This window comes from Drosophila grimshawi, unplaced genomic scaffold (genome assembly GCF_018153295.1).
Source record: "Drosophila grimshawi isolate 15287-2541.00 unplaced genomic scaffold, ASM1815329v1 contig_311, whole genome shotgun sequence".
Taxonomy (NCBI): Eukaryota; Metazoa; Arthropoda; class Insecta; order Diptera; family Drosophilidae; genus Drosophila; species Drosophila grimshawi.
In genome coordinates, this window is record NW_025063098.1 from 17270967 (window position 1) to 17415145 (window position 144179).

The following is a 144179-nucleotide window of genomic DNA, read 5'->3' on the forward strand; positions in this document are numbered from 1 at the left end:
TTCTACTCTCTCTGACACACTCACACACACAAACAGGCACACACAGGCACACACACACACACACACACACATGCTCAAGTACTATGCATGCAGCACTCATAACTTTTGTTTTCCTCTTGCAACTTCCACGGGCGCAAAACTGCAGTATGTACGAAAATTTCATGCTGTGCTCCGTTCAAGACGTGCCACTTCCTTTCATCCTTGCAACCCCGCATCCCAGCATATATTTGTACAGCAACCAATGCTGTGCATTGTGTGTGTGTGTGTTTTTTTTTTGCTCGCCATTGCCACTACTGCCTTTATTTTATTATAATAATTATAGTGCGATCTTAAATTATGATTTTTTAGTCACGCATAGAATGTGCAATTATGTTGTGTTTTTTAAAGCAAACAATTTTAACGTAAATTTCGTATAAATAATTAATTAACTGGCGTTGCATAAAGTTTGCATTATATGTTACTCTAGATACGGTTGAAGAGTTTTCGCTGGCTGTGCCAAAAATTTGAGCTGTGACCTACAAAACCATAGCGAAAAACTATGCAATTTTCTCTCTCTTCTTATGCAGTTCGCAAGCTTAAAACATGTTGAGCAAAAGAAATCGAATAAAGCAATTTGCAAAGAGCAATGCTGTCATTTTCATATTTAGATATTTTATTTTTACTTAAATAACAGCATTCTTAACAAAGCTGCCAACTTATTTTGTATATTTTGTAATTTTTTCTTTCGTTTCTTTGCCATCGTTTGCAGGTCTATGCAAATGGCTTGCGCTTTGTTTTGACCATCTTGGGCGGCACCATTGCTGTGATGGGCAGCCGAATTATTGGATATACTTCAGCGGGTGCCTTGGGTTGTGTCATGATGGCCTTCATTGCTGGCATCGGCTGGAAGAGGGAGGAGCTAAGAATGTCACCACAGCAATTGGAAGAACATCAAATAGTAAGTGTCATTGCTGCTGGCTAATTTGAATTTCTATCTTTAAGTTTAGATAACAAAACATGTATGAAAAATTAAGTAACTCAAATTTGAGACATATTCACTTAGATTAAAAAACGCTTGAATTTTAAAAATAGTCAATAACAATTTATGCAAATTTCTTGCATATGATTTTTTTCATTTAATGTTCCTCAAAATTATAAGTATTTTTAAAAAGTACAAAATATTTAAAGCCATTTTTATATATATATTTACATATATTTTTCTAAATATGTACTTTTAATATTTAACAATTAACTATTTATATTTGATTAAATGGTAAATTTATAAAATAGATGATAATGTATAACTTATGCCTTACTTATAGCTTATTTTCATTTCTTATATACGTTATAGGCAAGTGTACCCAAGCGTCTTGATCTGCTGTGGAAGTTTTTGAAGCCAGTCTCCTTTGCGCTCATTGGCAAGGAAATCAATTTCGCCGTGCTTGACGGACGAGTAGTCGCCTATGGGACATTGCTGGTGCTGCTCGGAAGTTTGGTAATTAAAATGACCGACATTTTATTGCGGCTTGGCTGTCCGAGCTGGAGTTTAAGCATCCAATTTGCAGCAGAAAGGCCCAAAAAATTAAAATGTTCCTTTGCCGCAATTCAAATGTTACCTGCAGACAAATGCAACAACTGCAAAAAACCAAAAACCAAAAAAAAAAAAAAAAATCCAAACTGTTTTCTCTAATTTTTTGCTTTTACTTTGTTTGCAGCTCCGCTTGGCTTTTGCATATTTATCCACATATGGTGGAAATCTGTCCAGAAAGGAACGTGCCTACATTACAATTTCCGGTTTTCCCAAGGCAACGGTCCAAGTAAGTTTTACCATTTCGCATTCTATCATGTCCATGTGGTGCACCGGTCCAAAGAATGGGGGCAACTTTTTATTTGCCGTTTGGTTTCGTTTCTGGACATTGGCCCAAACTGGATTTTGGCCAGCATTTGTTTGGGTTATGTTGTTTTCCTCAAACGCCAAAGTTATACTTGTATTTGCGGATCATGTTGTCGTGGCTAAACTCTTTTGTTGCTTCTCCTCCGCTTCTCGACAATTGTCTGCAGTTGAGCCGCAAGTGGACATTTTGTTCTACTCGCAACAGTGTGTGTGACAGTGTGTGTGCTTGTGTGTGTGTGTGTGTGTGTCTTTGTGTGTGTCTTGTGGCATACGCGCTTGTGTTGCGCTACACGTCTGCGGTTAGCCGGAAATTTAAATGTTACATTTGCTAACTTGGCCAACTGCTGCTTCTGTTGGCGGTTTTATACATGCTTCTTATTGTAAATTACTTTGCATTTTTCGGACAGTTGTCCTTGCTAAAAAAAAATTGTTCTCCTAATATGCGGTCTGCATTACGCTTTTTGTGCATTTCTAACTGTCCACCTTTTTTCTTCGTCCGCGTTTTTTTTGTGATTTAATTAAAAAATTTTAATAACATCGTTTACATCCAGCACATCAAGTATACGCAGCCTAACCAAAACTGTGCCATATTGTTTTTTTTTTTGGTTTACAGGCTGCCTTGGGTCCAGTTGCGTTGGATTTGGCACGTTCTGCGAGTATTGCGAGTGAATTAGCATTGGCGAACAACGTGCTCATAATTTCAGTTCTGGCCATTATTTTCACAGCGCCATTGGGTGCCATTTTGATGCTACGTCTTGCGCCATTCTGGCTCAAACATGGCGATACTGTGGACACAGCTGAAACGCCTGTGACGCCAGGACCACCGGGATCAGGTCCTGTGAATGATGTCGGTGAACTAACTTTAGTGAATGCTCAAAAAATGTGAAATGAAATTGTGGAAGAGCAGTGAATCGTTCTAGTGGAATACATACTATTCGACTTAATGCCAATGGTATTGCCAAATTTGATTAAGGCATTGGATTTTGGGATCAGCATTTGAATCATTTATAGTATAGCCTAATTCCAACTATGTTTTATATTTACTTACTAACACATGAACTGTACTTATTAACTACAAATGTACTTATTTGCATTTTCAATACACAAATTCAGTTTAATGAACAAAAATATGTCAAAATCATTTTCAATTTATTTCTTTTCGAAATTAGCTTTTTGTTGTGCACAGAATGTCTCAGCTAAGAAGTTATAAAAGTTGTTTAAATTGCTAAAGCCAGCACTAATCCCAAAATACTTAAAGCACTCCTAATAAACACAGTATTGACAACAAACAAAAAGAAACGAAAGAAAAACTTATGCAGAATTCACAATCGGACTGTAATTTAATGGCTTTGAATTTTCGGCACCTAATTATGAAGAGATTTGTGTTAATCTCGGACCTGGATTGTCGTAATTGGTTTTTCAATTAATTTAAAGGGATTTAGATCCTTTGCCCTGTCAACGAATTCAGTGGTGTGTATTATTGTTCAGGCAGGCTGCTTTGTGTCAACATTAATAGTGAATAAATATGTTTTTTGTTCATGTGGATTTGGGCAGCAAGCAAAGACCGTATTTGTGGACTCATTATTAAACTGATTTCGTGCACAAAAACAAGAGAGAACGTGCTGATTATCAGGTGACGGTGATTAAATACTCTGCTTAATTATAATGTTTTGATCAAAGACTCAATATTCGGTGATTATTATTAAGTAATTGCCAAAATGTTAAATGCAGCTCAAAATCTCCTTTCAAATTTAAGCGTTTTTCAATTTATATATATATATATATATAACTATATATAAATATATTTTTTTAGACTGAAAGAAAATAAATAATAGTAAGAAATGTTTTCTTAAGGAAAAAGTCGTTCCAAAACTGAACACTTTTACTATTGAATGCTTCACAACAGCTTTTTCAGGACTAAATTAATCAATGATGGTAATAAAAAAGATTTCAATTAAAATATTTTTCGCAAAAAGAGGCATTTTTAATTGAAATCAGTCTTTGCTGATGCGTCCTGCTCCTTGATTGCCAATATTGTGCTGAAAATTGAGGCTTCAGAGAAAAGGCACCTGTATTGTTTCTGTCATTGTTAATTCTACTTGCATGATGACCGACTATGGTGAACTCCAATTGAGGCTAGCGGGTAAAACACATTTGAATTTCTAGAGCCACAAAGCGGAGTTAGCAGAGTGAGTAAATGAAAAGTAAGTAAGAAATTCATCAGTGCATAATATTTTTTTGTTACTCACCTTTATTGCTTGCTCAGTTGCCTCTTCTTATACCCTTGCAGTTGGCATTGGCATTGCAAATCATATAAAGGATGCATATTGGATCTCTGTTAGCCACAATGAATGTTAGAATAATTTAGAACAATCGGTGGAAAAATGATTTATTAAATGAACAACTTAATTACTTACTAAAATATATAAATTAAAGAATGATCAACTTGTGTTTAGTATAGCTTATGGCTAATTATTAATAATATTCCGATCTTCTAATCCTAAACCTCTTCCCTCAACCCTAATGATGATTTGTATGTCTTCAGAGATAAACCAATGTTTCCCTAGCTTTTTTTATATATTGATTATTTATTTATTATGTGTTCAGATTGATTTAAGTGTTGCAAGGGTATGGAAACTTCGCTGTGATGAAGATAGCAATTTATGTCTACTTTTTTTTATATTCCTTTCTCGTTTTCTGTTGTGGCGCTCTTCTGCATCGTGTGGAGGAGCGAGTTGAAAACTGAAGGTAAATTAGTGTTATTAAAATTGCTGCCCAGAAATAATTGCGCAACTAAATGAGAATTTTAATGAAAATTCTTTGGTTTTGTTGCGCTATGCCTTTGCCACCTCTGTGTGTTATTATTATTTTTGCTTTTATTTGCATTAATTCCTTTGCTGTGTATTTATAAATGAAACTTGAGTCTGTACATTCTACTGGACATTCGTTGCTCTTTGACATTAGGTTGGCGCTCTTAGAAATTGTATTTAAAATACAATCTCGTTTCCACTAGTGACGTACGCGGAATTTATGTATTTATAATTTCTTTTGTGCCATGAATAAGAAACCGAACAAAACAAAGTAGCGAATATAAAAAGAACATTTAAAATTTGCAGTTTGCGCATAGGCAATTGAGTTATGTTGCCATTCAGTCACTCTGAAATGGTCCTTTGGCATGCCCGTTGGCATAATCCTTCAAAAAATCATTACGCTTATCGCAGCGCATTTAAATTGCTGTAGCTATAGATCAAGCTTATCAGCGCAGCAAAAATATTTTCCTGTATAAAATAAATTCCAGCAGTTTATTATTATAATTCGCATGCCGAATTCCAACAAACTGGAGGTCATATGCTTACCAACAGCGGCACCTGTACAAGCCACCGCCCATTGTAATGAGAAGACAGCCAACGCATAGCAAAAAAAAGAAAAAAAGCAGAAAAAAAAACAACAAACAAATATACATACAAACAAGAAAGGCAAAAGAGTGCCGAGAGAAAGCGTTAGCTGGCGAAAATCAAATCAAAAAGTTCACAAATATGCCAAAAGCAGCTATGGAAAGAACAACAAAAATGTATATATATATGTACAACTGTGCAACAAAAATTAAGTTATAAAATTTTAAGGGCCGTATGCGGTTTAATTTCCAAATGCCACGACAGGATCCCAGACACAGGTGGGCTGGCCAGCGTTAGGGGCGTGGCCGGTTTGAGAAATTTTTTGGTCTGAGCTGATTACCATAAATACAAGCGAACGTAAACTGAAGTCGTCGGGGTTGCCGCTGACGGAAACGGAAATCAAGAAAACAAAAAGAATGAGCTCAAATGAAGTCAAACTTGCTGGTCGCTCAGGCAATTAATAAAGTTAGTTGCGTTTGCTTTGACGGTTAAAATTGTGAGTTATAAGCCCGCAAAATTATGGCTTACAACAAAAGCAAACAATTAACATGACGAAGACACATAAAATGCCACTTTGCCCGGTTGTCCAACCATATTAAGTTGGCCATATTAACATTTTTGGTAAGCACCCCTCCCCCTCTGTGTGTGTGGGTGTTTTGTTGTCGAAATGTGAGTGAATCACGTGATGCGACGCAGTTTTCTAGTCTAGTTTTTGTCTACGCCTTGTGTCATTTGTTAATGTTTAATATAATTTGGTACTCTTTGTAGTCGTAGTCTTCTTGTCCACTCACACTTACTTACTCATTTAGCCAGGAACGCCATGGGCCTGGCTAACAGACCGACGGGGTTGTTAATCTGTGGTCAGTTTATAGTTAAGTTAACATGCTTAAACATCGCCCAGTTATTTTCGTGTAAATTACTTATTTTATGACTTGTTGTCCCTTGAGTTGTTCTCGTGTTAAAACTAGACAAAATAGCCGGCAGCACGACACGCCCATTCCATAAGTTTGCCAAGATGTTTGATGACTGTTGTATAAATGTTTTCTTTTAGCTTTATTATTAAGTCATAATTGAAGTGTGTCTGTGCTATGCAAAGTTGACTTTTATAGGGGTTTTTCCAGCTTTATAACCTGAATCACCATATCTCACGGCAGCGTCCACGACTGTCGGGCAAATAGCCGGGCTGACAGGGAAAATCAATCATGGCCACCTCCATAATTTTCTCGGTTGTTGCCCCATCCGACGTTGGTTGTTTCGTCCGGGTGGATTCGTAGTCGGCCAACACTTGGGTCTCATCGAGTTCCACACACTGATTTGGCTTGCCGCGAATCTTTTCGTTGTTGGGGCAATCGATGCGTTTCAGGCAGTATTTAACACAGGGCCGAGGTGCCGCAACGTTTGTCAGCTTCTTGCCGCATGAATAATGCGCAATGCAACCCGGATCCACATGTGGCAAGTTGTTGTTTATATAAAACGGTCGGCGTGCTTTCTCTGTGGTAGTTGTTGGTGTCGTCGATGTTGTCGCACCCCGATGGAGTATGTGGCTCAGTAAACCACCCTCTGCTGCACTGAGCCAAATGCCAGCACAGAGCGTCAATAGTATTAGCAAAAGTTTCATTTTTGTAATGCTTACGCTTAGAGCAGTCGAACTGGAATTGAGCTTGCCTCGGTCTCAGCTATTTTCAATTGATGATGTGTTATCAAATGAGCCGATAGCCTTTTAACCGCTCGACCAGACAAAAATAAAGTCAAACAAACATTCGATGAGCACTCTTTCTTTTTTTTGTCATACCCTGTTAGCTGAGTAGAAAATTCCGCTTCTTAAATGCAAATAATCTTTTTATCTTTATACAACGAAATAATCGGTTTAAAAGGTGGTTTATGAAAAATGATTAACAGCTGTCAAATTGAAAAGAACAGGGAAATCGATAATGTAGCCAGAGACTAAGTACCACAATATTCAAACAATGTACGGGGTATCTGCTCATGGAGTGACCAGATTAATATATTCTCTCATTGATTCTAATACTATTACGTCACATACTAGAATAATTTTCAAACGATTTGTATAACGCATTATATACAAATTACATATATAAATATATATTTCTTATCAGGTAATCAAGTTTAGTCGATTTACTACGAAAATTAGTTTGTCATCTTTATTTTATAATAATAATAATACATATTGTACTAACATTAATATATATCCGACAACTGCTAAGAGAATTTAAAACTTCGACATTGGAGTTCGTGTTTTGAACTATTTGATAGGGAAGTTGAAATTCCTATTGCTTTGCCAACCAATATATTTTATTTCATTTATATACCCAGTTAACAAAGCCAAAGTCCTTCAGATGGTGTGTTTATGTCGCTATCATAGAAGCGTTATAAGTGTGCGCTGAAGATGCTATTTCTGTTCGTGATGGTTGGAAGTTTGTTTATTGGCTTTATCAGATGCAGCAAAACTATTTGAATAATGGATATTAATCGTATAGGAGAGCTGTCAAAATTAATTTGCAATGCATTCGCAGAACAAGCACAAGAATATTGATGATGATTATGCGAACTAATGAATGTATCTGCCAGACGAAATGCGAGCAGATGAAAACAAAGGCGTCGAACTTGGCATTAATTCCACTCTGAGCAGACGAGTAATTGATGACAAGAGCGCTCATGCTGATGTTGATTCTGATGTTGATTTTGATGTTGTTGTTCTTATTATTATTGTTTTCAATGTGGTGCTCGGCAATAACTTACCGAGCGGTATTCCCCGAAGGCATCTGTCTAATATGTATTAACATTTATTGCTTTGCTTTGCAGATGCTGTGCGTTGAAAAACCAATGTGAAAGCACTAGCAGACCGGAAATTGCCAAACACTGATACTTCCGCCGGAAATAAGCTCAATTGTTGTTCCTCTTTATGGTGTGAGTCTAGGTAAACAACATTTTGTATATTCTGTATATCACGGTTCAAGTGTTTTACAAATATTTAAGAATAGTTCGGTGAAAATTCCATTAAAGAGTGTTATTTATTGCTTTGATCTCACATCATCTTTTATAACAATTTAAGAATAGTTAGTTAATAGGCCAAAAGGACTCTAGTCTAAATGCCATTAAAGAGTGTTATTTATTTACTTTGATCTCACATCGTGTTATCAGCAACGACACAATTCACATTCATATATTTGTACATGTGATAATAAATTATTTTCAATATACAATATACAGATCAGAATCTAAGTTAAAACTAGCTAACTTCGCAGCTAATAAAAGCGAATACAAAAAACTATAAAAATAATAAAAATAATTTAGTGACAAAACTATTCTTCTTTACAGATAAATACATTACAAAAGCGCTCTCCAATTATAGTGTAAACAAACAAGAAACCAACACCAGAAGATAATCAAATAAAAAATACAAATATAGAGAAATAAAATATTTTTGTTTTCGTAAATCGAAGTACGATTTTGCATATCTTGATGGAAAGGGGACTTCTACGCTCATCTATATTAGTAGAAATAAACTGATAAAGGGTATTTTCTAGTCGGGCACGCTCCACTCGCACGTTCCTCCTTGTTCAGTTTGTGACAAAGGATGTGTTAGAGTGCGAATAAGGATATGAATGAAGTGCCACATTTTCACGAGTTTGCTAACCCACAGTTTGATGCCGTTTTTTTTGTTGTTGAAGTCGTATTAGTTTTCTCTTTTCTCTTTTTCTCTATGTATCTCCTCCCTCCTGGCTGTGTCTGTAGTCTGTAGTTTCTCTAGACGTTTATCGTCTTTGCTTTTGTTGCGGCCTGGTTTGTTCTTGACGCTGTAAGTTCAATAAATAAAATTAGTGCTATAAACATTCGTTTGCCAATGGCTGTCGCGACGATGTGTGTTTCTTCTTTTATTTCTTGGCAGCTGCGAGAGCTTGTCCTTGAGTACACCGAAAAGAAACAATAAAAAATAAGTAAAAGCGGACCAAAGAAGAAGTGTTAGTTGAGAGCACGAGAGCGCTTATCTTTTATTTTACTCGTAAATCCGAATATATCGAATGCTTTGCAGTTGGTTTAAAAATCAGATAATAATTCGATTCGTAGTTGAAGAGTTATCTTTCTATCGTACTTGAAGTTAAGAAAAAACCCAACCCTTCAGTGCATAAAAGCGTAATATTCCATTCAATTTTTTTTTCGGTGTAAATACTATTTGCAAATCTTTGGCAATTGACAACTTTTTACAAGATTCTTATAGAATTTATTTTCATTGCCAACACAGAATTCTTATTCGAATTGCGTCGAATACTTTCTAAACCTGTTGGCAGGTGACTCGAGTTGGTTTGTGCATTCGCTCTATTTCACCGGATTTTCAGTTGCGATTATCTGAAAATGTTTTCAAATAAAATGCAGCTCTCAATTTTGGTTTTTATTATGGTACGTAATATGCAAAATTTATTTATAATTTCTCCATTAGAATTTAATACGCAATGTGTATCATGCAGAAACATGATTATAATTTGCAGTTCAGTGGCCACTAAATTGCAAAGCTAATTGCCAAAATAAATTACATAAAAATATCGATATACAAGTGTATTGGCGATAAACACATTAATAATTCGCATGCCATGCTTGAACACAAATGCAGCACGCCAGCATTTAAATCCATATTCGATTGTGGCCATATCCTTAAGTGGGTGGTCAGCTCTGTGTGTGGGCCCAAAACGTGTTCAACAGATTAGACCAGGAGAGAGTATCTGGTACCTGCAGTACACACTGCGTGTTGTATCTTGATTCACGTTTGCCACCAATTTAATTGCTGGCAAACACAGTCGCCCAAAACAATTTCGACGATTAGCGTCCGGAGTTGTTTCACATTGAATTCAAATGGAAAATGTTCATGTTCAGGCCGGGACGATAACAGCAATTATAAACTAGTAAACTATGACAGCTTAAATGGGCAATTATATTGCTATTTTTTTGTTGCTTGTGGTCCACAATACTGATTTGTTTACTGCATTTGCTATTTGCTGTATTTTATCAGCATCAGCATCAATTTTAATTTGAAATTTGTCACAAATGCACCGGCAATAAAATAATTTACTAAACAACTCTCAGGTTTGCAATTTTCAACGATAGTTTATTTAGTTTGTGCTTAAGCTAATTGCTAATTAATTTTCGTTTATCGAACGTAAGTTATTTGTTTAATTATTTGGCTAGTCATTAGGCTAAAAGGGGGGGTTGGTGTTTTGAGTGCCTCAGTTTCCGGATTCAGTGTGTGTAAAAATCAAAAGGAACTCGACTGCAAGCCACTCTGTAGTGGCGGGGAACGCCACTTGAGCTCAATTAAAACCGCACTTGTATTTGTATATGTATTTGTTTGTACAACAAACACACACACACACACTTGACCAGCCGAGCGAAAGGACGACCGCAGGATATCAACTCTTTCCTAGTCCTTTGGCTGCCTTTCATCAGCACCGCAATTGCCAGTGAAAAGGAAGTGGGTGTGCAGAGCTTTCAGTGCTGGTCATTGTTTAACAATTAACCGCAAATTGAATGCAATTAAATAAATAACGGTATTGAACCTTTATGTAAACGCTTGTAGGCGTCTCGTTGTAACTTTACCTTTGTTATGCCAATACCAATCGTAAAGTAAACATACGCACTCCTCCCATTCGCACCCAACTGTGTTGTACAAATGAAATGAAATATTACGTATACGTCACATTGGTCCATTTGCCAGCTCTCTCACACACACACACACACACACACTCACACACATACATGATCAACAATGGCTCCTCGGCACAGTTGAGCCGACTACCGACTGCCAACTGCTGTTGGTTGAGTATTTGTTTAAGGTATTGTTGTTATTGTCGCTCAACTAAAGGCAACTGGAAACTGGCAACCGGCAGTCGGCAACTGGCCACTGGCAGCTGCAGTAGAGAAACGCAATTTATTTAACTTTTTGGTACCAACAACTCAACTAGCAGTCGCACAACAATGGGGCCACGTGCCAATTATTAACAGCTCCAAATGGCTATAAAGTCCTTATCCCATTGTAATTGCTAAGCGTTTTATTGCGTTCTAAAGGATTGTGAAAATACTGCCACACTCTCCATTTGGATTGCATTATGCAACTAAAAAATAAATCTGGAAGACCATGTAATATATATATATAAATATATAAAATTCCTTTTTTTAGTTGACCGAAAATATGTTCTTACTTCTGAAATACATATATATAAAATATGGCTTTGTTTAACTTTTCAGTGAAACTTTAAGCTTTTAACTTGAAGCATTAAATATACAAAAATAAACAAAGATATTTTTAAATTATAAATGAGGTCATCAAACAATATACAGTATTTATTTAAGTTTTGGAAAGCTTACATTTAAAAACTGTTTGATTTATACTAAAAGGCACTCCATGTTGTTGTTGCATTGTTGGGACAAAGTCGCAACAATTACACTTACCCATTGTAATTTTTAAGTGTTTTCCATAATGAGAGATGGTTGGATTGCCACCCACTCCATTTCGATGAATAGCAAACTTTATTTGTTTGTCAACTGACGAGCTACTTGGATTTCTTTCTTCAATTAAAGTGTTTTTGTTTTTGTTTTGGCCAAATAATATCAAACATATATATAACAGAGTTGTAGTCTATACTTCTCACATGCAATGCAAAACTTATTTGACAAAGGCAATGCAGCTTATTGCTTGCATTTCAATTTCGCTGTTGTTATCCTAATATATACACACACATTCAGTGAGACCAGGTGGACAAGGATGCGCCCATGTATTCCAAGGAAAATAAAATATTTGACAAAAATGAATGAAAAGAGCCAACTAGCTGACACGAAACACGAAGCGAAAAAGTCAAATGTCAGTATGACATGCAAAATTGTTGTCGCACATTGAGGTTTGTTTGATGTTGCGACACACAGTCGTGACTATGTTGCTTGTTCTTCAATTATAGTACATCAGATACAGCTGTAAACATATAAGAGAAGGACATCGCTCGGTTTTGTTGTCAATTTATTGGCTGGTGTTTGCTGAAATTGAATAGAATCGTTGCTGGAAAAGTGATTTAAAACGGAATTGGAAATTTTTTGCACCCAAATGAGTTGCAAATTACTCATGAGAGTGCAACAAAAAAATAATAAAGGATAATAAGCACTCTTGTAGATATGACAGTTGTACTCAATATTTCTTTTGGCTAGCTATACTAAATAAGATTTTATTTCTATTTTCTGAATGGCAAAAAGAATTTTTTTTTCAATAGTGGTTTGCATTTCGGTTTTTTCGAAATATTTTCTATTATGGAGAATATTTAAGTATATTTCATAAAAATTGGAAAATCGCTTTTTTAATCTTGAGACAAATATTGCTAAAAACCAGATATTGTTTTCGAGTGTAGAAGTATGTTAAAAGAGCCACTCAGAAGAAATGGTTAACCGGTTCGTTTATTCCCGGAGTGTGATTTGCGTAGTCCTTATTTCTTTATTTGTTGTGTGTCTTATGTCTCTCCGTTGCTGGACCACTTGATGTTGGACTTTTGGTTCTGGCTCGTCTCTTGCTCATTAATTGTAATTGAAGTTTGTAATTAAAAAGTTTGTCTGAAGCGTGGAGTCAGTCATTAAAACGAAACGATTCCAACTTGGCAAACAGGGCAATACAAGCAAGCTGCCAAGAGCAGCAGCCTAAAGATGGTAAACAGAGGGTTTGAAAGGAGGGCTGGAGGGTTGGAGGGTTGGGCGGTGGTCGCAGGTGTCCTGATAAGCTTGGTCTGGGTATTAGATTTGATTTAAATGGTGTGTAAACGTTCAAGGACTTTTCGTCTATCCCTAAGCTTTATGTGACCACAATTGAGTTATTGGTCTTATTAGCATTTGGCTTCATTGCTCCGGCATTGAGATATTGTATAAGATAATTGGAGCTTGGCTAATAATGCCTTAAATTTATTTCATTCTGTTTGCAAGCTGCACGTGCACATACACTGCAGTACACTTGAAAAAATTCAAAGAAAGGTTTACTGAAATCTAAGTTAAGCTCCGTAGAACAGCGAGCGAGATTCTGACTTTGAGAATATTTCCTCGTGGTATATTAATTAATGCTTTAATACAGACATTTATTAAATCTATAAAATGTAAAAGCTAATTAAAGAACAATGTATTTTAAATACAAAAAGAATTCTAATGGTAAAAATAATCTAAACTTGTTTAAAAAAATCATGACAGAATTGTACTGAATAGTTTTTGCTTACTAAATATTTGTTGTTCACATTTTAGAATAAAAATGAATGTCAGACTTATTTTCTCAGAGTGTGTCTCTAGTTTCTCCCTAAAAGGAAAAACAATGGATTCACCGAAATCAGGGCATGGTTAAATGACCTCACACACATTTTTCAGCGTTGAGCAAGAAGACAGCAATCTAATCATGAATAATGTGTCACATATTCACACATCACGTCATCTCATATCGAGAATATCCTGACAATAAAATCACAAAAAAGGACAACACAAAATCATAACAAGCTTTCAGACGTGACCCCGTCCAAAGGCTAAAACCAAAAATGTAAAGACCCATGTGTTTGGGCCATATAAGTTGTCGGCATATTAAATATGCGTGTCATGTCCATTTGTTAGCCCCTGTTGTCACCTTCAGCGTTGGCGTTGGCATCGGTGTCGGCGACGTTTGCTTCAGTGCACCGCGTTTTATGTTTGATTTTGCCAACAAATATAGCAGGCTAAGTAAGAGGGTCAAATTCACATTGAACCCTTGCGACGAGACTAGGCTTCTGAGGGAGCACACTCCCATAAATATGTCAAGCCGTTGGCAGCTTTATCAGCATTTTGAAAAAAAGAAGAAAAATCAGAAAATAGAATGTTCAAGCACATTTTGACACTGACTTTGGTATTGACTTTCCCTGGCCAAAAGGCGTCGACTACGTTTGCATTGTTAACAACTGCAGCTGTCTGATCCTTGTATGCGGGCTGCTCTGACTCAAAACTTGGAGCAAACTTGAACTTAAAAAGAAAATTCGTATACCTATCCTTATCACACGCAAGAAATGCTGGAAATGTTGGAAATGTTGGAAATGTTGTTGTGTATGTGTTGTACTTATATGATTGATGAGAGTCTCTTAGCATTTAATTTTGGCACAAATATGAAATTACTTTCTCTCTAAGCAGCAATTTAATGCTTAGCTTTTATTATAGCGTCTAATTTATATCCTACTTAATTGTTTATGGCGAGTGATTCATTGGTGACCTCAAAATTATTTTTATTATTTTCAGCATAATATATGTTTGTTTAACTAGCTTTCTTTTCTTTCAGTATCACTTATTAAGTAGAATGTCCCATTCCTGTAAAGGAATATAAATACTTTATGCTCCGCATTTGTTGCACAATTAAATGCTATGTATAAAAATGATTTTTATTGCTCGTACCTTGTACCAGTCACATTCAAATGACAGGCAAACAGCTAAAAAAAAAAGCTAAAGTCTAACATTATAAATTATAGTCAGTCAGAAGCAGGAAGACGCTGTTGAACAGAAAATAAACTACTCTCTGGGAGCCACTTTTGACTTTCTGTTTGGGTGGCTAATTTTGTGCTTGTGCTGTTTTGAGATATTTCTTTGTTGCTCAGGCGGTGAACAGATATTGCGTATACGTTTTCTTTTATTAGGTAACTACTATTATGACATTGGGGAAGTTGTGGCACGCCTCATCGCAGTACTTGGAAAGCAGCTAACAAATTGAGGCTATAACCTTGGTAATAGCTTGCTGGGTTTTTTTTGCTGCATGAAATGCTAATTTGATTAATCTCCATTGCATTGGTATGTCTGCTTTTTTATTTATTTATTTTCAGCTGGGAAGCAAATTAATTTTCCAAATATTTGCGTGTGGCCTGAAAAATGCTAATTTTACGAGTATACAAAAAACACAAATGTATTTTAGCAAATGTGAACTAACTATTGCACATTTCCTAGCATTTTTCGGTAACCACTAGGTATGTGTATAAGTCAGGTGGTTATGCTTAGCTTGGCTAGTGCCCAATTAGGATAATCGTCGTCGGGAAATGTTAATTTAAATGTGAATGATGGTTTCCACAGCCTTGTAAGGGGGCGGTGGGGTCTGAGCCGCAGTTCGTGACGTGACAGTTGCGTGCGGTTCTGACTCGCGACAGACGTTCAAAGACTGTAATGCGATTGGTTTGTAGTCGTATTTAGATGGGATAAGCGCTTGGCTGAACTCAAACTGGAATTAGATTCTCTCGTGACAAGCGGCCATGATTGCGGCATTGATTGAGTAACAGTTCTTACAGCATACGGAACAATTACAAGACACTCGAGCGACTTCAACACACGTGGAATTTAACGCCCAACGCCCACTCCTCGGGCAGCATCTGTGGCAAAGGACCAGCTAAATCTCTTTTGCATGCATCAACGCGGCTGTCAACTTGATGTACGTGAGACTATCTATTTATTTGTATTTATATACTTATCTGGCAAGCACATTGATTGTTCTCTTTTGCTTAAACCGATTCTAGTCAAAGCCTAAGCAGCTTACGAAAATATTGAGAAATTGCCGCAACATGTAAAGATATGTGTGTTGTTCAAGCCACTCCACTACTAACATTCGAGAGTTTTACTTAAGCTTTTATTTATGTCTAGCGAATGATTACGTCTATACATTTTTGAGAGATTTTACAAATAAAATGATTTGAATACTGTCGGAAAAATGCTCGATGAACGAATGAATTTTGGTTTGGGTTGTATGTACTCTATTTGGTAATTTGATGGTATAATACTTTACCTATGTATCCTTCAAAGTATGTCTAGTTTTCATACATATCCGGAAAAGGTTTGGTGTCGGTGATTGATTAATAATTTCGTAAAGCAAAAACTAATGTCCTTCAAAATTTGTCTGCTTTTCAGGAATACCCTGAATTAGTACAGTATTTATTTGGTAATTGACTTCTCTCAAGGGAAAAAAAATCGCCAGTGACTCGTAAAGAATTAACTTTATTTCCGATTTCAGTTTTCGGAAATTTCTTACAAATATACAAAATGACTCAGCAATGCCTTGACAAGGCCACATTTACAAATGTTTATTGTGATTTTCATTTAAATTCTATCATGACAATCTTAAACTTACTTGTATATAAGAATCGATTCTGAGAACTAACAGGTAATTATAAATTATGTGAATAATCAGGCCAATATCCCTTATGGCAAGTTGGAAAAATCTTATCGCAACGACTAATGAACTAACGCCATTAGCTGCCGTTGCGGCAACGACAAATAACGGCACACTAAAAAATACAAAAAAAAAGGGCCAACAACCCGACATTAAGCAATAACAGTGGTGACATGGGTAATGGGGGGGCAGGGCGGAGTTAAAGCTTAATGAAATTCCGTAGAAACATGTTCTCGCCTGATAAGCTGCCATTGGTCAACTGGTCGCTGCAAGGTGAAGCCGACGGCATGCAATGTGGTGCCAAATGTGCACCACACAGGCGAAGTCGCGGAAGCGAGCGTGACGTCGCTAGACTTGGGGTGAGCGCGGTCTCAGAAGGGGTGGCGAGGTGTTGGTTTGGTTCTAGCGCCAACATAAAATATGAGAAACCACAAAGGCACACGGTTCAAGTCATTTTAGTGTTGTAAATAATTTTACATGGCAGTCCCGGGGAGGGAGGCAAACAGGAAAAATATTAAATAAAGGTTGTGGGGGAGGGGGTGGAACAAAAACCAACTGTGAGATAAATTTTAAACCTAAAGGATTAGCCGCTTACTCTGTGAGCAGCAAACTTGGACAAGAATTTAAGGATGTCGTCTTTGTTCTCAGCTATAGCCAGAGCCACAGTCCTCCAACCCAGCCTTAACCCGCCACAAGTTTAAGGCATTTATGTTAATGAAAAGAAAACGCTTAACGCGCAACATTCAACGCAACGCAACACTCACCACCTGGCATTGGTTTCAACAACAATACAAGCGTCATTGTTTTATACTGAGGCAAGCAGCAGGCAGCACGAGGCAAGCAGCAGGCAGCACGAGGCAAGCAGCAGGCAGCAGGCAGCAAGCTGGCAACAAGCAGGCACCGCAACGTTTCCGTCGCATCATCCTGCGCTGAATTTTATGCAACGATTGCCAGAGAAGGGGTAAGGGGTAGGTGAAGAGCAGGGGGGGAAGGGAGGGGGAGACACCCATTCCTTTACTGGCCTTTGTATACGTAAACAAAGTACGAGATAAACTTTTGTTCTGCCTGAACTTTGCCGTCGGCGACGAGAATTGGTGTCGCCGCTTTTTCCCCATTTTCGTGCTTTTCTTTCGCTTTTCCTTTTTATTTTTGATCCTTTTCTTTCTTTTTTTTTCGCTGCTGCTGTTGCTCTGGTATTATATATGTATTCTTTTTTCCTGTTTTTGTCCACGTTTTAACAAAATGAGTTAAGCATAATTCAAATTTGACTGGCACAGTCCGACTGCGGCCAACTTCGGGAAATTGTTTTCAAGTTTTTCCATTCTTTCCTACTTGAAAAAAAATGTGCGCGGGTCAAAAATAATGAAGACATCAACAATGGCGGAGCACAATACATATGCCATTACACAATATGGATGGATATTAAAATTGGCATCTTTGAAATGCATCGTCTCTCAGTTGTCTTGCCTTAATTAATTAGTGATATCTTCCGGCTAAGAGCTGGAATCGAGAAATCACTTATAATAAATGGAAATAGTTTATCCTGACTGACTTTCTATTATTAGTAACATAATTATTATTAGTAACATAACAGATGGAATTTTGCGAATTAGTAGGTTGGCTTATACAATACTTATAGACACTCCTCGCCACTTATGATTATTTGCTCTTAATGTTTGAGTTCCTTGAAACCCATATTTTTGCACCACTTAAATAAAACATGGATCTTTTCTGCTTTTTGTTAACTTCCATTATTTATTAGAAAAATACTTCAAAGTGATTGAGAAAAGTTTTAATCTTGAATGAAATAGGCCAGATCAAAACTTATACTCAACTTTGGCAAATTATTGCCCAAAAATGTAAACAATTAATTAAACTCTAATTAAATTACAATTTCTGACTTGGTTTGGGAACAGTGGACGATATAAACAGATTAGGGGGTGTTCTACTCAATTGACAAGGGGTGTGTATGTGGGAGGCATCCGCAGGCATAACATCGTGTAAGTATATAAAATAATAAGATTGAATAAAAAAATTTAATGAAATAAATTAGAGAAATTTGTAACATCAAAATATAGATTTACGCAATGCTCAACTGCACAATTTTGCCAAACTTTTATGAAAAAAAATCCACATAGCAAATAAGTTTCGTTGGCCATATTATTATTATTTATTATTATTGCTGTAGAGACTGTGCACTGTAAACTTATATGTTATATGCCCAATGCTGTATCTTAGAGTCCTTATTTCACTGTTATATGTTATATATGTTATATGCCCAATGCTGTATCTTAGAGTCGTTATTTCACTAGTATTTAGGGTGCAAGCCCTTGGCCTTGCACAGTCTACACATATACCATCTTTATACCATCTTTGAGACAACCTTGTAGCTGCAAAACAATGCCAAAATACTCCTATTTTAAGTTACTCACATATCAAGATAGGTTCTTTTGATACTAACAAAGCCTTGAGAGAGAGGGAAAGAGATTCATACGAGTATATTTATTCAATTTACCCGCATTTGCTGCAACGTCTGTGGAAAATGTGTTACTGTGTGCAATCAGGCAAAAAGCAAGAAAAATAAAAAAAAGCCCACCATCACTTTGCCAGACCAAACCAGCCCAGCCCAGCCCAGTTCAGCCCAACCACTTAGTCTGAGCCACTGTGTAGCCACAACCACAGCCAATGCCTATGAATTATGTAAACCTCAAGCGGCTAACGTCATGGACACGGTCCCGAATCTGCCTGTCTGGAAAAAATCAAACAAAATCGATTGATGTACAAATTTTTCTTAACATCCGCAAACAATTTGATGCTGCTCGCAGGAGGCTGCCGCCTTTTGATTTGTGCGCCCCCCAAATGAGTGGGGCACACGAGGCCGTTAAGAATGCTGCTTTTGGTTTTTGCTTCATTGGCAGCCTGCTTCTAAATTATGTAGATTTGATTTAGCATAACGCTTGCGGGAGTCTGTTTGGTGTGTGTCTGTGTATGTTGGCTGTTCTTCTTTTTGTTTTTGTTTTTGGTTTTCTTTTTTTTTTTTGTGTTTTTGTTAGCATAGAGAGGATCTTTGGCCGTCTAACGTACAACATTTTAAACCGTCATTAAGCTGGGCCCATAAATATCAGGGCGCCTCCTCTTCTTCAACGGCTTTTGCTTTTGACTGTAAAATTATGTAAATTTATTTGGCCATAGCATTGCCCTTTTGCTGTTCCTTTAGTTTCGACTTGTTGTTGGCCACTGACTAACTGGGTCGATGCTTGTAAATTGTACTGAATTACAGCCCTGGCTAACACACTGGGTTGCACTAGCTAGTTAAATTTGTTGCTGCTGTGTATTCCTGCTTCGATTTTAGTCCAATTCCCCGCCCATTTGCTTTCTCTCACACACTTTTTCCTTCTCACCCAAACCAAAACCAAGTTTTCTCGCGCTACATTTGAGAGAGAAACATTTTCTGCAGTTGGGAAAAATCAAATCAGTTGAAAATTAATTTAATTCGCACTTGGCTTGTAAAGTTTTTCTTTCATGTAGCTTTATGATTTGCTTGCATTTACTTTTTCTTCAGTTGGACGACAAAAAAAAATAAGGAAAAAAACGAAACAAGCAAGATGCAAATTTTTAATTATAAAAGTTTGAATCGCAGTCGCCTTGTCGCCCCTCTAGCCGTCAGTCAGTCCGTCAGTCAGTCAGTCCGTCAGTCCGTCAGTCGGTGAAAGAGCAGAAAACAATGCGTTCCATTTGAAATTGTTGCTAGCGAGTGCAAAAGCAGACATTGGTTGCCCTTGCCAATTGCGCGATTTTACCAATATTAATTATGATTTCGTTTCCACAATTTCATTTTGCAAATTTTGCAATCCAAGTGTAAATGTGAAAATGTGAATGTGTCCTGAGAGTTGGCTTGAGGAGCGCAACTTAATTAATTTTACATTGTTTTGAGTTGCGAGTCGCGAGTTGGCTGTCAGAAAAGTGTTCAAATGATAAACGAGCTAATTAATATGCGCCAAAAGTTTGCCCGAAAATGTCTGAAACTATAGCTTGTGGCTCTATAGTTCTGCATTATGCGCTTCGCAAAAGGACAAAAAAAAAATTCCAATTTGCGGCAATTGCAGCACAGTTCTATCAGAAATTTACCAGTTACTAAGTTCGGTCAACGACTTGCCAGCAAGTAAGGGGAAAGAATGTTGGAAAAAAAGAACTGCACCAGCTGCATACGCAAATTTCATTAAAATTCATGTGAAATATATTGAGACTTGCATGCATAATGGTCACTAAGTTTGAACTGTTCACAAACTTGTGTCAAGTGTGCTGCGCCCATTTTCTACTTCCTGCCCCACAAACATACACAGACACACACCCACACACACTTTGACACCCACAATCCTTGCCCTCAAATATGCAAATACCGGCATGAAAAGCGAACACTACGCCATGTTGCAACTTCAAATAACAGAAAATTTCCGAGAGCGGAAAAACACAGAAAGAAAAAAAAAAAGACCTCATCGGTCTCACTATAGCCTTTTAATGCATTTCTCTAAAAATGGAGCTCAAGTAGTTGTGCGCTCTATAAAATTTCATGCATAAACTTTGCGCCAAATGTAAAAGTTTTTATAATTTAAGCCAGGCACGTATACGGTGTCCAGTGTACCCGCACAATATCAGCTTAGAACTGTTCCTACTAATGTCCCCAGTTTGCTGCCACTTATATGCCATGCTTACGAATGCTAATCAGTCGCTGGCTGGTTCCGATTTAAGCACTATTGATGATGTTAAAAAAAAAATAATTTAGATTTTAAGCATGTTCTACACAGCTGGCACACAGATGCTGCTTCAAAATATATCTATAGGTAAAAATTTAATAATTTTAATATAGTCTACGAATTGAAATAAATAAATACAAAATAAATTATGGAATTTGGCACTCAAATCAAGCTTAAACTTTGTTAAGCGCGAAATAAATTTGCGCCTTCAAAAGGCAGTCTTAGGCACTACAATGTTAAGATTTAAAGTGGAGCCCGGGTAAACCATAAATAAAAACCAATTTGGATTTTTGTTTTTTATTTTACATCTAATGCTTTATTTTGTATTTGAATAATTTGGAGATGTTTGTTATCATTAATGTTTCTTATGCGCAATAATCATACAATGACCACCATCATATCATAGAGCTAGTTAGTAATTAGTGGATTTTGTAAATACTTTTTTTTTTTTGGTTGCTTCTGAGAGCTACCTAGCAATGTGATCTTAGATTGAGACAACTCGGTTTGATGAAGTTTTTGCATTTGCATTCGCTATATTATGTTTAATATGTATGCCGTTATTACAGTCTAATGTAAATATTATTAAGTGTCTGGGTAACTCGATGCAGGCTGCAAAATGTCCATTTGTTAATGCTTCAATTACAGCAATTTTATTCATACACATTTAATTTCCATCTATTTTTTGTCTATGTGTTTTTCGAAGTACAAGTACAACTACAGAAAAGTCATACTATATGTACTAACAAATATATATGTTCAAAATAAGGGCCGATTTCAGATAGAGCTTGCTTTCGTTTAGCTTGGCCTTTTGTTTGTCTTCAATTTCATTTTTTTTCTTTTTTTTTTTGTTTTTTTGTGGCTTTATGAATATTCAAAATATACAAATTCACAATACATACGATCGTAGTACAACTGTTTAGGTGCAAAAGCTGATCAAATGTCAATGTTCTTGTATTTACAAGTACAACTCAACTAGCTGACCAATTAAGGGTTTTTGTTTTGTTTTTATGTTTTTCGTTTTTTTTTTCGTTTATGTTTATATTCTGGTATTGAATTACGTACTCTGCAAAAATGCACATTTAATTTATGTATTTATTTGTATTTGATATTATGGTTTAGTTTAGTTTCCTTTGCTATTGGTGGTACAACATGTTTGCTTAAATGCTAATTTACATTGAAAACGTTATTCTCTAAATTGATGTTCTTGGTGCGCTTAGAACTATGTTGAGCGAAATAAAGAATACAAATAAAAACCAAACAAAACACACATATATAAAATAAACCGAAATAAATTTGTAAATATTTATATATTTTTATGTGTATATATATTAAAAATACCTTATGGCTAAACAAATTTTACAGTGGTGTTCCGCTTTAGCTATTCATTGGTATATATGAATTGTTGGTTTCATTTTCGTTTTGGGTTTTTAACTAAATAATATCACTATATATAATATTTGCTTAATTTACATACACATATATTATTTATGCTTTGTAGTTTTTATGAAGTACGTAAAATGTAATTCACATTCAAATATCTAATGCATATTTACATGACCTAGTTCGACTGGATTATCCTAGTACTATGGATTTACTGTGTGTATATGTATGTGTGTTCATTTATTTCATTGCGCATTTTGCATTTCATATTTTTCTCGCTTTGTTTATAATCGCATTTAATTTTTCCACTCTGCTTTCAAACGCTAATTAAATCGCTGACAAAATGCTTGGAAAATTATTTACATTGTAGATTTTGAAGTGTTTTTGCATAATTTTTACATAAAATTGCACAAAAATCATTTGGTATCCTCTCTTTGGTTTCAGTTTTCTGTAGTTAACGTGTGATAAACAATGTATGGTATCTAAATTGAAGTGTCGAAAGTGTCAAATTGAAAGGTATACAAAATATAACCAGTGAAAATATAGACGGAAATGTGAAATGGATTTTGGGCTTAATCAAATAATATCATATCATAGTTTACATATCGCATTCATACTATTTGCTGGCATATTATGTAGCTTTAAATATACATATAACTAATCTCAGAATGCAAGTTGCAATGCCACATTCGATGGATACATTGCGTCATTTTGGGGCACATTGGTCGCTTACCCCAAGCCCAAACGGAGACTGTCAAATTGAGTGTTGCGCAAACCAAAGACAATCAATAATGCACCACATAGAAGCAAACAGTGGGTTAAAGCATTCTGCAGGCTGCTCAGAGCACCACTGTTGCTGCGAGACTTGGAGCTGGCAACCACCTCGGCATCCTCGGGCGCAATGTCCATGCTGTTGCTGGCGACAATAAATTGGAATATATCGCTGACCTGCAGGATGCAGAGTGAGTGCAAAAAAGAGAAGTAGAAAAAGGATGACATATTTTATTTAATAAAGATTATGATGCCCATGGCCCCGTCCAAATGTATGCAATGTGAACATATTTGTAACACAATTTACCTCGTTCCAACCGTAGCGATTCTTGGCCTGCACAATCGCCTCGTAGTAGGCACCTGGATGCAGATGCTTAATGGTGTAGGACATGATATGTGTTAGAGGTTCCGAGGCGGGACGATGTTCGGGGGTGAGTATAAAATCATGCCATCTGCCTGGCTGTTGGAATGTGTCGTTCATCTGAAAACAGCGTGAAATTATATTTATGCTGGCAATGATTTCTTCTGATTCTTGACAGCTGGTCCTTAATCAAGCTTAAGACTGTCATCGCTGAACGTAATCAGCCAGATTTCAAGCTGCAAACTACTTAGCCGTTTATTGGATGAAGTTGGAGGAGTAATTAAGTCAATGATAACTCATAAAGCTAATTAGATTTCTAATATGACTTGGCTTGGCATTCGCGATTCGCAATCTTTGCTTTAATTAACTGAAAGTGGTATAGGAGATTGGCAAGTTTCTAGCTAATGCATTTTTATTTGGCTACTCGATTTGTTGGTTTGGCTTCACGTTTTCGAATTGAATGCTTGAAATTAAATGTATGTTGTTACTTTGATCCAATGAAAGAGGAATAGAAAATTGATATGCTTCTAACAAATCTATTCTGATTAAGCTATTCGATTTGCTGACCATGTTTTCCTGCTTTCAACCTGTAGCAATATGGCTAATAAAAACTTACAAAACTTTTCTTTTATTTTGTTTCTCGCTTATTCGCTTAAAAATTCCCGTTTTGTGTGTTTTTAGTATTAACTGACTTGCGAACCTCAATGCATGCTGATGAGTAGATTAGCTCTCACATTCTTGTAAAGTTGACAATTGGTGAAATTCGCCAATAACAAAATTCCATTTCAAAAGTTGCAAATTTAAAAGTAATAAAAAAAATTATATAAAAATTGCTAGCAGCAAGTTAAAAAATAGCTCCTAGTTTATTTAAGAGATTTCATATTTGTCCATAATCACAACTAATTCTTTCAAAAGTTACTTATTAACAACTTTATTTCATATATGTGAAAACTTAATCCGTCGAGTTCTTAGTTGTGAGGATGTTACTTACCAGTACTCGTCGGTAGAGGAGACGCACTTCTTCCAGTGGTGGATAACTGTCGATTTTCCATGTCAAATTGTAGCTATCCGAGGAGCGACCCCATTTCGGTGAGTAAAACTCAGCCGGACCTGGCCGACCAGATAGTTCCATGTACTTGCGGGAGCGTCCCAGAGAATTATCTGCTACGCAGCTATAAATGGAATGGAAAATATAATACAATTAAATCAGGCTAAAGTCATCAATTTAATGCTGGATTCAAGGACAATTTTCGGCAATGCCTGGTCGAATTTCCCGCCCCCCTCAAACATTACGACATTAAATTGCGCACATAACCCGCTAATCAGAAGTTTTGGCATTGGATAGAGAGAACAACTCTCGTGGGATTTGTGGCAGTAAGTCATGCTGCGTGTCTCCTTGTGTCTGGCAGGAGGCATTGTCAACTCAAATAACCCAAAACACGTCTATGCCAGAAGCCACTCGTTGTCAGAGACAGGTGGCAATGGATGGATGGGTATCGAGTTTGTTCAACATTGGAGTTATTCTTGCCAGAAAACCTTTCTTCATGAAATGTTGTGTCAATGTGGCGAAACTTCCGTTTCTTTAATATGTTTCAGACATATTGACATTGATGTAGAAAACTTGTTTGCCCATTTATTTTGGCCAAGACACAAATAAGCATTAAAGTATATACATCTAACAAATAACACCAATACACTCAGAGAGAGAGAGAGAGAGGGTGCATAATATAAGCCCAGGTAGGATCTGGTCGTCTGTCGCCTTTTTATGTTCTTTTGTTGAAATAAAATTGTTGCAAAAGTTGCCAAATTGACTAAATCGATGTTGTGCAGCAAAGTTCTTGTATTTTTTTTGTTTTTTTTTTTGTTTTTGTTTTGTGTGTCGTACAAGTTGTCTGTTTCTGGTGCTCTCACTTACCTGTAGTTGCCAAAGTCTTCCTGCTGAATGTGACGTATGGTAAGTGTGTGTCGATTGGCTCTCGTGTTCATAATTCGCCTGTCTGTGGTTTGTATCGGAAAGGAGTTTTGATACCAGGAGACCTGCATGATGGCAACGAAATATAAGTTAGTGAAGCTGAGAGAGACTAATCAAATCAACACAATAAAAGTTAATAAACTACCAACCTAAAAAAAGAAGTGGAATAAATAAAGTATAAACCGAAAACACATTAACAAACGTCTAAAAATAATTACAACAAAGAGTGACCTAAAAACAAGCTCGTTGCTTAAAGTACAACAGAGCAAAGCAAAACAGATGGTTATTGTAATCTTAAAAGTCGCAACAAGAACAAAAAAAAAATATATATATATATAAGCTGACTATACTATACTGTAGCACAACAATGAAACGATAACGAAACATTAAAAAACCCAACAAACCGTTGCGACTGGATCAGCGTAAACAATGCAAACGAGTTTCGCCTCAAATCCCTCACCAGAGTGTATCCACGATTTCTCCACTTGAATATCCGGTGGATCTGTGTACGTAAACACACACACATATATATAAAACACGCAAAGAGAAAATCAATAAGTTAAAAATGGTGGCACTGTCAGACTTGAGACATCCTTTGTATATCAGAAATAATACAAATATGTTTGGCTTAACTTTTTACAAATTTAACCGAGGTATTTGAATTGTTGCCGCCTTGCAAACAATATTTCAAAATTCACGAATTCAATTTGTTCAATAAATAGTCGTTTGTATTTAATCCACAATATGAGCATTTGTTTCTTAAAACTACTTTAATTTATGAGAAAAGTAATTCTTGTTATAGAAACGATAAGAGCGCAGATTATATTTATTGAGTCTGCTTTATCTTTTCAAAAGTTTGACTTACTTAACTTGCAAGATCTCATATCTAATTTTCTCTAATATATACCTTTGTCTCACACTTACCTAAGTTGGCAGATTCCATATAATTTTTTCTTATATACTTGTTAGATCTCATATCTAATTTAATAATTCACACTTGCTTAACTTGGTATATCGCACACCTAATTTTCTTCTAGTCTTTAGTTTGACTAGTAATGCCTCTCACTAAATTGAATAATTTAATGGTAAACTTGCTGGTAGATTGCTACATTCTGACGTTTCTTAAATTTTATATATATTTCGTTCTACTCACAGAGCACATCCAGACGCATATCAACTGTAACTGGGTCGCCGACTCCATTGTCGGCGGTGCATTGGTAGACTCCTGCTTGCTGGCGCTCCAACTTGTCCAGAGTCAGGATGGGTCCATCGCCAATTCTTGCCGGTGATTTTCCAGTGCCGCTCTGTTGGTAAATCATGTAAAAAGTTGTAAAATTGATTCGCCTTGCAGGTTATAAAAGTGAAGTCATCGAGGTGGATTAAAAAATGTCAAAAGTCAAATGCACTTGGCAACCAAAAGCTAAAAAGGTTGGGTGAAAAAAAGGATATATTTTGACTCTTGAATATGCGGTGCAAAAGTCAACCTGCAGTTGTCCTCACGACAAAACTGGATGTAAATACAAATATCGAGAACACGACGATATTGGAGAGGAAGCAAAAGATTCTCGTACTTAAGTCACAAAGGGCCAAGTGGGAGTCATTTCTCGTCGTTTTCCTCATATGTAGCCAGTCACTCAGTCAGTCAGCTTTCGCTTGAAGAGCGTCTTGTCTTTGACAGACCGACAGACAGACAGACGGACAGACAGGCAGACAGGTTGGGCCATGTCAACGCCAGCGGGGAACACGTGTTGATTTCTGCTTCTACAAAAACAAATTCGTGGCAAGGATTCTGTTGGGGTGGGTGGAAATGAGTGTAAATTGAAGCGAAATCGAATGACATACAACTGTTTGGGAGCGTTTGAAAGTCAACAGTCAACATACCGGGCCAGAGCTGAGCTGTGGCCCATGTCGAGAGCAAAGCATGCAAGCACACAAATCGAACGGAAATGTCAAATGCGCCAAAGTGCAGCAAGGCACAACGAAGAATGTTTGAATAGCAAAAAGGGTCGGCGAGTTGGCAACTTCCCAGACACAGATATGTATATTTCCAGCACTTGTCTCATGGAAATATTGCCAACACTCTGCTGAAGTCGAATTCATAGTAGTAGGTCGTTTCTGTTTGACATTTGACCAGCTAGCTCAGTTTTCTCGCATACTTTTTGGATTTATGCAAACAACGAATTCATTACTATTTGGCCACAACTACTGTCTTTGATACACTAGATGAATATACATGCATACACTCAAACAAAAACTCCTTGAATTTTAGAAAATCTCTCTGAATACTAAATCACTTTTCTTGTATCTAGAAATAGTTTTTAAATATTTTAAATAGTTTTTCAATAATATTTTTCTTAATATTATAGAATATTTGTAAAAAGTAGATATGCAAATTGTTATTATTAGCAAAAATCCTTGTTGATATTCACAAAATATTAATGAAATTAAGAAAACAAAAATTTGGGAATATACTTTTTGAATAACAAAGTCAGTTGCCTTGGACGATTTTCTTAAATTGGTAACGATTCTCTTTCTGTGTGTATATACAACATATGCACAGGAGAAACGATGTTCGAGTAACTAGATAATCTCTATTTCAGTGGCCAACAGAGATATATGCAATTTCTGCTCGTTATTGTCTCTATGGCAATGCTACTTCAAAGGTAAATTTGCTCTATCTCACACCTGTTATTGCAATCTTTGGTTTATTAGGTGTTTTTTTTTTTTTGGGTTGCTTTGCGTACACACCTTTTTGGTCCAGTAAATCGATGGCACCGGGTTACCAGAACCCTTACACTCCAATGTAATTGGTCCACCTTTACGAGCCTGCAACTGGCCGGATGTGGGAATAGCACGAACGCTGGGAGGCACTGTATGTGGCGGTAAACAATGTTTTAGTTTGGATATATAAAACAATAAATAATAAAGAATTTGTTATATTTTAAAATCGAAATAAGACTTAAGATATGGTATAATTGTTTAACATCTATCAGAGGACTCACCCAATATTTCGACAGTGTGGACTTGATCACGATTTATTTTGTCACTGATTTGGCAAACATAATCCCCAGCATCTTGTGGCTCCAAATCGGATATCTCTAAATTATAACCATCTATCAGACTTACGCGGTCATCCCTTGTTACCATAATGTGGAGGCGGTAAGAACATTTGAGCCACGACGCCACAACAGGATGAAATTGCCTGCAAAAAACAAATGAAACACAAATAAAAACCGAAAAAAGCTGTGAACTGTGTTTCAAAAACAGACTTAATATTTGAGGCGGATACGAGATACGGCTGCATATGTTGTTCTCGCTGTTAGCTGGGAAAATTTATTGTAAAACGCCACAATACAAATATAAAGCCACTAACATATATACACTCATACAATACATGCACACTTTGAAGAAGCTAAATAAATGGCATTGAGGCAGTCAGAAGGCTCAAATTGTAGTTGCAGACAAACACTCACAAACACACACAAACACACACACACATATTATACACACTCATACACATACTATACACCCACATAAGGCTATCTATCTAAAATGCTATCCCGCCTGGAATGGCCCCATGTCACTTTGTTTGTCTGCTGAGCTGTGAACATTCTACAGATTCCCTCTTGTTTGGCTATCCAATTGCCGGCAAGCTTCATTCCACTCGTATGTGTGTGCATGTGTGTGTGTGCGTGTGAGTGTGTGTATGGGTGTGGGTGTTTTCATCTATTTTTTAGTGTGTTTACTCATATAAATGACATAATTTCGCAGATGTTGCTAGCAGATTCTTTTCTTGTTTTTATTTATATTTTTTTTGCTTATCTTTTTCTTTTCTTTTTGCATATTTTATACAACTTACGGTTTTTATTGCCATTACCACAAGAGGCAAACGTAAATTTGTTAAACGGGATTACATGCCGCATAATACATATATTTATTAATTTTATGTGCTCAAGACTGAGAGTGTGTATTAAAGATATATTGCCAAGGACAGACATTGTGACGCATACAACACACAGTTTTGAGTTTTGTATTTTCATTGAAAATAAATATTTATTGTGATAGTAAAATAACCAATAGAAAATCTAAGTTTAAGCCAATAAGCCAAGTTAGGGGGGTTCAGCCAGAAGGGGGTTCTGTCAGATGAATTAACAAATTTCGGTCCTACATTTTCTAGGCTGCTTCATCTCTTACTGCTGGTCAGGACGAAAATAAGTGCTCGGTAGATTATTCATCTTCCTTCTATGTGCAGCTACTGCAGTATCCCTTAAAATACTTTATACAAGAATCTAGAATCGCAGACATATAAAGTGGCGAGAAAAAATACCACCACTATGACATATTTTCTCTCCTCTTAGAATACTTAAAAATATATATCTAAGTTTTTTTTTTCTTCATATTTTAACGGAAGAGTGGCAAAATGTAGCGACAAAATTGCATTATTTACATATTCTTTTTGGAACGCCCACTCCGATTCCATGATTTAAGTCTTATCTTTCCACCAATTTGGCAGCTATATATATCAGATATAAAAACATAAACCTTAACAAAAATTCTTAAAAGAATGGTGTTATAATTTTTTAGCGGCTTTATAAATGTCTGAGCAGCATTAACTCTGTGCAAGTGGAAATAAGTGCGAGCGACCGATTTTTACATGTACACACAAACATAATACATAATGAAAAAATAATCACTGCATTAAATTTTTATTATTATTAATACCGGTTTAAGGACACATACACATATACACTTAATGCCCTTTGCAGTTGGTCATTTGTTTGCTTCCTTCCGGTTATTAACTGAATATTTTAAACTCGAATGACATCTCAATAACAATGTTTTTTTACTCTGCCTAATGTGGATTCGCATCAATTGATTAATATATTCAGTAGTGCAATGGACAGTCTGAACTGCCCTCGAGAAACCGTTAACTGTAATTCAAGTGTAATATTGTCCCGTATTTAGGCGCGTGTAAAATGCTGACATACATTTAAATTGGTCGCAAAATTTTGTGTAAAAGTACTTTGGGCGCATCAAAATAACCCAGTTGAATATGTATTATGGGATCACGTACATGCATGTACGTATGTACATATACATATATATATGCATATGTATATACATTTATGTAGATATTCATTGGGCACCGGAAACAGGGATAAGAGTTGGCACATTGAAAATATCCCCAAAGCATTCATTGCATCCATTCCCCCGCTTCATTGGTCGCCCATAAAGCCAACTTAAACGCACACAATCATCTTTTTATTGTTTTCGATTATTATTGAATCGGATTGAGTTTTTCTCTCAGCGCAAGTGTTGTCCATTTGTTTGGCGGGAATCCAGCTGATGGCAGGCAGGGCGGTAGGATATGGGCGGTTTTATTTGCCTCTCATTTTGTCCCGTGTCCCAAATTTTATGCGAGTCTAATGGTTGTGCGTACGTTGTTATTGATATTATTAAGCTCAGACAACAATTTTATGCATTGGTCCATAAAAATTGTATTTTATAACTCTTCAATTTCGACATATGAATGTGAAAAGCAGTTGAAAAAAGGGCACGGCTTAGCAAATTGGACACTTTACTTATTTTTTTTTTCTTGACTCACCTAGAAGTAGTCAATAATTTATTTTGGGAAAATAAAACGGATTGGAGCTGCTAAGGCAGTTGTACACCTGCTTACAGTTGTGTGTGCAAAACTTGTTAAAGGAAAACTAAATTATATTTTACAGTTCGGGGTATCGGGGTATCTTGTAGTCGCAATCACTAAACTACTACATTCTCACTTGGCTATTTTTATGGCTGCTGGAAAGTGTGCTTTTTATATGACCACATATCTGGTATAGTCCTTGCGTGCGTCGTATAGTCTGATATCAAATGTTGTGCTATTGAAAGAATTATATTCCCCGGTCATCGTTGCTGAGTTACTGAGTTGCATGATGAAGGGCTTCATAGAGCATTTGCTACTTAATTTCTTTAATTGGATTTCAAATGTTTTGCCTCGGAGCTCTTTGTGTTTTAGTTCTACAATGGTGCGAATTAATCGATGTTTCGCTTGTACCTCATTGGCACTTTTATTTGCGATAGGTAATTTAACACTGCAATCAAACACTCGTCACTTCCCTCCACCCTCACAGTCTGTCACGACTAATGCGGATTAAACGCAGAAGAGCAATAAAATGGACAATGGGACAACAATTGCAATAAAAACATTACATATATGTTTAACGCCGACCAGTCCCCTACTATTTGGTTCTTGTTTGCTATGCCATTAGTTCGATTATTTTGTGGCAAATATAAAAGTTTGGTTTGTTGGCACAAACACTTTTCGACTACTACCAGCGATGTGCAAATAAAAGAAAACAAGAAACAATAGTTAACTTGGGCATGCCAAAGATTACATATTCAATATTCATTTATTTAACTCCACAAACGAATAGTTATTAATGTTACAGTTCAAGGTAAGTCTAGAAAATTATAGATGTTTATACGACTTTTCGTACTTGGCTCTCCGCATAAGTTCATGTGCATTGATAGCCTGCCTCGCGCAAAAAGTTTGCTGTCAGGTTGTTGCACGGATTCCGTTGGCATTGTCGTCAACTTTCAATTTATTTTAAATTGCGCCGGTTAGTTGCAATTTATTTATAAGCTTGTCAACAGCAGCGCAGCAATTAAAATTCTTGACAAGTTCCAACTTAAATATAGGTCCTGCTAAACTGTGTTGAGCCATATGATTAACGATCATTGTTTGAGTGTAAATTGCATTTAAAATCTCTGTTTATTTTTTCGATAAGATTACAATGAAGCAGGCAAATTTCAAAATGTTTTTGGCATCGTTGCATTATTTTGTTTATTTAACATTTATTTTCGTCATTCCCCACAATTGAATTTATGTTGTATAAATTCCAAAAGAAAAAGTATTCACAGAAAAAAGAAAAGAGTTATTTATATATGTGTGTGTATATTTAAATGCCAGTGCATGCATTTCGTGAAGTTTAAAAATATTCTTCAGCTTAAATAATTTTAAAGCACACTCAATAAAGTTTACTACTGGCGTTAATTATCCATCCAAGTTGATTTACCCGTAGTGTATGCAAATAAATAAATGCTCATGGCCATAAATTTATAAATGTCATTCGATAAATATTTTGTTTGGCTGTGCGGAGGTGTAAAAAGGGCTGAATGGGGCCAGGGCGGGGTGGGTGGGCGTTGCAAGGCAACAATGAAAGCACATCGAACGACAAGCTGTTGACAGCTGTTGGATTCGCATTGTGAACATTGAAGCTGCCATCATTGTTGCTGGCGTTAATAAAATTTATTTGGAGAGACATTTTGCATAAACACATTTTCATTTAATTTTGCATAATATTTGCTACCTGAGTGGTCTTCGGTAACAACAACAAAACTCACAATATATGCAGTACATCTATTTCGCTAGGCTTCATTTTAGTTATCGAATTACGCATGCAAATATTAATTTCGTCATATTAATTATCATGCGCCAGCTATTCACACCCTAACAACCATGCATAATTTACTATTTTCAGCAATGGCTTACTCACCCAGATTCTCCACCTGACAGGGCAGGACGAGCGTATCCCCAACCACGGCTCGATAGGTGTGTCCCCGGGACAAGAAGCGAGGCACCGCCACAGCCTGCGAGCTCGAAGCAACCGCAGCGGGCTGCTGCGCATTGGTCATTGAATGGGTGCTGCTACCTGTAATTAGAACAATATTTTTAATTAATTTTTAATACAATGTATGCTATGCCAAATGTATGCTTATTAATAAAAAGATTTTAGTAGGCATAATAGGGTAACGAAGCAGCTGACGAGCTGGCAAGATTGACTGCAGATCATCATCATTTTGTGGCATTGGAAAACAAAGAATACGGCAACAATTGAGAAACGAAGAAATGAAGAAAGACATCTACGGCAATCGAGTTGGACAGAGGCAGCAGGTCTAAGGCAAGCCAAATGTATTTTTGCCATTTATAATCAGAAACGACTTAAACAAGGAGCATGAGCAGAAAAGAAGTTGGAATACTCTTGACAGGATACTTCAAACTAAGGAAGTCTTCCAGCTAAACTAGATTCCCCTTATTCCACAAATAGAAATAATTATGAATATGGATTTATTTAAATTTAAAGTTTTCTGTAAAATAAATTTAAATAAGATATTTTCATTTTTTCTATACTCTTTTCAATCAGTCCATAATATGCATACATTAAAATAAATGTATTTAAAAAAACTCAATAATATTTGTGATTCGAAATAAAGTTACAAATTCGAAATTGATTTCGGTAAAAAAGAAAAATTCTATTTATTTAATTTTTTTATTATTTATTTTTGTTCATATCAAGGTGCGCATCAACGATTATTGAGAGGCAAAAATTTGTTTCCAATCGAATGGCTTTCAATTAGCATAAAAATATAGGATGGTGCTATTGACTTTTATGCTCAGCACACATGACTCCCAGGACACTCATAAATATTTGCAGTCGATACTGACGTGAGTGTGTGTGTGTGTGTGTGTGTGTGGGGGGGGGGGGGGTTATACTCAGCGAAAGAATGTGGACGCACTTTCGTGTCCTTGGGGCACAATTTGGTGTGCGTCAGCATGTAGAGTAACCAGGAAGCGCCATCTTAAAGCCAGTTTCAATGACATTTTAAGATGGCCTGAAGTAGCAAGCGAGCTCGCTTTAGCCATCTCACGTCCGCCGTTGGCATTGGCGACAAATGTGCGCAGCGAGCCAACAAACGTCTACTCTGCTCCTAAACACAGAGCGTTGATACTTGCAGTTCTTGCTCCCTAGTCCTTAGCTGTCTCTGGCACGGCAACGCAGCGTAACAAATTTGATTACAATAGCAACAGCAACAGCAAAAGGCAACACCAACACCAACAACATGATTCGTGTAAAATAAACTTTGGCCCTAAAAGACGCCCCTGGGTGCTGGCCGGTACTCAAAAGTAAAAATAGCAACATCAGCAACGCCGACTAACAGCTTACAAAAAGAAAACACAAAAAAAAAAAGAAGAAAAACAAGAAAGACAAGCAAGCTTTGACTGCACTTTTGAATTTTTATGATGCCCAGACTGGCACCATTCTTGGCACCACGCCCAGGCACCGCCCACGCCCACCGTCTTAGATGATGTCTGGGTGCTTTTTTTGGCCTTGTGCGTTCAACCTGTATTCGGCTAGCCAGCTGCGGTTGCATTCCTGTGAGATACTTACGGGTCATCGTTTTATGGCCGTAACACAAAAGGAAACGACAACTCTTTGGTCACTTTGGTCATTCTGTTGGCTTGGCTTTTGTCACCAGCACGTAAAATTTGTCGACAATCTTCCAGTTGACACAGCAGGAGGAGCTCTGTCTGTCTATCTCCGGTGGAGCAAAGGATATCCTTACATAAAATTTAATAATTGTTGCAACCAACTGGAATTTGTGTGTAAAATCACTCGCAACATAAAGCATTTTTTAGAACAGTACAACAGTACAGTCAGCAAAATTAATAAAATTCAAATATATATTCAAATCACCTACTCTATTGAAAATATTTTCTATGATCTTTGTTGAATAATTTCTATATTTGGGAGTTAACGGATTAATTATCACAAAAATATTCATTGTTACGGATGCATCGTGATTTTTGTTCGGCCTCTTAAATTTGACAATATAACTGAAAGATGTGTTTTAATTGATTTAATATTTTAAACAGTTGGCTTAGGTGCATCTATTAGTCGATCTCGTTCGACTGGAACATTCTTAGTTGGTTATTTTGTCATTTATAGAAAGTTTTTCTTTAATTAATTTTTCAAAGTGTTTGCATTGTGTAGAAATTTGGACAAAAATTCTTGCCTGGCTGCGTCAAAAGTCACAGCAGGTGCCATTGAATCTGTGCAGTGCTTTCATCCCTTCCTAAATACCAACTTTCTGCACTACTTATATATATATCTCATGTAAAAATATTCCTTGTTTGCACTTTACTTGTCTGTCGCTTAAGGTTTTCGCACAGTTTTGCATATATGAACATTTTATGCAAAATTAAGTAGTAATCCCATCCTCACCACGCCTCCTTGCATCAACAAAATGGACATTTGAGGCAAGCGGCACACGTTGCAAGCTGGTGTTGCACATTGTACTGCTTCATGGTAAAATGGTATGCAGACAGCATTAAATTGCATGCATGAAATGCATAAGGAGCCCAAGCAATTTAAGTTGGCAGACTGAGAGAAGTTTTCAGTGTGCGCAAGGAAAAACTGGCATTTGTTGTCTGGCACAAAGTTAAATCTTTCACATATTCAATTTCAGGCGACCATCCTTGCAGAAAACAATGAACAACACTTAAAGCATTACAATGCACTTTGAATAATTCCTTAGACCTTAGACTGCACTCATCTTAAAAAAAAAAGATCTGAAATTTTGCTTAATTTTTAAGAAATATTTTTCTTATGAAAAAAGAAGATTTTGTAAAATGTTAGCTTAAGTAATCTTTTGTACAATGGAAATTATGATCTTAGTGTTTTTGAGAAAGATTTGTCTTAAATATTGACTGCAATTCTGAGAAGTGGTGAGAAGAAATTTGTTTTTTCTTGATTTATTTGTTTTTTTATTTGGGTTAATTGTTGGCCATCTATTTTTCCGAGTGTTGGATGCGTGTTCTCTGTCTTTAATAACTTTCGTCGCGAAACAGGTTGTACCTTTTGCGGAGCGCGGTGCAAGCAGTTTTGAAGAATGAGCTGTAGAGCATTTTTGCTGGTGTGCGTTTGAAACTGGAACTGTGTCACACATACGCAATGGAGAACGGCTGGCAAACTTCAGCATGCTTTTAAAAACAATACATATATATGTACATATATGTGAGCTCGTCTCTTAACCACAAATGCTGTCTACAGCGCTGCCACACAATAAACTCGATTTGGAAAAAAGCGCATTTGTTGCTTGAATAATTTATCTCAAACGCACACTTGTCCGCTCAAGTGTCATCAGGCAGCCAGGTGGTTGGAGGAATCCATGGTTGCATGCGGCACTCTTACACAAAGCTCTGTTTGTTTCCCATTGGTGGTGGGTGGCAGTGGTAAGTGCAAATGTGTGGCTGTGGCATTAGCGCTTGCATTAGTAAATAAAACGCGTGGCATCCTTTTTACTGTAGGCCTTTGTTTCCTGCCCGTAGGCAACAAAACGAACCTTTCTACAGCTGCAGCAGCATGACATTTGCATCGATTTGATTTCAATGCGAATGGCACACGTGTCAAATGCACACATTGCTGCAACGCTGATGCACTGAAAAAATTATTGAGAATTTTATACACAATTTAAAATTATAAAAGTACACTTAAAACATCTTTAAAGGCAGTGTTTGATTACTTGGAGTACGAAATAAAGTTTTAATTTTTAGTACTCAATACTGGTATTGAATTAAAATACCACTAAATGAGTTTGGAATTTGTTTAAAGCTACTCAAATTTTCACCTTAAAGTTGGTTGATCTCATTTAAAGTGAAAAAATAAAGGTTTATATTTTTAAAAATATTTTCTATATTAAGAAATAAGTTTCTTACGAATTACTAATTTTAAAAAGTTTGTTTTTCATATACTTAGAAATTATTTCTAATTACCAGAACATTATTGTAGTTTTTAAGGTGTTATTTTTCTTAGTGTATGTATTTAAAGTTCTTAAATGTTTCGTAAGCAGCTGTTGCAGCTCGCAAACAGCGAAATTGCATTCGTTACTCAGTTGCGGCTGCATTGACGGTTTTAGCTGTGAAATTCGATTCGATATATGTACATACAATTATTTTTGGCTGCTGTTCCCATTTTGTATGCGACACTCTCGCCTAACCGATATATGACATATGAGTGGAATAAATCTAGCATTTATTCGTTTTTCATTTTACTTGTGGACAGCACACAGTCAGTAGTGCGAAACAGGCAGCTAAAGCGCTGAGGTCGCTTCATTATTTTAGTCGTATGCATTACACACACCCAAACACACACACACAAACACACACACAAACACACACACACAAACACACACACACACACACACTTGCATACATGTGCACATTGCAACATTGCGTTGTGTTTGTATCTTTTCTCATTTCCGTTGGGTTTCGCTTGCAGTTGGCACACTCGACCAAACTTTGCACGGCTTCTGCGGTTGAGTTTACATGCCACAACACCTTTTTCCAACTGAACATTGGCGATGATGCTATGGGCAACATGAGGTGTACGACTTGTGCGCCAACAACAACACCTTGTATACAACTGTAAGTCTATCTATTAGTAAGAGCCACATTTTGTTTCATTAAAACTTCGGACACATGTGAGAACACGTCTGCTTGTCTGTCTATCTTTCTGTCCGCCAGTCTGTCTGTGTGTGTGTGGTTGCAACGTGGTGTGGTTGTGATCAGCATCTTTGCATGTTTTCCTATTTGTTTAGTGTTTACTTTGCCTTGTCATTCCATCTGACTTTCAGCAAATGCCTTCTCTCTATTTGCCTTCCATGTCTTTTAAATTATGCACAGAGCAGAAGTGTGGAACAGAGAACAGCAGCAAAAATAAAATATAAAAACATGTAAAAAAAAAGCGAGAGAAGAAGAGTAAACACTCCAGAGATTAGATACCCTTTCTGCATGAAATATTATTTTATAAAAATGTAAAAACTTCTTTAGTTTACTTTAACTGCTGACATTAAATATAATCAAGTAGTCAAATTTTGATAATTTGCGAAAATGTGCGAAAACAACTAATTTTTCGACTCATTTTTCATATGCGATAAAGTCAAGATTGAATTTAGAAAGAGAACGCACTCTAGACAAATATGGCAATCTCAACACGGTTATTGATTCCAATTTCCTGATTATCAGAAAATCGCCATACTTTCGATGCCAGAAACTATTTCTCTAAAATGGAAGATTGAATTTTCATTTTCTTTATTTGCAAAGTGAATTTTTTTATAATATATTCTTTTGCATATGTGTAAAATTAAAATATTTAAAAAATATGTGCTTAAAACTTTACTTATTGGAAATCAAATTCTGATAAGTAAAAAAGAGTTTTCCGAAAAGTAGGAATTTATTTCGTACATCTAAAATTCATGTAAAAAACCAGCAAATTTGTTTAGTTTTCAATGTAATTCTCATTTTATGGGGTCGAAAATAAGTCCTTTAACGACATAGTTGTAAGGCTCTTCGCAAGAGTATTCAAGTGCGAGGGCAGCAAAAAAAAAAAAGGATGTTCATTTCCTCGCAGGCAAACTGTTTGCTTGTTAGCTCAGATTTCCATGCATATGGAGCCAAGTGCCGCTGGCTAAATTACCACAACGCCGACAGTCCCCGCCCAACAGCCCCGCCAACATATTGCATTTTATTCTTTCGTTTCGCTTTGCTGCTGTTGCTGTTGTTGTTTTGCAAATGCATATTTAATGCATGGAAATTATTAACGAGCACGCTGAAGAAGAAGGCAGAGGAGAGCAGTGCCTGGAGCGCAACTCTATTGTTTCTTTTTCTCACACCTTTTTATTGGCAGTAATTTGGGAGAGTGGCTCAGGCACGCCCATTGACATAACAAAAGCAGCCGCCCACTGTCTGCCTGCCAACCGCTCCGTCCGCCTGCTGTCAGTTGCAGTTCGCAGCATTTGTCAAATGCGTCCCGTCGGGAAAAATCTAGAAAACTGGTGTAAAAAAAAAGCTGTTGTCGGCTTTTAAGCGTTGCCAGCAGAACAATTTCGTTGCAATTTCGAAAACCTCAGCGCAATGTCATTCAAACGATGAATGCCTTTCACCTATCATCCACACACACAGACAGCCAGCATGTGTGTGTGTGTAAATATGCAAATGTTGCCAGCTTGGAGTTGCTCTTCTTCTTGTGTTGCCTAGGCTCTCCTGCTGGGTGTGAACCAGTCAAGCTTTTTAGCTTGTCGATAGTCAATCTATTCATCTCTCTAACTGGTCTCGCATCTGAAAGCTGTCAGTCATTTGTGTGTGTGTGCAGTGTATTTGTATTTGTGTTTGGCAACGCCTGGCAGAGATGCTTGCGCTAAGTCTGTTGACTTTTATGCACATATCATTTGCATAACATTATTTATCCATCCGCCCAGCGCATTAAATTTTTCAAATTCCAAATAAATCCCGCAAGTGAATTTCGTTTTTTACGGTTTTTTTTTTTCTGAACGCCATCATTTTTCTTGGCAGCATCCGTGCAGTACTTACTGTACTGCACTTTGCCAGCTTCCCGTGCATCCTGCTTGTCTGCCGTTCAAAAATGTTGCCCCTGACCCTGCCCCTGACTCTGCTGCCAATGCTGCCACTGCTGCTTCAGTTGATGCCTGCTCAAGGTGGCTCCTGACGCTGACAGTTTCTTCATTTGCATTTCGGGTTGATCCCTGTTTGATTTACGCCCTTTCTTGTGTGCCCCTGACAACTGGGCCAATTGGATGTATGCGCAAAACGGAAATTGAATGTTGCACTTCACATTTTTTCCCTTTGTCTTTTTTCTGTTTTCCATTATTGTGTGTTCTTACTTTCTGTTCATTGGTGGGATTATTGCAAACGATTGGCTTAACCTTTGCTGTAATTATGTAGTTTTCGCACTTTAATTAAGTTGTTTCACAGATATGCTTATCAACTTTCTACCTATTGATTTTTTTGCGTTGTATTCGATGGAAGGATTATGTCAAATATGTGGTTGAATGTGTACTGCTATTAAATTATAATGAGCTGCTCTCCGAGCTGTTTTCTATTTTCTTTTTGACGGTATGATTATTTGAAATACCTTACTTAAATTATATTAAATTATACTGAATAATAATAATAATAATAAAAATCAGAAAGCCGTCTAAATTTCTCTTTGTTTCTGCTTATAAATGCTGTTTTATGAGAAAAAAAAATTAGAAAGCAGTTTAAGTTTTTTTTTATTGCTGCTGACCTTGAAAAAAATCGTAAGTCGTTTGCAATTCTGGCCTATTTAGCTGCCAATTCTCGTCTGGCCATGAAGATTTTCCCATTAATCAAGAAATATGCGTTGAGATGATATTTTTAAAATTGGATACGCGATTAGTGCTCCATATATATTGGGTTCATGCCATCCAAGAGATTATTAATTTTCTACTTCAAAGCCGTGTTCTGTGGTTTGAAAATTAAAGCAAAATTCCAAATGAAATTGGTTGGAAAATTCCCATAATGACTATGCCGCATTTGTTGTAGGTCCCCACTGCTCCCACCCACTCTGTGACCAATAAGTTTTCACGCCTAAGCATTGTTTACGGAACATTTAACAATTGCAGCGTCAGCGAAAACAAAAACACAACTCATTTTAAATGTAGAGAAGATGCGGACTTAAAGTGGCTTTAAACAGCCGCTGGACACATACTTAGTGAGAGGCACTGTCGACCAGTGTAGAGCGGTTGCGGAGGCAGACGTAAGATATCGCATTAAGAATTTAAATTAATTAAATTAAAATGCATGGTGTATGTGGTTGCTTCGGTTGCTTGCTTTTTTGTTCTACAGATTCGAACGGCGGTAGGACGAAAGGACGAGCCAAGCAATTGGCTACATTGTAAGGATGCGCTGGTGGTGGTGGTAAGTATGCTGATATTGCATGCCCCGGACACATGCCCCGGGTTGTTAAAGCTGCCACAGCATTTGCATAAAGTATAATGGCCATCATCCTGACTGGGCTCGCTGCCTAGCTGCCTGGCTGGCTGGCTGGCCCATTCAATTTTCCGCTTTTTCCATGCCTGCTTTGCTCAAGCGACAGATGGACATTTGGAGAGACAGATGAAGAGGCGGACAGTCGGACAGACCGGCGTCGTCTTTGAACTTTTCACAATGCTCTCGTCTTGGGCTGTCCTGAAACATTTGTACCACACTTTATGCAGGACATTTCCGCGCCGCATGTCCAGTTCCTGGTTGGATTCCAAATGGTGGCTGACTGGCTGAATGGCTGGCTGGCTGGCTGGCTTGCTGGATAGTTACTTTGCTCGATTTCGTCTTGGCTCTGTTTATTTCCGCTTTTCCATCTGGCTTTGTTTCCTGATGACCGTCTATGGCGCGTAAAAAATCAATTTACTTTTATCTGTTTCAGTTGCTGTCTCTTGTCTTGATAAATGCCATGCAAATCACAACTTTGTATCTAATTGCTGCAATTTGATTTCGCGTTAACCTTAACAGGCCTTTGTGTCTGTTGTATGTGTTTAGTTTTGCATATATCGTGCCAATGATGTTTATTTTCAATGAATACGATATTCCAAAAATTACTCCTATATCGAATAATTAGCCACGTTGAATCACCAAGAATATGTGCTCAGCAAAGCAAATGCTGCAAATGAATAAGTTTTAGTTGGCCATACAGTGCCTCATGTTTGCATTCCGCACTGCAGGTCACTGGGTTTAATTTATTTGCTTATTTAGCTTTCGTTGACTTTCGTCTGCCCGGCTCGTACACTCAGCGAAACATCTCTCTGATTTTTAGAAATCTGCCACACCTTGGTGAAGTATTATTCCGAAAGTATATTTGTAAATTCTAATTATGTTTATATGTGTTTACACAGAAAACAGTCGAGGGAATAATCTTTTTTACTAGTTACTGAATTTTTAATTCCACTATTTTGAAATATTTTCAGTTATATTTAATTACATTAATTTATGTTAATTGAATATAATATAATATAAAAATTAAAATATTTTTATAGCTTTAGCTGCCATTTTCATGTTGGCTCCACAATATTTTCCAGAGTTTACATATTTTTGGACTGGTTTTATATTTGGTTTTTAAAGAAATTCGACTGAATAATTTGCGGTCTGTTTGTACGGTTTGTGCGCAATTTACCCATGTGATTTAATGAGCATGGTCAACAAATTAGTTGAAGAGCTCGTTGTACGTATGCATATGGACATACACGTCTATATGTATATGTTTGTACTTTGGCAGATACTATTTGTTTGTTTGCGCATCGTTTTGATAATGTGCACAATTAGCGATAATTCGATTGGTGTTGTTTCAGCAGCCTCATTTGATAGCAATACCGGACAATCAATAAAGGTAAATATGTTTAATATGCTGAAACTTGATTTTGCGGCCAAGTTGGTTTACATTCCAGTCACACACACAAGCACACAATCACACAAACACACATACACAAAAAAAAAAACAGAAAGAAAATGCATGTCATGCCGGAAAAGAAACTAGTCGACAGTTTTTTATGTCCTTTCACAGGGTCTTTGAATTTTGTGTTCAAATTTGCAACGTTTTGAACAAGTGATCTCAAAAAATATATATTTTATTTAACAACATCTGACTAGCTGACTGAACATAGCCATATAGCCGGATGTTCCTAGTAAACTTTCTCATATTAAAAGCAATTCTGATGGAAACTAAATATTTAGATGCATTTCTCTTTAATGTAACCCGTTCCGTAACAATATAACTATAAATATGTAAAACATACAGTTTAAAACCAAATCTTTAACGTTAATTAATAAATGTTTTTAAAATATTTGTGTATATACAAAATCATTTTTTTTAAATATTTGTTACAAACAAAAATAAAGAATATTGAGTTCACAGCAAGCCTATAAGTAAAATATCAGCAGTGTAACTCTGCTCTACAAGAGTATTTTATCGTTGGATTGCACAAATGAAGGTCTCTCTCTTGTTTTTAGTTGCAATGTAATTTGCAAGGACTGCACGTTCCGGCTCACAACATTCTTATTTACTGCAACGCATACATTAGATGGAAACTGTTTTCCACAATTTTGCAACGCATACATTAGATGGAAACTGTTTCCAACAATTCCGGATATATCAGGCAGCCGCCTCTGTGCCCAACGTTCCATAACTAGGTTCAATTTCTCTAAAAATAATCACTTGAGAAGGCAGCATGTGAGTTTTCTCAAGGACACTCTATGTGGTTAAGGCTAGATTTGTCTCTGACAGCATTGAGCACAATTTAATGGCAAGAGACCAAACAAAGTCGAGATTTAAAGAGCAATGTTTATTGTTTGTAACATTTTGTGTTTCTCATATTATTTCCCTTAATTATTTCGACTTAAAGTTGAGCATTATTTGTTCGCTTAAGTTGTGGAGCAATCAAATTGATAAAGCAACACAAGTCTGTTGAAAAGTGGGTCGCACACACACACACACACACACACACACACGAACATGTCAATGCGCATACAACGGAAGTGTGTACAGTTGAATGGCGACTGCCAAGTCCAGGCCGGCCAAATGTTGTCTGTACAGGAAGCGGAAACGAGCTGTGCACATAAGTAGAAAGGAAGGATGCAAGCGCGCCATTCTCGAAGAGCGGCCAAAAATTGTTGCCACCAATCCAAACCCAATCCAGCCCAGCCAGAGTTTGAATTTGCTGCAACAACCATCGTGCTGCTAAGTCAACGCTAGTCTCTTACCTGATTGTACACGTGAGGCACGTTGCAACTGAATATCTTCGTGTTTGCACTCAAAAGGAAATAAGCTTGCAAAAATTTATTTAAAAAAAATAATGAGAATGACTACGAAATACCCTAAGCCCGGTTGTCAAATCTATTTTTATAGTTTTATTGTTTCGTTATTAAAAAGATTTGTCCACTCAAATGAAAGCATATTTGGAAGAGCTCTAATTTCTTATGATAACTTGGTTGTTTCTCATTCGATCTGTATGATATTTGAAAATGTTTGAAATGGTTTTTTTTTTATCAATTGGAATGCACTGTTAGACTTACAAGTAGACACGCGAACAGTGCTATATTAACTTGACTGTTGATCCTGCTCAACAATATACACACTTTATGTGTTCGGAGATGCCTGTTACATACGCTTGCAAAAAATTATTATACCCTTCTTACCCATTTTTTTATGGGTTCAGGGAATAAAAAAGCTGACTTCATTTGCGAAGTGAATTTGTTTATACTATAAACTTTGCACTTAAGGGGAAATAAGAGAAAGATATATTACTAAATAGTATATGTGGAAGGGTTTTTCAAATGTTCAGTGCATTTTTTCTCTAAAATGCAGTCTTCTTTGTAAACTCTAACGTTTATTTTTTTCCAAGTGTATTTTTGTGTTTATCCTGCGTAACACTTTTCAGCTTTTAGTTTGCTTTTAATTCAACATCGAAAATGAAATTCGAAACTGTGCCAAATGTTTGCACTAGTAAAGATTCATGCAGAAGCGCGTTTACCTCCAGATATACGAGTATATCCAAACAAGAACCAACTCAAAACACACTCAAACACAGGAAGCGAAACTAAAGTCAGCTTCAGCGGAAGTGAAATAGTTGGAAGTGATTTTTTTGATTTTCATTGAAAACTATCTAGTGCCTGTACTTAATATTAAGTTCAGGGTTTTTGTGGCTGGAAACAACAAGTACTCAATTAAATCGATACTTAAGATGAAGTGTATTGTTACAAGAATTTGGAATCAGATCTACACTCGGTAACAAAAATCATCCTAAGAGAAATCTCTCTTAGATATTCGTCCTGCAAAAAATTGTCCCAATTAAGGACAGGCTCTGTAATATCCCGAAATATATTCCTTAATAATGGTTGTTTTTTAAATAATATCATTATTGAAATTCAGAAAATAGTAATAAAAGTTGCTCTATCGACTGCTATTTTGCAGATTAAAATCGTAGGTTTCTTAAATCGAATTATATTTTATTTAGCACGATTCTTTTCGGAGTGCATATTTTGTGATTTTAGCCATGATCGGAAGGCTGTCACCAACAGAACTGTGAAAAATAAATTGCAATCTGTGCAAATTAATTACACTTTTAATTAGCGAGGCTGGCTCTCATATGTTTGCAGGCGTGTCAGCTGGGAGCTGTATTTTAATTTATAGCATGGCACTTTGATTACAATTACACAAAAACAAAAAAGTAAAACCTTTTGAAAATTGCCTATAAATGAATAATAAATAAGGTAAGCATGCGTTTGCTTATGTTTGTTTTTGCCATTCATTTAATTAAGTGCTTTGAAAAACCAAACACGAAAATAAATATAAGAAAAGCTCATTTCCAGTGGATTAGCAATATTAAGTTGTATTAACAAATACAATAAATTAATTAACATATATAGCTGAGGGCAATGCGCTCAACGCAAAATATTAAAAACAAACACACCAAAGGCAAATCAAAGGAGTATTCCTGCTAAATGAATTTATTAATTATTGAAATAGTGCGAAGGCTTCAGGCTTTTCAATAACGAAAACTTTCGTTTGAGTTTTATAAAAAGGTCATTGCTTCCTTTTTATGCACTGAGGCCATTAAAAATGTGTAAAAGGAGTTGTGCAAAAGAATGTAACAGGCAGAAAGAAAAATATCCGATCTCAGAGACAATAGGAGCTGGCGACTTCAAGCTTGGAACATGAGCTCTCGCATACCAAGTGCAAATCTAATTTATTTCATTTCATAGATAACTGCCTCTGGTAATAAAAATATAATATATTTAAGACTTGGTTTGAGGGAATATTTAAGTCGTACTTGCCTCAGTGAGTACTTGTGACAAACTTGTGCAATGCTTTTTGACTGGTATTCTTTGTAATTGTATATGACATTGGCCAATGGCTTTGTTGTCGGGTCTATTCGTTGCCTAGTTCTATAAAATATTTGCTCTAAACATGCACGCTTAATTTGCAAGAGAAGAACAAAAAACGAAAGAAAAAAAACTGAAAATGAAAATATAACGTATTGTTTTATTTTACCGTGCTCTTTAACGTACGCCGTAGGCTGATTTTTTGGCACGATTGCCAACGACAAATTTTGTTTGTGTTTATTTTTTTCTGGACTGCTTCCAACTAGAACCCACTTAATGTGTGTGTTTGCCATTTATCAAAGCTCAAATGGTGCCTGTGTTGTGCAGGCCATCAAAGGGTTAAATCTTTGGTCCCTCTCCTAAACTCGACATATGCATGTGTGTGTATGTGTGTGTGTGTGTGGTTGTGCGCGTGTATTGCATATGAAAAAATCCTGCGGCTAATAAGTGACACGCGTCGATTAATAAAACTGTATAATGTAAGGGGGGTGTGGAGGCAACTTACAACTTACAACATACACATACACTTTTGGGTGCGGCGGTGTGTCTTGTGGGGTAGGAGGGGTGTTGTGAGGGGGGGTGCAGGGTGGTTTCTTGGCAGCCGCCTGCGTGTGACGTACACTTAAGGCCCATGTCACATACAACTATTATTATTATTATTATGTAAAGCAGCGTTACAAATGTTGTATTATTACCTTGAGGGGGAACTCGGCTAACTCAGCTCGCATTACTTGCCTAATGTGATTGCCCATGTAGGGTAATTGGGTTTAAAATATTTACAGCACATATTTGCTGGAGCTATGCTACCTGGATTATGCAAATGGCTTGTAACCAGATATGAAAATTAATTTAGTATTAACACGACTCGAAGATAAGTTTACTGCTGGCGGTGATTTGCTTTGCCATGTCCAGCTTGCATTTTAAATATACATTTTTACCTGCTTTGCAAATTGTATGATTGTAGGCTTAATCGATTGCAGCTTTAAAGACAAATATTGAAACTTTCAGGTATACTCTCTAAATTCGTCATATTTTTGGTGCCAATGGTAAGTAACCTTATTATTTACAAGAAACGGTGGGATTTTAAACAATAACATTCAGTCGGAAGAGCAAATTTAATGTTTATTTTCTGAGTTGCATAAATAATATGAATGGAATAACAATATGTGCTTACTTTCTACTTATTTAAGCATTTTAAACAAGAGATATATATCTGAAAAATAGAAAGCCGCTAATGATTTATGTGTATATATAGCATCGTATATAGTAACATAATTTATAGTTATAAAAGATGTACACATGTTTAGTTAAAAGTTTTTCTGAGTGCAAAAGACCCTTTGGTTCTGTAGAACGAGACTCCAGCCCTCATTCCTTTATACAGAGGCTTTTAAGATATTTCATTCATGTGGTAAGTTTGCATCGTTCTAGGCAATAAATTGCATTAACATTGTCCGCTTGCTAAGCGATTCCCTCATTATGCTCTGCAACCATTCCCATATCCCATAGCCCAGAGCTGCACTTTGAAGTTGAGCCCTGGAGCATGTTTTTGTTAGGTGCTGCAGCTGCTACAGTGCCTCCAAATTGTTTGCATCTAGAACCCCAAGCAAACCCACACAGCCGAATGGTTGCAAAAAACAGAAGCCATTTTGAGTTTGTCAATCTCTGCCTGAGTGAGCCTCAATACTCCACAGTGCCTGTGTACTTTGTGCCTAACAAGAAAGTTTAATATTTTTTTTCTTCTCCTTCTGTGCCCAACAACAAACAGCAAAAGAGAAAAACAGAGTCGACAATTGGCCCGAAAGAATGCCAGGCAAATATTAACCCAGGGCTATTCATTAAGTGGTCCTTTGCTCACATGCTGTAGTCTAACATTTCTTTGTTTTTATTTGGTTCTTTTTTTTTGTGCCGTACTCCTTTCTCCCCTTTTCTGTATTGCTGTCCTTCAGACATATAGCCATTTAGCTGCAGCGTCACTCTCCCCTCTGGTGCATTGAAGCCCTCACTGTTCGTGCTCGATGAAGCTATTGAGAATTGTTTAGGGCGCTTTGCACACACTGGCAACGCTCCCGAATAATTTACTTAATTAAAGCCCAGCAACGTATTGTGTATTCAACTTTTATTGGCAACGCTGTAGTCAGTAAAAAAAAAAACGGATAATATGTGTGGCTTGGGTCCTGACAAGCTCTGGTCACACAAAGTTCGCTATACTATTATTTGCGCTGGAAATGAGTTGGCATTTTATATCGACATAAAAGTATATTGATCTGCCTGTCCGTGTGAATTTGAACATACACTAATGGGCAAGTTACCTGAACTCATTTGTGCCAGCGTCGGAAAAGTGTTAACCTTTGGGTGACTAGAATATAATTGCAAATCGATAAAAAGCTTGAATAAATGTATAATTTCAAAGAGTCACCAAATTTGGTTAACATATTGTTGGCGATGGCCACCGTTCAAACTATAAATGTATTTTGCTGGTCTATGATTCCATCACAAATGTAAAAGTCTCTCACAATTCTAATTTTGGAATCCTCCAATGATTGGGGAGAGTATCTAATGCCTAGTGAGTTTTAATTTGGAATATAGCTTCTCGTTTATCACTCACAGATTAAGGTAATGTTATTTTAAATATATTTACATAAAAAAAAAACAATATCAGGCAGTCTCGATTGCAATTTACATTATATCTAATAAGCTGATATTATTGTTTCCATTTTCAATGACAACAAGTTCAAGTTGCTGCCTAAACATTTGTTCTTATCATAGCTACTGAAGTTATAAAATCAATTCTCATTCAGTCAGCCTGAATCTTAAATGAGTATTTTGTACTTGATTCCTAAAGTTATGTTTTTATTATTATTATTATTTTTCTTATTTTTTGAATTGATTCAATAAGGAATTGAGAGCAAATTGTATACTTGTATTTGAAGTGGGCAGAGTTTATGTTGTTCTGAGTCTGGGCGCTGATAAATATTTGTTGTATTGTTGACAGACCCACAAAAGTAATTTTGTATTTGAATTCTGGCACTTCTCGTTTTGAATAATGCCAACAATAAGTCGCAGTCATTTCGCTGCCACCAACAAATTTCACATTGCCTCAAATTGTCTTTTGCCGCCTACAGCTGTCGTCTGTAGGCATTAAAGGCGCTTAGTTGTCATTGTTCAGTATTCTGTTGTCTGTTTTGTCCCTGCCTCCCATTCTGTCCTCGACTGCAGGATGTTTACCCATCTGGAATGTCTGGCGTACATAAAACGCACCTGATGTGCAAAAATTGCTTAATTGAAACATAAGCCGCTATAATTTTGTGACGGCGCCAAAAGCAACGCAACAACGGCAACAAAATATTCAAATTTCTGCTCTGCATATTAAGAGGCACGTTCGCCTGACCCCTACACTCACACACCCTCTCCACCCCCTCCACCCACTTTCACCCAAGCCATGCAGATTTTTTGTGTGCGTTTCGTAGTTGAAATTCATTTGACGGCTGTCCCACAATTAAAAGCGCTTAAATCAAAAAGCACATCAAGACTTTAAATCAGTATTGTAGTTCCCAAAAATGTCGTTTAACCAACCTTGAATCGGAACCCAAACCAATTCTTTTTGCTACCCTGCATAATAAGCTACACTTTATGGTACATAATTTTCATAAACACTGCAGAATCTCTTCCGGCGGACTGATTTGACAGCGCAGAGCCATATTGTAGAGCTATTTGAGTTTTCCCGGGTGACTTTCTGTAAGTTGTCACTGTCAGGTTTGGTTTTCTTCTTTCGCATCAATGTCAGGCTGAGGGAAACTTTTTGGTTCATCTCGTGCCTGGAGAATAACATGCTTATCAGGCAGCACGACAAATTCGCGACTTATCTCCATCTGTAGCCCACAGCAATGATACACCTTGCCACCCCGTTCTCCGTTCCCTGCGGCGGTTGTTTTATTATTTCTGTTAGGCATTAAATCAGAACTCGCTGCAGGACGAAATGTAATGGAAACTTTATCAACTGTTGCACTCAGAAAAAAATGTACTACATATTGAAACCTTATATTTTCATAGAAATAGTTTCAAAATATACGAAAAAATGTGCTAGAGCGGTTTGTTTTTAGATTTCTCAAATATGTATTTCCCAATAATAGAAACTATTTACAAAAATAGAAATGCAATCCCTTATTTTCAGAAAAAGATCATCTCTGAAATTCAGATATTACAAATGAAATATAAGAAGTAATTTTTCAAAATTTTCGAAAAATCTATTCTGGAAAGATGTGTTTTTTTTAGACACAAAGATTCTTGTTTTCAATATACCTTCTGAATAATAATTTGAGTTACCCTTGACGCACATTGATCTAAATATTGAATATTATATATTATTGAAAATAAAATAATCAGTAAAAATAGTTTTGCATGTTATTTTATTTATAAAAATTGAGTGTGATTTTTGAGTGTACTCATTTATTGCTGTTCTGGGTCGATTGTTGCTGCTCGTAATTCATCTACGGCTTTTGTCTGCGAATACGAGGGCGTTGTTCTGTCGCTCGATTGTGGACCGCGTTGCATGGCAAGAAACGACTACTCCATGTCCCGCCCTCTCCTCCTCCTTCCGCTCGGCGGCACAACCTAAAGGTAAACTCTCCGTGCGGTGCTTAGCATCTTAATTTGGTTTGGCGGGGGTGGGTCTCGTCTCGTGCTGATAAAGAAAGCACTCAGTTTACAGCTACCCCAAACCACGAGAGTGTCCCAGGGGTGCGTCAGGCTCTGACTTGGGGCATGGGCGTTGTTGTCACACTTAAGCTTTGATTTTTTGGCAAAGTAAACATTAATATCACTTCTCCTGATTTCCACACACACACACACACACACACACGCATCGAGAACATATCAGCAGAAAGTTTGCAGTCGAGCAGAAGGAATTTTTATCAGCAACCGCAACTGAAAATGTGTGTCAATAAGTAAATTAATTTAATCCGAGTTCTCTATATAAGCAACAAGCAAAATCTACTAAAATAAAACCCAATTTTGATGTCAATTTCAGTTACTTGAAGTTACAAAGTGCTGTCAACGTAATCAAGGAATTTTTTAGCAACTATAAAAATATTTATATATATACTTATTCCTCCGTCGACATATTGAAAATGTAACATTTTGAAAGTTAACTTTAAGAGTAAGAATACAATTTATTCCTTATGTCAAATTCCTTGTTGAATAATGAAATGAATTAAAATTTTATGAATCAACTGGCAACCGGATATATCGAAAAACATTATTGTTTTTGATAATTCATTTAAGCAACTAGACTAAATACAGAAATATTATATATATGTTAAAATCAACTTCAAATATATTTTTAATCATTGTCTCACATATTTTTTTATTACATTATTTTCAATAATTTGAAAGTTAAAAGTTTCTTGAATTAAAAATCTTGTTTAATCCTGCATGAAATTCAAGTGATTCTAGTTCATTATATTCTAAATCTCTCTCTCTCTCTCTCGCTCTCGCTCTTTACTTCAGTCTCTTTCTCTCTCCTTCAACTGTCTGTTTAGAGAGAAAAAAAAAAAGACAATAACAAAAACAAACTGAAAAGGACTCCTTAGGGGACAACCACGTGGAACAGAAAAAGACGAAAAAAAACAGTATGTGTATTTAATATTCAAATATTGTGCGTCCTTTGGGATGATTGGGACGCCGTACATTAAAAATTACATCCTACGAGGGACAAATATCATTTGTAAGTGAATAACAAAAGAAGCCAGCTTTTTCCTCAGTGGCAACACAATAAATGCTTTATGAATTTCTTCCTATGATCTCGGCTCATTAAAAATGTGTGTAAAATTCGTATTGCGAAGCGGTAGTTGTGAAAGAAAATCAGTCAAAGGACAAATTATTTTAAAATCTATGCACAGAATTAACTATAACGATTTTGAATGTTAAGTCATCCATCATCGTTGGTGAATAAATATTATTAAACATTTACTCAGCATGTTTTTCTGCTTATTGAGAAGTTGCTAATTGAAATAAAATGATGAAAAATTGAGTACTGCAAATAGCCCGTTATATAAATCCAAATTATAAAACAAAGCCACGCGAAGCAAAAATAGCAAAATGTTATCTATTCAGTCGTTGTTGCTGCGAATGCAAATTTTGAAGTTTTAAGTTTTTGCTGTTGCAGATATATGCATGCATAATTATGCATTTTTATACATAAACATACATATGCAAATCAAATATACAATTGTTGCATTGAACATAAAATATTGGGAGAGGCTGAGGCGACCGAGAATTAACTGAGGCAACTACAAAGGTAACCGAATTATTTGCAATTGATTCATTCTTCAATTAAAACACACCGAAAATGTGGTGTAAAAGGTATAATTTGTGCAAATCTTTTTTGGACGGTGGAATAACCAAATTCCATTTTTAACTTTGTGACCAACAAATTACCAGAAATGTATGTCAGGCTGTGTACAGAGTATCTCGTAGTTGAGCACTCTTGCTTCATGTAAAAGTGTTTTTGTCTTCCAATTGGGCACCGTTAAATTGCATGAATAAAGAAAACTACAGTTAAAAATGAATATAAACAGAAAATGTGGCCACAGCGAGAAACTTTTCCAATTTGCGGACACACTCCCACACACAACAAAAACACACACACACACACACACATATATATATATATATATATATCTATATATATATATATATATATATATGTGTGTGTATAGATAGTCACACCACGAATAAGTCAAGTAAACAGTAGGATATGTAGAGATATAGGCAAACTGGAAATGCACCTGTGTCCACTCTAAAACTAATACACACACATACACACACACATACACACGCACACTCATGCACACATACTAGCTAAACTCTCCAGCTTCCAATCAGGCAAAATGGTGACCTGACCACCAGCAGGCACCAAAATCGAGGAAGAAACTAATCGAACTGAAATGCTCCAAACGATTGCCTCATTTCTCGAGAGTGCGCAAAGCTTAAAATTGCAGAATTTCTTTTTGTTTTCGTTTTCGTTTTCCTTTTCATTTTATTTTTCTGTTGCCGTTGCAAACTTGTGCAGACTTTTCCAAACAAGTTAAAGCGTTGCCCTCACTTGTAGATAGATTAGCTCTACGGGATTTCAGATTGCTGTCGCTAAAGCAAAACTAATAATTAAGTTAAGCATTGAATTTATTTCAAGCTACCTTAATGTAAGTTGTCTTATTGACTGCCCTTTTATGCAGCACTTTTTTGAGACAGCTCATGTTCTATGGAGAAAAAATTAAGTATCTCGTTTCCAAAACTAAGAAAGAAATTGCTTTTGCTCGGATTTTATTAAAAAATTCAAATAAGTGGCATTTAAGTATTTGCTTCTGCGCTCATAATTATTTATTATTACTTTTACAGATTATTTTTTTTATTATCATACATTTTAATAAAAAAAACTGTTAAAAATTAATTTATTTAAAATTAAAGTTACAAATTATACAGTTTAAAATTAAGGGGAAAATAAATATAAATTTAAAAAGAAAGAGAAAAGAACATATAAGTTTTTATCTGTGATCGTTTATTATTTAATGTTATCTCTATTATATAATGTTTGTTTAGGATTTAAACTTGATCACAAACTTTAAACGATTGAAAAATGTTAAAGTTTAGTAGTTTCGTAAGATAAAACGATAAAATTGTGCAAAGAGAGACAAGGAGACTCTCTATTGGAGGGGAGGGAGTAAATTGATTTAACATCAGATTTCTTTTTTACTCGGACTGGTAGGCGGACATTTTTCGCTCTGTATACAAACAATTTGCCCACGCAAAAGGCTAATTAAATTCTAAAAAGCAATTCTCACACAATTTGCATTTTTTCGTTCCACTTTCTCTTAGAGCCTTTCATTTTGTTGGTCGCAGCTGATCCTGGACAGTGGTTTTTATAATCGCCATCTAAATGATGGGAGAAAATTGTACAGGCAACCTTTTCCCTCTGTTTTTCACTTGCCTTTTTAATGCAAGCCATCATTTTGGCAGAATTCCCAGCAAATGTTTTACTGAGCAAGCCAGCAGAGCTGATAATGCTTAAACTAAAACACACTGAATATTCGGCAAGATGAACAAGTTGGCAATGTTTCTGTTAAGTTTCACTGGTGTTTTTAGGGTTTTACATATATATATATTATAAGGCGCTTTGCTCGCGTTTAATACTCTACCTTTTTGTTTATTTGTTGTTGTTGTTGTTGTTGTTGTTGAACGACTCCGCACGTTCCGGTTTGCCTGTTGTCCGTCTGTCCGGGTGTCTGTCATTACGGCGTCGTGGCAAAGTCGTAAAGTACATTTTTTAATTAGAGTCACGAGTAAAACAAAGCAATTAGTAAGCCTGTCAGAGCAATCCTTTTCTTTCCTCTTTTTGTCCCCACCAATTTCTTGGCTTCATTCTGTACTTTTTTTTTAATTTTGTTTTGGTCAAAATTTAAGCGCGGCTGTGTGAATTATTAAAAAACAAGTAAATTACGTTAAAAGCGCAAATTAAAGGAGCGTAACCTTCTCTTGAGCACGGGTCACAATTCTTTGCATTTTAAATGGGCCTTCGAAATAACATTTGCACACCATTAGCGGTAGCTCAAGTTGCCACGATAAATACAGTCAAACATATTTAACGTGAACTTGCCCAACTTGAATTGTACAAAATGTTTGAAAATAGCATTTAATAATCAATTGACTATTGACGAGCTACTTCAAAGCAAAAGTAATTAATGTAAGGGTATCACAGCTCTCTAATTACCTTCAGGCAAGAACTCGACTTAAATATGAATGGCATCGATTGAAACTGATTAAAATTACATGTGAATATCTAATTATGTAAGTACAGATAATATATATATATATATATATATATATATATATATAGTAATTTAATCAATATGAAAATACACTTTGGCTTATAACTTGAGTGTTTCCTTACACGATATTAATGCAATTTTCATAATTAATGATTGATATTATTATTTTGCTCAGGCAGACAAACAGACATCGACTCAGCTAATGATGCTGATCAGGAATATATATATGCTATATGGGTTCGAAGAAGCTCTTACACAACTTGATTAAATGCTACTTATGCATATTCAATGGATGCAGTTTAGGGCGAAGCGTGCAGGACGACGAGTGGCCTTTGGTTTATGGAGTTCGGTTGAAAGTTTTGAACTTGCCACCACTTGCGTGACTTGCAACAACAAAAGCAACAAGAACAACAAAAAAAAAATACCTAAGTTATTAGCAGCAACGGCTCGCTGTGGGTTGGTCGGTTGTGTTGTGGTGTTTAGTTTTTGTGGGGGTGGCAGTTGGCTTTTAGTTTATGGTTGCGACATTTGTTGTTTGTGTGTGCGTGTGTGTGTGTGTGTGTGGCAACAACAATTTTTGCGTTCAGATTTGAACTGGTGTTGTGACATTTTTCGGGGCAAGCTGCTGGGAGAGTTGGTTTAAGCAACAATGGGTGTTTGGATGTATTGTGTTTTGCCTGCTTTATTTTATTTATTTTTATTTTTTTTGTTCTCCCTTTTTTTTGAGTTAGTTTCTGGTCGCAGCTGCCGCATCCGCCGTGTACAAAATTTATTACTTGCAAAATATATATTTCTGCTTTTTTGTGTACACTGTTTACATTTTATATATTTTGTATGCTTTCATTTTTTATGCGTTTCACGAGTTTTGCCGTGGCAACTCCAATAAATAGCACTTATTTGTGGCCAAACTTTAAGTGGTCGAAACTGTACGTTCAAAACACACTCACACATTCAGAGCAAGTTTGATTGTTTGTCCTGTCTGCCATTTAATTCAGTTGGTAGGCAGAAGAGAAAACCTTGTAATCATTTATGTGTCTGCTGGCTAATAAAAATGAAGATCAAATTAAACCAAATAAAATTCATGGCAAGTAACTAAGTATATATATATATATATATATATATGTACGTGGACACAATAAAGCATATTATTTAAGCATTTGTTTTATGTGCTCGTTGCTAGGCAGTTGCAAAGTGCTTTTGTGGCCCAGTCACAACTGCTAACAGCATTTTCAATGACTATTATGGCTAGGACAGCAATTGGCAATCTGGTGAGAGCTACGTGACAAAAGGTATATTGTATTCCCAGCTAGTTTTAGAAATCTATTTAATTGCAAGTTGTATATATTTATATAATATTACATGAAATAAGACAATTGTAGTTGCAAGAATTTGTTCAATAACTCTTAAAAAGCTTAAAATGAAAATTTTAATTTGAAATTCAATCAAAAATTGTCATTTAAATGAATGCATAGTTAAATGACAGCTTGGCACCTGAAATGCGTTTGTTAGCTCAAATTTCCAATCACAATTTCTCAGAAATCAATTGACGAAGTCCTTTTTGAAGGCTATTTGAGTTAGTTACTCTCTGTAGCAGCCACTCTAGTCGAGTGCGGTTTTTCACAGAAGCGACGCACCAAAAATTGAACTGTATTGATTTATGATGGAGGTGTGCTCCCCACTACAAAAAAAAAAAGAGAAAAAAAAAATAGAAAACAAACAAAACTTTGTCCTGGATAGAAGGCTGCGCTTGTTCAAAGTTCAATGAAGTATGGACTGGTCGAGAGTGGACCAATTGGTATTGGTTTGGTTTGGTTTGGTTTGGTTTGGTCACAACTTGGACCTTACTGAAGTATGCCACAAATAATAAGTGGTGTGTGCACAACAACAACTCGGGCTTAAAACTTTGTCAAAGTCAAACACAAAGTCCACGAGCTGGGCAGGGTATCTGTGAGGGCGTGAACTCGTTGAGCATTAGGAGTGCATTAGCTGATGATGCATTATTAATGTTCAGCCGTTTGATGTGTGTATTTGTGTGTATGTGCGGGTGCCCGTGTGTGGCTATGTCTGCCTGTCTGTGCCTGTCTGTGCCTGTATGTCTGTGTGTGTATTCGTTCTCAGCTCAACCTCAATATTAATTGGGTTGCTTGGGTTGATTGGAGCAACACAAAAGCGGTTTTGGATTTGTCCATTTCATGCCTGTACCAATTATGGGACAAAAGATAAGTTTCAACATGTGCGTGTCACTCCCCCATAAATAAATGACCCCGTGACCTGTTGCATGACGCCCCGCAAGTTAATTACTTTGATTTATTTGTAAATTATTTAGCTGCTTCTGCTGCTGCTGCTGCTGCTGCTGCTTCGTCGTCGCCAACTGCTGCTGTTGTTCGTATGTGTGTGGTTTGTCACTGACTTCAAATTGTACTTAATTACGATTCCATGTACTTACAAATTAACAATGTTGACCTGATGACCAACAAAAAAAAAATTTATATAATTATATAAATGTTCCACCACTTTTGATTAAAAATCATGATTTTTAACTTGTTGGAGGAAAGAGCAATAATAAGTTGACGTGTTATTTGAGAGATTAATCTAAATGAAGTAATGTGAGATGGCATTTCATTAAATTTACGACACAGTCACATCAAAAGTGCGTTGACATGTGTTGAAAAATTAATCAAAATCTAAATAAATCAAAAGTCTGTTTAAAGTGGGGAAAAAAAGTTCATCAAGATATGCGAGAAAGCTAATATATTGCCGAGGTTGAGAAACTCTCGACTTTTAGACTTCTCCAAAAAGTAATTAGTATTATAATAATAAGAATAATTAGAAGTAAATCAGAAACTGATAATTAAATTGACTTTTTCGATTAATTAAATTAGATTTTAGCGATTGCCTGTTGGCTTTTTTCATTTCTTGTTTTTCCAAAGCTTCGTTTTGCTGTTGTAAGACCCACAAAAAGCGCATTTTATTATCTTCGTATGGCAAATAACCAATAACATGAGTGATCCATGACAGCTTTTAGTGAATGTACCTTTCTCAATACAAACAAAGCTCAGATAACCAAGAAAGTAGTCATTGCTTAAGCTCCAGTGAAAAATGCGAACTTCGATTACTTGATTACATTTGTTTTTTTGTTTTTCGTGGATTTTAAAATGCAAAGAAGCTAATTTTGTTGTGAAGCTGTACTAAATATATACGTATATATGTATATACATACATAGTTGCTACTGTTTTGCCGGTTATACATAGATGTTGGCTGACATTGTCGTTGACTGCGGCTCAAAACACAAAAATATCTTTTGAGTTTCCGTTCTCAATATTTACGCTTCGTTTCGGCTGTAGAACTTTGTTATTAGAAAAGTTTTAATGTATTTGGAAAAGGCTCGAGAATGAAGCGAAAACGCAGCACAACAAGCCAAAACATGACCATTGTGTGTGTGTGTATGTGTGTGTGTGTGTGTGTGTGTGTGAGTATGCATACATATTTATATGCTAAATCAGAATGCTGCTCTCGGCCTTTGTCCTGGCTTGTGGCCGAATTAACTATCGACAAGTTAAGTAAAACTTTATAAATCCAGGTTAGGCAGCTCGGGCTATAAGTATTTAAATAACTTAGCATTTGGCAGTACTGGCAAATTAAATTCTGACATCAATTTCAACTTTGATGAACAAATTTACCCATGTGAGATGACCATAAATGCTTTACTCAGCCCGATGAGCGAATTTAAATTTGATTAACTTGACACACAAGATCTCCAATTGCAATAGGAATCACTTTTAATTTAATTTATATCACTGTTATTTTGATTTAAAATGAAATGAAATGAAATCAATCCTTGATTAACGACAGTCAAGTTGCTAAAACTTTTTCAGCTCTTTTTATGCAATACAAATAAAATATCTACAGAAATGCAGAAATCTTCGAATTGCAGTAAGAAATTCTGTGAAAGAATACGTTAGCGACTTTCAGGCTAATTTTCTCAAAATAACAACTTAGATAAACTGTAAGAATATAATATTCATAAAAATTTGAACATTGATTTAATATATTCGAAAATTCCGTTTGCTTATAACACTTTAAAAATTCTTAGTCGGTTGACTTATTTGTGGAAATGTCCATACACAGTAAAATTCATATTTAATATGTGCAGCAGCAATTTCAGCAAACAGCTGACAACAAACAAATCTTAATCCAGAAATCTCAAAAACGTTCAGTGTTAACAATGTGATTTTTAAGAGATTATAATTTATAAAGAGATTTATGCGTCAGCCCCAAGCCACTGATGTGACATACATACATATTTACAACATATAACATATGTATGTATGTAGGTTTAAATGTAATGCCACAAGACGAGCTCATTGTCAACTTTATCAGAAATGTTGATTTACGCTCGAGGCATAAGCACTTGGATAATACTTGAAACATTGATGAGCTCCCAAAAAAAAAGGAAAAATAGAATCAGTAAGAATGCTACGAGAATGCTACCCTCAAGCCAAGTGCTTAACAAATATAAATCGTAATATTCTTAGATAGAAATATATATATATATATATATAGTGCATTGGATCTGCCTGTTAAATACTTACTATTCATTCCCATTTACAATTTGGTGCACGAAAGGGCATGAAAAGTTGTATAAATCTAGTTGCATTGCCAAGTTCAAATTCAAGGGCCGTCGAAAATGTTTATTCAAATTAGTTGAACAAAACTGAAAATGTGAACTCAATCAAATATCACATTCAATTTACATGTTACATACTCAAATAGAAATACAACTTAAACCTTTATTCTTAGTTTCTTAAGTAAGTTTTTGCGCTGCTTCGTCCGCTGCATCGACTTGTTGCACTTGTTGCCGAGGCTTTCGCATATACGTCTTGTAATAGAAATCAAAGAACATGGCGAACATAAAGATGTTCTGTGTGAATCCAACGAAGGCCATAAATATTGGAAACTGGCAAGGATTGCGTACGATCACAAGCAGAAAATGGAGCGAAAGATAGCTAAATTGGAGCAACTGCACCTGGGTAATGTGTCGTTTCCACCACAGCACCTGTTTCACAGCACCCAGCGAGGTGGCAAAATAATACGCATACATCACAGAATGCACAAGCAGATTGATCAGGCCCAACATCGTGCAATGGGAAGCGCACAGGAAATTCATATAGACGCAAACGCCAAAGACCATGCCAGCATGATGATACACATGCAGGAAGCTCACCTGTGAGTTCTTCTTGCGCAACACGATAAAGACCTGGAAGGAGGGAAACCGGATTGGATTAGCTTGGGTGGATCATCCAAGGATCATCTATGTGCAAAACTGACCGTATCGAGCAGATCGAGATATTTAAGTAGATAGTAACCACAGCTGGCATAGATGATGTGCATCATATGCGGCGATGTATTCTGATAATCCACGGGCTGGCACAACATACTGAAATCCGGGCTGAGGACCGTAAAGAGCACGGCATATAGGAAAATTATCGTGTTTGCCACCACTTGTATAGCGTTGTACAATTGCATCACATATTTTAGCTCGAAGGGTCGCCGTTTCTCCATCCATTTGGGGCCAAAATATAGCACAAATAACAAATAGATGACAATCACAGAAACCATATACTTCAAATTCCCAATAAACGGAATGTTGATTATGCGTGGATCTCTGTAATGAGCGATCAGATCCCGAACCATATAAAATATGTAGGCGATAATGTTGGGCGCCATTGCCACACAGGAGTCGCGTGTCTCTGTCTCTCTCCTTCTTGGGGGAAAACTGCAAAAATTTAATGTTTTCCGATTTGCACAGCTCAACAGTCGTCACTAATCTGAATGCCACAAATTCCGCGGCCTCTTGGTCAGTTGATCGATTGACCAGCGATTTGTGCGCTATGTTAATGACCGCTAAATGAGAAGCAAGACGAGCGCCACATTGACTTATGGAAAACGTAGCTTGCATTGCACACATAACATTAAAAATACATATATATATATATATATTATATATTTCTAAATATACATATATGTTGACAGCACTGTGATGACAAACTCTGAACTGTACATTGGTCACTTATAGATTTATAAACAAGCCAACTTAACTGGGGTTTTTGTCGAACTGGCTCCCAACCAATATATCGAACTAAGGCTTATTAAATTTTCAGTGAATATATTAGCTGAACGTAGATAGTTCCAATGCAATTAAAGTTTTTTTTTCTGGAGGGCTGGTTGCTTTATTTTTTATAATTATAATGACAAACTATTTTATGCCCGAATCGCATGCTGATGTTGCTGGGAAAGAGTTGTGTGTGTGTAGCATAATTAATTCTTAAAATTGGTTTGAGTTGTGCTCCTTCGGCAGTGGCATTAATTAATTACCAGCAAGGTTTATGAGAGGCAATTTAGCAGGGGGCCCTTGAGGGCACAGAAGGGAGAGGTTCACGCGAACGCTGATGGGATTGAAGATCCAATTTAAATAAAAGGTGGTATGTATATGAGTGAGGTGGTAACGAATAGAAGCAATAACGACTGAAGAAAATCAAATAAATATGAATTACACTTTACTTTATAATAGTTTTCCAAAAAGCTGAGAAATATATTGTTTATTTATTTGATAATAATATATTAAAGGTGGTTTCGATTAAATTGATGGCCGCTTGTGGAAAATCGGAAGAACATCAACTTTTTACGAGTCTTACAAAAATCGAAGGAATCTTTTTAATTATTTTAACGAATTAAATGTGTTTTAGATGAAAATTCAATGGCGCCTGAAATCGAAAAAAATTACATTTATACTTGACTTTAGATGTATCTTCCAATATACAAAGAAATTTAATTTGTAATTCTATTGAAGAGAATTGAAAAGAATTACGATTCGACTCCTTGACTAGAAGTTGGTTCTTTTGCGAAGTTAGACTTGGCTTTTGGTTTTTGGTTCTTAGCAAACATTACAAAGTTGCAACTGTTTGCAACTGCAGTCAATCAATCGAAGCTGAGTTAAATTGACTCGACCTTGTCCGCACTGATGGAGTGATGGGTGGGTTGGAAGGGTTGGGTGATGCTTGTCCCACTTGACCTTGTGGGTTAGATGTGTGCTCGGGCAGACATTGAGTCAGCAGCACCTTCTTGATGGCCGAAGACCATCATTTGCATTTTCCTTGCTGCTGCGGAATATGACAATAAACGGGGCTGCAGCTCATTTGCACAAATAAGCCATAACCGTCTCGACTTGACTCAACTCAACTAGACGCGACTCGGCTTGGCTTGGTTTTGGCCATCTTGCATGCACGTTGAAGTGCCATTGGTAGTGTAATAACCATAATGCCGACGTTTACGGCCACAGCAAACAACAAAAATAATAATGGTAATCATTTTGCCGTTCGCCGGAAGTATGCAAATATACGAGATGGCCACGACGATGGCAATGGCGTTGCCGCTGTCGATGAGGAACCGCTGTAGCCGTGAACTGAACTTCAAGGATATGGTCAGGTGTTGGCTGGGCTTGAGTTGGGTGACCCGCAAGCACCAAGGACCAAGGACCATGTCTAGGCCCCAGACTTGAGCTACAGCAAAGAGGAAGTTTTTTTTCTTTTTTTTTTTGCTGCTCTGCAAATGATGCGTTAATGAACGTGCCACATACACACACACACACACATACACACACACATACACAGAGTAAACAGTGGGCGGAAAGCAAATATATGTATGAATATATTTTTCTCTTTCTTTCTCTCTCTCTGTGTTTCTCGATGTGTGTAAGTCTCTGTCTGTTAAAGTGCCCCAGTAAATGAAAATAATAATATCTTTGGGCAGGAAATGAAGGGAAATTCAACAGGAAGCTTTTGTGACGTGCCCGCAAACACTTTGTGCAAAGAAACCGATTCTCTTTGTTGAGCACTTTTATGTGTGTGTTTCTGAGTGTTGGTTTGTGTGTGTTCTTGTGCTTGTATAATATATAAAAACTAGTTCAACTTTTGTTTTTAAGTTTTTGTAAATTTCTAGGCCTTTTTCTCACTGAGCGTTCAACTTTAATTTCTGCCATTTTTTTGTTTGCTTTTTTTTCTCATCGATTTTGCGCAATATAAAAATTTAAATAGTGCTGTCATAAAAATAAATCGCTTCGAATTGTTATGTTGATGATAGTGCTTGTTAGCACTCACTGTTGTTTCACGTTTCCCATTTCGGGGGCCATGTGGCAACCAACTACCTTTTTTAATAGCTGCTGCAACAGTTCGACTATCAGCCAAGTGTAATAAAATCTTATGCAACGCTGTCCTTGCAACCATTTGCATTGTGAAATGCCAAATGCGAATGCGATGAGCAGCTTCAGTGTGTAATTATCGTCCTGGCAAGTGAGCTTATTAACGGCTTCATTTTAAGAACTTAAGTGTCCTTTAATTGCTAAGATTATTACGGTAATTTTCAGCAATCGCATCGAATACTCGAATACGGCTCATCATATAATGTATTTAAAATTATCAGAAGCAGCGATCTCAATTTCATCATCCATAACTCCAAGGGTATTTATTATAAGCTGGCTATACGTAAGTCAAAGCATAATCCGACCATAAATGAAACCTGAAAAGCTAAAGACTGTTAACGGCATGTTAATAATGCGATTAGTGAATGCTTTAATTCCCACCCAGCCAGACATCCAAATGGCGAACAATAGGGTCTGGCAACGACTCAAGAAAAATGCGAAAATTGCATGTAATTGGCCTCATTGCCTCTGTAATAACTAAATTATATTAAATAAGCAGAGCATGAAAACAATGGCATGCATTTCGTTTATTTGGCTTACAGTAGTGCTGTTTCTAGAAAAGTAGAGCAAATATCTTTATGTCTTTATATATACTTTCGCAGATCCTTTTATTCTTGAATAAAACATAAATAATTAAATAAATAGGAGAAACCCCTCACACAGATTCCCATCAGGATAGTTTCTTACGCTAGTTCCGATATACGATATATAAGGAAGGGAGATCACAGAAATGGAAATCTTCTCCCCTCAAGGGCTGGGCAGTAACGGAATAAGTGCTCGACCGATTCCTCTTATGCTTCGTCCAGGTAACTTCTACAGTAGTCACGATGAGGGATGGGACCGCCCAGCTGCATGATTTCCTATCAGCAAGTGACCTGTAAGAATTTGGACCGCCGCTTTAAGTTCTCTCGCACCAGGAGTGTGAACGGGGCCATGGACATTTCAACACCCTACCTCTTTCGAAGAAGAGATGAAGTAGTGCCTTGCCTGGGCAATTTATCCGCAACACAATCTCTCTCCACGAACCCAAATGAGGTGGATGTCAACCTGTATTGCCATCTCGATAAGATATCTGCGACAGTTGCTTACCGTTTTGGAGTTATTTAACTCAGACGTTCACAAAATGTTTAAGTACCAAACTTGACTCAGTCTGTGAGAAAACCAATAAAAATTATATTTTCCATGCTTTTTTCCAGGTTTCAATTTAAATAGTATATAAAACTTAATAACCAAGCCTAACATCTGACTGATTCACCTTTTTTTTTGTATTATGCTTAAGTAAGCATAAATATTATTTATATGAAAAATTGAAATAAATGTAATAGTTTTGAATTTGAATGAAAGGTATTTGTTTTGTTTAATCTTTTGTATGTTATTACAAAATTACAAAGCGACTTTGATAATAGATGATAGTTAAATAGATACATAAATAAATATTAAATACGTTTTATACGCTTAAATATCTATGCACTCAAACTGTTGCTTAAATTAATCATTTATAAATTATTATTGATAAATTATTTATTAATTATCAATACTCTGTACTAATATTTGTCTGTGTAAATCGACGTATGCGTATATTGGCTGAGTACAGTTAAGGCTATGTAAATAGAAACTTTAGTCGCCGTCAAAGTAAGCCCCCTAGTAAGGAGATATTTTTCATTTAAACTTCCATTATTATATTTTTGTGATTTGTCTATTTTTTAATGGAAGCTGTGTTTGAGTGAAGCAATATAAGAATTTGTATTCGGCTTTTTATTTTTGATTTCGCTTGTAACACAAAACGGAAAGTGGAAAAACAAATACCTACACAGAATGATATCATAGTTTTTTGGGTATATGTCCTGACAGATCAATGTCCTAAATCAATACGCATTTTCCGTTATCGGTAGAAAGTCGAAAAATTCACTTTCTGTATGGAATGACACAGGCATATGGTCGAATTTAAAAAAAAGAGCAAAAATATGACAAACAATCAAAACGTATTTGGAAAAAACCGCAAACACGGCCAACAAAACACGCCAGCTGAGCCCGAGATTTGTTACGCAGCAGCAGCCATCCTGGATGTGTTCAGGACAGTCTGGGCGGTGTGTGTGTGTGTGTGTGCCTGTGTGTGTGTGGATCTGGGCTGGTGGTTTCTACTTAATGGGGATGAGGCGAAGCCGTGGCGTGAAGTGGGAAAAATAGCTTTGCCGTTCGTTGCACAGAGGCGGAGGACTGATGAAAATTTATTGCTGCCAACATACCCAAAGGGATTCGCAAATATAATACTACTACAACCACAGCGGGGCGGAGCCAAACAACAGTTGGAGCAAGACAGACGTCGACGTCGACGTAGACAGAGGCAGAGACTGAGGCAGAGACTGAGGCAGAGACTGAGTCAGTGGCAGTGGCAGCGGCATCGACTGCATACAAACACGTACAACATGTCATGCAGTTTGCCTGCCACACGCTGTTCCCGGTCTCTGGATATGCAGCTGGCTCATTGCCATGCATGTGTGGAATGTGTGTGTGAGTGTGTGTAAAATATATATATATATATGCTGGATGGGCGTGCGTATGCGGCAATACTAAACCTATGAAAAATTTCGCACAAGAGCAAAAGCAAAACATATAAAATGCGGTTTTTCGCCGCTCTGAAGAAGAAATCTGTACACAACAAAAAAAAAAAAGAATCTGTTTGAAAAATATGTGTGTAAGTATGACATCTAGAACATGCTATAGAACATCGCCCTGCCAGGCAGCTACAAGCTCTGTACAGATATATATATATACATATATATGTGTGTGTGTACATCGTGCCCAGCTTAACCGAGCTACAAGCTCGTACTCTTCTTGTTTTGTTATGAAAATTTAAGTGAAATCACTAAAAATGCCAAACAAAACTGCTTCATATGCAAATAACACAACAACATGCCAAAGATCTGGGCAGGCTGAGAGACCTTAACGTATTTGTTGTACACACACACACACACACATACACATAGATACACCCACAAAAAGGCTATTCACATGGAAAACATTTGTTTGGGCTACGTGTGCACTTTCCGCTTGTGTTTTTTTTATTATTTGTTTTCCCACAACTACAACTACAACTACAAACACAAACATAAACACAACTAAAACTACTACAACCAACTCCCGTACGTATATTTATGAAGAATTGTTGTCAGTTTATAAAATGTTGACTGACTGCGAGTTAATGTGCATCCTTCAAGTACTTACAACCGAATGGTTGGCTCGAAAGCGGCATTACGTGCAACAGATTCAGATTGCAGTAGTTGGCAACACTACACTGTGCCAAATGTATGTCACATCTTTTGGCAAAAGTGGAAAAATTCCATTTAATGAATACTATTTATTTGCAATTTTCAGTGATATTTTATTTAAATTTTTCGTATTTTTTAATAGAAACAATCAATCGGTTTTTTAATTTATATTCAAATTTAGCACTTCTTTCTTGTTTTTATTTCTGTTTTCCAGTGTAATCTAATGTTCTGTGTCTGTGTGTCTTTGAAAAAAACATGGCTCGCATAATGGTTGAAATAAAGTGCTATATGTTGATTTCAGCTGCAGCGGTGCTTGGGTAGGTATCACAACGTGCCACAAAAGAGTTTTCAGCTAATGGCTCTGGCTACTCAATAAACATTTGTCAAGGGGACAAGGGCACAAGAAATGAGGGCCGTCCTATCCCCAAGGCGATGCAATAATGTGTGTCTTTTGTCGTCCTGATTGTGATTGTGAGCCATGCGTTCGCCTTCAGCTTGGGATTTTATTGACTTGTCTGCCATACAACGCAACAGCAGCAGCTAAAAACAAAAAGCGCCCAAAACAGCAAAAGCAACAGCAACAACAACAGCAACAGCAACAGCAACCGACAACAATCGGCAAAGCTAGTGCACAAAAATTTATGATCAGTGACAAAAGCACATTTCCACCTGTGATATACATTCACTTCATCCCCCAAACCTGTCGTGTGTTAGTGTTTGTTTTGGTTTCCCTCTTTTTTCCTTTCTTTTTTGTTTATTGCAGAGTACACGCCTTTTCAATGCCATTATTACACACACACACACACACAAAGAGAAGGGGTGGGGAGTAGGTGGAGAGTCCCCGCCCCCGGGTCGACAAAAAAACATTGGCAATTCCACGCTGCGACACGCATCGATGGTCCTTTTTTATGCGCTTCGCAGTTTTCACATTTTTTTCCTGTTTTTTGTTTTTTTTTTTTGCTTGCCCTGCCTTGGATTTCTGCGATAATGGAGACAAATGTGGGGCTCTTAAATTTATCGATTGGTTAGCTTGGGTTTTGTTAAAAGTTGCGCAAGGCTGCAAAATATGGCCGTGGCATGTGAATTGTGTTTTCATGCAGGTAGAGTTTTTCGGGCCATTCAAGCTAGTTCTGACCAGATTTAAGTGCTTTAAGCCGCTCGTTGAGAATAGGCGAGCCACCTGAACTTTCAATTTATTTCTTGTTTTTACTTGCCTAATAGAAGAAAAGCAAAGACTTCGTCTTCATCGTTTTCAACGTAGTCGTTGCCCAACGGGCAAACACTGAATGAATTGCGCTTCTTACCAGGCTAAACTGCTGCAAAAGATAAGCCAACTATTTGTGCAATGCTGCCCCCCCCTCAGCCAAGTTTGAGGGGGCCTTGGAATTCGCCCTGCAGAAACTTTCAAATTGAAAGTTCATCGCATTTTGGCAGCTGTGCCAGCATCCACAGAACAACTGCAAAGACGCAGCTGGCGGACAAATTTGTTAGGCATTTGTCAGCGTCCATCGCTTCCTCGCTTGAATTTTGTCCAGTTTCCTGCAGCGTTGGTGTCTTTAAGGTGTGCCAGATAACGGATTAACTGACACTTTAATTCGTACTCTATCGCATGTATATTTTAAAGTGGAATTTCTAATTTATCACGCTGCTGCCCAAGTGACAGAGTTTCCCTGCCGATTAGGGCTTAACATTAAATATGGCAAAACGTGCTCGAGAATCCTCGCGGCTGGATTTGTGCAGCGTTGCATTGGCATTTAAATCGGGATTCAGTTGCAACTGCTCTCTCTCTATTTCTCTCTAGCTCTCTCTCTCTCTCTCTCTCTGTGTGATTGCGAGTACTTGCGCATTTGCTTTTTGTGAAAATATAAATGCGACTAATGTAGAGTGCCTTGCTAACTGAAACGAACACTAGCCGAGTAGCTTACACTCACAAATACCCTGTAATTTTTTTTTTCGTTTGCTATTGATACAGCTAAGAACTTTAGTAGGGCATTATCAGAGCTAATAGAACAAAAGTGAAGCGATTATCAAAGAAATCTTCCTGAATTTATGTCTACAGAGAGCTGTTACGAGGTGCTTAGTCAGCTAAATTCAAATATAGCATTCGATATAGAATATTTCAATAATATTTTCAAAATTTCAGAAAGTATTTTGTCAAGAAAATAATATATTATTAAGAAATGTATTTATTTAATATGTATAAACAACGTTTTTTTTATATTAATTTTGAAATTATATCTGAAAACCAGAAAACTGTTCTAAAACAAAGTTAGTCTGGCTTTTTTCTGAGTGTACTATCAATAATCAATGCTATATCTAATAATTAATTCGCTTGTAATCATTTTGAATCTCTAGTCTTATACTTTAATACACAATAAAAAACGAAGCAAAAATAATGATTTTTATTTATGAGGAAATATATTTCCTCAACTTGATTAAGCTAACTTTTTGCTGTGTGAAAGGACTCTACACCTTTCACATACTCGTACGAGATGTTGTGGATATAAATATAAGAGAAATACGCTTACACATTAAATGCATAAGCTCGGGAACAGCTGCCCCTCACCCGCCAACCCCTGCAGGACAGCGCATAATCGCCGCAGAATGGCTGCAGGCTTATGCTTTTACTATTTGCTTGGGATGGCAATTTTGTAGTTGGCCAAGTCGTGACTACAACTGCAACTTGCTCTGTTAGATTGCGGGCAACTAGCGAATCACTTACCTCGATTTGAAATGGCGGCATTGGCAGCGTAGCCGTTGCCGTGCAGCAGCCACCCCAGGCTAATTACAATCAAAATGGGGCAATTCATTTTCAGGGCCCCACGGTTGTGGCCGTGTGCAACAGCAGCTGCAGCAGTGGCAGCTTTTCCGTGACGTATGCTACGTGTAATGATTCTCATTGTTGCGCGCAGTCGAACGCCAGTTTACAGTATACGGTGCGTATACGCAATGTGGATTATTCAATTGATATGCTCTGCGTGTGAACGATGCTTTGCTCTCTAACTTTCCTTGTCTGCTTCAAGTGCTTGTCGCGGCCATTAAGTTTACACTGTGTTTTAACTTTTGCACTCGCCTCCTTAGTTCAATTTCAAATAGTATGTTTAGTTGGAAATCTTCTCGTGGATTGCTTCAACTAATTGGCAAAAGGCGCCGTGCCGCAAGCGTTCTGCGTGTTGCACACGCTTGGTTTGACTTTGACAAATTGCTGCTGTACGCGTTGCATTCCAGGACCACATTTAAATGTGACACTTCTTTTCTCTAGCCTTAATTGCCTAAAATAATAGAAATGAAGAAAGTGAAAGTTTAATTAGTTTCTGAGTATTCATTGCTGTTAAATAAAGCATGAGGTGAGCACTACGCAAAAAGTAATCAACGTTTTTTTTTTTATATCTAAAATGCATAGTTGTCTATCTTAAGTTTAATACATTTTCCTTAAAGTACATTTTTCGAAATAATTCTCTTTGCTTAAACATTATTTTGATTTTGTTTCACCTACCTTTCGCACATCTTTTATACATGCAAAAAAAAAAGATATTCAAATGATATTGTCCTGTTGAATTTTAATCACTTTTTCTAAAGTTTCAGTTATTTGATATTCTTATTTATTTATAAAATGCCTAGGTGCCTTGTTGGAGCTTAATCAGTTTTCCTTTGTTCAATTATTTGGCATTCTTAGCTTATTCGCATATTTGAATCGGAATGAATATTTAAAGTCATTAGTTGAAAATGATGATGCCAAAGAGTAAAAGTTTTTGACAATAAGGTGAATTTAAATCAAGTGAAACTTTTTAACTTATGTGCGTGTTTTCTGTGAATTATTTTGGGTTGCCCGCTTCAACAGAAACAACATTCTGTTTGAAATGACTTTCTATTAATTTTGTAGTCAACCGGAATGCTTTTGCCACTAAAAGCGGTTTAAGGCATTTAATTCTGGCAGTCACTGTTCGGTGGCCAGATAATTCCCTAAAATGCGTTCGCCTAACTTCATTGACACCGAAAATTACACCGCAAAGTGCATTTATTACACAAGCAACGAGATTTTTTTCACTCTTTGTTTTATTTGGGTAGTTTTCTATATGCAAAATATGCTCGCCGGCTCGGTAAATGAGGGCCAAAGTAAATACAACTCAAACTTTAAAGTTCATAGCCCAATAACGACTAGCTCTTAAGGACATAGTCACACACTCACACAGTCACACACACAGACACACACACATACATATATATATATATACATATTCAGTTGGGACATGTTGTAGCACGCCTCTATGCTGCTCATGGCTGCTGTCATATTTAAAGTCAAAGTTTTACATAATTTAATGAGTTTGCCTTGCATAATGGGCGAACAGACATCGAGACAGACAAAATGAGAGAGGGAGAGAGAGGGAGAGAAGAGGGAAGAGAGCGCAGCAGGAGCTGAAAGGACGAGGCTGGTCAGCCTGCACGCTTGGGCCCCTTGGCTGTGGGTAAGCCATAGATAAATAAGCAAAAGAGAAAAGTTCAAATTATTTCATTATCACATCCATGCAGGGAAAAACTCAAAGTCACAAAATGGCCCACAAAAAAGTGCTTAAAGGCTATAAAAACGGTTTTCGTATGGCTCTCTTGACTGACTGCCCCCCTTCTTCCCCGCCCATTCCCTATCTGCTTGTCTGCCTCGAGGCGAGTCGCGACTGCTCATGAAAAATAAAGTTATAAATTTAGATTAAAGCATGTAACCGATACTACTTCCGTGCAGCCAGCCAGCCTACGAAAGCAGCCGTCGAAAGAGGGCGGTGCACTTCTATACTTGCCACCATGCCACCAGTGCCATTCCCCGCTTAGAAAAGCCATTAAAGTCACTGCGCTTGCGACTTGGTTGCTTGTACGCGTGCTTTTGAGAGTCTATAATTATCTATCGTATTCATTATTGCCTCAGACATTCAACCTAGCCAGCCAGCCCAGCCAGGCAGCCAGCAAGACATCAAGTATACGCCACGTTGTGCGCTTACTTTGTGGCATGTCCTCGAGGAGCAATAAAATATTTGTATCTATTTTGTACGCTGCACAGACAACTTCGGGAGTCCGCTGTGTCCTGTGGCGTCTCTAGGTGCCGCTCCTGGTCATGTAATTACTCAAAATGATGCTGTCAAGTCCCTACACTCGAAAAAATACAAATAAATAAAACATAATAATAAAAAATGGGATAGAATTTGAAAAATCGTGTAGAACCAACACATTTAAAAAATGTTTAATTTTTTTTTAAAGATTTTTATAGACACTCACATAGATGAAGTATGCCTTAGATTTCTTTCTGTGTAGCTGCGGGCCAAGCCGGATGATAAAAGTAGCTTTTATATGCACTGCACCGCTGTGAGCAAAAGGCTTTTATCGTGTAGGTGGTAAACAGTCGTAAATAAACAGGCCAACATACATTTATAAAAGGGGGAAGGGGGTGGCGAACAGGAATTGGGAGCCATTGGCCATTGTCATCTTTGCTGGCACCTTGGCATTAGACAGTTGTTGTTTTTGTTGGCCAAGGTTATCAGTTTTATGGCTGTTTGGCCTAGAGATTTTTATATGTATATATATGTGTGTGTGTGTGTGTGTTTGTCTTGTTCATGCCACATGCTGTGGCGCACAATTTTCCTTCTCCTTTTATTTATGACACACAGAGCGGCGGGCAGCTCGAAAAATGTGTCGTTTTGTCGTTTCGTGTTTTATGCCAAAGAGAGCAAGGAGCAAGATCTGACAGTAAATACTGTATAAATGCTTTTGTACATTTTGTTGCCGTGATCACCTGACCGCATTTTGCTATAAAAAGGAATTTAGTGCGCCCACGAAGCATCTTTAATTATTTATAATGTGACCGCATTCGTTTTTAATTTGTATGTCAGCCACGAGGGGGGTGCACCAAAACTTATTGTGACTTTCAGACAGTGCTTCCTATGCCCACTGTCCTGCAGCCATCTAAATTTTACTTTGCGGTATAATTTCAAAGCTACAAGTTGGCTGAGCAATTAGTTTTTGCTCGGTTTTTGCTGTTAAACTGATTTGGCGTCGGCGTGCAGAGCAAAAGCAGCGTAACAAAACCCGCCGGAAAGGCGAAAGCCAAGCGAGGAAGAGTAGAGACGGACAAAACCGCGTCTTTTGTCAGTTGGTTACTGTGGTCGACAAGCGCAACTTTAAAATGGGTTAATTGCATTGTAAACTATACGAACAAATGCCAAACAAGAGCTGAAACTGAGCAGCTAAACAGCAAAGTCAAGTAAATTGGAGCAGCTTCGCCCCTTTTTTGCCTCGATTCGATTCAAGCAAATTGTTTTTGTTCTGTTTTCTTCCCTGCTTTTGTTTTTAGTCAGCCTCTGGCAAGTGCATCACTAGAATTAGCCAAACAAAGTTTGCAAGTCTGTGCTGCAGATGAGAATCAGCTGGCAGTGCTCATTTCATGCTTCGCTGCAAACGCATTGAGCTGGTTCTCCTCCTGTTTTTGTTGTTGTTGCTGTTGTTGTTGTTATTGTTGTTGTTGTTGTTGTTGTAATCAAGTCATCAGCTTGGGCGTATTTTTAATACAAAAATCCAACTTGAGCATGCGAGCAATTGTCCTGACAAACCCGTCCAATCGCAGCTACACTCGAAAAAAATCGACCAGATTTTTAGCGTGGACTGTACAAATCTAGATAGATCTCTATTTCAATATATTTAGATACAGATAAATATCTATGGTCTTTTATTTAAGAAACGGGCCATACTTTTGGATCCAAGGGCAGCAAATTTCTAAGCTTGTATCTTTCTAAAAGTAAAAGTTTAAAAAAAAACAACGCTTAGCTTATCAACTGTTTTGAAATATTTAATATTAAATATTTCTGTAGTAAATTTATACTTTGTTGGGGTTAGAATTGGTCACACGGTGTAGAAAATAAGTCAACACTGTTACCCATAAAAGGCTAATATTTTAGGCCATAAAATCTGTTTGAACTTACAATTCGACTCGTTCGCTTAGTGCACTAAACAATTATGAATGAAAATTAAAAAGATAAACATTCTAATCTTAAAGCAGATACTTTTCTTTAACAACTTTATCTTAAAGTGCAATTTTGATATTAGGGCGATTTTGTTTCTGAGTGCATAATGCATGCACAGACAACTGTGAACCGAAGAACAAAGCCAAGTTTAACAGGAATGAAATGTTGATATCGAAATGATGAAAGCGTCGCTGGTCTCTGCCGCTGTTGCAGCTTCTGCTTAAGGGGGGGAGCTAAAACTTGTAAAGTGCGACAACGACGCACACACAGACAAACACACACACACAAAAGCTTAGTTCAAAGTTCAGGCCACAAGTTCGCCCAGTCAAAATGAGATCTGACACAGCAACAATGTGTTGAGTTCGCACATGTTGCCACACACCCACACACCCATACACACACACACACTGCCACACACACATACAAGCTGCACCCACTCAATACTTAGGTTGCTAAAGAACTTCTTTTTTTTTATATATATATATAAAAGATCTTAGATGCGCTCGATAAAAGATTATTAAAATGTTCCAAACGAATGGCACAAGCTCGCATCAGACATAAAGACAGATTCTCAAGTATTTTTGGGTAGGGGCGGCTTAAAGGTTAACTGGAGTCGCCGCCTCATCCACTTCAGTCTGTACGAGTACTTGTGCGTCTGTAAAGTTGCTGTCAGTCACCAGATTTGAAAAGCGAAGTAGTACAGTACACATGTCAAGTTGGGTCGCTGATTTTGCTGAGCTGCATGATGCGACATGTGGCACATAAACATGCATATATGTATATATACACCATGCTTACATTAAAAGTATTGCATGTTATGAATGGACGCTGCTACATATATATATCCACACACAAATATCTCAAGCTACTCCCCCTGGGCGGTGCAACACTATAAATCTTTGGCCCACTGGCCAATGGATCGATGCTGCCTATGATATGAATTATGAAAATATTTCCAGTACAGTAAGCTGAGCTCTTTGATGTTTGTACTCTGCCTCCGACTTGCCCCGACTTGCCCCGACTTGCGCTCTTGCCACATTATCGTCTTGTTTCAGCCAGCTAGCTAATGCAATGCACTTTTGCTGCAGCAAACATATCTCATCTATTATGTGCAGTGCGCAGGTCCTTGCCTCTGGTTGTGCACTGAGCAAAAAACAATTTTGAATAAGGTACAAAACTACTTAACAAATCCGAACTAATACTAATTATGGATTTTAGAGCTAATTTAAACTCGATTTGATAATTTTAGTAAATGTTACTTTACAATTTCCTATATACATTATTTCATTTTACATTTTAATTTAATTAATCACGTTTAATTTATATTTATTTTTATTATATGCTCTTCCACATTAAGCCAGAAATAATAGTTACTTTAATAATATTAAATGACATATAATTCACTTATTAATCAGTTCACAGTTCTGTATATTATTTTTCCCCAGTGTAGTTAAAGTATGTATTGGTTTCACTAGACCTGGGGCTGTGGATTCACTTAGCAATTACGGCTTTATTTATTATGCCGAAATGAATTATCCCTCATTTGCCACAGGATTGCAGTTTTAGCTTTTGCTGCTTTTTACATTTTTTTTTTTTATATCCTTCATGCAAAGCACTTGGGCTGTGTCACCCCCCTTTGTTACCAGAGGAGACCTCCTACCTTATTTGATGTGAACGTCATCAGCATTCAGTGGAGCCTTCAAGTGGAAATAAACAAGAATCCGCGTAGCGGCATAAATACTGTCTATGTGGGAGTTGGAATAATTGTGTGCATAAGCAAGTCATGTGGACACATTTGAAAATACTTTATACGCATGTATATTGGCCAACTCAGCGCTGACTATTAGCCTTGCACATATTGAAAAAGAGGAAGCGCAGAAGAGCTGTTGTTAAATTGTAATTTCTTTCGATACAATTTAAATTAAATACAATTATTTCTGCTAATTTCATTACATTCAAATAAATTCAAATACATAAGAGAATATTAAACAGTTGACAAAATTTCTGTAATACAAATTCAATATTGTTGAACAGTTTGACAACAACCTGCTGACCTCTAAAGCCATCGTATGACACAACAAAAGCCATAAATCAAATCAAATGGCAACATGAAAAATTGCCAACATAAAAACCGCAACCAAAACCATTATTCCAAATTTCTACTCTGGCGTGGCAAAACATCCTATTTATTTTTTTTATGTATTTTCATTTATTTATATATATATATTTTTTTTTTAAGTTCAGAGGTTAAAGGCCTAACCGCATTGAATGACAATCAGCATATATAAAGCTATACATGCCCAATCATAGAAGAGTAGGAAAAGGGCGCAACATAAGCCGATGGCAATCTGTTGCCACCTAAAGTAAGTAAATATTGAAGTAAATATTGTAAACAAACGCGCCAGGCAAACACACATAAATGAGTAAGCTCTGTGGGCGAAAAAAAAGCAACAAAAAAAGAAACCAAAACAAACAACAACAAGGAAAAAGCCGCTGATGACTAGAAAAATCGAACTACAAAAATGGGGATTGGGTTGGGTTTGGATTGGGTTGGGTTGATTACAGATAAGAGACAATCATTCTGAATATAAATCCACACAGTATGTGACATAAAAGTAGCTAGCAAGAAACCGCGTATTTCTGAATGCAGGGCAAAACAACAAGCACGACCAGTAAATACCCTATTCAAAGATTAGCTCTCTCTCTCTCTCTCTCTCTCTTCTGCCAAGCAATTCCACAATTTACCCATTATTAGTTGTAATAGATATGAGCAACAAGAAAAGGATTTCGCCACGTATTAGTTATATGTGTTTTGGCCGTGACAGTTGCCAGTGGCTTTCCAAAGGGAAAAGTTAGCTTGAGTGTGTGGGTTAACCCAATGTCAAATATGACAACATACATGTCCAAATTGGCAACAATAAGAGTAGCAGCCAGCTGTTGGTGTGAAATCAACAGTGGCAATCATAATATGTTATGAGCAGCATTAGCCGGCTCCAATTTGCGAGGAAGCCTCGACGAAGTGAAGCCAGCAGATGCACAGGTCACTCCCAAAGGACAGGACTCGGATCAGGTGATTTGAATTAGGTAGGTTAAAAAGGATATGCAGTTATCACATTTGTCGACTTGATGACAACATGTCTTGCTTGAATTCATAATTTAGGCCTGTTAGTCTCTTGTATGGTTTTATTAATAAGCAGAATATTGTGCTGACAACTACACTCGGAAAAATTAGGATGCGATGTGCTTCATCTGTCTTGCCTCATTTTCCTTAATACTAAGCTAGTAACAATTAATTTCCCCAAACCTGATAATAAATATTGACATTTTTTCTATATCCTCTACAATTTTTTTAATTTCAAATGTATAATTTAATTTATTCCTTTTAAATTTATTTAAATTGATTGTTAACTTAATATGTACTTAAATTAAATCTTAAAATTAAATAAAAGTAGATTTTTTATCGGAACGCTTTCCAAGCTTACCAGATATTTTACTATTACTATCGTTAATCCCAAAACCAATAATTAATAATTGTAATACGATTTAGGAAATTGACTTAGAAATTAGGAAATAAATTCTTGGACTCTTTAAACAATTTAATTTGAAAACTAGAAATTAGTTGATTAGTTAATTTTTTGAAATGACTCTACCTTTCTTTCTCAGGAAGCTTAATGTCCTAATGCGTGAAATGCTTCTGTCTAAATCAATTTTGCTTTCGTCCCAAACAAAAAAAAAGCGCATTTAAGAACAGACTTAATTTTATTTATTGGCTATCATAAGCTGCGCTGACTTCAAGCAAGTGAGAAAGAGACAAAAAGAAACTGTGTAGCTTGTCTCAAGTTGATGGCCCACCTGATGGACAGCTAAGACGAGTCAAGTCATTCTATCCAAATGCTCAAGTTCATCCTGCTCTCCTTTCTGCTGCTGCTGACGTTGACAGCATGCTCATTAATTTCAGTGACAGGCGTGGCTTTGTGTGTGTGTGTGTGTGTGTGTTTATTTCGTTTGTTGGTTCCTTACAAAAGACTCTGGCAAATTTAAGTAAGAGTCCGAAGTGTACAGTTACTCACATGGCCAGGCGACCAGGTCTGCACAATAACCGCGAGCCCGTCACACTTGACAGCCCAAATTGACCGACCGATAGGGAAAGGGCTCGATTGTAAGAAAGAACGAGCAAGGGGAGGGGTTGGGTGAAAACGTGTCGCAAGTAGACAGGGTGAAATGTTCACCTTTTGTTTGCAGCGACAGCTCGATAGCCCAAGTACACGATGTTCTCTGACAGTTGACAAATTGGTTATGCAAAGCAACTGTGTTTAGCTTGACGAACAACGTGTAGATATGGCTGAGATTGACATGTCATACACTCGAAGAAAAACCGAATTCTTAAGCACGAATCGACCCGTATCGAACTTCTGTTTTATTCTTGGTAATTGCAAATTTAATATTGATTATGATACGGATATAGGAGGAAACTTGCCTGACGAAGAAGATGTTTTTAATGCGGCTATTTATTGACTGTTTGATTAAAGCTAACTTAATTTGATTAAGCAATTTGAAGACTTTGAATTAAACTAAGCACGACTAACTAAGCACAGAATGCAATATTTCTTGCTTTTGCTACTGCGATTGCTATTGCAAAAGACAGTTTTCTGTTGCGCCAAACACTGCTTACTGTACAGCTTGTGCACAATTATTTCGCACTGTGTATAGTTGGCGCTATGTAGTCACCAAATTAAGCAGCTTGTTTACACAAACATCAATTCGAGTTGAACGCTGCTCTGAAATTCAGCTCGATAAATGAAAAACAAGAAAGCAGCTAATTAGTTGTTCGCTGTTCATGTTTTCGTTTAGCTGCTCGGGTTAATTAATAATCGTGTCTTGAAATTTCAATTGCAGTCAGCCGGAATTAGGCAAGTAGAAGTCGGCGGAATGAAAGCCAAATGCTCTCCGTCTGGGGCACTTACTTATTTAGGAGCAGCCTACGGCTGTCTGTATGTTTGTGTGTGCGCGGAAAAAAGTTTGAGGCAGTGACTTTGTCGTGGCTGTCAGCAGCACTTGCTAAACACTTTTCCACGCCATGCCATGCCCCTGCCCCCCGTCTGTTAGTTTCCCTAAACTTTAGTCGTGTGTGTGGCGGGACAAAAGCTGTTGCTTGCTTTTCTGCTTAGGCGTTGGCTTAATGCCTCAGCCTCAGACTGAGCCTCAGCCGCAGGGGCAAGGTTCGGTGGCAGGGGCACTGACTCTGACTTGTGTTGAGTTGAGTTGAGCTGAGTTGAGTTGAGCCCGCTGCTGGCCATAGAAAAAGTTTTTCTTTTGAATTTTGGTTCTTTGGCCTATGTTTCTTTCGAACCGTTGACTTTGACTTGCTTCGCTGCTATTAACTATAATTACCACATTAAACGGCAAAGTGTCTTAATATTCAATTATAAGTTTCTTCTCTTTTTTTTTTTTTTGGTTGTTGTTTTTTTTTTTTTTGGCTAGTCGAGCATAGTATACATTTATGCCTGTTTTGTGGCATCGTTCTATTGCTAAAGTTTGTACTTATACACACCACATTTGTAGGGGAGTGCGGGGAGGGGTCTGTCTTTGTTTATTATTGCTTGTCGGTTTAACGACGCTTGAGTGCGTACAAATTATATCACTAAATCTTAATGTGTTTGTATTGCTTTTGATTTTGTGCCAAAGGCTTTTCTTTTTCGCATTTTCTCTCGACATTTTTTTGTGTATTGATCCGAGCGGGCAATGCTGCTGCCAATGGCCATTTGTTTTATTTTATGGTAGCATCGATAAAATAAATTGTACAAGGACTATGCCTTCTAATGGCCTAGTTGAAAGTTTCCACATCAGCGACTGACTTTCGATATTTCGATATGTATGTGCGACTGTGTGCTACGAATGCTAATGAAATTACAAGCATGTGAGTCGAGAGAGCGAAGGGGAGAGACTCGACTTGACTCGACTGCTGTTGTAATAAGCATCTTTCACAGTCAAATATAATTTAAGCCGCCCCCACAAGCACTTCAATAAACTAATGAACACTATTAAAAGTCAAATAGGGGGGAAAGAAAAGGAAGGGCGCTTTTCATTCATTTTCGTTTTCATTTGCTGGCAACGACAGAATTTTAATTAACGAATCGTAAAGCGCTAATTTTGCATATTAATAAACACGACACACGGCACACGGCACACGGCACACTGCACACGGCACAGCACCTACAGTAGAGCCTTGAAATAGGGGTTGGGAATGGGCATGGAGACTCCCTAGTAAGTAGCAGTGACACGCACAGCCAGTCAATTAATAATGTAGTGTGGACGAAGTCAACTTGCTGGTAAATTTAAGTTGTTCAAATTAATTTCAATTCAACTCAAACGCACATGAAAATGTCGGCCGAAAGTCAAACATGTTCTCAAATAAACATATTTATAAATATTTTGTTAAGCATATATTTATATGCATACTCTGTTTTCCTATATACATATATGTTTATTTATAAATATATTTTCCGTCATTTATTATCCCTTCTCTGTATTATTTTTACTATCGTAATGTAAACAGTAGAAACCTACATTGTGCTGCAAATATATCTTTATTAAGACAAAATCATTAGTTGGGACGGCAAAATTCATACCACAACAGCATTAACGCGGCCTAAACCAGACACCACCCACTCGTGCCACCCAGCTGAGACGTCACCACTGACATGGCCAATAAATGGGGACACATTGTGAGCTGTCAGCGTGCAACGAACAGAAACAGCGTCGATTAATTGGCTGCAGTAATTGTTACTCTCAACAGTGTCTGGACTTAAGAGTCTGTCGACTCTATTTTTGGAATTGTGCCCTCGCTTCAAATGATTTTCCATTTGTTTTTCTTTTTTTTTTTGATAAAGGAATTACAAGGAAATTCATATAAAACATGCCGAGAAAAAATTGCATTGAGTTTTAGAAAAATCACAAAATGAAAATCGTCCTGAAAACTAGAAACATTTGTTTGTAGAAATTACTTCTTATCATATAAAAAACAATATTAATTTGAAAGACTATTTGCTATTTTATAAATGTACAAATACAAATCGTTTTTGAAGTTCTTTCTTAAAATTTTTAAATTGCTGCTTTCTGCATTACAGTTGTGGTTATACATAAAGAAATAACCTTTAAATTAGATAGATTCTTTACAAATTTGCACAAATTGATGGTCAAAGTCAAGTAATAATGCCTAAGGCGATTGTTCTTGAATGGCATTTTCAATTTAATTATTGGTATTGAGGCATGCATTCTGTGAGGAAATTGAGGCATGCAAATTGAAACGTCGTTCGAATGCAAATAAAAGCATTGGCAAACAAATTAATTATAATAATTGCACACAGGCAGACACCAAGCAGAAGCATTTTTAGTTATCTGAAATGCACATTGTTGTTGCAATATGTATGCGAAATTAAATGAATCGAATTGAATTGAAGTGATTGCCTGCCTTTTGCACTTAAAATCGATAACGTTTGTGGCTTGAATCACCCGAAAAACCGCCCGAAACGCAATTTAACACACCAGCAACATTTCCACTTAAAGTCAATTTGCCCAGTTTTGACATGGGCAAAGAGCATTTTGAAGTTATAATCATTAAATTGGTCTGAGGTGTGGTAGGGGATGCTAATCCGCTCAAATTATTATGATGCCGAACATTGTTTGCCTACAGCCAAGGCTACTGTTTTAATTAGGCTACAAAATATTGGAAAAGCGTTGCCTTGCAACAGTTTTCACACCTTGCCTCAAATGAATTTTGTTTGAAACTTTAGCTAGTTGAGTTAAATGGAAAAATTATAAACTTTTAACTGAAGTGTTTCACGGGAAGTTTCAATTTAACTTAACCAAAATTATTATACGGCAATAATTTCTGAAAAGACTGAAAAGACTGGCCATCGTTTAAAGTTTCAAAGCGAAAATTATTTTATTATTTTATCATTAAGAATTCATTTTGTTTTTTTTTTTTTGTATAAGTTTAAGCCAGCACAAAGCTAGATATTTACGGTGTTAATCTCAAGATCTCAATATCTGATTTGTTTTTTTTTTATTATTATTTAAGTTAACCTTTCTCAAAATATATGAGCAATGAAAAGGTTGGCGCACAATTGTGAATCCATTTTCTTGTTATTATAGGCACAGAATAAAAACCTTTCATTTTCACAATAGCATCAACTTCTATTTTGGCCACAAATAAAAAAAAGAAAATGAAAAGGTTGAATGGCAGCTGCTATGGAAATTGTTGTGGGCACACCGAAAAAAAGAATCTAAATGCAAAACTCAACTATATCCTGATTTGATGATTTCCCGTAACAATGCATTTCAACGACAAAAGCAGCGAAAATAAAATTTCCCAAATTAAAGCTCGAGTGAAAGAAAAATAAGCAAACTTTTGCATGGCTTCCACTCAAACAGCAGCAATGTAGGCTACAAAATAAAAGGCTTTGCCTGAAACATGGCACAAGAATTAGTCTTTGCTGTTTCACACATATACATATATATCTATGTATATATATATTTTATGCTAGGCATAACAAATAAAGGATGTTGCCGGGATAACGCCTGCCAATCCGTCAGCAAGTCAGCGCGCAGAGAAAATCCTTGCAAAGATTTGTTATATGTATTATGAAGAAAGTTTTTGCCTGAATTCGCGTAGAAAGTTGCTTTTGTTGTTGTTGTTGATATTGTTTCTGTTGAGGGAAACCTGTCAGCTGAGGAAAGGCGCGTAATTAGTAGAAACTTGAGCAGAGCTTTGAAAAATTACTTCAAATTGAGCGTGAAATTCGTGCAAAATGGCGTTCGCAGCGATTCCTCGATGAATACACTTTCTTCTTTTTTCTTTTGCTGAAGGACCTTCACCTCCAGCAGACTGCCACATATTCGTTCGTTGGCCATTAGTCATGGCTGAAAATTAGATTTATAATGTGTCCATAGGCCGAACTCTTCTTCTTCTTCTTCGTCTTCAACTTATTTGCCTGGGCTTTAACATTTTTTAAAGTGGCCTGTGAAGACGAACAGCTGCAGCAGCAGCAGCAGCAGCCGCCGCATGTAAACCAATACCAATTTAAGACTAGAGCACATGCCAAAACTTGAAGCTGAAGCATTTTAACTTTGTGCGCAAATATTTTGGGTACACAAGCAAAGAGCGACTAAATATTTGGTGCCATGCCCCGTTGAGCATTTACAAATATTGTAATAATGATAGCCAAGTCGGGCCAAAAGAAAGGTTGCCAGCCAGGCAACAGAAACGCCAACAGCAACAGCAACAACAACAACTGTCTTCTGTTGGGCAAAACTGAGTCTGAGACGGAGAAACAGGAGCAGTCAGAGATGAGAGAGAACTCAACGGTGGCATACATTACTGGCTACGAGAAAATGGCAAAGGAAATGCTGACACACAAACATTCAGAACAGCGACAGAGTCATTCAGAAAGCCAGAATGAAATTTAATTAAAAACTTTATAACAACTACCGCTGAACGGGCTCATACGCCTTCCCCCAAAAAAAAATTATATTAAATATACAATGTGACAAGACACGAAAGTAGAACAGAGCAATAATATATATAAATATATATATTGTTTCTTACAAATAAATTTTGCATCCGTGGCAGTACTTTTCTTGTTGCAAGCATCGCATTAGTAGATGACAAACTTTATTAATAAACTTGAAACTTGCAATGAAATAAATGACTGCCAAGTGACAAAAAGAACAAGAAAGAATTTAATGTGGCAAAATGTAGCCTTAGCGAGCACAATGAGAAGTTCCAATATTAACTTAATGAACATTTATTATTATTATTTATAAGAAAATTAAATTTTCAAATGCATATTTGTGCGCCTATTCAAAATCGATGAAATATTTTTGTTGTTTGCAAATTTCTGCTCAATTTACTCCACATTGTTGAGCGAGTGTTCGAGTGAAAATCATATGAAATATTTAACTAAATTTAACGAAATTTCAAATTGCCAATGCACTATTCATTCAGTTGGACACTTTTATCAGATTGGTCCCATGTCTGTATGCTTGTTTCGGGTTGAATATATAACATGAGTTTCGATCTAATATCACATTTTCAGATCTAATTTTAGCACAAAACATGGGTCTAAATGAATGTGGACATTAAGAGAACACTGTTACTATAAAGGCTTACAAAATGTTGCAGGAACATTTTACAAAGGAACTTAATTTTCACTTGCGATGATTGAATGCAAAAGTTGTACACAAAAAAAAAGATGTTGCAATAAATGCAGCAAACTGAAAAATCATATTATGACTTGATGAACACAGGAAAATTAAATTTATTTTATGAATTAAACATATATTTTTGTTGTGGCCTTGATTTAAATGTCTATAAAATTATAGACAGTTAAAGTAATTAATTGAGTGATATCACAATGTTTTAAGTATTTAATTTCGAGATGAAATGAAACAAAGAGGAAATTTCACTTTTAAGTGTAACATGGCTGAGTGCTAGTTGGCCTGGTTAGTTAACTGACTAATCGTATTAAATTAAGACAAAGAAAACTCATTGTCAGACAGACAGCAAAGCCTAACAATTACAATACAGATGCCAGTTGAAGGCAGGCGATAAAAAAAATAGAGACTTGCCAAAGTGAACGGAAAATAACCAATCCAATAGAATTGTTATTGCTTTTGTTTTGTTTTGTTTTGTTTCGCTTCGTTTTTGCCGAGTCAAAGGCGTTTATAAATTACTTAAAGCGCTTAATGCCCCCCCAACAACAAGAGGACCGGCGGCAAAACAAAGGCAGCAGAGCAACAGGAAAATCAAGCTGAGAGTCGAGAACAACTTGTGGCATGACCACCACATATGCACCACTTCGGCCAGCTGCCACCCACACCCACCCACCATGCCCCGCGAGCAGATTAAAGCGTATCATGTACCAGAAAATCCAAAAGTAGACAAAGTAGAAAAAAAAGCCCAAAACCGCAGCTAGACAAAAGAGCCACGAAAATTGTGGGAAAAGGAAAAGAAATGCGAACGCAAGTCGTAGGCGTAAGAAAATCCTCTCAATTGATTATCAATCAATTTTTCGGTGCCAGTGTGTATGTGTGTGTGGGTGTGTGTGGAAAAATTGGGGCTAAGAAAAACCAATGAAGCTGAAATAAAATGAAGTGAAACAAAGGCATCGCCATGGAGTGGTGCTATTGCTTTGGCTATGACTGTGCTAATGGAATTAAGACTGGCAGTTGCCTCCACAGTGCTTGACAGGTTCTGCCTTGTTAAGAGGTTAGTGCCTAGTACATGTGTGTGTGTGTGTGTGAGTGTGTGTGTGTGTGTGTGTGTGTGTGTGTGTGTGACGTGTGTGTGTAGGTCTCCTACAGTAAAATAATAAACGACCCCAACCGAATTAGTCGACACAAATCAATTGCATTAGGCGACAGATAGTCAGTCGACTGTGCGTGTCTCTGCCTACACTCAAAAAAAAAAGTGAGCTGAAAAGATATGGATTTGATAAAGTATAACGATCTGATATAAATTATTATTTAGAATTTAGAAAATAGAATTTCCAAAGAGAAGAAATAAATAAACGCCAAATGAAATATTTTACTTTATATTTAGTTTTATAATTGCAAAGATAAACTTACAAATTTAAATATTTTATTCAGTTTCATAAAGAAATTTGCAAGAGAATTGTATATAAATAGTTTTTTTAATCACTCTAAAAAGCAAAACAAAAAATTGAATGTTTTATTGAATTTTTTTTTGAGTTGTTTCATATTATAATAAAGAAATATGTTACTTAAACATAGAAAATATTTAGTAAAAGTAGGCAGAATTAAAGATTATTAATTTGTATCATTAGAATTAATTTTGCAAGTATTTCGAATTTATTTCGTAAAAAATAATATTTGTATCAGTTCGTAAAACATTTTTCCGAATTAAAAGCCTGATTTTTGCGGAAGTGTATGCGGATGTATGTGTGAGAGTGTGTGTGTGAGTGTGTTGTGGCAATCCTGTATGTGGTTAGGCAAGTTAGCCACATCTAAGACAACCGCAACGAATGCCGCGACTAACAAAATTGAGATGCGCACCAAAAACAATTCGTAGGCTGTTGGCCTAATCGGGCACTCAAATAAATGGCAAACCAACAGCTGCAAACGACTTATTTATGCACCACATTGAGGCAAGTAGCGGCCCAAGTAGAGCTGACTGAGCAAGCGAAACAGACAGACAGAGAGAGGGAGTGAGAGAGAAAGAGTGAGAGGGAGGGAGAGAGAAGGCGTGCTGAAATTAAGTCGCTACTAATAATTAAGGATTATTTGGTGCTTGGCTCGTCTCAACTGTAAATTCCCGCATGTATTTATTGCCATTAGCATTAACATAACTAAATAGAAAAATACCAAAACACAAAAAGTAGACAAAATAGGCAAAAATCCAAATGTGCAGGAAAGAATATCAAATAAGAGTGTCAGCTCGTATGTGTGTGTGTGTGTGGGTGTGGGTGTGTTAGCCAATATCCTTTGTCTGCATATGCGTATATACACATATATATATATATATATATATATGTATTTTGTCTCAGACATATGGATGTGTTTTTGCTTTGCTTTTGCTTTCTTTTCACACGTCGTCGTCGCTTTTTTTCTATGTCATTTTCTATTTCTTGATGGAAATTTCAGCTTTACTTTTTGGTTTCTCGCATTTTGGCGCCTCTTTTCGGGCCACAAAGCGTCCCACGGCTAAACAATGAAAATTGGTTTTGTTACATTTAACATATATATGTATATATATACATATGTATATATATATTTATATATATATATATTCGCACGCGTTGTGGGCCAAGTTTTGTGAGTGTGTGTTTTGTGGCTGAGACGTTGGCGTTTTTATTGTTGCCGTGTTATTGTTGCTGTATTTATTTGGCAGCCGTAAATGTGGCAAGCAATGCACATTTCTCTGCGTCTTTCGCGGTTGCTCCCTACCGCCCCCACCCCTCCTCTACACCCACTTACCACCCCCCTTGCCAGACTCATGATTTTATTTTTGCTTCGTTTTGCTGGGTTGATTCTGGGTGTTTATTGTGTTTTGGGGGTATTATCTCATAAAATCTAAAATGTAAACACTGCCGGCCTAACTTGGCTGGCTGACTTGGATGACTTGGCCAAGTTGGCCAAAGTTGGCTGGTTTTGTCTCTTTAGCACGTACACGTTTATATCCTTAATGCGATATTCAGTGCGCTTTGCCAAGGTGTATTTTATACGAGTAGCTCCTCTCTCTCTCTCTCTCCCTCTCTCGCTCTCTCTCTGTCTATCTCTCTTGTGTGTGTGTTTGTGCAATTCGATGTCAGTTTAAATAATTGCAAGTATATAATATATTTTCTTTTTTAATAATGTTTTGCACTTCAATGCACTCAAATTAAGTACTTAATTTTTCTCAATACTTTTAAGTAGTTATATTTTTAATATTTCTTAATTATCTATTTTAGGTAAAGTCTTTTTTATGTTTATTTATTTTTAAATAACTATTGTCATATTAATTACACTTAATAATTTAAGTAATCCTCAAGTGAATGTTGCATACGATTCTCACATTCTTAAGACCAGGGAACTCATTAATTATAAAAAAAAAAAGATTTTTAATTGAGATTTCTTAATAATGAAATGAAATAAAAATGATGACAATAATTAACTTTCATATTTTTATATACACTGCAAAAGTTTTCCCAAAAAGTTTGAGCCAAAAATACCCACAAACACTTATTTATTATGAGTTATATTTTTAATATTTTTTAATTTATACATTTTGTAGTTTTATATTTATTTATTTAAATAAATAAAAATCAGTATGATGACAACTAATAATTTTTTTTTCATATACACTGCAAATGATTACCTTATTGTTGGTAAGAGCCAGAAAATAAGCACAATCACGTATTTATTATTAGCAACTTTTTATGTATGCGTTTAAGTAATCCTCAAGATAATGTTATGTTTTAGCAGTTAGTTAATTAGTTATTAACTTAGTTAGTTTAGGTTAGTTTAGCACACACACACAGAAATAGTTAATCACTTGCACACATTAATTAACTCATGAAGCGAAATTGCTTCGCACTTTGTGATTAAGTATCTGTATCTGAGTATCTGTAGCGTCTACCAAACTCAAGTTGCATGCATCTTTTGTCTGAGGCAGGAGCTGTTTGTAAAACGCGAACGCGCGCGCAGCGTGTCAACTTTGTGTAAGAGTTCACTTTCTACTAAACGCTTTTTGCTGAGCGCGTGTTGCCGATTAACGTTATTTGTTCGTTTCGAGACACTCGTGCGCCATGCTTCGTGTGCTGTCGGCTCAAGTCGGCTTGACTCTGGCAACTGGCAACGAGAGCGAGCACAACAGGCAATCGCGGCGAATTCAACTGGGCGACAAGGAGTAGTTCGTCAATCGGCCAATGACAGCTTTTAGGAATTTTTCCCACGGCGATCGTCGAACAAAAATGTTAGAATATATTTTTATTTATTACTCGTATTTTGTATTTATTATTTTAAGCTAAAGTACTTTTTAAGTTATAATAATACTATTAAATGTACTTAAGTAAAACATAAATTTCTTTCTCCCCCTCTCTCTCGCTCTCTCTCTGTGAGTAAAATTTCTTCACTGACTCCGAATTTATTTCCCTTGTGATGAGGGGTAATTTTCATTTGCAACCCTCGGCAAGTTGCCTGCAACATGTTCGCTGCAAACATTTTGTTGTGCTCAAACGCAGTTGTCTCGTCCTCAACCCGCTCCTGTCACATGCCACAAAATAACGGTGCATGACCAGCAAAGCAGAGTCGCGTGTAATTAAAACTAAACAGAGGCGCAGATGAGACAAACCCCAACCTCAACAGCAAACTACACCACGGGTCAGCCTGATAAGAACAGTCGCTAGCAGTTTATTGTTGTTGTTTTTGTTGTTAATGTTGTTCGCGGAACTGAATGAAAACCTTTATAAAATGTCGTTATATGCTGATGATGATGATGATGATGGCAATACCGAAAAAGTCCACAGGTCAGGATTATAAACAAAAGCAGACGCAGAGGCAGACTCAAAGGCAGTGACAGGAGGCATGAGGCAAGAGGCAAGAGGCAAGAGACAGGGCCAGCGGCAGTAGCAACAACAGCGTCACGCAAAATATGATATTGTTCTGTAGAGTGAGGCAAAAATATGTACGCAGCATACAAAAGCCGTCGTGAAATTAATTTCAACATTTTTCCACCTTTTTTTTTACGATTTTTTCAGATTTTTTTTTTTTTTTTGGGGAAAACATGAAGACTAAATCTCCGTTGCTGGTTTCGTAACAAAAATTTGCATAAATAAAGTCATAGATGCTGCCGCAGACAGCGAAAGGTGACCAGCTGTGCCACTCATCATTTTCCGAATACAGAGAAAATTGCGGTTGTTTTTGTTGGTCAGTCAGTTTTCCATAATTATTTTTGCTTGCCGAAAATTGAACATCAACCGCAATTTGACAGGTTTATCGGGGCAAATGTGTAACAAACAACAGCATCAACATCACCATCACCATCACCATCAGCATCAGCATCAGCACTTTATTTTAACCGTTGAAACTTTTGGGGGGATTTCAGAAATTTACATATGTACAATTAATATTGTAAGCCTAAATATAGCCAGACCCGTTTAGTAAATGAATTTACTCGAAAAAACCAAATAACTAAAAGTCAAATTTAACAAACTACGATTTTGACTTTCTTAATATTCAAGTTCGCATTTGAGAGCATGATGATGAACCATATATTATGAAAAAAAATACAGATTTTGATTTAGTATTTTGTGTTGGAGTCAGAGGAAAGTGTATTTATATATAAGATCTACTACGATAATATATTCAAAAATCAAATAAATGAAGTCCTAAAAAAAAATTGGATTGTAAAATATTTGAGTCAAGAATTCGATTTTAAGAAAACAAACAAACCAAATAGTTTTCGGGCGATTTGTTGAATTATTTCTAGAAACATATTAAATATTTAAAAACTGCAAGATAAAAATTGAATTTTTGAATTCTTAAAATTGTTGTAAATTGTAAATGAAATATATTTCTTAAAAACAAACAGAAAATACGCAATATATTTGTAAAGCTGAAATGTCAATTATTTGTTTTCCTTCAATTTGAGGCAAGCAATCTAAGTGATTTAAAAATGTAATTATTGGAAAAACAACCAAAAATGTTTCTAACATTTTTCTAAAATCGTAAAAAATAAAATAATGAAGTATTTCTGTTTTCTAGATATAAATATGAAATTATATTTTTTTCTTTTGCTTTGAAGGCCTACAAATTTGTAATTCGTTTGAAAATCATATACATTTTTTTTTTCAGAATTCCAAAATAAATATTGCACTGTGGCTCTTTTAAAGTTTGCCACTTTTTTTTTTAAAATATGACTTGAGTTATTTATGCTTCCCAGAAAAGAATTATTTTTTTTTTGGTTTGGAGGCAAGGCAATCTTAGTGAATTTTGAATTTATGCTAATATATAAAGGGCTTCAATTTTGTATATATATGCTATATATCAGATCAGAGCGAGTCCTTCGAGAGATGGTTGGTGCACTCAGTTCAGCTCAGCTAAGCTGCTCCCGCTCCGTGTCACTTTCATTTCCCTTGACTGTCGCTCACTTACATACACACGTGGTGGAGGTGGAGTCGACACCAGATGGGCAGCACGGATGTCGTGGGACGGAACCAATTGATAACAGTTGAAGGAGCGGCCAGGGGGGGCAGCGAAAAGTAGAAGAACAACTACAAAATGGGCAAACAAATAAACAAGCGGCAGACAAACAAGCCGCGCTGTGATTGCCGGACATTTGCGCAAAAAGGCAAAACAATTGAATTGAATTGACAACAGCAGCAGCAGCAGCAGGAACAACATCAACAACAACAATAGGGATGCTATTGGTGGGCTTAAGAGAGCGGGTGCTGCAAGTATTCAGCCTACATGAATCACGTGGGTCGCAGAGGGTATGCGTGCGGTGGCAACTCCATGTTGCAAGGCCAATCTGTTGGCAGTTGTTGTTATCAGTTGTTGTTGTCAGTTGCCAGTTGAGGTTGTTGTTGCTCAATGTTGTTTGCGCTGCACTCGAATGCTTTTTGCAATGTAAACAGCCGCATTGAAGCGACCACGCCCCACCCCGCCCACCTCTCGCACATATTTTCACATTTTTTTTCATGCTCAATTTTTTTGTTTTGTTTATTTGCTTTACTGCGGTTAATTTTGTCTGTTTTTTTTTTCTGTTTGTCTGCCCGCAAATTAGTTGAATTTCGGCAAAAGCGGAGAAGGCTCAGTTCTCAGCTGGCATTTGTTGTTTGAGTTTTTGGCCCGAATGGTTTGACCAGATGCGACAACAGCCACCCCTATTTGCAGTATGTACATATATCCCTTAAACTGCCTCAACTTAATCCGCTTAAAATTTGAAAGTGCTAATAGTTTTTCATGTTGCACTCACCACCCCCCTGACTTTTGTAGGTATGCGCAAATCCACCACCCGTGCCACATTTGCTTTCCCCGCTTGTAGTGCCCACAAAAAAAAAACAAAATAGTAATAAAATAAATGGAAAAAAAGGTGTTAAAGCCAATAAATTATTCTCTTGGATTTGTCATTTGGGATACTACAGCTATCTGTTTGTGTGTGTGTGTGTGTGTGTGTGTATCTTGTGGTAATTGTGTTTTCACTTTACGGCTTTTATTTATTAATTTAATGACAGAAATGAGCAATAGTTACGATTATGATTATTTTTGCTACAAATTGCAGCTTGGCAAATAAATATTTTGATTTTTATACACTTGTGGCGGTTATTGCAATTTTGTTATAATGTTTGTCATGCATTTAAAGAGACGTCTCCGAACACAAATTATATATACATGCTGGATCAGCATCGCCAGACGAGTCGATATAGACATATCAGTCTGTTCGTCAGTCTGTCTATCCTAATTTTGTACACCATTTCTTTGAATGAGCAAAACTGATTTAACCTTTAAGATAGAAAGTTGGATAAATAAAATAAATAAAATTATCTTGAGACATCCAAAGAACATAATAATATTTGGAACTCAGGTCTCTAAATTAATAAACTTAGAATAAAAGTGGCTGGATACAAAAATTGATATATTTCCAAGTGCAATTTGATCATATTGCATATCTTAAACAATTTGAAATAAACAATTTCAAAACATAAAATGCAAAGCTTCTTCCAAAATCCAAAAAATTAAATATGTAAGCTATCTACACCGGCCTTTCCTCTGCCCCATATCTTCGACAATTTTTGAGCTGACGTTACTAAAAATCAATAAAACCACCTCCAAAAATGTTAGAACGTGGATAACAAGGAAATTCTTATGAAGACTGGTAACAAACTTTCCTTGCAACGCCCAGCCTACCCCCAAAATTCGGGAGTCCTTTATTTCCCGTAATTTTAGAGTTGGAGACACCAGAAGGCACATTAATGATTCTTCAGAGCTCAAAGCGCACCAAATTCAAAAGGCACATTAATGAAAATTCCGCGCTGATATCAGACTGGTGGCAGAGTATGCTGCTGTCGGTTACGCCAGACTCCAACGTTTCTAACTTGTTTGTTGTTTGGAAAAGGCTCAATTAAAATTAGTGTTCATCTGAGATGAAAGCAGACATTTTAAACGTTTATTTCGCACATATATCGAAGATAAGTTGTCAGGCGACAATTGCTTGAGATTTATTGAAGCTACGTTGAGCTGTCCCAGCAGTGTTTGTGCTCATCTTTCATTTATCGAACAAAAAGGCAGTTAAACAACATTCGACATGCACTGTGGCAGTGGCTGCACTGGCTGCACTGGCTTAACAAATATTCATAAGCAAATTCCCCATATGGTTGGGGGGGGAAAAACGAACAAAGGTCTTAACAATTATTCACACAACTAATTGCACTCGGAAATTGGAATAGAACGTGAGGACACACAGGACATACATAGGATACAGGATATGCAGGATATGGGTGGGCATGCAAAAATGCATTAGCATTAATCTTTAGTATGCTCATTTCTTCGTTTGCCCTATTGGGCGTGTCTGGCTGCTGCAATATTACATTATTAATATTTAAGCACTTAGCTCGAGCCATAGCTAAACCGGTCGAAATTTGACGGCAAAATAAAAGCCTGGCAAGAATCACACACATTTATACACACTCTCACACACATACACGAATACAGACGAGTACGCCCCACACACACACATGTCCGAAATCAGGCGGACATCCTGGCGTGCATTGAGCCATAGTCCTTGGCTGCTGTTTTATTTATGATAATGTTTGGCCATTCGTTTGGTTTATTGTGCTAATGTGCCGCAATTAAGATTAAGAAGATGATTTTCCTGTTTCCGAGTTTCTCTCTCTTTCCCTTTCGCTGCGGAAGGGACGAAAGCACGTGTGCGAATGCTCACCGATTCACCCATAGGCACGTTTATAATAACCATATATATATATATATATGAATATACATAAATATATGTAGTATATGGATATGGCTCTGTGCACTATTGATCACCTATAAATAATTGCATTTACACGCTGGGTAAATGTGTTTGTCACATGCTGACATATGAATCGTGTTTAACTCATAAATAATCAGTAATCGACAGCCATATGGTGAATTCGATATTCGAATTAATATGTTTCATTTTGAATATGGGTCCATAATTGCCTAAAATAACTGTAATATGCATTTAACATTAAATTACCCAAGCTCATACTAAAATAAATAAATACAATTATGAAACAATTGTAACTGTTAAGTGTTAATTAATCAATAGAAAATTTGCAACTTGTTAATTAATATGAATATGAATATGAATGAGTCAATTTAATATTGAAGAATTAAAGAAATATTCAACTGTACATTTTGTGGAGGTCAATTATTTTAGATATACATTTAGTTAGTTTTCTAAATATAATTTATAATGTAGTGTTTCCAAGGTGAAAGCTCGACAAAGTCATCTGCAATCTTAGTTTGTTTCGTGCCATAATTAAAACTGAAAGAGTTCACCTGCCAATCTAATCTGGTGCTGCCTCCCCGAATAACGATTTTAGCTGTACAAATGGTTTCGGTTTTTGGCTTTCTGCTTTCTGCCGATTTGTGATTAATGACTTCGAGTAAGGGTCTCTCTCCTGTCCCAGTTCCCCTCTATACCCCCCCAACAGCCCTCCCCTGTTATGCCAGCAATCTGTGGGGATGTGGCCAATGTCGCGCCGTACAAAATCGTGCGATAAAAAAGTCTTAAACATCAATTTCCATCGGGTTTGGGCCTTTCTTTATTTATGACAATCATTTATCATGGCCAGAGTACAAGGCAAATTTTTGCGCGATTACGCTTTTCCATTACCCGGCATCTTGCGACGGCTTCCGTCGAAAACTTTTCTCCTTTTTTTTATTTTCTCTGTGTGTTTTACGCCGGTTTATTGCGCCGTTGAATTTGTATCTTAAAAACGAGATTTGGACTTACTCATCTGTGGTGCATTTGTTTCCGAATATTTCAATGTGCTCTCTAATAACAATAAAATTCAACAAATGTACAATTTATTTGTTTTACTTTTTGATGCCGCATGTTTAGCAAACACAGAATTCTCCTGTTTGTTTGAATTGTTTGAAATGAATGTGATTTGAACTTGAATGACTCAAATGCAATTTAAATTGCAACTAATGTGCCCGGCATTATTAGATTCGATTTGTTTTTCTTTCATTAAATCCATTTGTTTGTAGAACGTGTAGTTGGCAGCCGAATACATTTAATTGCCACACAAGCCTCGGGGGGGAAAATGAATAAATCGGTAATCGGTAATGGATTAGAGAAACGTTTGTAATAATCACAAAACTTACGCAAACTTGCAGCTAGAAATAATTCCAATTGAGATTTTTGCACACACACACGAAACATTTCCTAATTGTTTGTTTGTGTGTGGCAAGCAGCGGAATGAAACATAAATATTACGTATACGTAGACGATGAGTGAGTTGAGTTGTGTTGCAGATGCAAACGAAAAGCATGTGGGAATTGCAAAAGTTCGTCCGTGATGCGAGCTTATACAGTGCAAATAGCTGAATGATAAATTAAATTGATGTGAACAAATATCCACTCTTGGTAAGGAATGCCACCCCTCGCGTGGTGGGAATCTGATACAGAGATGCTGTATAAATAGCACAAATCGAAAACTGCCCTTCAGTTACCACACACACACACACACACACACACACACACATAACTTATGCATAGATATGATTAACTTTTTGCAAGCAACCAGACCAGACCAGACTAGCCACCCAGCCACCCAGGCAGCCAGCGGTATCAGGAGTGCCAATTGTGCACCAAAGCAATCACTAAACAAGTTTCCGAATTAAAACGTGCGGAAACCAAAGTCTCTAATTAGCTTTGTGTCTGCGGCCGCACATGTTGAATTTCGAATATCTTTCGTAATTTCCATTTTTGGTTCAACTGCTGCAGCGAGCGCCTCTAGTGTCCACTAGTGAAGTGATTCGTAGACAAGTTTCCTCATATGCACACTGAGCGACATACTGAAGTACTTTTTAATCGGAATGGCAGATATTTATCTTGATTATTAACTTTGATTGAAGTTCTTTAAGTGCACTATTTTGTCTAATTTCAATTAGGATTTGAGAGTGCAATTTTTCAAGTGCACTTTATTTTTTCTTTGTATTGAATTTTGCTCTAGTGAATTTTGCTGTCTAAAATTTGAGATTAAAGTTCTTCAAGTGTATTATTAAATAAAATAAATAAATATGTATTTTTTTAACATTTCAGTTGAATATTGTCTGCAACCTCAAACAGAAAAATAAATAACATAATTGCAGCAAGAAATTTCATCTTGATTTCAGTTATCAACAATTTTTAATTTGTATGTTTGCGATATTTACAGATATTTACATTTAGTGTTTTAAATATACATTATTAAGATTATTCACAAGGCAATCGAAAACCATTTTTTAATTCATATTTGAGGCATCATTTCAAACTCATATTGCATATTAACTGCTCAATTGTATTTGATTTTTTGTGCTTTCCATTGGAATTTTTGTGCTCATATCGAGAGATGCGACTGCTCAATTATTGTATAATATTACTTAATTTGAGTATTGCAGTTTTCCTCGGCGAAAGTTGATATGAGTGCAACTTCCGTGTGTTGCCTCATATTATTAACTTAATGCGACATTTTGCGCTATCAAGCGATGAGCAGAGATTGCGTGTGGCCACACATGAGGACTGGCGGATTGAAGAACTCGAGCAATGGATGTGGAATGGAGCACAGGAGCATTAAAAAGATGCAACTCATGGCGAGTCGGTCGTCAAGTGTTGCTCACGTAAGCGGTAATGCGGGTGGACTCTGTCAAACGACACTATTCGACAGTCATGGATGCCCCAGCCGGAGTAATATGGACACACACACACACACAGAAGAGGAGAGAGTGGAGAGGCAAGAGAAATTGAGGCACTGAGGTAGTCCTTCAGCCGCTGCTGCTAAGAAGCAATCACGAATTGAAAGCTGAATCGGCAAGGAGAGGCAGAAATTGGAGTGGACGATGGTAAAAAAAAAAATGCGACAGCATATTTAAAGAGTGGTAGTCAGAGAGGGGCATAGGCGTCAATTTTCTGCAATATCATCAACTATAAATTACGAATATTGACGCACAACAACAACTGCGAGTACGTGGCGTGATAATGGATATTTGTCAGATATGTGAACATTTTAAACTGCCGCCCCGGCAAAAGCAGAACCCACAGATGATGATGAGAGGCAGGCTTTGAGAGAGGGCTGGTTGGTTGCAATTGTGGTTGTTTTTACGCACGGCTCGGACTTGGAACATAAACATAAAAAGGTAATATGCCGCAGGGGACTATTGGGTGGGCAATACAAAAAAAAAAAAAGAAGAAAAACCCGAGAAGAAAAACATAGCCAAATGTGTGGCACTCTGATTGCAGTAGAGTGCAAAATAAACGTAAAATAAGGGAAAATACACACACACACACATATATATTTGGTGTGTGTGCGTGTGTGTGTCTGTAGAAAATGGCAACGGTGAATGTTTGGCAATGATTCGGCAGGTCTTTTTTTTTTTTTTTGGTGTCAGGGTGACGTTGGCTTGTTGTGATTAGCTGAGGGGGCAGAGGGTTGAACGTGGTGTGGAATGCGTGTCAAGTGCGCATAAGACTCCTGAAGCGAGTCCACACAATATCTTTGCAAGGGCCAGCAAGACATAAAAGTGAATTTGAAAATTATGCACAACACTTGTGAAGACTTTTCACTTTTATTAGCAAACACAACAAATCATTTAAGTACTTGTAGTTTGTAATAAGCACCAAAGGAAACTAGGCAACCAACAAACCGGCTACTCACATGATTTTCACATGACATTGAACCTTCTGGGTTCAACTTGAAATGCGCCCTTACAAATACGTCTTTCGCAATAAACTCGTTGCGCTATTCTCATCTGTGTACCTGTGTTACCAAAAGTGGAAGTTTTGATTGTAGTCAAGTTTCCATAAAAAAAGACCATGCAAAAAATGAAGAAAATATATGTATATATATCATGGAAAAGTTTTGCATTTCCTGCGCATATTTTCTTCTCATTTTACAACACGACAGTCACTTCCGGCTTCCGTTCGCAGAATATAAAAATAAATAAATCGCGTCTCTCAACTGCTTCAAGAAAACATTGTTATCCTTGTACTTGGCTTTGTCCACTTTGTTTGTTGTCACATTTGAGCTCATTCCAGCTCCAGTTGGTCGTTGACTTGTTTTGTACGAAGCAAATAAAGTTTTCACAGACAGACTCCCTTTTCTTAGCTGCTCATCATAACTGTTGAGACAAACTATTGCAGATGAGACTCGAAGTCAACCAATAGATGAGTGTAGATACATTAAAAAATAACAAAAAACTTAGCATACAATTAACTTAAATCTTATTGAGAATACATCTTCTATACACAGCTGAAAAACTTACAACCTCTTCTTGAATATAATGCCAACATTTTTCAATTAACAAATAGCTTCAGCACTGACTTCTAAGAAAAAACAAAACACCCTCTAGGTAAATGAAAAAAAAAATAATAGCTGACGTGAAACAAATGTGTGTCACTTTAAGAAAATGTTGCGCCACATTTGTCTAAGCAAACAGCACGGAATTTCCACGAAATTTCCACTCTAGCGAATGACACGCAAAGCAACCAAAAGCAAAACACGAGCATTTACACATATATATTATTAATTGAACCGTACAACTTAAATGACATTTATGAAGCGGCCTAGCGTACTGAAAAAAAAGAACAGAAACATAAAAAAAAAACAAGAGGAAAATACGTTCCGCAACAGTAACAAGGTCCTGGACTCAGGACAAGGGGAGCAACAACCCTTGGTCTGAAAAGCCGTCTAATGCAGCGTGTGCATGTCTAAATGCCAAATAAAAGCGTTGAGCTAAATGAAAACAAATTACTATTGCATGTGTGGAAAGGGGCGAAGGTGAGGCAGAGGCAAAGGTCCTTTCCAACAACAACAGCAACCCCCCCACCCCAATAAATATGCAGCCTGGTGACGTCAATGACAAACCGGCGGCAGAAGGAATGCAATATGGAATTGCCTGCAGGAAGACAGTCGAGGACAACGCAACAAATGCTCCTTTTCCAGGGGCAAGTGCGTTATAAAATTGCCGACGCGTCGATTGCAGGAAACAAAGGACCAAAAATGGAGAGGTGTAGCGGTTGGGTAAAAATTAATGAAGGCTGCCTGAAATGAGGAATACGCTTTGCGATAAATGATTGTCTCTCGTTGTCCGCTGGTTGAGGACAGGGTGGTGCTTAATGACAGGGCAGTTAGGAAGTCAAATGAAGTCGAGACTGGAATTCGATATTGCTTGGGGGCGTCAGCGTCAAACATGCTGATAGCCCTGGGCCTAAACAGCCCAACTGCTCTGACTGGTCGGACTCTGGCCTGACTGGCTGGCCGTGCCGTGTGCCGTGTGCTGTGTGCCGTGTGTGCGTGCCTCCCAGTGCACATTATCGTCAATGCGAAATAATATCTGATCTGTCCATAACCGAGATGCCGAAATGAATTGCCCCCTCTCAGGCATGCAAAATATGAACAGTTCAGCAAACTATTTAATTCGTGCGATGATTAAAGCATGTTCTGCCAAAATGTTCTGTGTGCCCCAAAATCAAGAAAATATCCACTATTTTTGTGAGCATAATTTTTAGGATATTAGTACTTTATTAAAAACAAATATTAAAAGTAAAGTACAATTGAATTAATTAAAATATTCATCATTTTTGGTGGGTCTAATTTTAACGAAATTTGAATTCTCTTTTTAAAAACCAATATTAAAATGGAAGTAAAATTTTAAACTTCTTAACGCAAAAACAAAATTAAAATACAAAGTGTACTTTTGAGATTTATTATTATTTTTTAAATATATTTTATTACAGTAAATAGTCAAGCAAATGAATTTAAAAATAGGTATACAAAATATAATTTTTTTGAGATTTTCAGCCTTGCTCAAAATTTCAAAACTTAAGAATATATTAAATATGATATTTTAGTGATTTTCAGCTTAGGTCCAAGTTAACTAAATATATATGTATATAAGTATTAAATGCGATACGACACTTTTGCGATATTCGGCTTCGGGAAAAACTTCCAAGTTGAAATAGATAATAAAAATGGTATTTTTGGGATTTTAAGTTTGTGGATAAATTCATAGCTTTAACAACTTTAACACAAAAAGTTTTCAAATAATTTTAGAGTGGGGCATACATTTTTTGTGGTGCACTTTACCTCCTTTGTATGGTTTAATCTTGAACTGGGCTCGAACCAATGCCCCAGGAGAAGCAACACAAATCGTGGCTGTATTTGCAGTACACTCCAAATATCTGTAGACATGTATGCATATGCAGCAAAAAGGAACAAATCGACAGAGCAGATTCTCTACTGTTATATGCTAGATAACCTGATATGTTCGTATTAATAGCAGACGCCACGGGGAGCCTGCGATGGATGCTGTCTGCTGAAGCTAACAAAAACCAGGGTGTCTCCCAATGAACTGCGATAAATCTCAATAAAGTTCGCGACACACACCCAGATAGAAAGGGAAAGAGAGAGAGAGAGAGGTTCGGGGGCAACAATCGAATGTGCAGCACACAAAACAAACAACTGTTGAAGGATGTATATATATATATATATATAGATATATATAGATAAGGAAGGAACCCTCGTTCAACTCTGGAAAGAATATTTTAAATTTGATTATTGAAACAGTGGCGACGTCGACGCAAACGATTATATGATTTGTGAACGGTGTCAAATGTTTTGTGCAATGCGAGACCTGAAATGGGGGTAGTCCTCTCCACCATATATAGATATAAAGGCCTTGGGGGTTGTGCGTACAAAATTTGTTTATGTTATTAACAAGTTTTTTAGCACAGACAGTAACCAGGAGGGGGAAGTTTACAAACACACACACGCACGTGGGGGTCGCACAGATTCATTGAATGTTGCAACCCTTGCGAACGAGGCGTGCAATTCAAATTTCATTGTATATCAATTTTCTGCTCATTTTGGGCGCCTCAAAGCGCCGCTTTGTAATTAAATTTGGAAAGCTGCCAGCAACACATAAATCAGGGCACAATGATGAGGACGAGAATGTGAAACAATAATGAAAATAACGATAACGATGTCGATGACGATGACTACGACGATGACTATGATGATGATTATAATTGCATGTCTAACACATGGATGCTAGCCAAAATGGTTGGCAACAGTTGCGTCTGCTCGAAACTCCAGCCCAACTGCGTGGTTGGGCTTTGTCTTGACCAAAGTGGCGCAGTCAAAGTTTTTCGGCCAAAACTTCAAAAGGCCAAAACGAAAAATATAAAAAAAGTGCATGCTACGCAGACAGCGCAGTGGAAAAAATCGAAATCAACTGGTCATATTTTTGTCTATATTTGAACAGACACATAAATCTCATACACAATACATATATTCGGTGTTCTTGACTGGCTGTTCTTAATTTATGGGAAACTGATTATAGTATTTCACAGTGCTGCAAAAAAAATATGTATTTGACAAGAAAACACAGCTATTCTTGCCACGGTGAAGTTTATATGAATGGAGTTCATAGAATTGATTAGATTTAGCAACCATTAATTTAAGACATCGTGGAGCAATATGAGGAGAGTTGAAAAAAACGTTGTATGTATTGAAAAAAAAAGCTGGGAACTTAATAATACTCTCAACTGATAACATTAGTCCAGATATTTTCATTATCTAAAAAGATTTTCTTACCAAGAATCATCCTCAACTATATAAATAATGAATTTGCTTAAGGAGATTTTTTTCTCATTTTGAAAACCAGTCGCATTATTTGCAATGTTGGAAAAGTGTTAACAAAAATATTGAAATTGGTTAAGTATTTTATTTTTCCAACATTATCTTATATAATTATAAATATAAATATAATTTATTGTATGTTGCAAGTATATTTAAACCAATTTTAACAACGATTTGCTCAACTTTTAATGCAAGTTTTTACTGCTTTATTAAACTTTATTTTCCCACATTATGCATTGCGATGTCTGTGCTACTCTTAATTATTCTCATTATTATTTTTTTATACATATGAGTATATATTCCATATGAGATATCTCCTTCAATGCATTAAGCAGCTGTTATACCCGCTGTAAGGATATGCAAAATGAAGAAGGGAAGCCAAGCCAATATAAATGTGCAGCGCGTGCCAAACCAGTTATCTGCTTCTCATTCATAGACATAGAAACGAATTAGATTGCAACTGGTAAGCATTCGTGCCACAGATATCTACTAGCTACACGAGTGGTAGTTAGCCGCGTGCCGCATGCCACACGTGACGCTTAAGACAACAAAATGCAGGCGGAAGCCGCAGCTGCCGTTTTCAGTTGCAACACTTACTTATTTGAATCTCATCCAAAGGTCAACTCAAGTGTGGCAGCTGGTCGCCTTTATCTTTATAGCTGGCAACTACTACTTTATTGTTGTTGTTGTGGTTGTTGTTGTTGAGTCTGAAGTTGGAGAGTGCTTAACAAGCTCGAGGGTCGGTCGCACAATCAGCACTTCATTAGACGCGTGGCAAGCCGCGTAATAAAAAGCCCCGAGCGCGACAGGGCAGACAAATAAGAACAGCGAGCAAACAGAAGAAGAGGAACTAAGTTGAGAGTGTGGCGAAACCCTTACACCCAACCCCCAACCCCTAACCCCTTACTCCTTACCCCTTACGCCTTACCTACGCTGCTGATTCCAGCTGTGCGCTGAAGTGTGGCCCACACTGTGAGAAAAAGCGAGTCGTTACTTGTTGTAGTTGTTTTCGGGTGGGGGGTCGTTCGGATTCTTTGGCAAATTTGAAATTGATATTCGCATGGCGTGAAATCAGTTTCAGTTTCAGTTTTTCATTTCGTTTGGCCATTTCGCCCTTTGGTTCTTTACTTCTTTGGCTCTGGCCGGTTCGGCCTTTAACTATTTTTATGGTGCGTCTTTGTTGCGTTTTTATTTTGCCGGAGACCGGACACGGACAGCTCGGCGCCCTTTTTTGTTTTTTTCTTCTCCCGTTAACGTTTTCATTTTCGTTTTCGTTGACGGTTACAATTGCAGGGGGTGGTTGGGGGCACCACTTGATTTATTGAGTTGCATAAACAGAAATGGCAACGCAATCATGTCGCAACCGGCGTAAAGTGAACGCCTTGGCTACTTCTACCTTCTATTTCTGCTGTTCCTGCTGTTGTTTTTGTTGTTGTTGTTGTTATTGTTACTAAAAGAATTTACCGAGTGAGCTCAGCTTTCAACTCAATTGCTTCACAAGTCGTTAGGCGTCATCGAGAGCAGGCAGCTGGACGAGCAGCACATCGAAGGACTGTGTCAGACCTGCACTTCATGGTCCTGTGGCAAGCGGACACCTTGCAGTCCTGCTGCTATTGAAAACATCCTGGGCCACTCCCACCACCGCCCAGCCGTAGCCAGAGCCACAAATTTTGGGTTGCGGGCACTCGCTCTCTTCGCCTGGTGCTTCCTTTATTTTTTTGGCAAAGTATAAATCACAAATAGATTTCCCTTCGTTTTGCCTTGGCGACCCCATCCACCCAGTTGCTGATGGGGGTTGGGGGCTGGTGTTTGGGGTTTGGGACGTTGGTGGCACTTTGTGATGCTTTGTGTTGCGCTTCAATGAGGTCGAAATGGCTCAAAAATAATGTGAAAAGTTCGCTTTAACCATTTTTTCACTGCAGCACAAAGAGGCAAGTAGACAAACTTATACACAGATACACACAGCCACCCACACACACAGAGAATGAGAGAGAGAGACAGAGAGATAGACACTCGAATGTGTCTTGGCTGGCAATGGATTCGGTGGAATTTACTCCTTTTATTGCAGGCTCCATCGCTGCCTCGTTGAAGTTATGTGACTTTGGGGAATTGCCAGCAGCCCTTGCCGCCCCCATTTTGTTTGCCACTTTGGGTCTCGCCTTTGCTTTACAGTTGCTTCTTTGACTTTTACAAAACTTTCTTGGCAAGTCATTCACTTTTTTTTTGTTTTTTTTTTTTGCTGTTTGTTGTTCTTGGCGCTTAGGAGTTATGTCTCTATGAGTACGACTGCAGTCAGCCTTAAAGATATTGATAGTCAAAACTTGAAGCGCTGCCGGTGGCTAATGTTGCGTAATGTAACCACAATCCGTCTCTCGCAGGCCAAGTGTATTTAAATAAAACAGTTTAGTTTTATAAATGTTGTGTTTGAGCAATTGGCCAAGGAAATCTGGTCAACAAAACGCACAGTCAATTAATGCAATTAGCTCAAGCATAAGTCTAAAGCAAAGTCAAAGAGAGAGAGAGAGAGAGAGAGAGAGAGAGAGAGAGAGAAAGATAGAGAGAAAGCTTGCGACAATTATGCTATAAACGCAGATGGAAGACAAGAAACAGGAGCAGCGATTGCGCCAAAAGAGGATGGCAATCAGCGGAGATTTTGGCCAAAAGAGACGAAGTAAGCGCTGCAGTTAAGACAAACTGCCTGCTGCGGAGATAAGTTAAAAAAAAAGGCTGAAGACTGTAACACAAAGAGGACATCATGTCTGTGCTGTGCTGACTGCTGTTGTCCTTGTGCCAGCACAGCTCAATTAAGGCGCTTTAATTGGCCTAATTAATTTACGCTCAAGCGCACTTGACGTCTAAACGTGTTTTTCCGTGCGTCGCCTTTTGAGAAGGGTTGCGGTCGGGCCTTTGGACTGTTGGTACTCTGTGCCCCCTGAAATATGCATTAAGCCGCAGATTTGGCACAGGCAACAATAGCAACGCAGCCAGTAATTAAGAAGCGACCCTTTCCAACACCCTCCGGAGGACGGACGGAGTTCGGCTTGGATCTGTCGCCTGTCGACAACTGGGCTGGGGTATTGCGTATTGAAAAGGTAACAGTCGTCAGCAATCAGTGCCACAGGCCAGCTGATTTCTTAGTAATTTAATTTTTTGTATTTTAAATATCAAGTTATGCGTTTAATGAGCGGCACGTGACGTAACCCAAGCTGCCACCCTCTGCCCTGTCCCACACCAGCAGTGGCCTTGACTGTGAGCTGATTTGCGCCTCATTTGTACCGCACTCTGTTAGCTGTTTAAAGAAGCTCGTTTTCGGGTTTTAATTTTTAAGCAAAAATTAAATATGCTTTGTCTGATCTGTTTCCGGGAATGAAGAATCATTCCCAGCTAGCGCCGGGATTCAGGGTGCCAGCTGAATTCATATTTATTTAATATTTTTCATATTTTTAATCCCAACCACGTTTCATACATTATAATCAAATGATGTCCTACGATTTTTTGCTTTTTCCGATTTTGTTTCCATCTGGCGAACTCATTTAATATTTGCCCAAATATGAAGAAGAATTAATTTCAAATTATTTGTATCATTATGTTATGTGACGCAGACATCAAAGTAATTTGTAGAAAGAGCATATTACATATCAAGCTCAGAATCAAAATTGAAATACATCACACGTATTATTTTCAGTAATTAAATACATTATTTTATCTCGTTTTTTTTTTGTGCTTCATCTAAGATTTATTCTGCTTATGTTTGGTATATTGTTCTTAGTTCAAGTGTGAACAGGATCAGTTTTTTAAAAAATTCAACAGTTTACAAGTCATAGTTTTTATATGTTCAACAAAGAGATAACTAGACAATTAAAAGTAGCACAGCATATGTTACAAAATGGCTTATCATACTCATATTTATAGACGATGGCTTGTAGCATTAATCATTTAGATTATACACCAGTTTATTAGCTGAAACTATATGAAGAATGGGTATTTAAGGACCATCTGTCTGCGAAGCATATGCGTTGACCAACACTGTCAAAAGTAAAAGTGATGCATATGCTTGCCACAAACATAAATACATAAATTCAGGCAGTATTTCCGCATGGGCGTCTTCAGTTTGGCCATAAATGAATGATGCTCACTCCTGTTGCCGACGATTGCAGAGGGAGAGAGAGTGGTTGGGTGGGTGGTTGAGATGGGAGGGTATCATGAATATGCAACAGCTAAAGATAAAGCGCAGCGCTCGACGACTTGAAGCAATGGCTTTTGCTGGGTGGCGGCTGGCAGACAGGAAAGCAGGAAGTGAATCCAAACGCGCCATCACAATAAAAATTCATTACGCAAAGCGAAGAGAAAACCAAAATGCCGGAAGAGAAACCGCAATAAATTTTCGACAAAAGAAAAGACAACAAAATTAAATGAAAAGCAAAAAACAACAACAACAACAACAACAATAACAGCGCCCAGTTACATGAAGAAATATAGCAACTGCGATCTGCTGTCCACCTACTTAAAATTAATTTCGAGACGGGCAGCCGAACAGCAAAAGCAGCCAAAAGCAGCCAAAACAGCAGACGTCGTCTTTCATCTCCCGCGGCGAGGCGTCGATGTAATGAAGGGGGGTTGGGGTGGGGGTGGCTAGTGGCTGGTTGCAAGGGCTGACTAGGGGTGTGGTGCGTTAGTACTACAAGTAACGACAGCAAAGGACTCTGTGTGTGTGTGAGTCGAGGGATGACTGGGTGTGGTCCTTAAAATGGGCAAAAGGGTCGCCAGCCATGACTTTCGGTGCGTATGTCAAAATATTGAAATATTGAAACCAAACAGCACAAGAGCAACAACAATAACGAGTTGCTTCGTTGGGCGCTGGTCATTCCACTCCACTCCACTCCACGCCACTCCACTACAATACACCCAGCACCACCCAGGCTGACTGCCAGCCTAATGAATGTGCGATGTACACGACATCGTCATAAAGAGTCAGCCCACCCTCACACTTACTTATCGCAGCTAAAAACCAAATTAGTACCAGTTACAAAAGACGGGGCGTCGATTGCAGCCGCGTGATAACAAAAAGAACAATGGCACAGCCAGTAGCAGCTGATACTACACTGATAGACTGCAAAATAAAAGAAGATACATGGAGTTAAAGCTAGATCAATAAATGAAAAATGGGAAATGGAAAATGGAGCCCAACGGTCGCCGAGCCAAGCGGAGCCGTTGTCAGGGGAAACCTATATTAATGAAGCGTTGCTAATAGCAGCGCCAGAAATTCTCCATCTCATTAAACAACTTCATTTAACATCGGCACCTAAACATATAAATAATCATGTGCGAGCGTGTGTGTGTGTGCGAGTGTGTCTCTGTTAGCTGTTGCCTAGAACATAATAATGCCTCGTTTGGTAATGCCCCGAGGCGCTCATAAAGCCATTAAGCCCTGAACCCTTTGCCATACGCGTAATTCTGAGAACGATTCCTTGTTCGCTTTGCGCTTAGTACAAGCCCTCGAATTATGGGCCGCATCCGTTTTCCTACGACCGCCATAAATTATTTGAGCCGAAACCTAGAAACGAGAGGGGGGTGAGGTGGTGGCGCCTAGTCAAATAGTGTCTAGACACGCTGAGCTCACTGCTTGGGGATCACCCATGCTGCCCAGAATGATCTTTTGCCAGTGCTTGGCAAGCTGTGAAATCGGAAAGCAATATTGGTAGGCTGTAATTGTCGTTATCTAAGGGGAATACACATACACCAAGTGCACTGAGAGAAAAAAGGTTTTTCAAAACACAGACGTGCTGGAAATCAAATCGTTTTTTTCTTCAACATTTTAGTCCATGTCAATGCTGAATAAATTAACAAATTAATTTTAATAAATGTATAAATTTATTTTAAATACATTTATTTTTATAGTTTGTAGGTTAACAACTCAAAACTATTAACTCGAGCTAATTAATTTGAATTCTAAGATGATATCCCAATATAAAGAGTTCTCTTATTCAATAGACAAGCCAAATGTCAACCTCCAAATTAACTTACAAAGTTGTGGATGAGATTTAACTATCATGAGTGCAATTCTACTGAACTAATTCTAAACTTGTATTATTTTATAGGATAGGATTATCAAATAACATTTGACATTGGCCTCTGATTGGCTCATAAAATGCTTCAGCAAATGTTTTGAGTGTATAACTATGGTAAATTCATGACGATTGTGCGAATTGAATTTCATTCGATGATTGGCTTTGGTTTTTTTTTTCACTTAACTTAAAAGGGTAGCAAGTGCACTGCTGCCAACTCTATCGCAAAGCAACACACTAGCAATGCAAGGAGTAGAAATGTATATATAGAGAGATACATATATATATGTATATATGTGAGCTATTGAACAACCCATTACCCGATGGGTGTGCAGAAGCTTCCCTTAAAAATAAATCAAACGCTGGCGCGACATGGCAAACAAGTGAAACAAACAGCGAAGCCACATAAACTAATCCGGCAACGAGTACGAAAGCCAACATACTCTCGGGTATTTGGACCCGGATAGACCGATATGGGACCTCAAGCCAGACACTTGGATCGAGCATCGAGTATGGAGTATCGAGGCAATTCAATTATATTTTTGCAATAATTTTCAATACACTTAAGTGCATATACACCATTGGATGTATGTATTCCCCTTCCTCTTCCTCTTCCCCTTTCCATTACCGTTCCCCCTCGATCCGCACATACCTATCTGCACCTGTGCACAACTTCGGCGGCAGTTTAGAAAACAAATAACAGTCAATACACAACCTCTGACTCCAACCCATCCAGGAAAAATTTGCTTATGTTTGCTGCTGCTGCATATTTTCTTTATTTTTATTGGCCAGTCGCTGCTTGTGTGTATGTTAATGGAAATTGAACCAGCGATTGCCTTTTTGGTTTGTTTTCGAACTTTGAAGAGTTTGGGTCGCAAAGTTACTGAATTATGAAAGCGACTGAAAATTAACTTAAATTGTTTTGGGGTTTGCAAAACCAAATAACTGTTTACAGAAGTGGATTAAAATTGGTTTGGCATTAGTCGGATTACGTCCTGGCTTTATTTACATGTGTCTGTGTGCGTGTATGTGTGTGTGTGTGTGTGTGTGAGTGTGTGTGTGTGTCTGTGTGCAGTAAATTTAAACCAATTGCTTACAAATCACTCGAAAATTGCCATCGATGCTGATAAAATGTCACGCATGTCGTGCATTAAGTGCAACTCCTTCAGAATTGCAGACAGCAGCGCCGAATCAGTTAAGAATAACGACAACGCCAACGACATCGACATCGTCGACATCGAGGATAATTTTAGCAGGGAGCTGAGCTATATGGATGTCCTTGCTACTTGCCACATGCTGCTGTGCAGTGTGGATGCAGCTAACCCAGACTGACATTGACATTCGATATTATCGCAAACAAACGATCTCCAATTGAAAATTGCGATGCCAAAAGAGTTTATAAAACTTCCCCTCGGGGTTCAACTTTTCGTGAGCGTGCGCGAGACCTTATCTAACGGCACTTTGTCACAGCTTATCAGCATCAGCATTCCTCTCCCTCTCGCTCTCTCTATCTCTCGCTCTCTCTATCTATCTCTCTCTGTACCGTCGACAGGGTGTTATCTTCCCTTCGAGGGGGGAACACTGCTTAAGCGGAAGCAGCGAACTGTGCAGAGGTAAGTTAGCGCCCCCCACACGTATACACTGAGCAAATATTGCCATCAATTCTAGTCTGGGTAATCCGCTTTGATTTAATATACTTTACTAATTGTTCATCATAAGGATCTTATATAGATTACACACGGATAAAAAAATCAGCCTGATTTTTGAAGTTTGGAAAGTATTTTTCTTTTTTTTTATTCTAAAACTATATCTACAATGTAAGACAATATGTCTAATTTCCATTTCTTATTTTTAGAAATTTGATCAATTATTATAAACAGTATTTATGAAAAATAGAAATAAAGACTCTCTAATTTTAGGGAACTTTATTTCATAAATTTAGAAATTATTTCTTAAAACCCACAAATTTTTTTTAAAATTTTAAAATAAGTATTTTCTACGAATTTCTGATCATATCACATTATTACTTGCTTTTTGTATTTTCAGTGATTGGTTGTAGAGTTTCTGCGCTCAATATTAATTACTTGTTCTTAAATTAAATGTGGGTAATATGTCTACAGAGAATACTTTACTGAATTATAGTGTCACATTTTTCTCTCTGTGCACTGAGCAAGTGGCAGTGATTAAAGCAATTTACAGATTGAATGAGAGTCTTCTTAAGTGCGCCTTAGCGGGCAATGCACAAGCTTCAATAACTTTAAACTGCTGAGCTGAACTGTGCTCTACTCTGTTCTGCTGCAATTGTTGGAGTGAAATCAACAACAAAAGCAATCGCACCGCCAGCATTATCAACAACAGTTGCAGCCCTGATGGGTGACGGTTTGCTGGTGTGGACTATGGGTGTGTGGGTGATGGGTGTGTGGGTGATGGGTGTGTTTCCATACCAAATGGGACACCGGACTTCAATGCAAAACAAACCCACGCTCACTTACATGAAGTGTGTTTTCAGGGATGTAATAAAAAATCATTTAAAATGCAGTGTTTTATTTGATCCAGTGTTACTTTGATTGATATTGCTTAAAGTTACACATAAACTTCATCCATGTCCCATAAGGGATGAGGGGGTGAAATTGTTTGAGGTGCCCTTGTCAGGAGCTAACTGACACATACATATGCTGCCACTTAGAAAACAGTTTTTTGTCAGGCTTTCTACCAATTTGCAGTTTCGATTTTGCACGCTCTTCAAATTTATTTATATTCCCCACATCGCTGACAACCTACCCGTTAACTTCAAGTGCGCTTTAAATTCATCACTTAAGAGGGGTGTGGAGTAAAAGGGGGCGGGGGGCGGGGGTGAGGGGAGTGAAATTGTGGAGTGCAGTAAATCGCTGGTCTGACTTTTATCTTATTAACTACGCTTAAGCAACACAAACACGTTGAAGACATTATAACAGCGCAATATAAGTCAATCAGCATTTATTTCAATTAGCGCTAACTGTAAAATATAAACAACAGATTGCAGACAGGAAACAGGAGACAGGGAGGAGTCTCATCCACCGTTCGATACGACATATGTGTGAGTGTGTATAAGTGTGTGTGCATGTGTGTGCAAACAGGGTCGTTTACGAACAATAACAATTTGCTCGTTGCATTCAAGGATTCTGTCATGGGACGATAGTATCCGTAAATTTGTCTGAATAAACATTCGCTCTCAGATCGTATTTTCACTTCCAACCCGAGTGTTGACACTCGTAACGACTTCAAATATATACAATTGTCAGCAGTCTACCTATACAACGAACCTGGTACAAAGAATATACATATTTGGCTTAATTTTCAGTTGAAGTCAGTGATTGAAAATGCTATGCTTCCTCGTAATTTTCCGATTTACGACTGCAACTGCCACAAACTTTAACAGAGCATTACCAGAAAACTAAAATGAATGCAATGGTAATAGCCATTTTATAGCCTCTTAAACAGTGTCCATCATTTTTTTAATACCTAAATGATTTTCACTGGCTCCAAGTCAAATAACTCTTTTTATTTTTTTATGTACTCTGATATATTTCGAATCCCATCAAAATTCCTCTTCAGACAGACATTCACAGAAGGGTTTGAAATTAGTTTTCAAGTCTAATTTATCCTACTGTCGGATAGCTTTAGGTCTTTGAACTTTTTGCGCAATAATTTTATTATTTTATTGAGGCAAGATTATCTCCCAAATTTTTTCTTCAAAAATATTTGTTGATAAAATCACAAGAATATTACAATAAATCAAATCTTAGATTAAGCAAACTAAGAACTACACAAGAAGCCGGCTAGAAACACAAGTGTTGCTGATTTTATTTGTTTCTGTTCATTTTTGCGACATATGCGTCGATTAAAATGCAAATTATATGTAAATAGAGCGACAATTGAGGGTGGATGCTAGTGTTGTGTGGGCGGAGCTAATCAAACATTGGGAAACCAGTTGACAAAACGGGCAAATAACCCAGCCTCATCCCCCATTCCCACCAAACCGAGCGGGTGCTCAGCGTAAAAATGCGTAATTAATAGACAAACAAGACAACATCGACAAGCAACAACAGGACAAATTGGAATGCCTGCGAGCAATTGGTAATACAACACCAAGCAATCCAAGCAGACTTGCCCTTTAAAAATCAACGAAATCAAAACGAATAAGCCCGCTAAACAAACAAACACGTCAACATAAAATCAGCTTAAGCCCCTTTAGTGTTTAATACGGCAACAAACTTCACAAACATCCAACATGACAGAAAGTCGATGAAATACGTGACGACAGCAGCAATAAACACTAACATATATATTTAAGGTGGAGCCACACACAGCAGGTGGAAAATTAAATACTTATAATACATGTGGAGCAGTTAAGAAGTATTTGGTTCCTTTTTTGTTTTTTGATCTCTTTACTTTTTCTATTCCAAATTGTAAAACATTTTAAATTCTTTTTTATTACGGATCATAACGGGTACTTAATGCCTCTTGATACAACTCAAATTTCCTCGATTTTTATTATCTTTTTTAATTTGAATATAAGCTCTTTGTAAATACTTTCCATTTGAATTAAAATATTTATTTTCGACTTATGAAAAGTATACAAAATAAAATCATACTTAAATCGTTGATGGGAAATGAATTAATTTAAATGGAATCTTTCCGGAATATTTTCCACTTAAACAATTGTTACAAATAAAACACACATTATAAATATATATTTATTTATACAAAATAAAACACACCTCATTTAAATCCTCCCGGTTTTATTTTTACGTATATCACAGCAGATAAATTCATATGGCTCTTACTTTTCATTTGAATCAGTAAATCCCATATTTTGTATAACTTTTCACTTGAATTAAAATATTTATTTTGTATTTATGAAAATATACAGGAAAAAAAAAACGTACAGATTAAAATCGTAAATGGGAAACAAATTATTTTGTATGGAATTATTCCCATCAATCATTTGTTAAAAAAAAACACATATATTTCATTTTTAAATATATAAAATGAATGTTTCCACAAATCAGTAAAAATTATAATATTTAAGACACATCTCGCTTAAGTACTCAAGCATCCATATCTGTGTATATCACAGCAGAAGATAAATGCATATAGATTTCATGTACATCTTTGATGTAAGGGAGGCAGCAAGCGCATTTAAAATTTTGAGTGTTTTCATCATTTGTGCGTAAAATCCAATTTGACAGATGGCAGCAAATGTCAAAAATAACTGTGCACAAAGCCATGTGATTATCGTGCTTATTAGGCATTAGCATGACAAATATCCCAGGGGCATTTTAGATTGTAACAGAAAAGGGAAAGTGAAGTCGAGTAAAATTGTGCCCATGGCGATTGGATATTGCTGACAACGGTTATGTCAAATCTAATGCATCCGCCGAGTTCTACGTACAGAGAGACTCAATTGATGCTGTTGCAAGAGGGCTAATGATACATTGCTGTATCAACTGATGTTTTTCTGCGGTTTGTAATAAACAACATCGCGGCTAACAAGTATTATATGACCATTAGTCCGTCCGACCAGCAGACGCACATTTATGTTATGAGTGTTGTAAAGATAGAAGTGCGCTCATTAGACCATAATGTGTCTGAACCTCGATGGTTTCATCTTTGTGTGTGTTTTTTCTTTTTTGTTGTACTTTTGTTGGTTTACAAACACCAAGTGCGACGATTGCCGACACAAATAACTGACCGCAGAGATCAACATGAAAATGCAATTAACACGTTAATGTCAAACTGAAATGACCGCCGAATGCCGCAGGCCGCAGTCCTTGGACACATTAAATTTTCGTTTCGCAGGCGCCCTGTCGCAAATTTGTTGCCTAACATTCAGCGCAGGCACACGGAGCGAAAAAAATGTGTACTTGAATTTAGAACAATGTCCCTTACAATTATTAACGTACTTAGATATAATTTCTAAATTTATGAGAACGTTTGCTGTGATATTACAGTTTTGTATTTATTTTTTTTTTATTAAAATAAATCTACTACCTAAATTTGAAATAATGTCACGGAAACGCAAAAATAAATATTGATCTCAAATCTCCAATTACGAAGTATTTTTGTATATTTTTTGTATTCAAAAATAAATTTATTTCACGTTTTTTTTTTTTAAATTTAATAAATTTTTACTACCTTTGCATAGTTGTTTTCTTGAATAAAGGTCAGCAAAACCAAAATAAATCAAAAATAACACTATGCTTGCGATCTCACATGCAATATCTAAATTTGCGCAGTAATATTTCTTTAAAGTTAAAAAAATTTGTGCACGCAAAAAGCATTTTAATTTCTAGCACATTTATTTTTCTGAGTACTCCAACCCGCTTCGTTCTAAGTCACCTTTTACGTGTTTAAGAGAAAGGCACACGCAAACTGTTATTTTTTGTATATTTTTGTATATCTTTTTTTGTAACGCGTAGAGAAGTGCAAACATATGCTTACATGCTTATTTAATTAACAAGTCGTTAATGACAACGACGCGGCCAAAACGACTTTCCGTCCATTTTATGCACTAATTGCAATACAACCTGTGGAGCAAAAATTGCGAAAAGCAAAAACTATTACAACGATTCTCTAATTATAACCACAGTTGCGAAGCTGCATGCGAAATTGGTTTGCTTTGTTTTTGCGCAACTCGCTAACTGCCATGGTGCACGGTGGGCGGGGCGAGAAGTGGGTGGCAAGCGAACGCATAACAGAATTATGCCGTTATGGCATAGATGCGGCCAACCCCTCCCACACCCACACCCACAGTCACCACTCTCTCACTCCCCCTCATCTGTTACATCTGTGATAGGGTGTTGTTTCCTGGCTGCTGGGATTTTATAATTAGGCAAAGTTCGCCGACCATTTGGTGTTGCCACAAATGCCAGGCGGTGTGAGAAGCCGCTGCATCTGTATTACCTACAAAATTAACATTGAAATATAAATGTTGTTGTTGTTGTTGTTGCTGTTGTTGCTCTTCTTGTTGCCATCGTTATGACGAATGCTGACGACAAGTGTCTTTATGGCTGGAGACTAGATTTTCCAGCACATTTAAGCGAAATTGCGTTCCACTCCCCAAAAAAACAGAAGAAGACTCGCCTACAAAAATTACGTTGCATACCCCGAGATACCCCTGCATCAGCACCTCTCCCCTCTTCCATTTCACGTGAACCGCAAACTACGCATAATAAATTCAAGGAGCTCACTGAGGTGTTTCCCCACAGGTCTCCTTGCAAAATTGCAATACAAAAAAAACAAAAAGGAACAAAATACAGACCCCAGCAGATAGACCTGTATATAAAATAAGTACATCTTTTTTATACCCTTGCTGAGGGTATTTTCTCTTTCGAAGGAAGAAGACATCTCCGAACATACAGAAGATTTTATATATTATTGATTCGGCATTTATTAACAGAGCCGGCGTGTAAATTACTAATTTCAGTTTGTTTCATATAGCGAATAATTCTATAGTTCCTTAAGTGCATGCTAAATGCCAGATATGAAGATGTATATTTCACTTCCGGAAGAGCATACAAGCTACGCCTTGGCAGCGATATCGCTTATTACAAGTTGTATATATATACATATATATATATATATATATATATATATATATAAGCGTGAACGCTCAGACCACAGGATGTAGCCAAGTGTGTGCCCGTGTGTGTGTTACGCACAAAAGATGGAGATGACTGAGCCTCGGTAATCTCGGGCGATTGGTGAACAAAAAAAATAAAGAAGAACAAAAATTGCGTTGAGTTGTAAATGCCACGCAGGGATTTACGTTTTCATTACGTTTGTAAAAAAGAAGAAAGCCACCTGCTCCGGCTGCCCTTCTGCCTGTCTGTATATATATATATATATATATATATATGTATATATATATTTGGATATGTAAGTCCTGCTGCTGTGTGTATGTATGTGTGTCTGCTGGTTAAATTGCTGCGCACATTTGCCGTGCGCTTTTCGTGTGTAATTTATGCGCCTATTGTCTCCTTCTTCTTCTTCATCATCATTTGGTGGCCCACGCAGGATCCAGTTTTTGGGGCCTTGGGTTTGCCCGGCGAGCATCCCATAGACAAGGCGAGAGGACCTTAAGCGCAGTATGCGGGCCAAGTTGTCGTCCCTTCGTAGTACTGGCAATTTTTCATAAACGTCGACCAGGTCTCGCTTTGATCCTCTGTGACAATTTAACGGCGTGGCACGGTAAGTCTAGTTGCCTCCAGGAGCCATCAGCGCAGCTGCATCGGCTACCCGTTCAAAAAGATTGGGCGCCCACGCAGAAATTAAATTTAATCGCTGTGGAACTTTGGCTCCGACATAAGCACATGAAGCAATGGGGCCTCCACTCCACACCCTTCAATTCCCTTCCACCCTCTCGAGAGGGTAATAAAAAGTCCCAAGTTTTTGCTGTTGCTGCTTGTTAATGTGCCACTTGTGCTATGTTGCTGTACCGTTAGCTGTGAACTGTTGCCTGTTGCCTGTTGGCTGTTGGCTGTTGGCTGATGTCCTTTACTTGGCTAAGTGGCAACTTCATCATCGCGGACAGGGCGTTTCAAGTTTCAATCTCAAGCTGGCATAATTGTATTCAACAATCTGTTGTCGCTTCAGCTCGCCTTCACCTGACTAGTGTAGCCATCCAAATAATTTTGTATTTTTTCATTTTAACCCCCGTAAATACATAAGCTTCTCTACCCACTTTATTATTATTTTTTTTTCTTTCATTTTTTTGTATTTTTTATTTTTATGTAGATTACGAAATTTATTAGCCGAGTTTCTTCATTTTGTGGCGCTTGTCTCTACGTGCTGCAGATATTGCTTTAATGTGCTTGAGTTTTAATTCGCTTACCCCTGATTTACAGCTCTTGCCTCGAAGACATTGCATACTCATTTTTTATGCATATCTCATATTTTATAGGGCACTAAATAATGTTCAAATGGTGTTGTGAGTAACCAAATATTCAACTGATAAACACAAGTCAGTGCTCAGGCCTCAGTCCATTGTTCGCCGCTAACAATATAATTAATGTGCTTATTGACTAGTATGGATGTAGATTTGGATACAGGGTGCTGGCAGACAGAACACGAAATCTATTTATTAATTTGGCTGGAAATGTAATAATTACATGGTTACATGGGCCCCGTTTCCGAAGCATAACTCAACGCTGTCCCTTGCCATCATGCCACATGTTGCTCTCTTCTTCCCAAGACCAAACCAATAGACGACATGTAATGTTGTCTAAACTGAAGCAGAGCAAACATGAATACACACATCCTTGTACATGTTCGGCTTGTTCGGCAGTTGATGAGATGTTAAGATTATGTTAATGAGTTCATTAAATCACAAGAGGCAAGCAGCTAACAGCAGCCAGAAGCCCAACGGTCAACTGTTTGGCCAGCTAATTTTGTATTGGTAGTAGCTAAATGATTTTTCATTAATTGTATTTACCAAAATCAATGAAGACGGTTTCCTTCCCTCTCTGTGCAGATTTGTGTATTTCCTATTTTGCTTAGACATTCGACAGTTTGCTAATTAGCAACGACATTACATGTCGCAAGTTTCCAGAGCATGTTTATTAATTATGTATGCGTTCAATTAACCTGAATCACACGCCAGTTTCAGCTTTGAAAACTAATCTCTTAAAAACTGTCAACAACATGTTTTTCACTCGACACTTTAAGCATTTTCAATTGAACAAAATGGAAAGCAATTTTCTGGAGTGTCAATTTAAAAGGATATTTGAGCTTAACTTTTACATTGATCATGGAATCGAACAAAGCAAATAGGAATATAATTATATGGTTACAAAAAATTAATATATATATCCTTCAAATATAAAAATCAAATACTTTTCCAATCAGCTCGAAGAAAAAGAGCGAGAAAGAAAATCAAAATAAAAATGGAGTTGTTAATTTTCCACATTAAAAGAAGAGTTCACATAAAAATCAAATTGTAATTTTTGTTTGAATCTCACTTGAAACACATCATGTAAAACCTCTCCACCAGTCAGCTCTTCCACTAATATTGAAGTCGTAATGCTGACAGCAATGCCTGAAAATAGTTTCAACTTGATCGATTTGTGATTTATCGACTGCTTTTTCGATTTGATGGCATGGAAATGTGTGCTGGCACACTAACTAACACACACACACATGAATACACGTGCACACAATAGAAGAGCTCGATGAACACACAGTCAGGTAACCAAACACACTTACACACACTTACTCACACACTCACACCCATGCAAATGCACCCGCACAGGATAATGATATGCAAATAGCATGCGCTTTTCAGTGGCATGCGAACAGCTTGGTGTGTGTCTGTGTCTGTGTGTGGGTGTGTGTGTGTGTGTGGAAGTGTGCGTATGAGTAGGTGTGCATGTGTGTGTGTGTGTAAGTGCCCCCTCTCTTTGCTGCAGCCACCAAAATCCCCAGAAAACACCATTTCAATCTCGGCTGAGTCGTGCTGAGCTGCCGCAGTCAGCCGGCGAAACCAGATGCAGACACAGTCACTGCGAACGAACGAGCAGACGACAGTCACATAAATAAGTATGTGTACACTCACATTACCTGAATTCCCAATGCGATGCTGCTGTTGCTACTGCTGATGCTCGATGTTCGATGTAAAACTGCAGATAATCAAAGTCATTAATGTGGGTGGATTCCACCCAGTTTTAGCACCTCGCGACACGATTGCAATTCGAGGATTGAATTAAAAGCCACTCTTCGTGTACGCGCAACGTAGATAGATAGATAGATAGATAGACAGATAAATAGATAGATATAGTTAGAGATTGTTAATGCACTGCTTGTCTTTTGCTGGCTAATCCAATGCAATTAGTTCCGAAAGCTGGCACTGCTCGATACAATTGCACACAATTTGACCCAAATCGGGCAGCCAAGCGGGGCTTATTAAACTTACAAGCAGTCTCCAAATAAATGTAGCTGCTTATCATATTTTGCACATTTTTAACCGCTTCCCTCCCAATACCTGAGTATATATATATCTGTGTGTGTGTGTGTGTGTGTTTTTTTTTGTGTGCCACGTTAAGGTAAATTTTAAATTATACACTTCCGCTTCCGTGCTCTGCTTTACGCTCGATTGGCGCCAACTGCCAATGGGCAGTGGGACGAGCAGCGTCTTACCTGATATCGCCCCAGTCGAATTGTTTTTCTTGTTCTTTGTAAATATTGAAAGCGATTCAGGTTTTCATAAGCCACTGGTCCGTCTTCCTCTTCGACTTCGACATCGTCTCCGTTCCGTCCAAGGCCACATGGCTGCATCCCGTCTGAGATGGTTGTGCTGTCTCTCTCTCTCCCGGACCAGTCTAGGCGGTTTTGTGGTTTCGTCCTGCTTGTTATGCTTCATGTTTGTGCCAAGTTGTTGCCGTTCTCCTCGTCGTCGTCGTCGTCGTCCTCGTTCCCACTGGGAGCTGGTGCTGTCCTTGCCTGTTTATGCAAGTGGATTACGGTGTTTGGTTCTGATTATAAATCATCTTTATAATCCGTAAATCGTGTTTGGTTAACATAATGGAATACATTTATTTTATTTATTGCAGCTGTGAGTTTTAATAAGATTTCTCTACCAATCGTCGTCGCTTAAGCGACTCTAGGGTGGAGAAGGCGTGTGTTTTGGGTGGGTGGGAGGTGTTCTCTCTTGACAGCCTGCTCTGACCATTTAACTTTATGCTGCCTACTCGACTGCGTCAGGCATTTAAGTTCAAGTGCACTTTAAGGATGGCGGTGTTGCTTCAATTGCTCCTTTTACTCCTTGGCCCCTTGCCCCTTGCTCCTTGCTTCCTGGTCCTTACTCGTTACTGCTCGCTGGCTGCTGCTGGTGCTGCTGCTGCTAGGTGCTCTTTGGCACTGCCTGCAATTATTGTAAATTGCTCAGTGTCATTTACACACTTTCCACGCATTTTTCGCCGCAGCTGAATACTTTTGCTTATTCGATTTTTTCCATTTTCTTCATTTTTGGCTTCCCCGGCGCCATCGTTGTTTGGCTCTTGAGTGTTGTCTCTCGCTTATCTGTTCAGTTTTTTCCCAGCTTCTTCTTCTTCTTCTTGTTCTGGCCTGCTGCTCAAGAGTGCTTTCGCTGTGTGTGCCCTTTGCCAACGCTTACCGAGCTGCCCACAAAAAATGGTGGCAGTGGCACTTGCTTCACTGCAGCTCATTAAACGCATGCACTGCAAATTGTAAATGTATACTACACATATACATACACATAAATATAATAGGGGGCGTGGCACAAAGCCATAACTGTTTACGTGTGTGTGTGTGTGTGGAGTAAGTCTGTCCGCCATAGTTTGGTGCCAGGTGAAGCACCTCAACAATAGCAGCTACAAGTAAGCCAGGACAACAGCAAAGGCTATGTTTTGTGATATATTGCACTTTAGTGCCATACTTGGCCATACCTAAAGGTGATATTGTGGACCTTTTGGGGAGACATAATGCACTCCAGGTGTCGGAGCTGAAGTTCCGCACCTTTAGCTACAATTTTAAATTTTGATTAAATGAAAAAAAGGGTCTGTCTAAAAAATACTTGCAGCAGCTTTAATGAATTGCATAAAGCTTTGGAATGTATATTCACCGAACATATTTTTTTGAAAATATTGGCATGGCTCTCTTGAGTTTTGACCTGTCCGTCAGATCACTTTTTTAAAGTTATTTTAGACATGAATTTGCAGCTAAAAGCAGCCTGCTTTGAGTGTTATTTTTATGGAGAGGTCAAATTTTGATTTAAAAACGATGGCCAATTTTTGAAAATCGGGTCACTTTTGACCAACTTATGGTTTTGCTAGAATATCTGGTAGTCTTTTGATTAACTTCTGTACGCCTTTCACTGATCGTTGGCTTATCCAATTTCCGATCACTTATATATATACTGTGATCGACTCGACTTCAGTTTCATCTTCTTGCCACAATAGTTATACCATTTTTAGCATTTGCACGGTGCTTCAAACATTCTAGAGCATCCCTCCTAATTTGGATACTAGCTACATGCATATTCAACACACTCATTAAGCTTAAATAAATATAATGTTAAACAACACTTAAAGTCCACAAGCGCACAATTTTGAATTGAAAATTGAAATGTTGTAGTATTTGTGTAGTTCAAATTAGACAGATCAATTTGTATTCAATTTGAATCAAAACAATAAATTATTTATTTTGTAAACTGTTTATTTGGATTGGCAACCTTTTAAGCTTTGGCTCGAGTCCATTTCTACTAATTAACTGACACACAACTTACAATTGAGCATATTTGCATGCACATATGGTATTTGGCTGGCTTTCGAGGACCAGCAGCAAAGTACTCCCGCCTGTGAGGAAGACACCACTTAGTGGCATCAACGCGTTGCAACGCCGCCAAATTGCTAACGATGATTATTTCAAAAAGCCCAGAACCAGTGAGTAAAATCAGAATAAAGAATATTTGAATAAAGGGACTCCACCTACACACACATAGTATGCACACACACACACACACACACACACAAGTCAGTCGCTGTGTGTTTGTCTGAATAGCATTTGGATTTTCAGCGCAATTTACCAGCAAATTAAAGCGCACTTGCACACAGACTGAATGAAGCAAACACAACAACAACAACACATATACACACACACACACACACACACACACACACACACACACACACACACACACACACACACACACAGACACACACAGGCACATGGAGGCATTAGCCACATGATGGTAAATGTTCGTCAGTATTTATATACGAGTGTGTGCTGCTAGCGGTTGTTTTTACGCGTATACCCTGTATACTGATGCAGCAAGAGAATTTAGACGCCTAAAACATATTTATATTTGATGAGGGTAGCATTTGATATAATATATAAAGATATTTATGTTACAAATATGTATGCAAAACATAAAAGTGAGATAAGAAAATATAAAATTAAAGTAACTTTCGAGGATTGACTAAAAGGCTGTAATTCTACAGTCAGTACGGGTACAGGGTACTTAGACGCTAGGACCCTCGATCAATTTTGTATTGCTTGCTTGCAAATTGATAAAGTACATATTACAGGGAATCCACATGTTAAGCAACCTCGCACCGGTTCATTTTTTGTGCTGTTTGTTTGCAAATTGAAAAGTCTTGGTAAATGCAATTCGCTGCAACTGGCTACAGGGTATCCACATGTTAAGCAACCTCGAAGGGATAAATGTTTGTGCTGCTTGCGCTCAAATTGAAAAAGTTTTTTGGCTTCCCGCTAAAAGTTAGGTTGTATTTCTATGCAATTTATTGGGAGACTGCGCTCGCATCGACGCATATTGAAGAGTCCCGCTGAGGCTCACATTTGTTTACTGATTTATACGCTGCTTAGCTGCAGCCAGTGTAGAATAAATGCACATATTTGAAAGGGATCGTAAGCATCACTGTGCTCTCACTCAATGTTTGCACTATGTGCGTGCCAAACTAATTAAAAACTATTTAATATCCGCAAACATGCCCAAAAACTAAACTGTTGTTACACAAAAAAAAACAAGAAGCTATTGTGAATTGCCGGCCAAAAAAAGTTTGTCGTCTAACTTAACTGCCTGCTCTCTGCCCAACATATATATACTCCATATGTCAGCGGGTGCATCATCAAGAATGTGGAGTGGACCAGCGCTTTCTCCATTTGCGTGTTTGTCGCCAACATTGTTAGCCGACTTTCGCTACAGTGTTGCCAAATATTCTCGGCTCAATGTTCGTTTTGTTTGTGGCCCTCATTAGAATCATTGAAGTTCGCTGCATATTGCACTGTAAGCCGCTTGTTCGTGCAGCATGCCCCACTTTGGGCTCATTTTTCGTTGCGGAAGTGCTTTGTTTTTGAGTTGCCAACTTTTTGGAAGTCAAAGTTTACACTGCTCGCTGGCCGTTGTCCGCTGGCTAACGGACTTGTAGATTGGCAGCAGCCCATTTTGGCCCGGGGTTCTTCAGTTACTTATTATTGTTAAGCATTCATGACAAATTTTATTTAAAAAAAATCAACTTCATACTTAAACAATAGCTGGCTAAGATCATACTTTTTGAGCAACTAAACAACTACTTTTAAATACAAAATTGAATCTCAGACTCAATTATAAATGCCAATGTAATCATCATTATCGAAATTACAGCAAATTGTGTAATTGTTACACATTACATTATACCTTATCTTAATTAGGCGGTGATTTATTAAGCTGTTTGTATTGATTGCATCTAATGGTCAAATTTAGAACGTTGAATTGTAAGGAAAATAAGCAAACGCAGTGTAAACTTTTTAATTGTTTAATGTTGTTCAAGTTGTAGCTTGTGTTTGTGTGGTCCGTTGTTGATTTTTTGCGTTTCACTGTTTGTTTTGCTTCTTCTTTCTTTCGCGGTCATTCCGAGAATCTACTTCCTCTTGCAGCCAATGTGGCGTATGATTTATTTATTATTGCGAGACCACTACAGCATTTTAATCGCAAGATAAATGTTCTTTCTATTGCAGTTCATTTTATGTTTGACCATAATAAAAGTGCAGCAAAATAATGTAGTCCACATATTTCAAATTTTGTTATGATATAATGGCGAAATCAGCGGCAAGCAGTTTATAAAAATTTTAAAATAAAATGAACAAACTTAACGTTGTTTTACACGTCTCGCTTAGTGATATATATATTTATGTATATTGATTTCTTTCTTATTAATTTTAACTACAATACATTTATATCAAATATTATTACAATTAATAATACAAGTAAAAACAAAATATTAAATGATCTGAGGGCAACTGCTTTAAAATTGCTATAGATATTTTTGGCAACACTGCTTGAAATAGTCTACGATGAACTAAAGCGGAAATGTATTTAAGGTGGGTGCTTTAAGAAAATATTTACATTTATATGATGTCAACAATTTACCTTTTCCGGTATTTACTATTTCAATGTCAATGTAAATAACAAACTGGTATCCAATTACAACAAAAGTTTCCTACCAATGCCCGAGCTGAGCAGCGTACAACTTTTTGTCTACGTGGCAGCGGAAGTCAGTGCTATAAAAAATAAAATACTTTAAGCGGAAATAACTATAATTCTCTGGCATGTGTCGATTGAAGATACCCTATGCAAAACTTGCAAAAAAAAAGCTTTTAATTAAAGATTAATGTGATTTGCTAGTATAAATAACATGACGTGTATATAAATACCATATATAATTATATATAAATAATTAATGAATTAATAAAGCCCGTAAGTGCAGTCATTCCCTAGACTAAAATAAAAGCTTTAGGGAAATCAATAGTGGGTTGGGTTGAATAATTGTTTTAGAATGATTAGCTACCTACCCAATTGAGGGATTTAAGCTATAGGGTATGCACATACCTATACAGTTGAAATAGTCGGGAAAGTGTGTGTTATTTATACGAGCTGTGTCAATTGTGCCGGAAGTGCAAACTGCTGTGAAACCAAAAATAATAAAAAATAAATTCGGAATCTTCGACAAAAAGTTTTAGATGGCCAAAGTGTTCTAAGCTCAACGTGCCACATACACATCTCCTCGACTAGATGTGTAATTGTAAAATGTTCCACTGACTATCTATCCTCCTCCTCTTCCTACTCATGGCACTTGACAAGCTTACTTTATACTCCTTAGCAGGTCCTCAGACTTCCATCTTGCCACTTGACAACGCATACAATTTTTTGCCACGAACTTTGTGCAATAAAAATTGCAATAAATTGAATTGCGAAATGCGTTTCGCTGTCTGCGAGTGTTTGACCAAACAATTACGACAACTATGCGATTATTTATTGGGGTCGATATCTGAGCTTTTATGGTTAAGTATCCGAGACTATTTTACAACAGTACTGTCCGCTAGTCGGATATTATCCAATATCGCAAAACAGCAATTTAATTTGTAGACACAACCCAACTAAATGTGATCAATTAGAAAGGACCCTTATCGGAAAATCAGCGCCACTCTTCAATTAAAAATGAATGCAATTGATATATGCAAATTTTCATAAAATAACAACTACAGTAACAGTATCTGCCCTTAATAAGCGAGTATCTCATTAATCCAATTAAGCTAAATTAATTGAAATGCAAATCGACTAATGAGCACGCTGCACTGATTTCTGTACACTCCACAACGCATGTGAAGTCGACGCTCGCAACAGATGGGTTGAGGTGGGTGTTGAGTGCATTAAAATATGTTTTAATGGCATGTAACTGTAAATTATACGGCCGTGTATATAACATGGGCATGCCGTGTTCGCTATTGATGAACCACTGCGATAATACATTGGCAAATCGTGTCCTCACGTGGCAGGAGCTGCAGGGAGGCTTGTATGTGAGGCAACTATAACTCACTCAAACGTGCATGCATTCCCCCTTTTTCTTTTTTTTTTATGGGGGGGGGGGGCAGTGAGGCATATTAGTTTTCATATGGAAATAAGAAGCTTATGACTTACTCACTATCATGGCAACGGCTGCAGCCGAGAGACTGAAGGCGTCTAATATTCAAATTCGCTTTAATTTATTAATACTCCATTCAATTCATAAAATGTATGAATGTTGGAATGTTTTACACCCAATCAGCTTACGCAAATCCGTGGTGAACACTTTGTGTTATTGGACCAAATTTCAATCAATTATCATATATGGTTTTATCATAATCTTTGTTTCTTACTATGCTTACACTGAAAGAATAATACTAAGCTTTTTAACTATTACTAATTTAAAGGGATCTTATGAAAGTCTACATTATATAGAAAGCTTAAGCGATTGCACAGGTTTTATGAACGAATAAACCGACTTTACACTCAAAAAAAAAAAAAAAAACATCGCCCAGGAATTTTATGTATTTTTGACAATTCACTTTTTCATTTACAAAGTTTATTTGTTTATTTGTAAAGCGGAAGTTTGTTGAAAACAAGAAAATCTTTCGATGGCGATTTGTTTTCTGATTAGATTGAGTGACTGCATAAATCAATTTTACCCGTGTAGTTGAAAATTAAGTCGAACTATCCTTTAATTGCATACAGACGTGATTTTAGAGTTCATAATCAATTGGGACATAAATATAAACATGCTCCACTTTGTGGTCGTGCGTAAGGCATTATTATTGCAGTTTGACCTGACCTCCTCTCCTCACTGCCCCCCTCAACCAATTCTCACTGCAAACATGCTCACGTACGTGTTGAACAACCACTGACCAGCTCGACCTACGAGCTTGTCCTGTGTGTCCCTCTGTCTGTCTGAGAAATGGGTTAGTCGACTAGCCCTGGCTTGAGTTGGGGCATGTTTAAAGGGCAAACTGACCACTGAACAACCTGTGTTTAATTTAAATCCGTCTGTTTGTAATTTCACATCTGTGCAGCCATTGAATGGGTCAACAGAATATCCCTGCTGCTTCTTATAACATTTAATGGACATTCCATATACCTTTTGCAATTATGAACATCTAACTAAACACATACCTAACGCAAAATATGAATTGAGAAGGCATTTTCATGCTTAGATGTGCAGTTGCGTTTAAATATATAATTAAATATTGGTTTAAGCACTTTGATTTTCGATTTGCAGATACTCAATGTTGTATTCAAACCGGCCACAAATATTATTTGTTTATTTCAACCGCACATGTTTATTGATTCTTCGATGCCGCACTTAATTGAACTGGTTAACTGCCAGCTTATTATTGAGGCCATGTTAAATATAACAGTGACTGCGAGTTATTGAGGCCATGTTAAATATAACAGTGACTGCGAGTTTATATATATAAGATTTTAAATAGAATTTAAAGCTTATAAGTGCGTTTTGCTGTGCTACTAAGCTGAATCATTATGGCTTTTGGCTAAGCAATGTCCTTTGGCCTTTTGGCAAATGACTTTTAAAAGAATCCCTCGTCTTAACGCTGCTGACCGTATTTTATGTTTTGTATATTCTATTATTATTTGTTTGCGACCTGTGGCTAGAACAGGACTAAATCCTTTCAGTGGCGTCTAAATGATTTAATGAGTTTTTGTTCGGTTGAGCCCGGGCCTTGGGGGTCAAGTTGTTGTTTAAGTTTTTGCCAAATCCTCATCAGTTGTCAGGCAACGTGTTGGCTAATTATCAAAAGGAAAAGGTAAAGGCAAAGGCAAAGGGATTCCGGCGACAGCTGCTAAGGAGGCGAAAACTCATTCAAAAACAGGTGAGACAAGAATAAGCTTTAGACTACATTTTTCTCATTGTTTCCGCCAAATCCAGTAGAGATTTATCAGCCAAATGTCACCACGAGTGAAAATTTATATGCGCATCGTATTGTCCCGGCTGCGACAACTGATCGCTGAGCCAAAGGCAACATCCTGTTCACCACACCTCCTACTCCTCCCACTCCGCGTATAGCCATTTCCAAGTCGCAGCATCTTCATTTGCATGAGTGTGTTTCTTTTTGGGGAGGGGTCTGCGAATTAGTGAAATGTACTTGAGATTCCCATGGCTGTCACATCGTCTCCAGCACTCGAGACGTGGAGTACTCCTGCATTTGATACTCGTCCTAAATGTGTGCGCCTGCTGTCGGCTTCCGGCTTAAGGAACGCTCTGTCGCTTCCATTTTCATAGTCATTGCCTGTGCGAGAGTGCTAGTGAGCGTGGGTATATAAATTAACATAATGTTTAAGTATGTGTGACAAGCGACTTCTGGGTTTCACTTTACGGGAATTTATGTTCCATTCAAATTGTCTATACACATGTATATCTCAATGTGTGTGTGTGTGTGTGTTCAGTCTGAGTGTGCGCCGTTTGCAATTAAAATTCGTTGGCAATAAAAATACGCACACACAAATAAAATATATATAAATACAATGAATACAATTTAATGGCACTAGAAATTGCGAGTGCGAGTGCAATCAATAAAATTGTGCGTTTGACTCAAGGAATTATTTATTGTTGTCATGCTGACTTCCGTTAAATGTACAGAATATGTATTTACCCACTCAAGTCCAATGCGGCCAAATAATCAGGGATGTGAGCCAGCGAGCCTTCATCATCAATTTATTATTGCGTAACTCACATTTTTGACTCAATGCCGATAAATTGAACATTACGGCCTTTCACTGATAATTCTCGTCTGCCAATTGCAGCCACACAGTCAATTCATCCTACACCCACTCCAACTCCGCATATCTCGCCTAGTTTCGGTATGATACCTATGGCAACACGGCCTTAGCAGGTAACTGATAAAATTTATTACGCATGCGACACGCGTATTTCATTTTGTTTGCTTGTTTGGCGCGTTATTATCGCCCAACGTGGCGTATGATTAACATAAAATGACAGCCTCAATGCACGCAGCCTGTACCTGTGCCGAGTACCTGTTTACGTATAAGCCCAGCCAACCATATCACAGCCCCTAGCCCATCTCTACTAGCGTTGAAATATCGGAATTTGGCTCTTCATCTGATTAACATAATTTTCTGCCATATTACCAGATCGACACTCAAATAGGCTGTGCCGGGCTCAGCCGGGAATCTGCGGTTGCATAACCCACAGGCTTCCGCCACAAGCTTTTCGCGCATTATCTGCATATATTTTATATTACGTGTACAGAATATTATCGCTTTCGATCATCGTCGCAGCAACCACACACTGGTAATAACCAGTAAAATTGATGAAATCTTTGCTTGTTACACAACGAAAAAAGTTGTGTATAAAACAGTGCAAAATTGCACAAAAACTTAATGTATTTTGTCAATATTTATGTTACAAAAACGTTGTGCTTATTTTATATACTAAAATTTGGAAATTTCACATATATATATAGTTAGCAGATCTTCTAAACTAATATAATTGTTCAACAGTTTAGTCTTGTCTAGTCTAATCGCATTGAAACAAAAATTGTCTAACATACAAAAATGTTGCTTATTAAGTGTCCCAAAGTCGTGGATATATTTTGAGTTTTCCCAATTAAATATCTTACATATTTCATAATATGTTTTCCTTGCGTTACAATTATACCCTTCTAATTTATTCAGCAAGTCATAATATCCTTTCAGATCATTCATTTACATTGTTTTATATTAATAATTTGAGAACTTCATATTTTAAAAATAAATAAATTCGTACAAAATAGTTGCTAAGCACACTAGAATTTTCGTACTTCAAAATTGTAAATAATAGTAAAATTTAAGTACAAATTCATTCAACGAATTCACAAAGAATAAAGTTGCCAACTACTGTAGAGGTTCTATACTTGAGCCACAAGACTTGCCCAAAACTTGGTCCAAACTTGATTCAAATGCAACGAAGTGCCTACGTTTCGCTGAGTGTAGCATGTTGCCACCGCAAGTGCTTCAATTGCGTATTTAACTTTTAAAGACCTGTGCCACTTCGCAGGACGAGCACACGGCGAGGCAACACGCACTGTTTTGCTGCCGCTTCTGTTCCTACTTCTTGCTGTGGCATTCGCGCAGGACGATGCGGAATGGAATGATTGGGCCGCTGCTTTTGTCTCTGTGTGCGGATGTGTGTGTGTGTGTGGCACCGTTAGACCAAGACACAAAAGCGAGCACGGCAGCATTACTAACGGTTCGCAGCGCCAGCCAATCAATGGGATATTGTGTGCGTATCCCACAGTGTGGATGTATTTGTGTGTGTGTGTGTTAACAAAAGTCGCTGGAAAAATCCAACGGAAACTAAAACAAATTGCAACAAAACGCTTGAGAGACAAAGTGCAGTCTCTTCACAATAACTAAGGCATGGGTGGTTTCACCATTGAAAAGCAATAAATTCCTAATTGTAGTCACTTCGCTGAAAGAGCAGTGAGCACATAAATGTATTTGCACACTCACACACAAACACACTTACACACACACACACACACACACACACACTTGCAACAGTGCACATCATTTAATTTATTTATAACACGGTATTAGAAGCTATTTCAATTTAACTTGAATCAGCCAATTGCAATTGGATTTATCAGCACAATGCGATTACAAGTGTATTCAATATTCAGGAAAGGTACTAAAGCAGCAACAATTAAATACTTTAGCACGATGAAGTCAGGAATTAAGGAAGTTGACTAAGGAAACCAAGTCAAGCGCAAAAATTCTTAAAACAAGCTTTAAGTACAGTAATTTAATTACATTTTCATTTGCAAGCAGTTGTGTTCTTCATTATAATGTAAAGTTTTTCTGTTCTTAATTTAACTTCTTTAACACAAGCTGATTTAATTTTATATTAACTTATCTTATTTACAATTTAATCAGCATTTGATTTAGGCGTTTTTCAAAGTGGACAGTACAGATTGATTCGTAATAAATAAACTTCATTTTCATCAATTTTCAATCAAGTGGAAGACTTTTCGAAGCGTCCACAGCAAAACAAAGTGAAAGCCAAAGCGATTTGTGGCACCAATTAGTAATTAAGCAACTCGTGAGCAGATCAAACATGTTGGTCTAACATTAACATTGTGGCATATGATGGGCAATGTTGTAGTTGCAGCTAACGACATGGATATAGGAGACAAGGACATGCCCCATAGCACAGCTCAAAATATGAGGCAGGCAAATGAAACTCGCAACATGAAACTTGCCCGAGTCTCATGATGACATGATGTTCTGGACATTGTTTGCTGAAAGCTGAACACTGAAAGCGGTGACATGTGACAGTTGCCTTGGAGGTATTATTACACCATTACGCATGCACTTAAGGCTTTCATTAGGTCGTAGATTGGTGCTATTTGGAAGGTAATTACGAGAACGAGCCAACATGCAAGAGAGAGAGAGAGAGATGGATAGAGAGAGAGAGAGAGCGTAGAATGACACTCAGGCACACTCAGATACCCGCAAGAAGTGAAAGGAGCATTGCACAAATCCAAATGCAATGAGCTTAGCTGAGCATGGCAAAGGACAATCAGAGGCGCTACCAAATCGAGAAGAACATTGGACTGGTTGCTTGTTGACAGGCAGCCCAGTCAGTCCCTCCTATGAGTGGCCAAATAAGCGGAAGTCACTTCAGTCAGTGCCTGTTCTTTCGGCTAGAACTGAATTGGCTTTCACAAATGTTGTTTGCCAGCTGACCCCCAAAAACAAAACTCTCTCCTGCCACACACAAACATACTAACACACAAACACATACACACTACACAACCCATCCAAGTGTCTGCAACACGCAAATGCAATTAACACGCCAACAGACAGAGCGGAAATGGAAAGCTGCTGGCCAATGATGGCCAACTCATGTGGCTCATGCGGCTCATATGGCTCTCAAAATTGGCCCTCCTGTATTTTTCGTAGGCTGTGACGTTGCTCCTTTTTTTTTGGACTATGGTCCGCAAATTATATGTCTGAGGGCCCAAAGTCAATTTAATTCCAAATTAAGTTTTTACGAGTGAAGATGAAGAGGCTGAATGGTTTTTTAGTCAACCCAAAATGACTTCATTTGCCTGTAAACGGCTTTTATGTGATTTTAAACAGTCCATTTAAAGCTGCAACTAAGCGATTTAAGTTGAGAAGTGTAAACAAAGACCAGACGGGACATAATGCGCTTCGCTGTCCCCATGAAAAATGCAATACTTTAAGCTATACCGACTAAAAGAACACCTGAAGATTGTGCAAACTTATAATAGTTTAACTAATGTATATTCAATAAGCTCAAACTTTAATGTGTTTCGCATATGATAAAGTCAACAAATTGAAAGATAACATTATATTATATATATTATGGTATTAAGTATTATAATAAATGGAGTAGCTTTTGTCCATCTACCGTATCAGGAATTATTTTATTTACTAAATATCGTATAATCGAAATGTGTCTAATCGAATAACTTACTTTTTCTAGTTTAGCAACGCATCAATTTGCTAGACTTTACAGGGCATTTGATAGTCAGCAGATTTGACCACAGTTTTTCACCGATTTGGCTTGCCCTTTGGCAAAATAAAAAAACACTCACAAAAAAATCGTATCTTCTTTTGTCGCGCTATGCATTTCTTTCTACACTTGCCTGTATCGGTATATTTTTCCATCTCTTATCTTTTTTATTTGCATTTTCATGCCCAATTCACTTTTCCGCTTTGGGCAGCAATGAGACAAAGTTCACAAAGTTTAATATTTACGCGATTATCCATTCGAATGGAATTTGCATGTCCCCAAAATTTAAACTGAGTTTCGCAATGAGTATTATTTAAGACGAAATCGAACGAAGACTTTCTTACCACTGCCTTTGGAAGGAATATATTTCAAAATGTCACCATCGTATATTTATTTGAGGCTTGCTTTTTATTAATTTAATATTAAAGCTCTTCAGCTGCAAGTCATGGCCGTATTAGTGCAGCCTGGCAATCCCGTAACGACACCAACACAAACACACTAGACTCACACTTATGCTCATTCACACACCGACAAACAGCCACACACACACACACACACATGTACACACACACTCACACACACACACACAAACAAATGCGTTCCTCATTGAGTGCAAAAAGCATTGTCCAGCACATAAACCATGTCGCAAATGACCAGACGTGAGCCCTCCATTAGCCTGCCTGACCGACTACTGACCATCCCCGCACTATTGCCACATCCTCTCCTCCTTCCTCCCTGCTCACCACTCCCCGCTCCCCACAACACATCCCCATCCCGCCCTCGTAACTATCAGCTCTTTTGCTAACCCAGTAAACGACCTGGGTCGATGCGGGCCAAACGAGCCTTGTTTGTTGCCTCATTTTTGAAGCCTGCGCAAGAACAATTTTTGTTGTAGTTAAATGCGGTTGTTATACCCTGTACTATGAATGCTTCTGCTTTAGCTGTCTGATGTCGAATTGTCAATACAAATACCGATTGACAATTACAGATTGATTATACAGTAAACAAAGTTATTTTTATGAACGTCTTTAACAGAGCTTAAATTTGTAGTAAAACTTAAAAAAAACTCGCATATTGGGAAGACTTCAATATGAAATTCAATCCAATGTGCTAGTAATTTCTCTTGATACTGGTGCCATTCCGTGTTGTGAGTACCCAAAAGTTGATCAGCCTGATATTAAACAGGATTTCCTAGTTGTTGTTGCCGCTGCCGGCGTATGTTGGCCATATACTGCTACTGCTGCTGCTGCTGCTGTTGCTGCTGCTGCTGTTGCTGCTGCTGCTGCTGCTACGGCTGCTGCTATTGTTTGTTCCACTTGACCACTAACGCATAGTTTTAGGCGCTAAAAGCTAAACACCCAAATTCAGAAAGCAGCTGTTACAACTTGCGAACTATACCAGATGTGGAGAGGCGTCCACTCGGTGCTCTTTAGGTTATTTCGCCTGTGCCAGCTGGCTGTACAATGTGCGGCAACGATGAGTTGTGTTTTTAGCAGCCAGGTGCTCAGTGCCTCCAAAATGCCTCAGTTAACTTGCCACTAATTGAGAATTTTCGTTTGCACCCACTCAGAGTCCTCAATGCATTCCAAATGCAATTAGCCAGCTGAAAAATATTGCCTCTTTTTTTGGCTTTTTTTTGGGGGGGGGATACGTGTGTGTTCAAATTTAATTAAAAGAATTTTTAAAACCATTTGCAGCCCGCTGGCTTTTTTGATTGATCGGCCAACAAACCAAAAGCAAATACCCAAAAACCTGTCCCTGTTTTATGAATTTAGAGGTTGTGGTCCTGTCATAATGATTACTAGTTTCAATGGAGTTTGTGTTGCTGTTGTCGTTGTTGTTGTTGTTGTTGTGTAAGCCTTTCATAGCAATTGCCGTTGACCACAGCGAAATAAACCGCTAAATAAATAATGCATCGACAATGAAATTGTGATTTTATTTGTATCGATCGAAAATAAATTGGCAGGCAGGGCCATCTAAAATCGAGAGGGAAACCACATAAATACAATATTCCAAAATTAATTAAAGCCTTCAATCAATTACTGAAGTGCTTGAAGGCCCAATATAGCAATCAAAATATTTATATATCTGAAATTATAATTACTTTATTATATATTAAGAAATTATATTAATCTGGACGGATCAAAAGTTTGCAAACCAACTTCGTAGCTTTAATTTTAAGTAATTTCGTAAAAAACGAATTGTTTTTTATATACTTTATTTTAAGTATCAAAAATCAATCAGTCTTTTTCTTCATAATGATTTTGACTTATTGACGGATAGTTTTCCAATTCGCTTGTACTTGAAGTTGGATCATTGCTTTTCTCAGAGTGTAATCATGGATGTATAGTGAGACTAAGACTCGTTGGCAACAGCTGCTGCAGTCTGAATGCCAATATATATTCGGAGAATGCAAAAGGTTGTGTGTAGGCATTGTGGCAGGGATGGCCACAAAATGTGCCAACTGAAACTATCGACCAAGTTTGCAGAGCCAACACACAAAACTGGCTGCTCAATGTAAGAGAGCCGAGCTAAACCCACAGCATATTTATACTGCTCTCATGTACAGTCTGACGATTATAAATGGCAAGTTTGCAAAAGACCACTAAATTTATATATGCTGTGGCTAACACACCTTCGATCACAATGTCGTAGTGAATTGTAGAGAGAGAGAGAGAGAGAGAGAGAGAGAGAGGGAGAGAGAGAGAGGGAGAGAGAGAGAGAGAGGGAGAGACAAGAGAGAGAGAATTGCAGCTACTGACAAATTTATAGCCCACAGAGATCCATTCGAGCCACAAATTTGGTGGAGTCTGATGAAAAGTTGAAGTTTGTTGACTACCTTGATGCACAGCGCGCGATGTTTGATGATGGAATCCATTAAATATTATTGTAAAGTGTGTGGATGCATTCTGTCATCCGCTGGCCGTCTATTGGCAAATTTAAGCTGTGAAACTTTCTGGCCAATTTCACATTGGTGGCAAATGCTGCAGTCAAACGCCATTGCACGTCTCGGCTGTTTAAATTTAATTTGCTGCGTACTGACTGTCACTGCTGGAGACTGCCGACCTATCTAGCTACCTAATATCATCTGCAGGTAACCCGAAGCGAGAGTCTGTTTTCAGGTTGCCAGAAATCAACATTTTCTGGGGCGACGTGCACAATCGAAGAAAATGCACTAGTCGCCAGGCAGGCAGGCAGTCAGTCAGTCAGACAGGCAGAGAGGCAGAGAGGCAGTCAGCAGACTCGAATCGAGTCACATCGAGTTGAGTCGAGTCGAGTTGAGTTGAGTTGAGAACGCGTTGTGCACAACACACGGAAGTAGTTACCGTCATGCCAAATATGACAAATGTTGTTGGTTATGTGCATCCCTTTTTCTTGGCAGTGGCAGTGGCACAAAAAGTGCAGACCTGATCCAGGCTGACACGTAAACTGCATAAATATAAACGCAACATGGAAACGTGCAAGCGGCAACGGAAGGAGCTGGTGGAAGCCAACTCGAACAAGGATATTCTTTGAAATGACGACGAAGACGTTACGAGGAGGGTTGAATGCCCCCCCAACCCTCCACCCCTATCTCTTTCCCCAGAAGTAGTAGTAAATGGGATTCATACAACGAGTAAAGTTATCAGCACGGTGGCTATGAGAAAAATTTAAGCAATCCCCAATAATTTGCATTTGGTGTACAAGCAGCACAGATAAGGAAAAGACTTTGCTTCAAATTTGGGGGGGACAAAATGTTTATCTGATTTGCAGCTGAGAATATGTGCTCAAGGTAAATACAAAATATAAAGTCTTTGCCACGATAGTGTATCAAATTGAACTTTAAAGTTAGTTCAACTTGCATTGGCAACCACAAACCAAGAGAACTTGATGAAGTCCATTTAGTTGAGTTTTCCCAGCCAACACTTGCGGTTCATTCGTATGCCTTGCTTCCGGCATGTGCATTAAATAATTATTAATTAAATTAAATCAAGTCAACTTTGGCCGTACTGAGACAATATTACAATTTACGCAAACAACGGAAACGGAAGTGCAAAAGCACACAAAAAAAGAACTCAATATGCTTATATACGCCTTGTTTGAGTAGCAAGTTAAGCTGAATTTATAGGAAATCACAGACACACACACACACACATATATATATATATCTCCATATACACAGATTTGTATATAGACTGAGGCCAGTGGGCAGGCTGTGTAAATGGAGACAATGCCTGCTTGAATGGTTCGATGTATGCAAATCCTGCAAGTTTCATTTGCATTTGTCCATGCAATCGAGCACCGAGTCCTTCACGACAAAAGTAGATTCACTTTTCCAATTGACACTGCAAACAGATTGCGGTCGTATCTTGGTCTGAACTTCACCATTTAAAAGAATTAAATATAGCTGCGACAAAACGAGTAAGAACATCGAAGTCGAGTGCGAGACACTCCTTTAAATCTGGTTGGCTTAACTTTAAAATTAACCAAAATCTATTCGGTTTATTTAAATGTTTCGTGCTTGTTTCGTGTCGACAAACAGGGTTTTAAACTGGCGAATGAATAAGTTGACAAATGGATTCATTAAAGTCTCTTTGCTGCGTATAAATTATTATTGGAAACAACTTTAAGTGCAATTAGATACAATTGTGCATCACAATTTATATTTAAATAATAGAAAATGTTATTTTTAAGCTAAAACCATATTCTAGCCATAATTAACTGACGGTTGATTTGCATAATTATCAAGCGTATGCACATTTTTTACTTATACAAACAATTAATTGATTATTTTGGCATGTCTGTGTCTGGTTTGCACTCGCACACTAATTAGTGGTATCTGTGATGAGATTTGCTTAAAGATTTTGAGATTTAACTAAGACAATACACAAGCAAATGTGTAGGAATGTGTTGAATTACCTGCGGCTGTTGGCGAGCGAGCAACTAATTGATTTATTGGGTAATCCAACTTGGCGAGGCAGCTTCCATTAACTGCTACAATTCATGTTAGTGTTGGGTATTCTCGCCGATTATTGATGGCTGCCATATTCACGAGCAGGGCATGCTCATTCATCAATAGGTATTTGGGTTTCATCTGCAATTGTGGAGCGGCCCACGTCTGCAGCTTGAAATAAAGGCCTGTCATTAAGGCCAATGGTGAGCTCGTTTGGTTTTAACTGCACACGCGCCATAAACTCAGTAGAGACTGAACCCCGATTTGGGGCAAGATTTATGCAAGCAACGGAGAAATTTAATCAAACAACGCAACCCTTTTGAGAGAAACAAAAATCAAACTTGCAATTTACAATGGGCAGGGGCTAGGCAAAAGTTTCATATTACCGCAACAGAAATGGCCAAAATGCTGATAACACATTCCACGCCCTGGAATTCCAGCTATCGCCAGCACCAACGTCCTTCTGCACTTATATTAAACATACTCGTCCATATACAAACATATGTATGTGTATAGTCGTATAGTCGAAATAAGGCAAGATTTTCCGAATTGCTGTGTTAGACGCCTTAGGCATTCACATACATGTATTTGTATTTGTATATGTATATATACATATGTATATGTATGTACATATGTAAGTACTGCGTACAATTTTTGATATTGCTGGAGGAAAATTTCAATTTCACATGGCCTGTTTTAGGCTTGGTGCGTTCAATAACCGGCAGGGCCAACAACAATAAAAATGTCGAAAACATAGCAAACATTAACGGGAAAACAATTTTCATAAATCTAGAATTATTACCAGGCAAAAAGAGAGTTCTGGTGCAACAGACTCTGGAGTCAGCAGCGTGTCCACTGAAGCAACAAATTTGCACATGAAAGATAAGTAAGAGTGTTTTCTTTACAATCGCAGCTTTGGTCGACTGCCAAATACACTGCAAGAAATCACTGAAGTTTAGAGTGTAAAAAATAGAAAGCACACGTTCAAACAAAAGCTTTCAAGCTCTCTTTGTATGAGATATATACATAATATATCTTATTCGAAACTTAAATATTCACACGAGCTAACGATCCATATTCAGAATCTTGCGATAGGGTTGCTATCAACCCCAACAGTCTTCGGATTCGCATTCACCAACGATAAACATATTTTGCAAACGCATTTAGCAAACGATATATTTTTTGTATATATTCCGCGAGAAATTCAAGGCGCTTTGGCTGTTTGGGGTTGGTTTTTAGATAAATCCTATATAAATTTTCGAGCATTTGGCAAACAAGCTGCTTGCCGCTGGACTGGGTTAAGTCAGCACATAAGACACATAAATCACGCTTTGTGCTTACAAGTTGATATGGGGATGCGAGCCCAGAAGCATTCGCGCTTCTTCGCATTGTCTTTTAATTCAATTTGTGCAATCGGCTGGGGTCCTTTGAAGTCCACTCAAATTTCAATAATTCTCTTTGCATTAACAGCCAAACAAATTACAGAATAGCAGGATGTGGGCAAAATCAAGTCAAGTGGGAATCTCGCAGACAGCATCGCCCAGCAGTGAGTAAAGACATCAACTGTCGCATAAAAAAAAAAAATGAAAAAAAAAATGAAAAATCTATTGAGCCATTTTAGTTAACGCAAACAAAGCAAGCGAGTGAATAAATGCCACTTGAAAGTTTGAGTGCTTATAGACACACTTTTCAATAGCTTATCAAAATCTTAAGCTGACGACAATGGCAGACACAAGCACTGCGATGACTACAAAGGACGCATCAATCACTCACACACACAGCACACACCCAATCACACACACACACACACAAGCACATATGTGCCTAATCGAACTTTTATAAAATATGAAAAATTATTATTTGCCTGGCGAGGATTAAATTGCTTTGAATATTTTTAAAGCAATATTTGCCTATGTCTCCTAAGCTGCTGCAGACAGTTAAGACTTGACATCAATCGATTCACAATTATTCCTTTAGCAAATATGCACTTAGCTTGAATCCGTTGGTATAAAATGTTTACCAATAAAATAACATATTTTAAAAAAATGAATACAAACTGAATACATTTCGTAAATAGTCGCTTTTAATAAGCCCAGATTAAAATTGTCCAGTGTCAAAACATTGTCTAATCTAAACTTGGAAACGATATTTTCATTAAAGCTGAATTATGAGCCATAGTTGCTCTGAAAACAAGGAAGCAAAATTGTGGGTGCTCAATCGAGATCTGAAAAGGAGTTAATCATGATTTTGGTCTGATTTGGCTCAATTTTGAAATCATACTGGCTCGTACATCACACGTTTTGAAATCACATTTCCTAACACTCGAGCTGCAGGTGACAGTTCCCTCATCTAATCTTGTGAGTCCTCAAAGATAATGCGCTTGTTGTGTGTTCAAATTTGCATATGCAAATCAACCTCTTTTGTACTTGATTAATTTTCAACTAAGCCACCTCAGCCCTGCATCATCCCCTCTGTGGGCACGGTAACAGGGTGTTTAATCAAATAAACAAACATGTGTACTTAAGTGCGAATGTTTGTGTCACCTGATTAATTGCACAATATTTGCATACTACAATTTAATCTATTTTTATTTAAGCTAATCATGCACAGATTTTCATTAAAGAACAATAGAACATGTTAGCATAGATTTAAGCATGCAGATAAATTATTGTTCTTAAACTAATTCCATTTCAAATGAGTTGAAACTAATCGGTAGTTTATACAAGATAAATATTATCAAATAAAACGATTTCTGTCTCAATTATCTGAGAGCCAAGAGCCATCCCAATTGATAAGTGATTACTTTTCTATCTCCGATTTTGAATTCGGAACAATAGAACAAATAGAGACACGACAATTTCACTTAGACCAAACACACTTTAATAACCATCGAGAGTGTGTTTAGCAATGTGCATATGAATGCATAAAAGGTTTTATTTGTTTACATGTGAAACGTCCAGAAATATGGCTTGGATGGCTCTGCCATCGACAGACAGATGAAAATTTATTCTGTGGTCAGACGATTGCACCACTTTATTGTGCTCCATTTTTCACCTCCCTTTTAAGGGTTAAACGCTCTCAAAATGTGGAGTGTGCTTATTGCCGGCCCACACATTCAAACACTCTATACAATCTACGGCCATCAAATGGTGCTCATTCAACAAAGCCTGGCTGCCCATAAATGCATTGAAGTTCAACGGGAAAGTTAACAAACCCAATCGAATAATACCCCTTTCCATCTGTGCTCGGTTTTAGCGCTGTTCACTGTTTGTAAATTTCCCAGGGGTCTCTTATGGAGGCAGGCAGGAGCATTCAAACATTTGAGCTGCTGATTGCATTTAATGCTCTAATCGAATGTCAGTGGACAAAACAAGAAGAAACAAAAATAAAATGTAACTTAAAAGCAAAGCAAATTCAAATCTTAATCTGTTGGCAACGACATTTTTCGCGTCTAACAAACGTTTCTATACAATGCACATCACATCATCCTTTGCCAGTGGAATGACCAAAGGTACTTCTTAAGCTGGACTGCGTAGGTGGAATTAAAGGAGGCCATGCAATGTGCGAGCCTTCTAACATTTTGTGATACTAATTATGAGCTGCATAATTGAGAGTGTATATGACGCCCATTGACTTGTTACGCCCTTTGGTCGGACAACTTGGGCTCAGATCAGTACAGAGACATAGCAAAAGCCAGATCATATTATTTAACCTTTGGTGACTATTTATATATAGCCACGCTAATATCACGGCCGGAGAGATTGAAGTCAATCTCTACTTGATCAGCAGGAAAGTGGCATTCTCAACAGAGAGAAAATGAATCTACTACTAAAGGGTGAAGATGAACTGTGACTATTTCTTTGACCCTCAACTAAGAAGCAAAGACTTGCCAAGCTTTTTGAATTGAGGTGCCAGCAATATGAAGACGTTCTTATGCTCGAGTTCAAGTTGCTTCTAGCCAATGGAAAAGGGTGAAAAAAGTAGAGTAATGCCATCATCGAAATGTGTTTTCTCAATGCGATATTTTTGAACTTGAAACATCGAAGCGCATCAGTGCAAAGCACAAGGACTTTAGTTGTGGAAAAATGGATGAGTTTATACCAATTTTTAATCGTGGAATCACAATGGATGATTTTATGGCATAATTCAATAGTGGGATTACAATCAATTCTTCAATCGTGGAATGGATGAGGTCATGGCATTCTTACATTTTATTCAGCATCTATCAAATATCAATATGGCACTTACCTATCATTATCCAGCTCCAATCTTGCGCCAATATATCAAGCTGGAAGTTTAAGCACATTTCCATTATAACTTTTGGTTATTCTGAAACTGCGCATGTTATCGATATAATCTTCTCAGTGTTCGATATCGAAAAAAATTAAATCGCATTCTCAGTTGCAATGAGTTCATCGAAGTCGGGCAAAATCGCCTGTCGCGTTAGCAAGTAAAGTCCCTTGATACAATCCACACTTTTTGAATTAGGATTAAAGTGTGCAAACCAAACATTGATTGTAAAATATGATTTTATTTAAACTGCAGCTGTGCGACACATTTGAGACGTAATAAATTGTTATCGCTTTAGCATGCAATTTGTTGCGTAAGCTTGATGTCCTCAAAACTTCAACACCGCCAATACAAAGCGAGAAATGGCAGCTCCTCGCACTGCCGAGCACTGATTTGATGCATTTTTGTGGGGTCTCCACTCAACTCCTTTGAGGATAAACGCTTTCAGCGGAAAGACATCACGAACGAAAAATCGCAAAGAAAGCCAGGTACACTACCACTATCGGCACAGGCCGAGCACAACCAAATAACACACGCACACACACGCACACACACGCACACACACACACACACACACACACACACACACACACACACACATTCACACGTGAAAACGGAATCGCGAGAAGCGCAGTTTGTTTGCTTTCAACTTCAAATGTTTTACCACCCACACATTGAGGCAAGTTCACAAAAAAAAGTAAGAGTGCTGTTGGTGAGTGAGCTCGACAACGATATTCCCTGTTAAATATATTCCAGTCTTATTGGCAAATTTATCTTTACAAAGTTTTGCATCCAAATGTAAGCAGGTGCGCAAATGCACTCTGACAAACGCAACAATATGAGAATATATTTTCGACTATAGCTTGGGTGTTTCCTATCCGATCTTGAAATTTGGGGAGCTGTTCAATAATTTCGCATATGCACATTATGTCTTAATTATTATATTCTGCCTTTAAAATTGTGGCATTGATAGCTATCGGAAATCGAAATGTATCGATATTCCAGAAACGAGACAGTTATCGATATGATAAAGCAAACTTAGACTCCAAATTTGAGCTCTCTAGCTCGTAAAGTCTTTGGGATCCGCGTATTAATACAGATCTGGTAATGATAATGATCAAGAATAAATATACTTTGCAGGGTCAGAAATGCTTCCTTTTTCCTATTACATACGGTTATACAAAACCATTATACCCCTTTTACCCATTTCTAATGGATACAGGGTATAAAAGCCCACGAAGCTAAAAGAAAAATCTATTCCGTTGTTCCGCTTCTAAAGTTGCGTACGTTTGAGGTGAAACTCAAATGCATGTTTTGTATGTATGGTAAGTATATACATATATGTATATATATATATATATATATATATATATATGTATATGTAATAGGGAGCATTCTCCAGACAAACGTCGTCAAGACAGTTGGGTGCGCACTTAGTCTATATAATATACACTTGTACGAGTGCTAACGTTTTATGACTTAAGCAATAACTGTTTGCCGAATAGTATTAAATTCCTGTGACTTTGCGCACTTTTGGGTCGCCTCATAATTCGAGACAGAGGGAAGCACATTGAAGCATGGAGAATTGTAATGTTGCCACAACATGTGTAAAGCACTTCCGACCACAAAAGTAACAATCTCTCTGGTACACTTCCAGCAGAACGAGAACTTAGTAAATTGATAATGGTTAAGTGTGGATGAATTTTAAGATGCATTTGATGGTATTTTTTCGAACCGTTCGCAATTGCAATTTATTGGGACAACAACAACAACAATTTTTATTGAAAATCATGTTCAGAATTTGAATATAATATTTTTTGAGGTTCAAAAGGATCAAAATAATATGCGTTTTGACAAAGTTATGGCAATCAAATTGTGATTCATAAAATATAAATGTGTAAATAACGATAAACTGCTTCTAATACTCCTTTTAAATGTTGAATCAAGTAATAATATATATATGCTGAACTTATCAAAACCCTAATTATTTTTCAAAAATTACTATCATTTTAGCATATTATTTGTTATACATTCTTAAAGCGTAAGCTCGTCATACATTTGCAAAACAAAGCAATTTCTATGCTTTCATCTATTTAGAATTGAGTTAGCATAATTTTGTTCATTTGTAAAGCTCAAGTATTTCTTTTATATTGCTTAGAGCATTGTTGTCATGCAGCAACAGTACAACCACAAAATCGAATCAAAAGCAAAAATTCTAAATCAATTAAAATCGCTATGCACAATAAGGAAATGAAAGCACCAGCATTTTTCTTCCAAAAAGAAATGTATTTTGTAAATGCAACGATTTGGTGAGTAGAGCAATTTGTGTGACTCTTTGCTTGACCGAACTTGAAATTCATGTTGGCCACTTTTATTATTGAATATATTTTTGCTTTTGCACTGAGTGAATTTGTGGCTGACGTCTCTTGAAATTTGCATTAAATGTCAATGGGATTTTTCTATAAATAAGAAAGAAGACTTTGAAAACTTACTATAAAATCGAAGTGAACATGGCAAATATTTAACCACAAATACTTTTGTGCTCGTTGCTCGTTGTAGTTATAAGCCTATTTCAAGTTGAATTTCAAATGCAATTTTTCTGTTGGCCAAATTGTGTTTCAACTGGTTTTGGTCAAAGCGATAAAGCTGCAATTCAACCATACAAAGTGCACAATTTCTTCACATACTCGTTCAGCACACACACACGTGGGCCTTTATTTTGTGTATTTGTGTGTGAGATATTCAAATTTATAAATTATGAAATTTTATGCCTTTGAGGCGTAGAATGTGCAAAAATATTATTTTACACACGTCTATGCCCAAGCATATTTTCATGCATTTGCTGAGTTTATACTCGTGTTCCACAATCCAACACTTGCCACACCCATTTGTAGACTTGGAGGGTATGCACCTTAACATCATTTACATGAATTTATGTTGCCGAAAATGTTACGCCTGACAGCAGGGGTGCAAAGCCGGGGTTCTGGGGATACCAGGCAGGATATCAAGCCTGAAAGTTGGCCACAGCCACAGCCTTATCTGAGTTATGAATATGCAGGTGCTTATCGTATGTGTATGAGAATATATGTGTGTGTGTGTATGTGTATGTGTGCCACCGACTATGTGACCTTACTGTAAGTGTACTGCATGATGGTGTGGAAGGGGCAAGGGGTGCCAGCCAAACAAAGTTTGCAAAAGATTTAAATACCTGCAAATTTTATTTATTATCAAAGCATTTTTTTAAACGTATACACACACAAAACCATCGACTTTAATTTAGCATAAGGAAAATACATATCCTTGAATCGTTACAACGGGCAATTAAGTTTGTGAAGGCAAATTACATTATCGAGGCTTCCACTGTTACCTGAGTGAATGCGCCTGAATGACTGTAATGCTGCTCTTTGTATTATGTTCGCTCAATTAAAATTTTCAGTTGCGCGCTCAGCAAAAGCTAAGCCTCTAAAATACATATACATACATATATACATATATACATATATATTTCGCGGCAACTGACGATGGATGCATCATGGGGATTATTGGGATTGCTGAACAAACTTTTGTCAAATGTCCTAGCATCAGTCTCTGCCTCGTCCTTATGCTCAGATGCTTACATAGATTCGTTGTCTTAAATATATGGATGGCATTGTTATTTGGGTTCCTCAGAAGCCGCGCGTCATCTGTTGAGGCAGCTATTTGCAAAAGTATGGAGTATATATTTAATCGTATACAGACACAAGAGGAGTGGTTAAACGGAGGGTGGGGGCTCCCATACCAGTTATCAACTGAGATTGTCTGCTGCATCGAAACACGTTTTGTGATATCTTTTATTGAATGTCATCAAGCATGCCTACAATTTTAAGTGCTTATGCCGAGCTAATCATATTAGCACAAGCGAAATATCTGGTATCTAAGAGACAACAATAGCAATAGTCTGTCGCATTAGTTGGCAGACAACAATAATATATCTTGAGCTCATTAAAAATAGATCAAATGAAAGTATGTAATAGGCAAAAGGAACCCATAAAGTATTTATATTCTTGATCAGAATCA

General features: G+C 37.4%; 4 protein-coding genes and 1 long non-coding RNA gene across 9 annotated transcripts in view; 1 reads left to right on the plus strand and 4 right to left on the minus strand.

Moving 5' to 3' along the window:
- LOC122322536 (odorant receptor 94a-like) overlaps positions 1–2832 on the minus strand; it is a 6557-nt gene extending 3725 nt beyond the window's left edge. The window contains exons 1-3 of the mRNA XM_043215221.1: positions 2401–2832; positions 1341–1459; positions 781–898 (exon numbers count right to left, since the gene is read on the minus strand). Of these exons, the coding sequence (XP_043071156.1) occupies positions 781–898; positions 1341–1459; positions 2401–2550 (387 nt within the window). The 5' untranslated portion in view covers positions 2551–2832. The remainder of the gene's footprint in view (positions 1–780; positions 899–1340; positions 1460–2400) is intronic.
- A 3459-nt stretch (positions 2833–6291) lies between these two features.
- On the minus strand, positions 6292–6919 carry LOC6567917. The gene has a single exon (XM_001993913.2). It carries the CDS (start codon positions 6884–6886, stop codon positions 6404–6406), a length of 483 nt encoding a protein of 160 aa, XP_001993949.1. The 5' UTR covers positions 6887–6919; the 3' UTR covers positions 6292–6403.
- Positions 6920–22661: 15742 nt separating this feature from the next.
- On the minus strand, positions 22662–87781 carry LOC6567916 (neurotrimin). The gene is given in 12 exon segments (XM_032740098.1): positions 22662–23541; positions 23672–23845; positions 24717–24897; positions 25641–25762; positions 26102–26199; positions 26851–27001; positions 28446–28567; positions 28700–28849; positions 28852–28899; positions 33257–33412; positions 69302–69851; positions 87460–87781. Coding segments are annotated over 11 exon segments (1599 nt in total). The 5' UTR covers positions 69480–69851; positions 87460–87781; the 3' UTR covers positions 22662–23322.
- Positions 37595–41829, plus strand: LOC116806269. 5 transcript variants are annotated; one of them, XR_006246649.1, is made up of 4 exons: positions 37595–37644; positions 37820–37965; positions 40903–41116; positions 41206–41829. It is a non-coding gene; the product is annotated as an uncharacterized LOC116806269 (long non-coding RNA). The 5 variants fall into 5 exon arrangements; XR_006246651.1 differs by lacking the exon at positions 37595–37644 and having other exon boundaries at positions 37707–37965; positions 41206–41277; positions 41450–41829; XR_006246648.1 differs by lacking the exon at positions 37595–37644 and having other exon boundaries at positions 37708–37965; positions 41206–41277; positions 41388–41829.
- On the minus strand, positions 59724–60919 carry LOC6567915 (elongation of very long chain fatty acids protein AAEL008004). Its single transcript, XM_001993911.3, has 2 exons — positions 60382–60919; positions 59724–60310 (listed from the first exon to the last, which is right to left on the minus strand). Exons 1-2 carry the CDS (start codon positions 60778–60780, stop codon positions 59858–59860), a joined length of 852 nt encoding a protein of 283 aa, XP_001993947.1. The 5' UTR covers positions 60781–60919; the 3' UTR covers positions 59724–59857.
- Positions 87782–144179: the final 56398 nt, after the last annotated feature.

Excerpts from the sequence above, each read along its gene's own strand:
- LOC6567917 (XM_001993913.2), bottom strand. The coding sequence starts at position 6,886 with ATGAAACTTTTGCTAATACTATTGACGCTCTGTGCTGGCATTTGGCTC.
- LOC6567915 (XM_001993911.3), bottom strand. The coding sequence starts at position 60,780 with ATGGCGCCCAACATTATCGCCTACATATTTTATATGGTTCGGGATCTG. Across the intron at positions 60,311-60,381 it reads ATCTCGATCTGCTCGATACG|GTCTTTATCGTGTTGCGCAA; the intron begins GTCAGTTTTGCA and ends CCCTCCTTCCAG.